Raw genomic sequence first — 144,179 nt, 5'->3', positions numbered from 1 at the left:
CCTCAGCTCCCATCCTGCATTGAGCACACACTTCCAGCGCAGCACCCCTCCCCCGAACCCCAGGGATCGGGTGCCTAACCTGTGAACTTGCCCCTGCTGGCCTCCAAATAAGCTTCTGGCCGGCTTTAGGGGAAACTGGCAAAGAAACTATCAGGCAATTTCAAATCTTACTTGAAGTGTCTTGGCTTCCCTCCATCCTCATACAGAGGAAGAGGGTTAAAGTTCTGAGAGACAGCCCTCCCCCACAAAAAAGACAAATATCATCTCCATTGCACAAGTCGAAATGCTCAGGCAATTCAACTTCTTTATTTTGAATTTGTACTTATCAAGCCTTTTCATAATATATCTGTCTTGAGTTTTTTCTTTTTAAGGCTGAGTTAATCGTGAATGTTCAAAATCATTTTGTAACATGCATTTTCAATTGACCCCGTGTACATTATGCTTTGTTTTTTTTTTTTTGTTTTGTTTTTTTTTGTTTTTGGTTATTTTGGTTCTTTACGTAACCTGAGAATTTTGGAAAACTTTGTGAGTCAGTAACATCTAATCCAAAAATATTGATTAGTAATATGCATAAGGCAATTATGCTATATATTAGTCAGCCAGGTGACTCATGAGATTCTAAAATTTCAAGAATAAAAGTCATGAAAAGGTGATTATCTTATACTGACACCATAATTTTTTAAATGAGCAGAAAAAAGTCCAGAGATGTAAAGTGATTTTTTCCCCTAAATCCTATAACTAGATAGGGATAAAATAAGGAGTTTATTTGTCTTTGTGTATAAGCTTATACCTATCACAGTAAGCACTTCTTGAATTAAACTGGCTTGAGCCAAGTTTCCGTGATTCTCCAACCTTTCCACTATGGATGGTCTAGTCCTTTCAACTCTTTTCTCACCTTTTAAGTTCTTGACATCTAGCAACATAGACTGAAGTGGCGTAATTAAGATAACTTCTGTGTTGAGAACACAAGATCTGTTAAACCAACCCCATCTATTATCAAGCTCTTGAATTTACATAGGTACAGAGAACACCTAATTATTGTATACATACATGTTGTATTTTTGAACTATCTAGTTGAATACTGTGACACAAAAACAGAAGCTTAAATTAAGAGGGGGCAACTACCTAGCATATTTCCTGGAACTATGTTTTACCTCTAGAAGCACAGTCTGCAGAATCATAAAGCCACTAAAGAGAATTATGGAGAGCAACTATCATCATCTCCTGCACGCAAGTGTCTCGGGAAAAAACCAAACTTGTGGTTTCCACAGAGGAGAATAATATCTTCTTGTGGCACTTAGGCTTTCTCTGAATTATTGACTGTAGCTGCAGATAATTTATTTAAAATGTGGTAACGCATTTACCAACTATTAGAAAGCAAATACAGATTGTTTTATAACTCACTGCAGACGTTTCTGGCCCTGTCATTCCCAATCCTTCCATTTTCATGTTAGTGGCACACTGTGCAGAAGCCAGAATTTCCTGGTTCTCTGATCACACTAACTGGGTCGATTTTTGGAAACACTGAAATACTCCTTATTGGAGGTTGAAATCCAGCAAAATGTTCAAGGGAAGCCCACATTTTGTTTCTGTTATAGTCTCTCACGTGCATGAATGTGGATCCATTCAATGTAAAGGAATTGGTTCATTCCTCTTAAGTGAATGTCACAATAGCATCTGAATGAACTGGATGAAGCAGGGATGCAGAGGAGGTGAAGGTGTAGCTAAGGTGTTAGTTCGCAACCTTGGGAGTTCCCTGGATGAAATCTGAAACCGACTCTGTACCCGGAGGGTAAGGAGAGCCACGAGAAACAGGCCACTCTCAACTAGTAGGTGGCAGTTTTAACAAATAAGGAACTTAGATACGAGGCTTGTTTTGAGTGGCTGCAAGATGGCTAGATCTCTATACCCATCCTCCAGATCTTAAAAATTTATATAGCAGTCTAATTGGGTTCCATCGTACATTCAGTCCAGATGGTCCAACAGCAGTTTACTTGCAAAATGATGTCCTTGAAACAACTCCTAGTATGGGAATGGTGGGTGGACCATACATTTTACAGTCAGGAGAGAGGATGAAAAGCCTCTGATTGCCTGGTCCTAGCTAGGGGATCAACCAACAGTAATGTCTTCTTGATGACCAACTCCAACATAAGGTTAGCTGGAAGGTGCTTGGGGAAGTAGGAGAGGACCAAGGCCATCTTAGAGGAACAAAATGTGTACCATTTCTTAGCAGTACATTTAAATGATCCTCAAATTATCTTTTGAGAGGCAATGATATGTATCACACAGGGCTTTGGACTTGGGTAAACAGAGAAAAGTTGATTCTCCCTTTAAAGTGAAATACCATAGAGCATCCTGACAATTGAGTGACTAAGAAGCACTTCTAATCAAGAAATTAGTGAATGGCCTCAGGCTAAGTCTGGCTTTTGGGGGATATTTGAAACTCTGGTTTACTCTATGCTATTAGCAAGGTGTGTTAAGCAAAACTGCTTCTATGAAACTATCTATAGACAGTACAAAAGACAAAAAAGTCAGAAAGGAGAACTATGCTTCATTATGGGCATCTGGGAAATTCTGACTAGGCAAAGGGGCTCAGATACTAAAGCCCTTGACAGGTAGGTTTATTTCCTTAATCAAAGATAAGTGCTAGAAGCTTGCTTAGATTACCAAAATTCTTTGTTCTAAATCTGTATCTATCAAGCAGGCTTTTGATTACAATTTAACTTGCCATGTACTTTCCCAGAGGGCAGAGAACATAACTGATCTGTGAGCATTTGAGGAAATATTACTGTTTTATTTGTCATGCCCTAATGCTCGATTTTTTTTGAAACAGCTTCATTGAAACATAATTCATATACCTTTTAACCATTCATACAACATTTAGCCATTCAATTCAACCGTTTAAAATGTATAATTCAATGTTGTCGTCATTGTTGTTTTGTATATTCACGTTGTTCAACCATTACCAAAATCAAATTCAGATTCTCCACTACTTACATCAACCCAAAAAGAACACTTGTCATTAGAAGTCACTGTCCATTGTTTTGTTTTCTTTGTTTTGCTTTGGGATTTTCTCTTCTAGTTTTACAGAAATATAATTGACATATAGCATTGTATAAGTTTAAGGTATACAGTATAATGATTTGATATATATGTTACAAAACATTTACTATAATAAAGTTAGTTAGCACATCCTTCACCTCATATAAATACCACTTATGTTGTTATAGTGAGAACATTTGGTATCTACTTTAACGATAACTATAGCAACTTTAAAGCCTACAATACAGTAGTGTTAATTATAATCACCACACTGTACATTAGATCCCCAGGACTTAATCATCTTATAACTGAAAATCTGTACCCTTGGACCAACATCTCCTCATTTTCCCCATTCATCAGTTGATATGCATTTGGGTTGTTTCCACTTTTTGGCTATAATGAGTAATGGTTCTATGAATATTCATATATAAGTTTTGGGGTAAATTTATGTTTTCAATGCCTTGGGGTATACACCTAGGAATGGAACTACTGGGACATATGGCAACTCTATGTTTAACATTTTGAGGAAATGCCAAACTGTTTCCCAAAGTGACTGCACCATTTTACATTTCTACCAGTAGTGTATGAGGGGTCCAATTTCTCCACATCCTTTTCAACACTTGATAAAGTATGTGGGTGAATGCATGCTTATCAAAAGTGTCTGTTGTTTCTATTATAGCCATCCTGGTGGTTGTGAAGCAGTATCTTATTGTAGTTTGTGCTTTTTGGTCATCTTTGGGGGAAATGTCCACTTAGATTCTTTGTCCATTTTTGATTGGGGTCTTTATCTTTTTATTATTGACTTGCAAGAGTTCTTTATATATTCTGGATATGGCTCTTCTCAGTAATGTGATTTGAAAACTTTTCTCCAATTATGTGGGTATTTTTTCACTTTCTTGGTTGCATTGATCGATCTCCAGCTTTTTAGAGCAGAATAGAGAGCGTCAGAATGTTCATGGTCAATAAATTGAAATGAGGAGGGAAAATATAGGCAAATAGTTATAAAAAATGTAGAAAACATAGTCATGGAGATTTAGTCCATTGTTATTGAAATACTAAAGATGAGATGTCCAACTCAGCTTGGGAAGGTCAAGTAAAGCTTCTTGAAACAATCGATAACAAAACTGAGGCTTAAGGTGAATCAGGTACTTTAGAAATTTTAGGCATGAGCAAAAGCAAGAGAGAGAGAACCATAAATAATTTGATGTTGTTGGCTTATGACATGAAAGGCAGGGAATGGCTGCAAAATATGATTACAAAGGGATTGGTAGAAGTCAGATACCATCACAGTGCATGGCCAGGTACAGAGTTTAAACTATGTCCTATTGTCGATAGACTGAGACCCCCCCAGATTAAAGAACCACATAGCTGAGCTTTAAATCCAAATGCATATATACACACAAATACAAATATAAACCTGAAAAATTGTGATAAAGAACTGACATAAATTCAACAAAAACATTAAGCTTTTTCTAAATGTAATATCTTCATCTGTAAAAGTCAATTTGAAAATGAGTTCAGCTAATCTTCCCTGCTGTATGTGACTACAACGAATTTATTGACTTTACTCTCTTTACAGTTTTGGCATTTCTCACACTTCTCTTCACTTTTGCCTATGTCCCTAGAAAATTAAGGGCAGACCCTTCCCAATATCATACATTGTTGATTTCCTGCTTGTTTTGGTGTCTTTGAGAGATCATTAGTACTGTACTGATTCTGCTATTTAGTAAAAACATGGTACTCGGACAGGTAAAATAAATCTTTGGAACAAGATGACCAGAGGACAAAAAAAGAATCTAATAGATTTATTCTCTTTCATGCTATTTTACTCAAGAGATGTCAGCAACGTGTTTGAGAAGGAAACTCTGGACCATCCTTCCCCAAGAAACCCACTGATTCAGAACAACTCCTAGACAAATTTCTTTTATGAAATTTCCTTGTTGAAGATATATGCTGAAGACCATACATGCATGGGCTTATTTCTGGCCTCTCTGTAATGTTCTGTTGATCTATGTGTCCTTTTTATGCTTTACTGTATCTTTGTAATATAGTTTGAAATCAGGAACTGTGATACCTCCAGCTTTCTTCTTCTTTCTCAATATTTCCCTGGCTGTTTGGAGTCTTGTGTGTTTCCGTGTGAATTTTAGGATTCAGGAGTGTTTTGTAAGAGCAATTTGTGTTATTTCTTTTGATGCCTCTTCATCATGTTCAAGATAACATTTATTCTCCTTACCACCCAGTCTCTTGTAATCTGATTCCCGCTTCTCTCTAGTTTCAACTTCTTCTGCTCCCAGGCATTAGTACTCCTTTATGGGGGAAAAAAATCCATCACATTGAATTGCTGCTTCAGTTACTGGCTTGGCTTTAAACCTCGATGCTTCAGCACCCACTGTTATGTACTTGAAAATCATTTGGTGGCCTCTTCACCAGGCTTCAAGTTTTTCAGCAAAATATCACTTCCTGTAAGAACTCCAGGCTTAAAAATAAAAAAAAAATAATGTTTATTTATTTTTGACAGAGAGAGAGAGAGACAGAGCATGAGCAGAGGAGGGGCAGAGAAATAGGGAGACACAGAATCCAAAGCAGGCTCCAGGCTCTGAGCTGTCAGCACAGAGCCTGACGTGGGGCTCGAACTCACAGACCGCGAGATTATGACCTGAGCTGAAGTCGGACGCTCAACTGACTGAGCCACCCAGGCGCAGCCTAGGCTTAAAATTTAATATAAATGCACTGGCATAAATTCTTTGTATCATTGTTCATGATTATGTTCTGTTGAAATCCTTACTTTATTTACTGTGTCTCCCATGAGATTCCTTGAGGAGAATTTCGAGGTTGTCAACCTGTGCCTTCCTAAGGCCTAGTACAGTGCTTAACACATTGTTGGTGCTCAGGTATTGGGCATGAAATATGAATAAATACAAATTAATTAGTTAATTAATGAGTAAGTGAGTGAATTATGGTATATTACCAAAAGGTAATGAAACGATATTTATATTAATCCTTAGAACACTTTGTGCTCCAAAGGTGTCAATCAAGACGCCTATTTCATCTTAATATCACTGGCACGTAGCAGACATACCAAGTTTATTGAATTGAAGACATTGTGAAGTCGGTAAGAGCTGTCAGAAATATAAAAGCTTTATGTGTTTGTTTTTGTTTCTTTTGGTAGATGGCACTCTCAAAAAATTACTGGCCCCAAACTGGCTACTCAGGTCATTCAATTGCAAGTCAAGGGATGCTGTTGGATTTCTTTCTCTGAAAAGTCTTTTGTAAATATAGCAAATTATTATTTTTTTTTATTGCAAGCAGTTGAGATACGAATTCAGTTCAGTAGAAAATTGCACAATTGCTTTGACTTCTGTAGGACACAATGATAATTTATAGGGCATAACCAACCACTCAGGTAGTTGAACTTCTGTGGGTGCATGCTCAAATAGGTGACAAAAAAGTGAAAGATTATTATCTGCATATCTGACTTCCTATCTGGCAATTGTGATTTAATATCATGTTCAATAACACTCTGTATTTTTACTTAACATGGTTTGGCTTCTTCTGTAATGTTACTATTAGCATATGGCATGAGACTAGTACATTTTCATATAGAGAATACTTGTGAATAACAGATCATACAATTTATATCTATCAATATATATATTTAATTTTTTAATGTTTTTATTTTTGAGAGAGAGAGAAACAGAGTGCAAGCAAGGAAGGGGCACAGAGAGAGAGACACACACACACACACACACACAGAATCCGAAGCAGGCTCTGAGCTATTGGCAGAGTGCCTGACACAGGGCTCGAACCCACAGACGGTGAGATCATGACCTGAGCCAGAGTCAGACACTTAACTGACTGAGCCACCCAGGTGCCCCACAATTTATATATTAATTAAATAGAAAGATTTAAAAGTTTTTACCTCTTAGGATCAAGCACAGTTATGAATTTTGGCCTCATGTAATAATTAAGTATTTATGCTAAAAATTAAGGTGTCATAAAATCTCTGTCAAATTCTAACATTTATAGTAAAATAAAACACATTAAAGGTATAAAAAGACAGATTCTTCTTTTTGATACTGTTAGATTTTCCTGACCCTGGAGGATACCCATTATGATTAATATTAATTAGCAGTCAAAATATCTTACAGTGTTTTACTCTTTCAAATCATCTAAATGTGTGGTTAGTAACCACTTTTTAAATAGTGGAAATTTGGAAATAATCCCTTGACCGGAAGTGTGATTTTTTTTTTCCTTTTTGCAACTCCACCTGATGAACTCCTATGAGCGTAGTGCTATCTCTGTAGTCATGAAAGTGATGAACTAGGATCTATTTAATGGGTCACAAAGCTGAATGAGCAAGGCCCCCTAAAGCCATAAGATTCAACTATACTGGTCACTTTATTCTTCACTGAAAAATAAGTGTGGGAGGATAAACTCATTCAACTCTAGCTACTTTAGAGAATAAAATCAGGTCTCAGTTATAGCTGCATTTTTCCTATAATATAGGACTTAAAAATAACTGCCCAAAGTGGGCAAAACTGTGAAAATATCCTCAGTCACAGTCCTGATGCATTACACTTTTGTTCTAAGAAATTTCTAAAGACTGACAGAAAACAATAAAAGGAGATAATTTGTATTGGATAGGGTAGAGAAACTTCTCCCACAGAAGTGGAGCTATTGTATGGATATCGAGTATCAGCTTTCCATTTTGGTGAGATGGTGGGTTGTTTGCAGGAGAGAGACTTAGTCTGCAAATATCTGAATACTATATAATCTTTCTAAATTTGAGCGATAATGGTTTCATTTGCCCTTTTGCCCCTCTGCTTTACCCCTTATTATTCTTCCTTACCATCATTTTCTCTTTCCATCTTTATCCCCTTTACTATGTCCCATTCTGGCTTCTCTATTTTTCCTTGTAATCTTGCTCTGCACACACTACTTTTCCAGAGCCAATTTGTTTCCCAGAATGGAAGGGACTGTTTATCTCAGAGAGGGGAACTTTGCCCCATGGAGCTGTTCTGGTCAGATAAGCAGCCAGCTGCTGATTGGACAGGACAAGGTTGGCTGCCTTCTTTTCTGGATAAAACTGAGTAGCAGGAGCAGAGCCACCTGAGGACTGAGCAGGAAGCCACAGCCAAAGCTGATAGTAGGGAATGTTTGAGGGTAGGATAAACATTCTGTAGAGTCTAAACCTAAGTATGTTCTGCTTGACTTGGTCATATTGTCACAGGTTTTTCTCTTTGGCTGCTATTCAACATCTTCCTAATGGGTTTACAACGGCAAGAAACCAGGGCTATCTCGTGTACCTGAATAGTGAAAACATAAAATCTTCCTCAGCGGGTCGTCATGAGATACCCCCTCTGTTATCAGCAAGCCTCCCACTTTGGGGACAAATGGCTCAGAATTTGACTTAATATATGTTTAGCATTTCATAATCAACAGGACTTTGCATAATGATAAGTTAAATACTAGTGGTTCATTTTGTTAAGGTGCACGACAGGCATTTTAATCAAGGAATTAGTTGTGTAGCTCTTTGCCAACAAAGATGATGCTTCTGACCTTGCAGCTGTGTGCAGTTGTGGCCAGTTCTGCTAATCAGTGACCCTTGCCCATCACATCACAGTTAGCATACATAACTTAGCTTGACGACAGAGGCCAGGATTCTTTTCTGACTGACTTTCGTCATTGTTCTTTCAAGTTCCCTGTAGGATTAGGCTATTGCCACGTGCAGACAAGGCCGATGAGAAGGTACAAGATTTTTTTTTATGGGGGGGAGGTGGGGTTTTCTGAGAAGAGACTACATTCCCATGCAAATTGTTGCAATGATTTGGATAGATCAATAGTTTCCAAATTTGAAACTGCATGAGAATCACCTAGAGGGTTTGCTAAAATACAGATTGCTGGGCTCCACCCACATTTCTGATTCAATGTGTCTGTGTAATTTGCCTTCCTAACCCATTCCCCCAGGTGATGCTCCAGCAGCTGGTCCAGGACCACACTTTGAGAATGCCTGGAATAGTTGAGTGGATTATCCTATAGATGCTCCTGCAGGTATACCTTATGCTCTGGTCCTGTGCATGTTTGGGTGCAACAAGTATTAACATTCAGAATCTTGTCAAAATCTCAGCAGCATTTTATAATTAGAGGACATGCTTCAGGCTGATTTCTACATTCATACTCGACTCTCATGTTCCCATCTCCCTGCCATTTCTGAGATGCTTCATAGTGATTCATTTTCTTCAGACAATATGCTATGTATGACTTTTCTCTCAGAGGGAAATAGTACATCCTCTGAAGATGGATTAGGCTTTAAGAAATTGTTAGTGGTTCTGTTTCTTTTAAATGCTGAGCTGGGTAGAGGTGCCTGGGTGGCGCAGTCGGTTAAGCGTCTGACTTCAGGTCAGGTCTTGGTGTCACCGTTTGTGAGTTCAAGCCCCACGCTAGGGTCTATGCTGACAGCTGGAGCCTGGAGCTTGCTTCGGATTCTGTCTCCCTCTCTCTCTGCCCCTCTTCCACTTGTGCTCTGTCTCTCTCTCTCAAAGATAAACATTAAAAAATCAGAAAAAAAAATTAAATGCTGAGCTGGGCACATAGACAAGATTCATCAAAGGGTTTGAGTAAACGGGAGTCACATATCTATTATCTCAGTTCTGCTCATTGAGATTGGGTGACATTAGAGATTCTGATTTTAAGTTTGGCTTGTAGCTGAAGTCTTTGTTGTCTGACTGTAGGCCAATGTGTAAAAAGATATATTGATTTTCTTAATCTTTTTTTATCTCCCTGTCTAGTCTTGTAAAGGTCTAATAAAGTCACTTCCTTTCCTTTGAAACTGTTGATGAGGATGTTTGCAGCAGATGTGATCTGTCTCAGAATGTTGGTATTTGACAGTTTTGAGTTATATCCTAGGCTCATGCCATTTTGTTAACATAACATAACATAACATAACATAACATAACATAACATAACATAACATAACAATGGCTACATGTTCTTTGGAAGGGGATACTACTGAAACACTGGGATGCATGAAGTTATCCCTTGAAGGTATCCCTTGAAGGATTGTGGGGGGTAACTTTGAAACACCCCAGTTACTTAGAGTTCAAGTTCCTTGAGAGCAAGAGCCATATAGCTTCTTCCTTCTTGATGATCAGTTCCACAAATCTGAACTACATTTTGCCTTCAACATTCACACTTAATCCATTTATTAAACAAATGATACTACCATAACCTCAAGGAAAGGAAATCCTGAGATATAATATAATCCAGCATTTCCAAAAGTGGATCCATGGAAAATTAGTGTTTTACAAGTAGTTTTCATCATCAAAGAACTTTGGAAAATGTGGAACAAATATAACCAAACTCCTCCTCAGAGTCATAATATGCAAAAGCAAAATAAAGTCTCCAGGAGGTGCTGCAAGAAAAAAACAAACAAACTTATCTTCAAATCAAAACCACATTGCTTAATCTCAGATTCTTTAAATCTATTTAAATACAAATCCCACTCTCTCATTTTTCTTTTAAAGAGAGAGAACACGGGAGAGAAGGGCAAAGTTAAAGGGAGAGAGACAATTTTAAGCAAATTCTACATTAAGTGCAGAGCACAATGTGGGGCTTGATCTTACAACCCTGGGATCATGACTTGAGCTGAAATCAAGAGTTGGATGCTCAACTGACTGAGCCACCCAGGCATCCCACAAACCTCTCTTTTCTATCATGATAGAAAGATATCCCTTGAAACCAATGTTTTAACTAATACTACTTTAGAAAACATTGATATAGTTTATGTTTGAAAACAAGACTGGAGAGTTAACAGAAGAAAAAGTATTGAGCATCTCCAGTACAAACCACACTGCACACACACACACACACACACACACAAACTTGCATTTGATTTTCCAGTACCCACTCCAGGTATGTATTATTATCCCCACTTTGCAGATAATAGCACTACAGAATAAAGAGATTAATCAATTAATTACTTTTTAATTAAAAAAATTTTAAGTTTATTTATTTTGAGAGAGAAGGTGGGGAGCAGGGGAGGGGTAGAGAGAGGGGGAGAGAGAGAATCCCAAGCAGGCTCTACTCTGTCAACACAGAGCCCGATGTGGGGCTCAAACTCACAAACCATGAGATCATGACCTGAGCTGAAACCAAGAGTTGGATGCTTAACTGACTGAGCCACCCAAGGCACCCCGAGAAATTAATTATTTATTCTATGGTTTTCACAAGTGCCATCCCAGATAATCATTCATGGGAAGTGACGCACAGAGCTCAAGTACTCAAAAGACGGGCTGATCCCTTGCTTAGGGCATTTGTAACATGTAACCACTAACATGGCACGATGTTATTTTCAGGAGAATTTGATAATACTACTATATAAGCAGCATTGAAATAATAGTCATGAAAGAATTAATTTTTTAATCTCCTTCCACTTATTTCATAGATTGGAGCTTCTGTTTATTTTGTATTTCATAAGGTTCTCCCCCAAAATTTCCAGTGTGACATTTCTGAAGTTCTTATTCTGTCTCTGCTATTCCTCCTTCAAAATTTCAGTTTCAAGCACACATTCTTAAACTATTAACTCCTATCCACCTATCTCACTTACTGTAAGCATAACTTCAAAATATCCTTATTGAGACTTTCCATTCACTTACCATATACTTTTTTACTGTTTATCACTCCCTCACATCCATAGTTTCTATCATCAAAACTATGCCCTTACAAATGTTCCCCCTACTTTTGTCCCCTTTTGTACTTAACTACCTGGTTAAATCCTTTCTTGTTGAGTTCAACTATCATCCTAAATTCCAAGTTACATGCTTTGAATAGGCACTGAAATAAACATGAAATCTGATTCTACACCTGGCTAAATGCCCTGGGTGGGGATTTATATACTATACTTTCCCCTTCAGTTTCCCACATCCTTTCCTCGGTCCTCACACTAAGTTGATGTTCTTGACTCCTAATAACACAGAACAAATAAAATGACTTACTCAAACCCTACTTTCATCTATGTTGATGTTTTCTGTCTTCTCTTTCTTAACAATAGAGAAAAAATGCTTCCTCTAAGCATCTCTAAGATACAGATATCCTATTCTGTTTTCTCAGGAGTCTGGAGAACCCTGATTAATATAGCATCCCATTATCTGTCACCCCAAGAATTTTGATGAGGCTGTTTTCCTACCCTCTTTCTTTTACAGCATCTGTTTCTACTGCTCAAACAGATTGTTTCCTTCAATATACAAAATGCATGATCAAATCCTATGAAAACAAGGGGATGATCACTTTGACCACTTCTCCCCTATGATCCAGTGCTCTGGAAATCAGAATTTACTATTTTACTTCTTAAAATCACCCATTCACATTATTTTTTGGTTTCTTTTTTTTTTCAAATTTTTATTTAATTCTAGTTAGTTAACATATAGTGTAATATTGGTTTCAGGAGTAGAATTTAGTGATTTACCACTTACATACAGCACGCAGTGCCAACACAAAAAGGGCTCTTTTTAATTATTCTTATCCATTTAGCCCATCTCCAAACTACCTCCCCTCCAGCACCCCTCAGTTTGTTCTCTGTAGTTAAGAGTCTCATATGATTTTCTTCCCTCTCTTTTTTTTCCTTCCTCCACGTTCATCTGTTTTGCTTCTTAAATTCCACATATGAGTGAAATCGTATGACATTTGTCTTCTTTGACATATTTCTCTTAGCATAATACACTCTAGCTCCATCCATGTCATTGCAAATGGCAAGATTTCACCCTTTTTGATGGCTGAGTAATATTCCAGTGTGTGTGTGTGTGTGTGTGTGTGTGTGTGTGTGTGTGATGTATATATCATATATTCTTTGTCCATTCATCAGTCACTGGACATTTGGGCTCTTTCCAAACTTTGGCTATTATTGATAATGCTGTTATAAACTTTGTGGTGCATATACTCCTTCAATTCTGTATTTTTGTATCCTCTGAGTAAATACCTAATAGTGAAATTGTTGGATCATTGGGTAGTTCTATTTTTAACTTTTTGAGAAACCTCCATAGTGTTTTCCAGAGTGGGTGAACCAGTTTGCATTCCCACTGAAGTGTTAGAGGATTGTCCTTTTCCCCCATCCTCCTCAACATTGGTTGTTTCCTGTGTTGTTAATTTTAGACATCTGACAGGGGTGAGGTGGTATCTCCATCGTGGTTTTGATTTGTATTTCCCTGATGAGTGATGCTGAGCATCTTTTCATGTGTCTGAATGTCTGGATGTGTTCCTTGGAAAAATGTCTGTTCAGTTTTCTCCCCATTTTTAATTGGATTATTTGTTTTGGGAATGTTGTTTGGCAAGTTCTTTATAGATTTTGGATACTAATCCTTTATACAATATGTCATTTGCAAATATCTTCTGCTATTCCATAAGCTGCCTTTTAGTTTTGTTGATTGTTTCCTTTGCTGTGCCTCTTATTTTATTTTTATTTTTATTTTTTAATTTTTTTTCAACGTTTTTTATTTATTTTTGGGACAGAGAGAGACAGAGCATGAACGGGGGAGGGGCAGACACAGAATCGGAAACAGGCTCCAGGCTCCGAGCCATCAGCCCAGAGCCCGACGCGGGGCTCGAACTCACGGACCGCGAGATCGTGACCTGGCTGAAGTCGGACGCTTAACCGACTGTGCCACCCAGGCACCCCATTGTGCCTCTTATTTTAATGAAGTCCCAATTGTTCATTTTTGCTCTAGAGACCTGTCTAGTAAGAAGTTGCTATGGCCAAGATCAAGGAGGTTTCTGCCTGTGTTCTCCTCTAGGATTTTGATGGTTTCCTGTCTCACATTTAAGTCTTTCACCACTTTGAATGTATTTTTGTGTACGGCATAAGAAAATGTTCCAGTTTCATTCTTCTGCATGTTGCTATCCAGTTTTCCTAACACCATTTGGTGAAGAGGTTGTCTTTTATCCATGGGATATTCTTTCCTGCTTTGTTGAAGATTAGTTGACCATATAGTTGTGGGTCCATTTCTGTGGGTTTCCTTTTCTGTTCTATTGATCTATGTGTCTGTTTTTGTGCCAGTACCATACTCTCTTCATGACTCTAGCTCTGTAATATAGCTTGAAGTCTGGAAATGTGATACCTCCAGCTTTGTTTTTCTTTTTCAGGATTGCTTTGGCTGTTCAGGGTCTTGTGTGGTTCCATACAAATTTGAGGATTGTTTGTTCTAGTTCTGTAAAAACTGCTGGTGGTATTTTGATAGGCATTCCATTAAATATGTAGATTGCTTTGTTAGTACAGATATTTTAACAATATTTTTTCTTCCAATCCATGAAAATTGACCATTCATTTTAAATCATGTTATTTTTGCATATATGCCTTTTCCCAATGAACTTCCCCTTTTTAAAATTGCAGATGACTTCCACATTACCATAGCCACTAGTTATTTCGTTATCTCTCATCATAGTCTGCTCTCAGCTTTTTCTTTTAGCTTTGTTCTCAGCTTGTTCTCTTAGCTCTTAGCTTGTTGATATTACAGTTTCCTAATTTTCTCTTTCACTGACATGTCTTTCTTAGGGCCTATGTTCTTTCTTTTTTTAACCAACTTCTAGATGCTATAGTGGTCCACAGTTGGAGCTGTGTCAGTTGCTGTTTTCTATCTATACTCTCTTTCTAGGTATTCTTATCTACTCATTATTTTTGCTGATGGATTCCACAACTTTTGTGTCTTGAGCTATGACCTGTCCCCCTGAGTTCCAGGATTCCAAAGCCATAAATCTAACAGACTATTGAGAGCGTCAGTTACAAGTCTAATAGAAATCTCAGTTATCAAGGTCAAACTGGGAATCTACAGAACTGCTTACCCCCAGTTTTCTCTATCACAATTAATGACATAAGCACCCATCATTTACTCACACAGAGAGTTTTACCCTGGTTCTTCTTTTCCTCAGCACTGGTCCCATCCAACTTCTCAGAATTCTGTATATTTTACTTCCAAAATATTGCTTGAATCTCTCCTTGTGTCTTCTATATCTACTGCTACCCCCTAAGCTAGGCCACCGAGATCTCTTCCCTGGAATACTGCAATTGTCTTATCCTTTACTTATTCTAATTCCACTCTTACCCTTCAGCCTCTCCAGATTCTTTCTGTGCATATAACCATTCTAACTTAGTCTTCTAACAACCTAAATAAGATCACATTACCACTATACTCAAACCTTACAATTCCTTTTCATTATGGTTCAAATAAATTTCAAATTCCTTATCATGGCCTCCATTGAATGACCTATATGATGTGTTCCTTACCTACTGACATGATCTTATTTCAAACAATTCTAACCCCTCACTTAAATGCTGTAACCACACTAATCTTTTCTTGGGTTTTTAAAGAAGCCAAACTCATTCTTCCTTCCAGCTCTTTGCAATGGCTGTTCCCTTGGCCTGAGATGCTTTTTTGGTGCTCTTTGTATGACCACCTCCTTCTCAATTCAGGTCTCAGCTTAGTTGTGTTCTTTCAGAGAGAGCTTTTGTGACTACACTATTCAACCCCCCCCCCCTCGCCCAGTTAACCTTCATCATATCAACATATGTTTTTGTATATTATCACTAGTTGAAATAGAGAAGTTTACTTTCACTTGAATTTTTTTGTGTTCCTCAATTGAAGCATGTACTAGTCTCTGGTTTGTTAGTTTATCTGGTTGCATACTTTGCCCGGTATGAAAGCAAAATTATGGAAGAAAAGCTAGCTATGGAAAGGCAAAATATAAAGTGCTTTCAAAACACAAACTGCACTATAGATACATAAAAAAAATTATGTACAGCATAGAATGTTGCTCTCTAATGGGAAGAGTCGATTGTATAAGGTCATTAAAAAGTAACTCAAACTCCATTACATTAACAAAAGAGTAAAATTCCATTAGGCTAGGGCTGAAAGGTTGGCTATTAATTAAACACTGCAGTGCTTGCCTGCATACATAGTCCTTAGAAACCCATGTAAAAATTCCTTTGAAGTAAGTCAATGTAGACTGATCTTTGGCATAGAATAAATAATACTTGTACTTAATGAAACAATAGGACTGGTTTATGATTATCTGTGGATGCTAAAACATTAGGAGAAAGATTGATATGAAACTTTTTAATGGAATACTTAGGCTAATGCATTTAGCCATTATTAACTTAAATATTTACATCTATTTTACCATTACTGAAACAGGGAAGAACCTCATATATGTACCTCCTGATATAATGGGGAAAAACAAGCAGAAATAACAACTCCCACAAAACAAAAACAGGAACATCTCAAACCAAACCTCTAGATATAACTACCAGCTAACAGAAATATGTGAGGATAGAGGAACATGTGAAATTATACCACAAGGATACAATATGGCATATCTGGAATGCAAAATCTATTCTATAGCACAAATGATGTATCTTCTTATGATTGGGAGATATTCCACACCTTTGATTCTGAGACTTTTGGAAGAGGGGAGAAGTTAAAGAGATTAAATAGTTAGGGTACCAGAATCCTCATTCTTTATCCTCTCCTTTCTTCTTAGAGGCTGACCAGTAGGAGGGCGGTGTAAGAGGAACACTTTTCAGAAATATTCAGATAGGTATGAAACTGTCCCAGAACACTGATGCAAGTGACACACTTTCTTTAAATTGTGAGAGGATTTAAACCTCTTAGAAGTCTCAAAAATGTCCATTTCTTTTTCTTTTTAACTTTTGTTAATGTTTATTTATTTTTGAGACAATGCGAGAGACAGAGTGCAAGCAGCGGAGGGGCAGACAGCATCTGAAGCGGGCTCCAGGCCCTGTCAGCCCAGAGCCCGACGTGGGGCTCGAACTCACGAACTGTGAGATCATGACCTGAGCCAAAGTCAGACATGTAACTGACTAAGCCACTCAGGCGCCCCCAAAAATGTCCATTTCTAACATAGCTTGGGGAAATGGTACAAGAACATTCGTGGAAGCTGGCTATATATATGACCATTAAAGTGGGATTCTAGCTACAGGGTCTCAAGGGCTGATTTGATAAGGTGGCACGGAGGTGTGGATTTGGGAATTAAGGGCAACCACAGGTAGAAACCTAATGTAGGAGTGAGCACCAGCACAAATAGTCAAAGGGGACCAGATTAAACATAGTGATCATCCGTGCTGGGAGCACAGTACTCTAGGGCAATGATGGCACAGATTCAGTCAATCCATTTTTTCAATGAGGTCAATCATTTATTTAGTTAAGTAATTTAATTAACAAATATGTACTGACATTATATTGTTTCAGAAACTGTTGTGTCTTTTCTCAAGTAGCTTAAATTACAGTAGGGTGAGAAGAAAGAGAAAATTAATGGGATGAATGGGTGAACGAACGAATGAATGAATGAACAAACAAATAAGAAAACTTCAAATGTGAGTTAGTGGAGTGTGTCTGGATAAAGCTTTTAGATTAGATACTGAGCAAAGACTTCCCTGAGGAGGTAACATTTAAACTAAATCACTAGACATTTGCATGATAAGGAAAAGACAGGGATATGAATGTTAAGGATATGTGAATTCCAGGTAAAAGTAATAGTAAATTCAGAAGTGTAGGATGGAAACCACTTTAATATACTCAAGGAATCCAGAGAAGGTCAGTGAATTTGGACCACAGAAGAGTGACGCTAGCTGAGTTGGAAAAGTTGTTAGGGGCAAATACAGTTATATTTTAAAAGCTTTATTAACTAATGTGAGTATAATCTAAATGTGATGGGAAGTCACTGAAGGGTTTTAAGCATGGTAGTGACATGATTTAAGTTTTAAAAGAACACTCAAACTTCTTTGTGAGAAATAGATTGTGAGCTGCAAGAGTGGAAGCATGGAGAATGATGATAAAGCTACTCCAATGGATGAGATTGAGAGATGATGATGGTTGGGAATACAGTGGTAGTAGTGGAAATAAAGGTAAAAGGATGGACGAAGGATCTATTAGACAACAGCTAATTGGACTTGCCAATGTGGAGTGTGGAATGGGAACGTAAGACAAATCTTAGGTTTGGGATAGGAACAATGAAGTGGGTGGTGGGGATCAAGTGAAGGAGGAAGACTGGGTGAGGAGTGGGTGTGGGTATAGGAAAAAAATCAATAGTTATCTCTGGTCTGTTTTGCCTGGAATATTTATGAGACATCCCAGTGTAGATGTCAAGAATGAAGTTTGATAAATAAGCTTATATCTTAGAAGAGAAGTTGGTATTCAAGCTCGGCAGAAGAGTCTGAATGATCCAGAAGACACCTTACAGGCCTAGATCCAGTTTTCTGTGGCTATAACCCTTTTCAGGAACCTCTCCTTCCTCCATGAATTCGGCTACCATCTTGGAGAAAAACAGAGGGAAGGATAGGAAATTGGGGAGAAAGTGCATTTTAGCTAATGAAATTAACAAAGTACCTAAAGGTGTTGTTTTTTCATTAGACAAAAATTGATAAATTGATCTAAAATTCCATTTTAATTTTGTTTTCATTTGCACCTTCTTTATTCCCAAATCATGTCCCACCTATCCCTAGCAATTAATGTTTATGGAGCACATATGATGTCCCGGATTCCATGAAAACTTCTTTACATGACTCTCTCATTTAATCCTCCCAATAACCTTACAGTGGGAAAGATTATTTTCAACATTTCACAGACTAAGAGACTGAAGCTCAGGAAGATTATATAATATTTGGTAGGTGCACCTAGTGAGCTGGAGTTCAGAAAATGGAATCTGACTCCAGAACTGTGTTCTCAATTAATTAATATATTTCCCTAAATGAACAAAATAACAAAAACATCTGTTGAAATTATCAAAGCAGATATATATACGTGTATATTTTATATATATATATATAAAATCCAGACAAGCAATCACTACTAAACGACACGCATCAACATGAGGGTTGTTCAGGAAATGCTACTTTTGCATAAATGTGCAAAGTCAACATCCTGTGTTTAATTTATTTTTATTTCTTGTTGGTAAGCTGGTAGAAAATGATGAATAAGATCAAATGAATTTTAGATAAAGGATGAAAGTAATTTTCCTTTCAAATTGTTTCAGGACAATTTAATCCAGTTTGGCTCATTAGGTAATTTTGATAAATAGTAATAGCCCCTACAGATATAGGGAAAGGATACAACTTAAAAGCAGCCAAAAGAAGAGGCACATAGAACAGTTTGGAAGAACTCTAAACAAAGCTCCCATTGTTTTTGGAATGTGTTACCCTCTCAGCATCAAGGTGTGACAAAACACGTAGAGGATTGCCCACCACAGAAGTTCACTTGAGCTTATGTGTCCAGAGTTTTATTGAACTTCATTATGTAAGCATGAGTGGTTGATTGGTTTCCCACATGATTGGACTCTGTCTCTAGCCCTTCCTTATTAGAGTTCAGACTGATATGATATGGCCCACGGGGCTCACGACAAGCCACCTAGTTCCTATGAACTCTCAGGTGTGGTCTGAGAGGCCCAACATAAATATGAAAGACACGTCACTCCAGAGATTCCAAAGGTTTGGAGAGTAACTTCCAGCAGTCTGGCACAAGGCCAGACCTCTCTTTGGGCAAAGCCAAATTATATATACACAGTCTGGTACATGGTAGGCATTCAACACATGCTCCCTCTTCCTTGAATGCTCTTTCCATGGTTAGCTCTTTCTATTTACCCAAGATTATAATAAATGTCACATAAATCATTCCTGATCACACTCTTTAAGGTAATTATTCTCTTCCTCAGTATCCTGCTTATAGCCTTAAAAAAATTCCCATGTGATATTATTTATTATAATTATAGTTTATTAATGAATTTTAGAATTTGTCTTCTCTATTAGAACATAATCCAGAGGACAAGAATCACATTTATCATTTTCACCATTTATCTCCATAGTGTCTGACACATAGTAGGAGTACAAAAATATCTTTGAATGAGATAATTAGTAGACTATGAACTCTGTGACAGCATAAAGTATCTAACACCTTTGTAATGAATTAATTTTCAGAATCCTTCAGGGTGTCTGTCACATATAAGCCTCACAATTAGTGTATGTCTAATGTCCAAAAATCAATTAAAGGGCTCTCTATTTTAAGATTCAGGCTTAGAGATATCAAGGGATTAAGATGTCACACTCTTTAGGCATAGGATGGCTCTGTTGGTTAAGCATCCAACTCTTGATTTTGGCTCATGTTCATGAGTTCAAGTCCTGCATCAGGCTCTGCACACACAGTGCAGAGCCTGTTTGGGATTCTCTCTCTCCCTCTTTCTTTTACCCTTCCCCTGCCCCTCAAAAACAAATAAATGAACATTAAAAAAAGATGTTACACTCTTTAGAAAAGATTTTATGGAACTATCAGTTGTACTGAATTTATTTTTTTTTTTAGTAAATATATTCTTCTGATCAAAATTTTCCTATTACCCACCATATGTAGCCACTGTATAATGAAAAGAGCAATGATTTTAGAATATGAGGATCTATATCTTTATGCCTTCTGTATCACTTACTAGATGTATGATCTTGGAAGTCATGTATACTCTCTGAACATCAATTTGTCTTTAATTTAAGAATTAATAACAAAACTTATTCAATATGAATGCAACAATATTTGTGAAAACAACTAGCTCAATGTTTGTTGTATAGTAAATATTAAGCAAAATGTTTGAAGAACAACTCTTTCATCCTCACATCAGCTAAGCTACTTTCTTTCTATTCCTCGTACCTTAATGGGGACTATTGCTCTTGTTGCCTAATGAGAGTTCAAAGATAAGGGCACAATTCAGTTTTAAAAGACTAGCACAGGGGCAACCATATTTGATGTGAGTGCTAACACTTTCCTTCGGGTGCTGATAGGTTTTGCTAATTGATCACAACGCTCTTCCTAGCTTAGCTAGAGGCAACTTCAAGATTGATGCTGCTATAAACATTGGAGTGCGTGTATCCCTTTGAATTAGTACTTTTGTATTCTTTGGGTAAATGCACCCTGATGTTTGTAGTAGCATTATCTACAATAGCCAAGTTATGGAAACAGTCCAAGTGTCCATCAACCATTGAATGGATAAAGAAGATGTGGGGTGAGTGTGTGTGTGTGTGTGTGTGTGTGTGTGTGTGTACACACATGCATACATATACATACAATGGACTATTACTCAGACATCAAAAAGAATGGAATCTTGCCATTCACAATGAGATAGCTGGAGCCAGAGTGTATTAGGCTAAGCGAAATAAGTCAGTTGGAGAAAGACAAATACCATATGATTTCACTTATATGTGGAATTTAAGCAACAAAACTAATGAGCAAAGGGAAAAAAGAGAGGCAATCAGGAAATAGACCCTTACCTCCAGAGAGCAAACTGATGGGTACAGGGGGGAGGTGGGTGGGGGATGGGTGAAATAGGTGATAGGGATTAGGGAGCGTACCTGTTGTGATGAGTAGTGGGTGTTGTATGGAAGTGTTAAATCACTATATTGTACAACTGAAACTAATATTACACTGTATGTTAACTACCGGGATTTAAATAAAAAGTGAAAAAAAAATGGTGCTAAAGTGCACAGACTCTGGTGTTAGAATGCCTGGTTGTAAATTACCATTGTGCCATCCTTGCAGAGCTTGAGAACCGTATTAGGGATAATACTAATAATGCTAATCCTATTTGGGTAAATGTTTCCTTTGCTAAAACAATTTGTGAAGTTGAGCAAAAAACTTAACCTCTTCACTAGTCTCCTCATACAATAATAGTTCCTAGTTGATGGGATTACATAAATTGACATATACATACACACATACATATATGCTATGGACTGAATGTGCCCCCCCCCCCAAATTCATATGGTAAAGTCCTAATCCCCAAAGTGATGGTATTGGCGGGTGGGGCTTTGGGGAGGTAATTAGGTGATGAGAGTGGAGCCCTCATAATGGGATTAGTGTCCTTATAAGAAGAGACATAGACAGATGATCCCCCTTTCTCTACCATGTGAAGGTGCAGTGACATGGCAGACATCTGTGAACCAGGAGGAGGGCCTTCACCAGGAACCTGACCATACTGGCAACCTGATCTCAGACTTTCAGCCTTCAGAACTATGAGAAGCGTTTGTTGTTTAAATCAGTCAGTCTATGGTATTCTATTTTAGTAGCCCCAACCAGTCTCCATTTTCCTTCTACCTCAGAGAACTTCTCCTTAGGCTGCAGATATTAAAGCCTGTTGACATACAGTTATGCCCTTTCCTTTCTTTAATAACACAAATGGAAAGAATGATGATGTTCATGCTCATCAAAGAAAGCCGGCTACTGAGGAATTAATCCATTTTCAGGATTTATTCCCCACAGATGGGCAAGAATTTCTGGGCTATTGATGACAGTGAATTTAGCTAAGTATACTTCAGTCACACCCATTAGACTCCTTGGAAACATGATTTCATTTTAAAGTAGGATTAAACTTCTACAAACTGGATCATAGAATTGATAAGAATTAGGTTGAGCTACAATGAATTAAACTAAAATCGGTGAAACAAAAATGAAGAAAGGGCAAATTTGGTCGACAGCTCCACAGTGTACCTTTAAATAATGGATGATTTTTTTTTTTACATTTTTTTACATGATGCTGAAATGTGTGAAGGGAAAGGCAAAACTGTTTTTAAGCGAAGATAATATTGTGCAACAAACTCGCTACAGGGCTCCAAGAGTTTGAAATTCTCACATAATTACTCTTGTTGCTTGCATGGAATTACTTAGGAAGAAATTTCAGAGTTGACATGTATAATTCATAATAAAGCATTCTGCATACCAGCCTTTCACACATTACTAGGCTACAGGGATATATTCATTATTATATAAACTTGCAAAACATTGAGTTGCTAGTAGGTCTGTCAACACATATTTATTGAAGGCTACTTATGTGGCAGGCAATGCTCAAAAACTGGAAATAAACTGATGCACAAACAGACATGGAATCAGTCTCGTACAGGAATAAGGAGACAGTAGTTAATTGTGGGATTAAATTTAATGAGACTATAATGAAGCAAGGGAAGAAGAAAACGAAGACAAGCCTTAACTTGCTCTCAGATTTCCCTGAGAAGATTACATTTAGGCCAAGACCTTAAGTATGAGCATATATAGTTAGGATACGTAGGAAGGGGGAAGGAACAATTTAGATAGAAATAGCAGCACAAAGGCCCTGAGGCAGGTAAGATCGTGCTTTGTTCAAGGAACTAAACAATGTCTCGCAATGGCCAGAGGAGTGAGAATCAAGAGGAAAGGGGTGTGAAACATAGATTATGTAGGTAACAAAGGACACATAATTCATAGCCCCTGTTTCAGGTTTGGGTCTTCACTGTATAAAAATGATGTCGTAATAGTTTATTACCTAAGAGTTAATATCAGAAATCCTAGTAGGCATAAAAATGCCCTTATTTGAAATAAAAATGCAAAACAAAACTTTGAAAAGTTCTTGGAGTAGAAGTAGAAAAGTTCTCCCCACTGCCCTAGGGACTTATGTATTGGTGGGAGCCAAGACTTAAAAGAAGTGGGGTACAGGCCAGAGCCTAATACTTGCAAGTCCCACTCCAAGTGTTCAAATGGACACCTATATACCGTAAGTCTGGAGACTGAAAAACCGTAAATCAAGCTAACAAACTGGTAAGTATTATGCTCTACCATCCTACCTGGGCCAGTATAATCTCACAATATTGTAAAGAAACAAGTTTGAATTTAAAATGCTTAGACTTCCAGGAATTCTGTGCTGCAATCTGATGGCACGAAGAGAGCTACTATTTAGGCCTTCTCTTCTATTCTCAGATCAGCCCCCATCTCTTCCTATCCATATCATGAGGAATCTTGTGTGAAAGCATGCAGACATTCCAGTTTAGATATTTATGACACTTATCCTGGGGGAAAAAAAGCCTACCCAACCCCTGAAGGTGACCTAGGGACTCTTGGGGCAGTGAATTCCTGAGCTCTGAGTACCCAGAGCATCACCTAAAGGTGGGCACATCCCAGTAGTCCTGCAGATTCCTCACCATTTGGAGGAGGCTGACCAGAAGAGGGGGTCCTCTAAACTGAACGACTAACAGGGTTACTGGTGGGATGTTTCCTTGCATAATAGAAGAAGAATTGGGACCTTCTGGTTAATCTAAGAAGAAAAAGAGTAATGGAGATACAGGATGGGGAGAGAAAGAGAAGAACCAGCAGATGGCAAAAGTTTGGGATTAGGTGAGATTTTTGAAGCTGTTTGTGTTGCTGTGATTTAAACCCTTCCTCAGCCTTTTCCAAAATGTTGTGAGTAAAATAAATTATACCAGTATTAAGAAATAAAAATTAAGGACCAGGGAAACAGTGCATATGAATAAGATTGGCTCAGACAGAAATAAAACAATTAGATTAATTGGGAACTATGGATACAGTACCTAGTAAACAAAACAAGTCTGTTTATAAGCTATGGTAATAAACAAAATAACTAACATTTATTGAATGTTTACTATGTGTCAAAATCAATTCTAAATACTTCACATGTACTAATTAATTTATTCATTATTGCAAAGTTATTGTTATCTTCATTTAAAGATGAGGAAACTGGCATAGAAAGGTTAATTAATTTGTCCAAGGTAATACCTATGGAAAGTAGAGAGGCAAATTTAAATTCAAGAAGACTACATCTAAAACTTCTGCTCTCAATTGCTGTGCTACATTGCCTCTCAATGGTCGTGAAGAATGTTTGATTACAGAATCTAAAGGAGAGGTTGTATCATGCTATGGTCAATGTCACACAGCAGACAGACCAAGATCAACAAATGAACAGACTGAAATAAAAACGTGAAGAAAGATGATGACATGTTGGGTATCTCAATTTTACTAGATCTCAAGGAGCCCTGCTGGTGCAATCTGACCATGAGTTACCTTCCTGTAGGCAGTGGAATGCCAGAAGTAAGGGAATAACTTATCTAAAATTACATTTTGTTTAAATATCACTTGAGTTGCTGAATGGATGCAGGATATATATAATGGACCACTTGGGATGTTTTTGCAATAGACATATAAGAAATGTTGGTGGCCCCAGTGGAAGTGTAGAGACATGGCTGCAATTGACAGAATTGGTGTTTTACTGGTGGTGAGGAAGAGGGTTGCATCAATGTAACATCAAGCTTTCTGGCCTGAGCACCTGGGTAGACCACAATGCCATTTATTAAAAGATGCTGAATAAGGATCAGATTTTGGAAAGTAGTCTATGACTTTAGGAACTGGGTTTGTTGAACTTGAGGTATCTAGAGGACAACTCTGAAATCAAGTAAATAAGGACAGAAAGGTGTCTGCTGGCTCAGTTCTAGCATGAACAATGCTGGTAAAATGAAAGAAGTAGATTGGAGGTTGTCTGGGTGCCTCAGTTTGTTAAGCATCAGACTCTTGATCTCAGTTCAGGTCATGACTTCAAAGTGTGAAATCGAGCCCAGTGTTGGGCTCTGTGTTGACAGTGCAGAGCCAGTTTGGGATTCTCTCTCTCCCTCTCTTTGCCCACCTCCTGCTCTCTCTCTCTCTCAAAATAAATAAACCTTAAGAAATTTAAAAAAAAAAGGAAGAAGAGGATTTGAGATTGTCATATGAGTGGTTAGTCATTTCAAAGGTAAATAATTATAGTCAAGAAATGAATATTTTAATGTCTCTACCTACTTAAACTTTCTAAGCAAATGTTCCTAGCATCTGTGTTAAAGGATGAGTTTTGGAAGTTAAAGACTGGTTTAGAAAAGTTAGAAATCTCTGGAGAGATTTAGAGTTACCTCCTTGTGGGTTTACCTTTCAAAGGGAAATGAAACCAAGAGGTATGCAGCAAAGTTTTTATATTCCAATGGAATAAATGCAAATGGCTAGAGAACAAATATTTTACTCCTTCTTTGAGGAGTAACTTCTATAAACTCCCAGATTTAATTTCAGAGCTTTTCTCAGAGTTTCACCTGTGGAACTTTGGATGTGGGAAACTGGTGTCATTATTGGTATAAGTTATAACAACTTTGATCTATGCCCCAGAAACCTATTTACTTTTATGATAAAATCAAATTAATATAAATATTAAAAACTTCCATTGTTGTACAGCCACTATGGAAAACAGTATGGAGGTTTCCCCCAAAATTAAAAATAAAACTACCATATGATTTAGCAATTCCACTTATGGGTATTCAGTCAAAGAAAACTAAAACAGTAATTCAAAAAGATAATCTGCATCCCTATGTTCACTGCAACATTATTTATAATAGCTCAGACATGGAAACAACCTAACTGTCCACTGATGAAGGATGGATAAAAAAATGTGCCACTGGGAAAACAGTGTGGAGGTTCCTCAAAAAATTAGAAATAGATTTACCCTATGACCCAGCAATAGCACTGCTAGGAATTTACCCAGGGAATACTGGAGTGCTGATGCATAGGGCCACTTGTACCCCAATGTTTATAGCAGCACTTTCAACAATAGTCACATTGTGGCAAGAGCCTAAATGTCTATCAACTGATGAATGGATAAGAAATTGTGGTTTATGTACACAATGGAATACTACTTGGCAATGAGAAAGAATGAAATCTGCCTTTTGTAGCAACGTGGATGGAACTGGAGAGTGTTATGCTAAGTGAAATAAGTCATACAGAGAAAGATACCATATGTTTTCACTCTTATGTGGATCCTGAGAAACTTAACAGAAGACTATGGGGGAGGGGAAAAAAGAGAGGAAGAGACTCTTAAAAACTGAGAATAAACTGAGGATTGATGGGGGTGGGAGGGAGGAGAAAGTGGGTGATGGGCATTGAGGTGGGCACGTGTTGGCATGAGCACTGGGTGTTGTATGGAAACCAATTTGACAATAAATTTCATATTTAAAAAATGTGGTATATGTATACACACACACACACACACACACACACACACAATGGAACATTATTCAGCCATAAAGAAGAATAAAACCTTGTCATTTCCTACAGCATTGATAGATTGTAAGGGTGTTATGCTGAAAGCGATAAGTAAGAGAGACAGATTTCACTTGTATGCAGAATGTAAAAATGAAACAAAACAAAAAACAAGTTCATAGATACAGAGAACACGTTGGTGGCAGCCTGAGAGTATGGGAATTTCTGATGTGCATTATGGGTGAAGGAAGTCAAGAGATACAGATAAATTTTAAATTTATAAACTAAATAACTCCTGGGGATGTAACGTACAGCATGGTGACTATAGTTAATTATACTGTATTCCATATTTGAAAGTTGTTAAGAGAGTATACCTTCAAAGTTCTCATCACAAGGACAACAATTCTATAACTGTTTCTGGTGATAGATGTTAATTAGACTTACTATAGTGGTTGTTTCACAATAGATACAAGTATCGAATCATGTTGTATACCTGAAACTAATATGTTGTATGTCAATTATACCGCAATTAAAAAAAAATGAATTAGCCTCTATTCCCTTCAGTTTGCATTCTGCACTGACCTCTGAACAGTCCGCTGCTTAATATAAACATTGGTAATAGGTCAACCTTCTGACATCCCTCTGCCACTTCTGGGACAACCTGATTCTCCCATTCAAAGGGCATATGTCTTTGATTATATTTGTTGCCTTTGGGTATGTAACAAGTTCATTTAGATTTTCTTCCCTTTTCCCAGAAGGATGAAATATTCCCCATATCATGAGAGCCATCCTTCTGTTGCTGTTTGTTGATAAACTAATTCCCTCTTGATAAACTAATACTGTGGGTATTTGAATTCTACAGCCATGATGGAGATTTCTCTAATGCTGATTAAGTATCCCTGATATTCAGTTGGGGGAGGAAAAACAGGGAACACAAATTGAGGGGGTGTCAAAGGTCAACAAAAGGCTGATCCTTTACTTTTCTCTCCCTCTTCTTTTCCTTACCGTTCAGTTCCAGAGATGAGGACTGGTGAGAAATGAGCTAAGTGGAGACTTCATGATGACTGCCTGGGGCTGCTTGTTTTGAGCAGGGACATCCTAGGTTGCATTAAAAGGCCAGACCTAAAGGCATTCGATATTTAATTGGCAATATGTCCAATAAAACATACCAGCCATAGGATCTCTACTATTCTTCAACAATGGTAGCAGAAAGTAGGAAAATACACGAGGACAAAAATACTTCCTTTCCCTAAATTTAATAATGCGTTTTCATCTTTTCTCACCTTCTAATACTGGGCTGTGATATACAAAAAACATCTATGCAAAAATAAATTTATTAGAAATATAATGTTAGACCAGCATTTCTCTGTAAAACACATGGGGTTCTGTATTAGAATTATGTAGAATGCTTATTAAAGATACAGATGTCTGAGCCCCTTTCAAGACTTACTGAATCAGAATTTCTATTTACAGTAGCCTCCAAAACCACGATTTTCAAAACAGATATTTCAAAGATTCTTATAAATTCTGTAATTCAAGAACTACTGCTTTTATATGTGTATTCACTTTGCTGTTAGGGGGGTTGGGTGTATGTGTGTGTGTTTGTGTGTGCCTGTAAAATAAGATGTGGTTCCATAAGTCATATTCTGTACCAGTATTTTCCCCCAAGCTGTGAAGTCAGAAAAATATTTCTTTTGTGTGTTAACAGATTTTGTTCAACACACACACACAAACACACACACACACAAACACACACACACACACAAACACACACACACACACACACAAACACACACACACACATATACCCATGCATAGGTACATAAGTATTTTTTTGTTTAGCAAACCCTCTATATTGTATACATCTCTTGGAGATTCCCAATTTACATTAGTATGTTAAAAGCTCTGAGAGCCTACAAAAGTCTAGTATTTCTCAATCTTTCAAGCAAATGCTTTTTTGACTTTTTTTTTCAAATAAAACTATGATTACCTAAGGGCAGTTTGGAAAATATTCTACTCAAATATTATAAAGCATCTTAGCTATAAAATATAAAAACCCATCTCTTATATTTTGACTTCAGGTACTTGTGCAAACAAGCAATGCCAGTTTGGAATAAAGTTTTTGTTCTTTCTTCCCTCTCTGTTTAGCTATAAGTATAGAAACATCCTCTCTCTGTTGAATAAACAAATTTATATCAGCAGACATATGAACATGACTTTTATGCCTTTGGTAGTTATCAAAATCTGTTGTTTTAATCATGAAATCTAGTAATAAGCTTACTACATTAATATGCAGAGAGCAACTGACAGGAACACTTTTGTTCTGTACTCTAAAATTATTATCCTTAGTGTTTGAGTCTGAGAACAGACTCATTTAACAGCCGTTAAAGAGTGAGAAAATATACAGCTTTAACCTATATTGAGAGGTTAAAAATAGAAATGCTATCACCAGACATATATTTCAGGCAAACCCTTCCCTCCTTCCTTCCAAAAAAAATCATGGCAAAAATGGTTGCATGCAATTTTATGTTCTAGTTTTGATTAAGGACTGTTCACCTCATTTTTCCCATATACGTCAAAAATCAATTAAATGTTTCTGTAAATTTGGTAATAAATATATTCTTCCACATGTATTTCTCCTTTCAATTATAATTTAGCTCTCTCACCTCCTTTCTGTAACTTGTTCTTTTTTAAAAAAAATTTAAATATTTGTTTATTATTTTGAGACAGGGGAAGAGGGAGACAGAGACAGAGAGAAACAGAGCACAAGTGGGGGAAGAGAGAGAGGGAGACACGGAATCTGAAGCAGGCTTCAGGCTCTGAGCTGTCAGCACAGAGCCCAACATGGGGCTTGAACCCACAAATCGTGAGATCATCATGTGAGTTGAAGTCGGGCACTTAACCAACCCACTGAGCCACCCAGGTGCCCCTGTAGCTTGTTCTTAAAGGTGTGATAGAGTGGGGCACCTGGGTGGTTCAGTTGGTTAAGCATCCCACTTTGATTCAGGTCATGATCTCATGGTTTGTGAGTTAGAGCCCCGTATGGGGTTCTCTGCTGTCAGCACAGAGCTCCTTCAGAATCTCTCCCCCTCTCTCTGCCCCTCCCAAGCTCATTCTCTCTCTCAAGAATAAACGAACATCAAAAAAATAGGCGTGACGGGGCTGCGTAGTTCCCTCTAGGATGGGCCATGTGGAGAGAAGTGGCTTTTCCCCACTATACTGAGCTGAATGAGCAGACTGGCAGGGAGGGGGTGACTCCTGGAGTTCTTACATTCCGAGGATGGTAGCAAAGTTATCTAGCTACCTAGGAAAAGTGTTTTGGTTATTTTATTTTGGCTAGCGACTGGTGTCAAGGACCACACTCATTCCTGTTGAACACACACACATACACGTTGCTGTTGCCATCCACTCCTCAACCCGCAGTGGGAAACGAGAATGGCACTGCTACGGTCTTCCCTCCAGCCAGCTGGGCATGCCAGTGGAGAAGAAAGGGGGTGGGATTAGTGTCTGCCCTTGGTAGTAAGGTGCCGCGCTAGTCTGACTTGAGGGAACATTGTTTTTATTAAAAATTTTTAAACGTTTTTATTTAGTTTTGAGGGAGAGCACAAGTGGGGGAGTGGCAGAGAGAGAGAGAGAAGAGGGAGGGAGACGCAGAATCTGAAGCAGGCTCCAGGCTCCGAGCTGTCAACACACAGCCCCATGCGGGGCTCCAACCCACAAACAGTGAGATCGTGACCTGAGCCAAAGTCGATCGCTGAACCAGCTGAGCCACGCAGGCACACCAGAGAGAACATTGTTTTTAGCATGGTCAGCAGCAGGCAGCATTATTGGAGGTCCTTTGCTGCTCAGATGAGCTACGCCTGAAAGGAAGCTTGTGCTTCTTTTTCTGTGAGGCCAGCAGCTCATGCTTCTGGATTTGATAAGCTGTTATAGGTAGGATCAGCCAGCCCACTTCAGTATCACTTCATCCCATCCTATCAATAATGCTACTCAAAATTCAGACTCACTCTTGGGCTATCATAGCAAAAGAGTGTACGTTTTGGGGACTACTTGCTATTATTATTTCCCCAAGAAATTGATGGCCACAGAGAGTCTTAAAAATTTAGGCAGCCAGGCCCAGAGGGAAACCCCAAGCATTTTCCAATCTGCTCTATCCCTCTTAGTACTATTTTTGCATTTTTTTTGCAAATACTGTTAATTCTCCATTCTCTCTAAACATCAAACTGACCGTTCTTCACAGACTTCAGATCTTTCCTCTATTTCCCAAAGGGTATGGGGTGAGCACGAGAAGACAGGACTTACAAGAGTTGATCTTAATTAAATGTGCACAATACAGTTACTGGAAAACATGCTATTTTTTATCACCATTACTGAGATAAGAATTTTTAATATTTCACATAGAATCAGGTACAACTTCTTATCTATGTAATTAAATGTGACATTACGTTTGAGATAAACACAGGTCTTTTTTTTTTTTTTTACCATTTTTTAAAATGAAGAGATGGCTGATATAAATATGAGCCTCTGAGTATCAAGTAGATCATTAAAAGTTCTGGGATGGAGCAGAAAACTTAAAATTTTCTGTTATGGAAAACTGTCCTTTACAGTGGAGTCTACAGTTTTTCAGTTCCTAGTTTGGTTGTTGTTTCTTGGCATTATTAAGCACTTCGATGCAATAAATTCTGTTATAATTACATGAACTCTCGGCAGTAAGATTCAGAAAAAAAGTATGCAGTGACTTGCTTAAAGCCATAAGAAAGTCAACTACTATGTGAAATAAGGATTAGAAGCCAGGCTTTCTGAAATCTTTGTACAGGATATTTATTGCACAATAGGCCACCTTTTTATGTGTTTTTCAAAATGTGAGGAATATCATTAGTGGAAAAAAATAAAGCGAAAAGATTAATATGTGAGAGGAAACCTGCATAAATTTGACAGATAAGGACTTTAGTAAAGAACATAGATTAAAAATGTAGTCAGTATTTGTTTCATTATTGGTATGTTACAAGCCACCCCCAAATCTTAGTGGTTTACAACAATTTATTATCTCTCACAGTGGATTGATTGGGTTCAGATCTCTCAAACAGTTGCTGGAAAATTTCAGTTGTAGCCAAAATTCATCTTGAAGGCCCAGTTAGGGTAAATATCCATGATGGTTCTTCCCTCACAAAGCTAGTCCTCAGCTGATATGGGAACTGCCTGAATATCTTTTGCTTTCTGTTTGGCCTCTAAGTGTGACCAGTCTGGAGCCTTTCACAGCATGCTAAGCTTACTGAAGTTGAATTATTTCCATGACTGCTGGCTTCCCTGGAAGAATTTTCTGGTATACCTAGCTTGAAGCCTTGGTTTCTCATGATTTAGCATTGGGAGTCACACACCATCACTCCTACCACATTCTACTGATTAAAAGAAGGTAACAGGAGAGTGTAGTTTATGGGAGGAGGCTTCTTTGGAGACTAGCAATCATAGTAAGGATGATGCTCACAGGTTAAAAATAATGATTTCACAGAAAAATCTCATATCTTTCTTTCCTTGTAATGTGAATTAGTCACTGATTCTTAGAACAGGGAAAGACTTTAGGTATCCTCTGTTTAAATATTCCATGTATCCTTGGGGCTCCAGGGTGACTCAGTCAGTTAAGCGTCAACTCTTGATTTCGGCTCAGGTCATTATCTCACGGTGCATGAGATTAAGCCCAACATCAGGATCTGCACTGACAGCATGGAGCCTGCTTGGGATTCTCTCTCTCCCTCTCTCCCTGCGCCTCCCCCACTTGTGCTTTCTCTAAGTAAATAAATATTAAAAATAAAATAAAATATCACATGTATTCTTGAAGAAGCTGAAGCTTGGGTCAGAGAAAAGTCTTTGTGTTTGCAAAAATAAAAATCAGTAATTAAGTCTTAATATCTTTGGGTTATTTGGATGTTACAATCTAAACAGAAATTTAAAAAACAAAAAAGTATAGGAATAATAATATATGTCTCAGGGGAAATAATGTATAGCAATGAACATGATACAATTGAAAGCAATCTTCCAAAATGTGAATAAAGTAGGCAATGTTTTTTTAAGTTCATATTGAAAAGTAAAAAAAAAAAAGGTTTAGTTTCTTATTTTTTTCTGTTATTCAAAAAATTGTGACATGTATTGGCAATGACAATATTTTCATTTGTGATATTTTTCATTTTGGTCAAGTGCAAGTAACATGATTAGTATTATTTTTATTAAGCTGAAGTTTTATAAGTAAAAAGGACTCTAGCGATAACACATCTGGAATTTCCCACAGATTATCCTGGGAAATGTACATAATGATAGAAAATATTCAAAACGATCTAATAGATCTTAGTTATTTCTGCTCTGTGAATTCTTTAGCAAGAGCCTTGTTACCCCTATGAAGAGACGACATGTTTCACTGTTGTTAAGTGTTAAGCATAAATGGAGATAGGATCTGTGGGCACAGTAGCTAGATTTGACGGATAGGTTTGCAAGGGGAGAACTCCCACCTGAAAACTCAGTGCACATGGAAAGAAAGAAACAATGTTTTATTTTGCAGTATAACACTGAAATATGTCAGGCACATGAACTGAGGCTCACTGGGCTGATATGTGTTCTGAGAATAAAAGAAACATAAATTGCTGAGGCTCAGGAACATGCCCATTCCATGAATAGAGATTGACTTTGCTGCCAAGGGAAGCAAGTTGCTTGGGTTTTAGGTGACACATTCCCACTCTTTACGTTACCAAGAAAAAGGTTTGGAAAGCAAACTACTTGAAATGTTTCCCTAGTGGTTCCCAATGAATATCAAATCCATCAAGCATCACATTTATTTTAGTTAGATACAGACTCTCTATATGCCTCAAGAAACTCTTTCAGTTCCAAAGTCATTGGAAGCACCTGTCATCTTCCTTCATCTTTTACTGTCAGATTCTTTGTGCCTTTAAGGTAGGTCACCTTTCTTGGCATGCTGCTTCATTGTAGGTTTGGAAGCTAAAGTTCTTTTTCCACCTGAGCTGTATTTGGAATTCGAGAGGAGTTTTTACTTACCGTCATTCTCCACCCAACATTTCCACTGCATGGTAAACTGCTACCCTTGGGTATTTATTTAATGAAATATTTCTAGATTATGTTCTATAAATATAATATTTTAAAATATTATAAATTCATGTTTTATTAAACTATTTTTTATTGAACTTCTACTATGAAGAAGAAACAATGTTAGGGGTAAAAGATTCAGAGAGATAGATTTGCTGTTGCTGTCCCTGAAGTTGGACAAACAATGACAGGAAGAAGTTAAAGAAGTTTTTGTATAAGCAGAACAGAACCAAGGTCTGCTAATGCTTAAAAAAAAAAAAAAAAGAAAGAAAAGAACTGGTAGGGGTTTCTCCATGACTATGCAGGGATCTTGGTTCCCACTATCCCTGAATTTGAGTCTAACTCTTCCATGGGAAAAGTAATACATTTAGCTTTCCTAATTTTTTCCCTAGATGTTTCCTATCTGGCCCAGGAGAAAGTGAGCTCCCTGGATTCAGTATGCAAGGATGAGACTGGCCAATATGTTTTTGTTTTATGATTCCAGAAACATTTCCTGGAGCCTCCTCTCAAGGTTAATCAAGTACACCAGAGGCTTCTATGGGGGTTGCAGAATCTAATTACTATTCGGTGTGATCACCATACCAACTTCCTCAACCCTGCTTTAAGAACTCCTGAGACAGTGATCACATTCCACTGCCATGTACATATGGACAGAGTTATTCTGCCTGTTATTGGATTCTGAAGGGCAAGATGAGGAGAGAAAGAAGTTTCTTTAGTTTCAATGACTGCTCAGAATTGAGTTTCCTTTATTCTGTTTTATCAATAAAACACAAAGATGATGGTTTAATAAGTGCATCATGTGTAATAAAATGCCCAGATTAAATAAGAATGATTTCATTTTGAAGAGGAGAGATATAGGGGGAGAATCATTACCATCTGCTTTGCCTTGAAAGCAGAGATAAAAATTCACCTCAATTCAGATATTTCAGCAGGGAAGAATGAGTAGAGAGTCACCTTTAAGTGACTTTTTAAGTTTATATTTATAAAGGAATAGGAGATATTTTATCATGTAAACTTTTGCTCTCTGGCTAGGTTGGCAAGTGTAGACCAGTGAGGCTGAAACAATAAAATATCTCCAAAGAAACTTGGAGACAAAGGTCTCAAAAGAAGGGCCAATATATTTTTGGTAGGAACTGGTTACTTCACAGGGTGAGGTTGATGTTTGACCTCCATATAATGATGTTTACTTTTTGGGAACAATGAGTAAGACTGGGGTACACATCTGGAAAACAATTTGTAAACTTCATGCCCCAGATGAGGCATCAGATGAGATTTGGACAGGGTCCTGGGCCACTGAGGTCACCTTGCTATAGTAACAAAATGGAATCATGTAAGAATGTGAATAAACAGCAATTGTAGGATGTGGGGGTATATTCTCAAAAGGGTGTATTGAACTTTGTGTGGTTAAGGTGTATGAGACATTATTTGTTTCTTACCCCAAATCCATACTTTACCCTCTCATCCTTTACTGCCTTCACATCTCATATACTATAAACTTAGATCTCTTTCACTGCAGAGGTGACTATATAATCTAGTTCTGGACACTGGTATGTGAAAGGAAATCTGATAGAAGGAATTTCTAAAACAGATACTTTCTTTTTTTAATTGAAATATAATCAACAAGTAGCATTAGTTTCAGGTATTCAACATGGTTCAATATTTGTATACACTGAGAAATGATCAGCACAGCAAGTCTAGTTACCATCTGTCACCATACAAAATCACATTTTTTTTCTCGTAATGAGAACTTTTAAGATTTGCTCTTTTACCAACTGTCAAGTATGCATGAGATATATTATATCCCCATGACTCACTTATTTTATAACTGAAAGTTTGTACCTCTTGACCTCCTTTACCCATTTATCCACTTCCAATCCTCTGCCTTCTGCCCACCACTAATCTGTTCTCTGTATCTATGAATTTGGTTTAGTTTTCTTCAGTCTATTCATTTGTTTTGTTTTTTAGATGCCGCATATAGATGAAATCATGTGGTATCTGTACTTCTGGCTTATTTCACTTAATGTGATACCCTCAAGGTCCATCCATGTTTTGCAAATGGAAAGATTTCATTTCTTTTTTTATGGCTGAGTAGTATTCTGTGATATGTATGTGTATATGTATACATGTGTGTGATGTATATAAAATGTATCTTCTTTCTCCATTCACCCATCAACAGACACTTCAGTTGTTTCCATATTTTGGCTACTGTAAATAATGCTGCACTAAACAAAGTGATGCATATATCTTTTCAAGTTAATGTTTTTATTTTCTTTGAAGAAATAGCTCAATATGGAATTGCTGGATGTAGTTTTATTTTTAATTTTTTGGGGGAACCTCCATACTGTTTTCCATAGTGGCTACACCAATTTGCATTCATACCATCTGTACACAAGTGTTCTCTTTTCTCTATACCTTAATCAATACTTGTTATATCTTGTCTTTTTGTTAATAGCTATTCTAACAGGTGCAAAATGGTATCTTCTGGTTTTTATTTGCATTTCCCCAATGATTAGTGATATTGAACTTCTTTTCATGTGCCTGTAGGCCATCTGTATGTCTCCTTTGGAAAAATGTCTATTCATATCTTCTGCCCATTTTTTAATCAGATTTTTTGTTGTTGTTATTTAGTTGTGTGAGTTCTTTATATATTTTGGATATTAACCCCCTACTGGATATATGATTTGCAAAATCTTCTCCCATTCAGTAGTAGCCTTTTCTTTTTGTCCATGGTTTCTTTTGCTATCCAGAAGCATTTTAGTTTGATGTAGTCCCATTTTTTTTTTTTTAAATTTTACCTTTTGTTGCCCTGGTTCTTGGGGCAGGTCTCAAAAATCATCACCCAGAACTGATGTCAAAAAACTTAGCACCGATGATTTCTTCTAGGGTTTTTATGGTTTCATATTTTACATTAAAGTACTTAATCCACTTTGAGTTAATTTTTGGATATAGTATAAGAAAGTGGTCCAGTTTCATTCTTTTTCAAGTGGTTCTCTGGTTTTCCAACACCCTTTATAGAAGAGAGGTTTTTTTCCCCCCATTATATAGTCTTGTCTCCTTTGTTACAAACCAATTGACCATATATGCATAGGGTTATTTTTAGGCCATTATGTTCCATTGATATATGTGTCTGTTTTATGCCAATACTATACTTTTGATTACTATAGTTTTGGAATATAGTTTGAAATCAGGGAATATGATGCATCTGGCTCTGCTTTTTTTCAAGGTTGTTTTGTCTATTTGAGAACTTTTGTGGTTCCATACACATTTTAGGACTCTGTTCTCTTTCTGGGAAAAATGCCATTGGACTTTTGATAGGGGTTGCATTGAGTCTGTAGATTGTTTTGGGTAATATGGACATTTTAATAATATCAGTTCTTTCAATATATGATTATGAAATGTTTTTCCATTATTCAATGTCTTCTAGATTTCAGAATACAGGTCTTTAACTTCCTTAGTTAAATTTATTCCTAAGTATTTTATTCTTGTTGATGTGAATATAAGTGGGATTGTTTTCTTAATTTCTCTTTCTGATAGTCCATTGTTAGTGTATAAAAATGCAACAGATTTTTGTATATTGAATTTGTACTCCACAATGTTATTGAATTCATTTATTATTAGCTCTAACAGGTTTTTTGTGGTGTCTTTAGGATTTTCTAAAATCATGTTGACAACTAATAGAGTTTTATTTCTTCCTTTCCAATTTTGATGTTTTTATTTTTATTTTTCCTGCTTAACTTCTCTGGCTAGGACTTACAATATTATTTTGAATAAAAATGGTGAGAGTGGGCATCCTTGTTGTGTTCCTGATCTTAGAAGAAAAGGCTTGAGCTTTTCACTATTGAGTATGATGTTAACAGTGGGTTTGTCATATATAGTCTTTATTATCTTGTGATACTTTCACTTTATACTCATTTTTGAGACTTTTTATTATAAATTGATGTTGAATTTTGTCAAATGTTTTTTTCTGCATCTATTGAGACAATCATGATTTTTATCCTTTGTTTTGTTAATATAGTGTATCATGTTGATTGATTTGCAGATATTGGACCATCTTTACATTCCTGGAATAAATCCTACTTGATTGTGGTATATGGCCATTTTTATGTATTGTTGAATTTGATTTGCTAATATTTTGTTGACAAGTTTTGCATCTGTGTTCATCAGGGATATTGGCTTGTGATTTAATTTTCTGTGGCATCCTTGTCTTGGTAGTGAAATTGTCTGGTCCTGGAATTTTGTTTGTTGGGACGTTTTTGTTTACTGATCATATCTTACTAATAGTCTGTTTAGATTTTCTATTCATGATTCACTCTTAGAAGATTGTATGTTAGTAGGAATTTATCCATTTCTTCTAGGTTGTCTAATTTGTTGGCATGTAATTGTTTGTAGTAGTCTTGTGATCCTCTGTATTTCTTTGGTATCAATTGTACCTTCTCTTTCAATTCTGATTTTATTTATTTGATCCTTCTCTTTTTTTCAACTGAGTCTAGCTAAAGACTTTTAATTTTGTTTGTCTTTTTAAAGAACCAGCTCTTATTTTTGGTGATCTCTTCTATTGTCTTTTAAATTTCTATTTCATTTATTTCTGCTCTGGTTTTTATTATTTCCTTCTTTCTATTAACTTTGAGCTTCATTTGTTCTTCCTTTTCTAGTTCCTTTAGGTGTAAAGTTAGATCGTTTGAGATTTTTCTTGAGGTATGCATGTATAGCTATGAAATTTCCTCTTAGAACTGCTTTTGCTATATCCCAGGATTTTGATATTTTATTTTCATTTTCATTTGTCTCAAGGTATTTTTAAATTTCTTCTTTGACTTTTTTTTTGATCCATTGGTTGTTCAGTAGCATGTTGTTTAACGCCACATATTTGTGATTTTTCCAGTTTTCTTGTAATTGGTTTCTAGTTTCATGTATTGATTTCTAGTTTCATATGGTTTAAATTTTCTCAAATTTATTAAGACTTGTTTTGTGGCCTTAAATATGACCTAATCTGGAGACCGTTACATGTGTACATGAGAAGAATATGTATCCTGCTGTTTTTGGAATGGAATGTTCTGTATGTATCACTAAATCCATCTGGTCTAATGTGTTGTTGAAGGCAACATTTTCTTATTGACTGATCTTCTGTCTGGATGATCTATTCATTTATATAAGTTGTGCATTAAAATTCCCTAGTATTATTGCATCTCTGTCAATTTCTCTCTGTAGGTAATATTTGCTTTATATATTTAGGTGCTTCTATATTAGGTACATAATATTTTTACGAATGCTCTTTCTACTTGTTAAATTGACCCTTTTATCATTATGTAATGCCTATCTTTGTTTTTTATTATAGTCATTATTTTAAAGTCTATTTTGCCTGATATATGTACAGATACCATGGCTTTCTTTTGATTTCTATTTGTATGAAACATCTTTTTCTATCCCTTCACTTTCAGTCTGTGTGTGTCCTTATCTCAAGTGGGCAACATAAAGATGGTCTTGTTATTGTTGTTGTTGTTGTCGTTGTTTAAACCAATTCAGCTACTCTGTCATTTAATCCATTGACATTAAAAGTAATTATTGATAGGTCTGTATTTATTGTGCTTTTTTTAGTTGTTTTCTGTTTTGTAGTTTCTCTCTGTTCCTTTCTTTCTTGCTTGCTTTCTTCCCTTATGGTTTGGTGATTTTCTTTAGTATTATGCTTAGATTACTTTCTCGTTATCTTTTGTGTCTCTATTGTAGGTTTTGACTTTATGGTTTACTTTGAGTATCATATATAACAGCCTATATATATATGTCTACTTTCAGTTGATAGCAAGTTAAGTTTGAATGCATTCTAAAACTCTGCATGTTGTCCCCACCTCGTGTTTTGTTTGCTGTCATATTTTATGTCTTTTTATTTTATCCCTTTAATTATTGTAGTTATAGTTATTTTACTACTTTTGTCTGTTAACCTTCATACTTGTTTTATAAGTGGCTAATCCACTTTTACTATACATTTATCTTTAAAAGAGAGACTTTTGCTTTCATATGTCTTCTTTTTACTAATTAGTGCCTTTTCTTTTAAGTTTAAAGAAGTCCTAAACATGTCTTATAAAGCTTGTTTAAATGAATCCTTTTAGCTTTTACTTGTCTAAAACACTCTATTATTTTCTTCAATTCTGAGAGGTAATTTTGCCAGGTAAAGTATTCTTTGTTGGAAGTTTTATCCTATTAACATTTTGAGTGTATCATCCCATTCTCTTCTGGCCTGTAAGGTTTCTGCTGAGAAACTTGCTTATGGGGGTTCTCTTGTATGTAACAAGTAATTTTTCTCTTGTGGCTTTTAAGATTCTCTCTTATCTTTTTTTTTATTATTTTTTTTAACGTTTATTTATTTTTGAGACCGGGAGAGACAGAGCATGAACGGGGGAGGGTCAGAGAGAGAGAGAGAGACACAGAATCCGAAACCGGCTCCAGGCTCCGAGCTGTAAGCACAGAGCCCGATGCGGGGCTCGAACCCACAGACCGTGAGATCATGACCTGAGCCGAAGTCGGACGCCCGACCGACTGAGCCACCCAGGCGCCCCGATTCTCTCTTATCTTTAACTGTTGACATTTTATTTATAATGTGTCTTGGTGTGGCTTTCTTTAGGTTCATCTTTTTTGGAATTCTCTGAGCTTCCTGGATCTGGATGTGTTTCCTTATTCACATTAAGAAAGTTTTCAAACATTATTTTTTCAAATAAATGTTCTTTTTTCTTTTTCTTCTTCTGGGACCCCTATTGTGCAAATATTATGCCACTTGATATTGTCTCATAGGTCCCTTAAGCTATCTTCACTTTTTAAAGTTCTTTCTCTTTCTCTGTCCTCTTTTTCTCTGCTCTGTTTGGGTGAGTTCCATTGCCATATTTTCCAGATCCTAGATCCTTTCTTCTGCTTCATCTACTCTCCTTTGAACACTTCTAGTGTATTTTCAGTCCAGTTGTTGCATTTTTCAGCTCTGAGACTTTTGTTTGATACTTTCTTATATTTCTCTTTGTTGAAGTTCTTTCTATGTTCATTCATTCTTGTCTCAAGTTCAATGAGTATCTTTATGACAATTACTTTGAACTCTTTATCAGGTAAATTACTTATTTGTATTTCATTAATATTTTTTTTCTGGGGTTTTATCTTGTTATTTCTTTTGGAATATATTCCTCTGTTTCCTTATGTTGCTTTGTTCTCTGTGTTTGTTTCTATATAATATGTGAAACAGCTCTCTCTCTCTCAGTCTTGATGGAGTGGCCCTTTGTAGCAGATCAACCTTATCATTTAACCCTACCTAGCTTTTGGTTATCTCTTGAATCTTTGTAGTTATCTAATTAGCCTGATTAATTCTTCATAGGTCTCAGTGGATGAGTGTGTGCTAAGACCTGTCAGTGTTCTAGAGGGAGGGCTCTTATTCAGCATCTAGTTTCAGGCTTACTGGAAGGAAAACTCTTAGCCAGCAACTTTTAAATAATGCAATATATGTCATCTTGTGGGACCATAATCATAAACCCTGCTGACCTCCAATCCAGGTGATTTGGAGATGTCCCCTTGGTGACAGTTAGAAAAAAATCAGGGCTCCAGACAACTCTAATGAGCTCCTTTCTGGGGGATACCGATGAGTTGTAGTGAGGTGGAGGGAGAATTCAAAGATAGCATCCTTCAATGCACATTTCCTGAGGGCACTTTCATGGTCTCTAGATGTGTAGTAAACCTGAAGCCTGTCCTCAGAGTGAAGCTCCAGGACAAGTAAATAGGCCCTTTTCACAGAAAGACTGAGGATGTGTTTTAGTCTGCTATCTGTACAGTGCCTCGGAAATGGTAGCCTACCCAAAACTCTCTCTTCCAGCTGTTCCTGACCTGTGGGGCCAGAAATGCAATCCCTGTTGGCCATCAGAGTCACGTGCTCTATGTGTCAGAGTCAGTGTCCCCTATGTGTCTTGGCTTTAGCGGGGTCATGGTGAGCACAGAGGTGAGGTATGCCCACTAGTGCCAGCAAGGTAGAGAAAGATTGTGAAAATGGCACCTGGAAGCACCATTTTCTTCAGAGAGAGTCCCAGTAGGCTTCTACCCATCTGGCAGATGCTTTAAGATTAGCAAATAATTCTCTTTCATATATGATCTAAGTGCTTTTCAAAGTGCCGTTGTTGTGCTGGGTCCTAGAGTGAGTGAGTATGTGTGTGAGCCCTTTAGGAGTAGAATCTGCATTTCCTACAACCCTATGGGCCTCCTGGATGTAAGCCCCACTGGTTTTTAAGGCCAGACATTTTGAGGTATCTTTGCTTGTTTCAGATCCCAAGGATTGGGTGCCTTGTGTAAGGCACAAATTCTTTGCTCCTTAGGGAGAAAGGACAGGTTTGTGAGATCCCTCCTGATTGTGGGTCACCATGCCAGGGATGGAGTTTTTGAAAAGACAGTGTTTCTACCTCTCCTTTCCATCTCCATGTGACTCTTTTCTACTTTGTTGTGTAGGAGCTATTCAGCTAGTTTTCAGGTCTTTTTCAGACAGAAATGTTCCATATGTAGTTGCATATTTGGTGTGTTCATCGGAGATGAGTTCAGGATCTTTATACACCACCTTCTTTAACTGCCTAGAAAAGATAATTTCTATATGAACTTGTCAGGAAAAGAAAGCTGGCTGTCTTCCTTAGCCAGTGCTTCCCTTCCCAGCCTTATATATGGATATGATGATGTCTGGTGCTTAGGTGTCTATTTTATTACTGAGAAAGGGGAGATGGTAATGTGCATATGGGTGAAAACAATCCATACACAATAAATAATTCAGAATGTAAAGAAAGTTGTTAACTTTTACTGAACCCACTGAATAGTTTCCTACCTCCACACCTCATTTTAACTAAATAATAAATGCCCCCACCCTAGTTTTTTTTTTTTTTTTGTGAAAAAATTTTTAAAATGTTTTACTTATTCTTGACAGGGAGACAGAGCAAGAGCAAGGGAGGGGCACAGCGAGAGAGGGACACAGAATCTGAAGCAGACTCCAGGCTCTGAGCTGTCAACACAGAGCCTGATGTGGGGCTTGAACTCACAAGCTGTGAGATCATGACCTGAGCCAAAGTCAGATGCTCAACCAACTGAGCCACCCAGGAGCCCGCCCCCACCCTAGTTTAAATAGCTGTTATTTGGATATTAATACTTGTAGTCAAAAGTGTTGCTTACTGATAAAGTATGTGCCTGCTCAAAGCATTGGTTGAAAGACAAGACATATGTGAACATAAAAGTAGTCCAAGTTTGGAATATGGCCTATTTTAGTTTCCTGTACTTTCTCAAAGCCCTTTCACATAAATATTTATGTGGTTAACATATTAATTCTCAGAAGTAAACAGGGTTAGTATTCTGATTAAAGCCTTATAAATAAGGAAACTGGAACACAGAGGTAAAGGGACTTTATCTGAAGGAACAAAACTTGTGTATAGGAGAGCCAAGGCCTGAGCAAAGATCTTTGATTCATTGTCTAACACTTTCTATTGGGTCATGCTGCAAGTTTTCAAAAAGATGGCTTTGCATCAAGATGCTGGAGATGACAAATGATGCTGATTTTCTCTTTTGCTTCAAACTAGGGATCAAAATACACTAAACAAAGCATTTTCACTTAGGCTTTTTCCCTGTTATTCATAGAAGGGATTTTATACAATTACTTCAGAGAACTACCTTGCTACAGCAACCTGGATTCTGGCTGCAGCAAATGTGTTTACTGTGGTTAGAAATCTAAAACAGAACAGCTTATAAAAGGAGCTAGAGAGTGTTGTAGCAGAATCATTAGAGCTCTAGTTTTCTTGTTTCTTTCAATTCAGACCCTGCTACAGAATCACTCTCCCTTCTGGAAATTCGTGGTTTACAAAGAGAAGGGACATCCAGTTTTATAGAAGCCTCTGCTGAAATGCAACAAAATGAAAAATTTGTACCTCAAACCAATAATGTAAATCCTCAGATGGGCTAATCAGCCTTTATAGAAATCTGTTCATCTCTACATAGAAGAATCAAGTATAGTGTTCCTTCAAATGGCCTTTAAAAATAACTAAAATTCAATAGCTTCTCTCTTATCCTGGTAATGCAATTTATTTTGGGATAGTCCTTTTATAATGGAGAAATGGGTACTAAATGCCTTTGAGATGAATGCAATAGTTTTATGAAAACAACCCACAACTATAAATGTATTCCAAAATTTACCTCACAGATGCATCAATAAGTTGAGGGTAAAACCCAATCCAGCAAAAATCCTAAAATAAGTATGCCCTACAGTGATTCACACTTGGCAATTCTGTAGTTATTGAGAAATCTATTATTTCAGAAAATCTTCTGAAAACAGTATTCTTAGATTCTATTTGGCTTTCTTATAGATTAAATCTTGTGGGGTAGTAGGTAGGGGGTAGATTTAACATGTCCAAAAATATTTGATAGACATGATTTCTGCAGAACAATTTATTAAATGCAAGCCACGAGGCTCATGATACAATAGACACTGGAAGGTAAGAGGAGCATTTTCATATGTCTTCTTCAGAGAACAGCCTCTTTTTTGTTTTTAAGCAATAAAAATAATGAAGAGAAAAAAATATTATTTTCCTACAGTCACTGAGATCATTCTGTTGTTTTAGGACATGGTACAATTTAATCCATAGTGTCCAAGCCATAACCAGGTGGTACAACTTTCATTACTTCATTGATCCCCAAACTCATGAGAGAGAGGTGAAAATGTTGGAACATAGGAATAAGAAAGACAGATATTTGGAATGAACTAAAATGATGAATTAGGAGAGAAAAGGGAAAGACTTAGAAAACAGATAAAATTACAAAAGTGAAGAGAGAACCAACAGCAAGAAGCAAAAACCACATTTTTGCATTGTTTTGAGCTAATTAGCCACATTATGATTAATTTATTCCTAGTGACAATTCATCATTTCCCTTCTGTCTTATATCCCTGTTATTTAAATACCTACTTTAATTTGTTTTAACCTTTTGAAAAAAAAAGTTTACTCTGAATCATTCACTGCTTGATTGGTTGATTTATTCTTTAGTTCATCCAGATATTTATTAGACATTTATTGGGCTATTTTAATGTGCCAAGAATTAAGTGAAGTCTCAGAAATACAGATAGGCATAATTACTGTCTTGATGGCCTGATATGGGGACATAAGAATTCATGTAAAGAATTAAAATACTTCAAAATGTATTTAAATAAAAATATACGCAAGAAGATGCAAAGGTAGAATGTTAAAGTCAAGAATCTGGATACTTCTCAACACCTCCACTGCTATCTCTTTGTCAGATCCCCATCATCCCTTGCCTGGATGATTGCAGGAACCTTATCACTAATGACACATCTATCTTTTGCCCTGCTACAATCCATTCTTAGGAGAGCAGTCAGAAATCCTTCTAAAACATAATCTGGCTCATATCACTCCTGTGCTCACTGATGGCTCCCATTTTCACTCAGAGTAAAAGCCACAGTCTTTATAATGATTAATGAGGCCCCACAGGATGTGGTCTCAAGCAATTTCTTCAAATTCATCTCTTCTCCTTGCTTACTGCATCCATTTACATTGGGCATTCTTGTCTTATGGACTTTGCTCTAACCGTTCTTTCTGTAAAAAAAGGATATCTGTTTAACTTCCTTTTTTCTTTTATCCCCCCGAATATTTTCTCAAATTCCACTTTCTCAATGAGGTTTACAATGAGAACCCAACTGAATAGGGGCAACTGCCCTTTTCTACATATAGTTCCTCTCCCTTATACTGCTCTTCCCACCCCCCTTATTTTCCCATAATAATTTTCACCATCTAATATACAACATGATATATTTACTTATTTTGGTTAATGAAAATGTCATTTATTTCCCGTGTCTACTCCCCTGCCACCCCCACAGTCCTCACTCCCACGTCTAATGGAAATAGCAAAGAGCAAGAATTTCTATTTTGTTTGCTGGAGTATTCCAAACATGGAGAACATATAGTGGGCACTTAATAAAATGATTCTAAATAAGATAATGAAAAGAAAAAGGTTTACTTCACACGAGGGGAAGGGAGGGAGATGAATATTAAGATAACCTACCACAAATTAATAATCCATATATTGGAAATATTAGTAGCTGTTTGACAGTTATTCATCATGAAAGAAATTCCCAGGCAGAGAAAAGTTGTGTAAGTAAAGGAGAAGAGGAAGGAAATAAGTCTGTGGAGATATGTGAATCTGCCTAGGTCAGGGGGTCAGAAAACTATGGCTCATAAGCCACATTCAGGCCATACTCTATTTTTTTGGTAAATAATGTTTTATTGGAACATAGCTATGCCCATTTGTTTAGGTATAGCAGAAGAATTGTTATCTTGCAACAGAGAACAAATGGCCCCTAAAGGCATTTATTATCTGGACCTTTTATGAAAGCTTACTGACCCCTGTCCTAGGAAATAAAGGGTAAGTGAAGGCTTGAACCTGGAAAGCACCATGATCAGAATCATGATGTGGAAACATCATTCTCTAGTCAGCTCAGTTTTCCTAGTTAGTCTTTCCCTCAGGATATCTCATTCATTTTCCTTTTTTAAATGCATGTGTGCACATGTGTATATTTTTGTTTTGTTGCAAAAAGGAAAGTTTCACTCTACACGATATATTTCTTTTTTATCTTCGGGCATAGTCCCCTGGTCTTTGTGGATCTTCTTTATGAATAAACAGTTGCTACTAATGACTAAATGGGTAATGCCATGGAATGCATTTAAAATTCATCAAGGATTAGGGTATGATGTGAGGTGTTTCTGATTAAAACACAAAATAGCATTTGGCTTCCAACATTGTTTAGTTATTAATGCCATAATTTGGGTCTGGTTGGTTTTCCGATCTTCCTTTTATCTTCTTTTGGAGAAACTGGACAAAAACAGTATATTTGGAGAGTCAGTTAATTGCTGAGGTGGGCCAAACACAGCTTAATAATGTAAACTGTCTGCTTGAGAGTGAGCTGGAATCATCACACTAATTTCATTTATAAAATTCAAGCTGGCAAGAGACTGTACAACGCTAATGATAGCCAGTTGCCTAATTAGCTCTGAAACACAGTCTTTCCAATTTATTAAAACAAAATGAGTCATAGTTATGAACCTGGGGCAGCAGATAGCTTCGTGTTAAAAATCTGTTTTAATGTGTGACTTGTGTTTAATGCTAGAGATAGCCTAGTGTGTGTAGGCTTCTTCTGCAAATGAAAGCATGCAAATGATATCCTGAAATTTCAGCTGTATTAAACAGATGAAAATCTGTGTGTTTATTTCAAACAGTAAGCAAATCCAATAATGATCTGAACATATTTCTCAATAAACACTAATTACTCTGTTAAAAGTACTTTTTCATTTTTTGAAAATAAGTTTTTTATTACTTATTTATTGTTTGATATTTTATCCACCTGTTCAATTTGGATTCATTTGTGTATTTATTATGTTTTTGCTTTGAGAAATGAAAAAAGTATGGAATCTTTTTCAACTAAGTGATTTCTAAGATTTTATGATCATTTGTCAAATTTCCTATCTCTGTGATATTGATTTCTAATTCAGAGTATAAGCCAAACTCTGAAAGACATGATTTCGTTACCGATTTTAAACTTTACAACCTAGACACTTAATTCACTTGATACCCACAGCAATATATAGGTGGGAGGCATTTCTTCTGCTTTCAGAAGCATCCAGGCACCCTGCTGTGCACTGAAAATATGAAACTTTGGAAGAAAAAAGGGAAAGAGTCTGAAAGAAACCAACAATATGATGGGGAGGAATCTTCCAGATTAACACTTCTTAGAATGGGTGACACAATATTATGGCATATCAGAGTTAAACCTTTAGGCATTGCTTGTAGCTCCCAGTCACAAAGCCAAGTCAGCCAGGTATATGGACATTAGCACCAGGGATGCTATGACTGGAGAAAGACTCTGAGGGCCTATTTTCAACAGAGTGGTTAAGTTTCAGGCATAGGCAGTAGATGGTAAATAGAACTGATACTAGTTATACACCATGTAGATATTTGTTCTTTGTGAATGAATGGAAAAACATATGCATCTTTTTTAAAAAAAAAAGTGTCTTTATTTATTTACTTAGTTTGAGATAGAAAGCATGAGCCAGGGAGGCACAGAGAGAGACAGAGATGAAACAGAGAATCCCAAGCAGGCTCCACACGGTCAGCGCAGAGCCCCACTCAGGGCTTGAACTCACAAACCATGAGATCATGACCTGAGCTGAAATCAAGAGTCAGTGCTTAACTGATCTTTAACTAAGTTGCTAATTCAGGAGGATGAAATACTTTCATACTGCATTTGCAACTTTTCAAACAAATACTTTTGGAAATTGACACTAGGGTTGAACAAAAAGTGTGTCATCATTCTACCTCATTGTTCATTCACAGATTCTGCCTATTAACCTAACTTCCCAGAGAAGAAAAAATTAAATGATTTACTATATTTTATTACTAACTTAGCATCCCCATATGTGATGATCAATAAAAGAATTCTAACAAGGCAAAGAAGTCTCAAGGAATCAGCATGTTCTTCTCTGTTGCCTGGGAATACAAGACATTCTTAACACAGGCCAGGTATCCAGTGGTTTTCTGATTGAATATAACATGCTACCTTGATTTTTCTTCTATTAGAGCAGGTTTCCTTTTTAGAGAAACAAATAAATTACTTATATGTTTCTTGCTCGGTTGACCCCATAGAGATCAATTCACTTTATTATTATTAAAGAACTCATAGAAACCACTTGTACTGTAATGTATACTCAAACATCACTGGAAGAGTAGAATGTACCGGAAATTCAGTACTCAGTTTGGAATTATTTTAATACTTCTGCTGCTTTGGAAATTCACCTCTCCAGATAAAACTTTAAAATGAATGAAAACAGTTTCACTCTTGGATGAGGATTTGAATTAACTATTGAAAACTGTAAATAGTATTTCTTTGGTCACACCATACCTGCTAACATGGTGATTGGATTATGCATGTTTAGAGAAAGAAACACTACTCTTTCTTTTATTATAAAATTTTTTGATTTCTAAAAATGACTTACATGATATTTTTGAACTTTTCAAATTATGTTCGTGGCAGGTTGTATAGTGCGAAATTGCAAGCTTCAGAGTTTTGCAGTTCTCTGACAGTTACTAATTTTGCAGCCTGAGAATAATTAAGAATTCACTATAGGCTTTACTTTTCACATCTCTGAAATGGGGATTGAGCACCTAAATTATAGGACTGTTGTAAAAAATAATTTGAGATAATGAATGCAAAGCTTCTGTGGCATAGTAATTTTATAACATAATGTTACTACTATAATATTGTCATTATCAAATGGAAATATATACAATAATTTACTCAATAATTTATTAAATATGATTTACTTCTTTTATCATTGTTGAGTATTTCTGTCATTGTTGACCAGTTGAAATGTTTTGTGTGCTTAGCTTAATTCTGCAAAACACAAACACACACACACACACACACACACACACACACACACACAATTTTTTTTCCTTAATGTTAGGTATATTTCATAAAGCACAACACAACATTTTATTCCTGTCCATAACAGAATCTATGTCATTACTCCCTTTATCATCAGTTTTGAATAGAAATTATTTTAAGCAGATCTTTGTTTCTTATTTTCTATGATTTAATTTGGTGGCTTTCAAAGTTCCTTCCTTCTTAGCAAACTAGATCTCCCTCATCCTCTTTTAAGTGAAATATTACATAGAACTTTGATATATAAAAAATATGAAAATTAACCTTTTATTAGATCAGAAATAATGAGTTGGGGATTTGCATTCACTTTCCCCTCCTTCCTGTCCCTCCTTCCTGTCTCTCCACCTGTCCCCAGCAATCCAGAGACATTCTGAAAAGCTAGGCACAAGAAAAGACAGTCTGAAAACTGCAATTTTTATCAACCCATGGGATACCCTTCCACCATTTAATGCTGGCATTGTGATACAGACTGTACCTAATGTGGTAATGAAATGTTGAGGAAATAAAAACACTGAATATCACTTTTACCAGTTCATTCAATGTGACATGATTTTTTATCTATTCATGTTCATCGCAGAATCCATCATGACTCTAGATTTCTTTCTGCTCAGTTACTCATCTACTCTCTTAGATCTGAATTGTAACCTCACCTCCAAATATACAATTCAAACTTCCTTTGTTAATCTCCATCATGTTTCTATAAAGCCATTTTTCTAGTTTTTCAAGGTCACTTTGCATATCTGTTCTGCATTTTATATAACTCCGCCCTGTGTATAGACTGTCTGACTGTTCGTGACCAACAGGATGAATTTGGTGTGATACCACCTGATCACTAAAACTAATGAAACCACCAACTTGATCATATTTTTTCTATCTATTGTTTATTGTGTGTTTTCTGCACACTTCAAATTTCATTATGACAATCATATGCAAATGACTCTTACTCCTGTAAGGATAGGAATACAACTCTTATGTGAGAGAAAAGATGCTTCTTTTCTTTTTTTGTCCATTCACCTTAAAATTATATACAGACTAGGGACTTGTTCTCTACCAGGAAAGACAGAAAGCATTAAGATTCACACAGTGTTTAAAATGAAAACAAACACACATTGCCATCAATTTACTCTATCAGTTTTGATCACTAGAACATCCTCTTTGGGAAACTTTAATTACAAATTTTGCATTTTGGAAAGTCATAAGGCGTTGCTGGTACTTCCAGTCATGGCAAATATAAAGTTGTTTCAAATGAGCAAAATTTAGGTTTCTGTCTCTATACCTCATTAGCATTAGCAAGTTCCAGTCTCATAGCAACCCAGATCTGATGATGAACACCTGCCAGCCCAGATGGTTTAGAAAGAAAATTTTTAGCTAAATGGAATAAAGTTCTCTTGTTGAGCTGTCCAAGCCATTATTTAACAGGGATGCTGTGAGAACTCAGAAACATTATTGTAGAATCCTAACAAACCAAAGTTGTCATGTTCGATTGCCATCACTTCTGATGTCTAATGACCCTACTTTTTAGATTTGTGCAAATAATATATGGTTATTATGTGTATACTCCTCTTACACATAATGTTGGATGTCAATTGGTATGGACACAGCAGTGCAGCAAATCAATAGCACTGCACAATTATGAAACAAGTGTTTATATTTTCATATTTACTTTTAGATAAGTCCAATTATTGTTTCTTCTAATCAACTGGCCAACATCCAAAAAACTATCTTCTGAATAAGATCTTAAATAGAAATGGAATCAACTATTCCAGCACCACAGTACTTTATTCCTTATCTGAACTATAACTTTACTGTCTGTGTAATCCAGTTGGCCAAGAAATGCACATGGCAGGAGGAAATGGTTAGATGGGAAAGGAAAAGTTCTGAACTGTTGGTCATCCTTGCTCTGTTGCTGTTGTTTTTGTGACTTTATTAAACTACTTAATCTGAGTTTTTTTCTGTCTAATTTTGAACTAAGTGACTAGTCAGGCTTTTTTCTGGTGTGGAAAAAAAAGTTGTTTCATTATTTTTATATGTGCATACTTTCCATACACAAAAGTGACCTCCTCAAGACTAAGACTGTATTTTCTATCCCAACCAGTGGCACGAAGCTTTGTACACAACTGATACTCAAGAAATACTAGTTCCCTCATTGATTTCCCCTTCAGTTGGTGGAAATTATAAAGATTATGGACTTGGGCAGAGGATTCATTACTTTTTAGCTCTGTGAGCTTGGGAAAATTACCTATATTCATTAAGCCCCTATTTGTTCATTTGTGTTTACTTCATGAGTTGGTAAGTGTGCTTAGCAAATTGACATGAATGTATAGTGTGTACTCAGTAAACTTGATTTCCTGTGCTTCACTCTTCATGGTTGCTAGAATTTAAGTTTGCATAGAGTTGATAGCTGGGATGATATTATGTGTTAATTAAGAAAACCAGAAAGTTTGCATTTGAGGAATATGTGACAGAATAGGAGGACCCTAGGCTCACCTCATACCATGAACACAACTAGATAAGTGTGAAATCATCCTAAATATTCCAGAAATTTACCTAAAACTTTGTAGAACAAACTCTACAACTAAAAGGAGAGAAGAAGCCATATCAAAGTAGGTAGTAAGTGTGGAGACACAATTTAGGGGAGAGATGGATTATGGGTTTTGTGGAGGGGAGGGATCTATGGTGCCAGAGAAGGGCAAGAGAGAGAGCGGAGCACACAGGGGAATGCATAAGGAGAATGTTTCCCCAAAACCATTGACTTTGAAAATGATTAGAGCTGAATTTTGTGAGTTTGGCAATGAGCAGGTTTGGCTGGGACAGAGCCCTGAGGGCACTGCACTACTCCTGGAGAGAAAGTAGACAAATAATCCAGTGGCAGACAGCCTACAAACGGCCATCTGAAGAACACCTTGGGCACACTGTGAGGGCATTATTCACTCTTCTCAGAGCCCATCCCTGAGAGGCAGTGTTCATTGAGACACTTCTTTGGGAACAAAAGAGCTGGTCAGTACCATTTCCCTCACCCACACCTCAACATAAACAGAGCCACCTGCAGGAAGCAGCAGAACACTGACACTGGCTACCTAACTAGCTTACACTTGGCCCCACCCTCTGGAATCTGGTGGAACTGCCCTTCACAGTCATGTTTGCCTCAGTCCCAACATGGCAGTCTCCTCCGCCAGAAGACTAGCATAAACCCCTGCCCACACCATGTCTCCCAACAAGAGAGTTTGGTAGGGCCTCAGTTCTGGTGGAAGTGGTGGCAGGTCTCATTTCACAAGCAGACCAGAGTACACCCAGTTAAAACTTGTCACATTCAGACCAGGGGCCAAACACTGCCCACAGCAGGCAAGGAGAGCCTCTGAAGATGACTGTCCTTAAGGATAGAGCAGCTAGAACACAACAGCAGAGAGGACATGGTGCATACTGGAGACACTCCCTGAAGTGCCAGGCCTTGGGCACTATATGACCTCTTTTTCATAAGGCCATTACTTTCATGAGCAAGAGACATAACTGGATTTTCTAACATAGAGAAGTCAAAGACTTAGACAAAATGTTAAGATGGATGAATTTATCCGCCCCCCCCCCCACCACATACACACAAAGAACAAGATATGGCCACTGCCAGAGATATAAGTGAAACATATATAAGTAGCATGCCTGATAGAGAATTTAAGGCAATGATTCTAAGGATACTAACTGGATTTGAAAAAAGAATAGAAGACATTGGTGAGACCCTTACCACAGAGATAAAAGAGTTAAAAAAGAATTGAGATGAAGAGTGTAATAAATGAGATTAGAAACACACTTGATGCAATAAACAGCAGGGTAGAAGAAGCAGAAGAATGAATTCATGACCTAGAAGACAAAGTAATGGAAACCAATGAAGCAAAACAAAAGAGAGAAGAATTATGCAACATGAGAAAAGACTTAGGGAAATCTGTGACTCCATCAAACATAATAACATTCATATTATAGGAGTTACAGAAGAAGAAGAGAAAGGAAAAGGGGCAGAAAATTTATCTGAAGAAATAATAGATGAAAACTTCCCAAGTTAGGGAAGAAAACAGACATCCAGATCCAGGAGTCAAAGAGAACTCGCATTAAAAATCAACAAAGCAGGCCAACACCAAGACATATTGTAATTACATTTGCAAAATATAGTGATAAAGAAAAAATCTTCAAAGCAGCAAGACAAAAGAAGTCATCAACTTACAAGGGCAAACCCACAAGGCTAGCAGGGGATTTTTCAACAGAAACTTGGCAAGCCAGAAGGGAGTGCCATGATATATTCAAAGTGCCGAATGGCAAAAAATCTGCAGCCAAGAATACTTGATCCAGCAAGGCTGCCATTCAGAATAGAAGGAGAGATAACGAGTTTCCTAGACAAATAAAAGCTAAAGGAGTTTGTGGCCACTAAACTAGCCCTACAACAAATATTAAAGGAGACTCTTTGAGTGCAAAAGAGAGACCAAAAGTGACAAAGACAAGAGAGGATCAGAGAAAATCCCCCAAACAATGACAAGACAATAATAAAATGGCAATAAATACATATCAATTGATAATTACTTTGAGTGTAAATGGACTAAATGCTCCGATCAAAAGGTGTCAAAATGAATAAAAAAACAAGACCCATCTTTATGCTGCCTACAAGAGATTCATTTTAGACCTAAAGACATGCAGATTGAAAGTGAGTGGGAAGAGAAACATTCATCACACAAATGGATATAAAAAGAAAGCTGGAGGGGCGCCTGGGTGGCTCAGTCAGTTAAGCGTCCGACTTCAGCTCAGGTCACGATCTCACGGTCCGTGAGTTCGAGCCCACGTCGGGCTTTGGGCTGATGGCTCAGAGCCTGGAGCCTGCTTCCGATTCTGTGTCTCCCTCTCTCTCTGCCCCTCCCCCATTCATGCTCTGTCTCTCTCTGTCTCAAAAATAAATAAATGTTAAAAAAAATTAAAAAAAAAAAGAAAGAAAGCTGGAGTAGAAATACTCATATCAGACAAACTAGACTTTAAAACAAAAACTGTAAAAAGAGACAAAGAAGGGCATTATAAAATCATACAGGGGACATCCAACAAGAAGATATAACAATTATAAATATTTATGCACCCAACATGAGAGCACTCAAATACATAAAATGAATAATAACAAACATACAGAAACTAATTGATAATAACACAATAATAGTGGGGGACTTTAACATTGCACTTACATCAATGGACAGATCATCCGAACATCTAAACAGAAAATAAAAAAGGAAATAATGGCTTTGAATGACACTAGACCAGATGGTCTTAACAGATATATTCAGAACATTCCATCCTAAAACTGCAGAACACACATTCTTTTCATGTGCACACATTCTCCAGAATAGATCGCATACAGATCACAAAATAGGCCTCAACAAATACAAAAATATTGAAATCATACCATACACATTTTCTGACCACAACACTATGAAACTAGAAGTCAACCACAAGAAAAAAAATTGGAAAGATCACAAATACATGAAGTTTCAACAACATACTACTAAACAATGAATGGGTCACCCGGAAAATCAAAGAAATTTTTAAAAATTCGTGGAAACAAACGAAAATGAAAACACAGCAGTCCAGAATCTTTGGGATGTAGCAAAAGCAGTCCTAAGCAGGAAGTACATAAAATCCACAGACCTACCTCAAGAAGCAAGAAAAATCTCAAATAAGCAACCTAAACTTAAACCTAAAGGGCTAGAAAAAGAACAGCAAACCAAGCCTAAAGCCGGTTGAAGGAAGGAAATAATAAAGATTCGAGTAGAAATAAGTAATTTAGAAACTAAAAAAAAAAAAAAAAAAACCAATAGAATAGATCAATGAAACCAGGTAAATTGATAAGCTCCTAGGAAGACATCAAAAAGAAAAGAGAAAATGAATAAAATAACAAATGAAAGATGAGGAAATACAAACATTTATAAGATAATATTATGAAAAATTATATGCCAGCAAATTGGACAACTTAGAAGAAATGAATAAATTCCTAGAAATATATTAATTACCAAAACCCAAACAGGAAGAAATAGAAAATTTGAACTTCCAATAACCAGCAAAGAAACTGAATCAGTAATAAATTTTTAAAAAATTCGAACAAACAGAAGTCCAGTATCAGATAGCTTCACAGGCAAATTCTACCATACACTTAAAGAAGAGTTAATATTTATTCTTTTCAAGCTATTTAAAAAAATAGAAATGGAAGTAAAACTTCATTCTATGAGGTCACCATTATCCTGATACCAAAACCAGATGAAGACTCCCCTAAAAAAGAAAACTGCAGGCCAATATCCCCTATAAACACTAATGCAAAAATTCTCAGTAAAATACTAACAAATCAAACCCAACAATACATTAAAAAAAATCATTCACCACGATCAAGTGGGATTTATTCCTGTGTTGGAAGTGTTCAATATTTGCAAATCAATCAACATATCACATTAATAAAAGAAAGGATTAAAATAATATCATTTCATTAGATACAGAAAAAGCATTTGACAAAGTAAAGCAAAATACAACATCCATTCAATAAAGTATGCTGAGAGGGAACATACCTCAACAGAATAAAGGCCATATATGAAAAATCTACAGCTAATATCATCCTCAATGGGGAAAAACTGAGTGCTTTCCTCCTATGGTCAGGAACAAGGTAAGGATGTCTATTCTCACCATTTTTACTCAACATAGACTGGAAGGCCTAGCCACAGCAATCAGAAAACAAAAAGAAATAAATAGCATTCAAATCAGCAAGGAAGAAGTAAAACTTTCACTATTTGCAGATGACATGATACTATGTATAGAAAACCTGAAAGACTCCACCAAGAACTGCTAGAAGTTAGAAACCGATTCAGTAAAGTCACAGGATACAAAATCAACGTAGAGAAATCTGTTGTGTTTCTATACATCAATGATGAAGCAGCAGAAAGAGAAAAAAAAGGAATCAATCCCATTTTTAATTGCACCCAAAACAATAAGATATGTAGGAATAAACCTAACCAAAGAGGTAAAAGACCTGTACTCTTCAAACTATAAAACACTGATGAAAGAAACTGAAGATGACACAAAAAAATGGAAAGACATTACATGCTCATGTATTGGAGGAACAAATATTGTTAACATATCTATATTACCCAAAACAATCTGCGATTTAATGCAATCTCTATCAAAATACCAGCAGCATTTTTCACAAAACTAGAACAATCCTAAAATTTGTATGGATACACAAAAGACCCTGAGCAGCCAAAGCAACCTTGAAAAGAAAAACAAAGCTGGAGGCATCACAGTTCCACACTTCAAGTTATATTATAAAGCTGAAGTAATCAAAACAGTTTGGTACTGGCACAAAAATATACACAAAGAACAATAGAACAGAATAGAAAACCCAGAGGAGCACATAATTATATAGTGAATTAATCTTTGACAATGCAGGAAAGAGTATTCAATGGGAAAAAGAAGGTCTTCAACAAATTGTGTTGGGAAAAGTGGACAGCAACATGCAAGAAAATGAAACTGGATCACTTTCTTATACCATACACAAAAATAAATTCAAAATGGATTAAAGACCTCAATGTGAGACCTGAAACCATAAAAAATACTAGAAGAGAACACAGGCAGTAATTTCTTTGACATGGTCTGTAGTAACTTCTTTCTAGATTATGTCGTCTGAGGCAAGGGAAACAAAATTAGAATACTATTGGGACTCCATCAAAATAAGCTCTGCACAGTGAATCAAATAATCAACAAACCTAAAAGGAAACCTATGGAATGGGAGAAGATATTTGCAAATGACATATCTGATAAGGAGTTAGTATCCAAAATATATGAAGAACTTATAAAACTCAACACCCCAAAAATGAATAATTTAATTGAAATATGGGCACAAGACATGAAAACACACTTTTCCAAAGACATGCAGATGGCCAATAGACACATGAAAAGATGCTCAATCAACATTACTTACCATCAGGGATATACCAATCAAAACTACAATGAGATATCACCTCATACATGTGAGAATGGCTAAATTAAAAACAAAACAAACAAACAAACAAACAAACAAAAACAGGTGCAGTCCAGCATGTGGAGAAAGCAGAAACTTCTTGCACTGTTGGTAGGACTGCAAACTGGTACAGCCACTGTGGAAAGCAGTGTGGAGGTTCCTCAAAAAGTTAAAAACAGAACTACCCTAGGATCCAGCAATTGCACCACTAGGTATTTACCAAAGAATACAAAAATGCCAATTCAAAGTGATACATGCACTCCAATGTTTATAGTAGCATTATCTACAATAGCCAAACTATGGAAATAGCCCACGTGTCCACCAATTGATGAACACTTGTGAACCAGTATTACACTGTTTGTTAAGTAACTGGAATTTTAACAAAAAGTCAGGGAAAAAAAAAAAGACCAGAAAGTCTGAGGTCAAATCTGACTTTGCCACCTCCTAGCTTTGTGACCTTGTGCAATCTTTCTCTTTCTCAGTTTTCTCACTTTTCATGCAGACAATGGTAGTATTTATTTCATGGGACTTTTATGAAGAGTAAATGAATTTAACACAGGTCAATTTTTTAAAGAGTATAGAACACATAAATGATATTTAAGTTTTATATCTTATTTTCAACGTCACAAATACTCATTACTTAATGTTCCAAGGAAAAATGGCTATGGTGTGGATTGTTTTAAGCTCCTATTTTATATGCTTGATAGTCATTGTGTTCAAGATGTACATGATAATTATTCTTGAATTTTGTCGATTGTATAAAATATATATTCTACAGATTAATGTGTTCCATTGAAATATTTTTTACAATTTACCTTTCTTATATGCTAATCAATAATGTAAAATAATGAAAATAGATTTCTTATTTATCTCTATACATTATGTTAATTGCTATCTTTTTAATCCATGTATAATACACACATGTTCACATTATGTTAATGAGCCTAATTTTATTTTATTTTATTTATTTTATTTTATTTTATTTTATTTTATTTTATTTTATTTTTTCAATATATGAAGTTAATTGTCAAATTGGTTTCCATACAACACCCAGTGCTCATCCCAAAAGGTGCCCTCCTCAATACCCATCACCCACCCTCCCCTCCCTCCCACCCCCCATCAACCCTCAGTTTGTTCTCAGTTTTTAACAGTCTCTTATGCTTTGGCTCTCTCCCACTCTAACCTCTTTTTTTTTTTTTTTCCTTCCCCTCCCCCATGGGTTTCTGTTACGTTTCTCAGGATCCACATAAGAGTGAAACCATATGGTATCTGTCTTTCTCTGTATGGCTTATTTCACTTAGCATCCCACTCTCCAGTTCCATCCACCTTGCTAAAAAAGGCCATATTTCATTCTTTCTCATTGCCACGTAGTATTCCATTGTGTATATAAACCACAATTTCTTTATCCATTCATCCGTTGATGGACATTTAGGCTCTTTCCATAATTTGGCTATTGTTGAGAGTGCTGCTATAAACATTGGGGTACAAGTGCCCCTATGCATCAGTACTCCTGTATCCCTTGGGTAAATTCCTAGCAGAGCTATTGCTGGGTCATAGGGTAGGTCTATTTTTAATTTTCTGAGGAACCTCCACACTGCTTTCCAGAGCGGCTGCACCAATTTGCATTCCCACCAACAGTGCAAGAGGGTTCCCGTTTCTCCACATCCTCGCCAGCATCTATAGTCTCCTGATTTGTTCATTTTGGCCACTCTGACTGGCGTGAGGTGATATCTGAGTGTGGTTTTGATTTGTATTTCCCTGATAAGGAGCGACGTTGAACATCTTTTCATGTGCCTGTTGGACATCTGGATGTCTTCTTTAGAGAAATGTCTATTCATGTTTTCTGCCCATTTCTTCACTGGGTTATTTGTTTTTCGGGTATGGAGTTTGGTGAGCTCTTTATAGATTTTGGATACTAGCCCTTTGTCTGATATGTCATTTGCAAATATCTTTTCCCATTCCGTTGGTTGCCTTTTAGTTTTGTTGGTTGTTTCCTTTGCTGTGCAGAAGCTTTTATCTTCATAAGGTCCTAGTAATTCATTTTTGCTTTTAATTCCCTTGCCTTTGGGGATGTGTCGAGTAAGAGATTGCTATGGCTGAGGTCAGAGAGGTCTTTTCCTGCTTTCTCCTCTAGGGTTTTGATGGTTTCCTGTCTCACATTCAGGTCCTTCATCCATTTTGAGTTTATTTTTGTGAATGGTGTGAGAAAGTAGTCTAGTTTCAACCTTCTGCATGTTGCTGTCCAGTTCTCCCAGCACCATTTGTTAAAGAGACTGTCTTTTTTCCATTGGATGTTCTTTCCTGCTTTGTCAAAGATGAGTTGGCCATACATTTGTGGGTCTAGTTCTGGGGTTTCCATTCTATTCCACTGGTCTATGTGTCTGTTTCTGTGCCAATACCATGCTGTCTTGATGATGACAGCTTTGTAGTAGAGGCTAAAGTCTGGGATTGTGATGCCTGCTGCTTTGGTCTTCTTCTTCAAAATTACTTTGGCTATTCGGGGCCTTTTGTGGTTCCATATGAATTTTAGGATTGCTTGTTCTAGCTTCAAGAAGAATGCTAGTGCAATTTTGATTGGGATTGCATTGAATGTGTAGATAGCTTTGGGTAGTATTGACATTTTGACAATATTTATTCTTCCAATCCATGAGCAGGGAATGTCTTTCCATTTCTTTATATATTCTTCAATTTCCTTCATAAGCTTTCTATAGTTTTCAGCATACAGATCTTTTACATCTTTGGTTAGATTTATTCCTAGGTATTTTATGCTTCTTGGTGCAATTGTGAATGGGATCAGTTTCTTTATTTGTCTTTCTGTTGCTTCATTGTTAGTGTATAAGAATGCAACTGTTTTCTGTACATTGATTTTGTATCCTGCAACTTTGCTGAATTCATGTATCAGTTGTAGCAGACTTTTGGTAGAGTCTATCGGATTTTCCATATATAATATCATGTCATCTGCAAAAAGCGAAAGCTTGACTTCATCTTTGCCAATTTTGATGCCTTTGATTTCCTTTTGTTGTCTGATTGCTAGATGCTAGAACTTCCAGCACTATATTAAACAACAGCGGTGAGAGTGGGCATCCCTGTCGTGTTCCTGATCTCAGGGAAAAAGCTCTCAGTTTTTCCCCATTGAGGATGATGTTAGCTGTGGGCTTTTCATAAATGGCTTTGATGATCTTTAAGTATGTTCCTTCTATCCCGACTTTCTCAAGGGTTTTTATTAAGAAAGTGTGCTGGATTTTGTCAAAGGCCTTTTCTGCATCGATTGACAGGATCATATGGTTCTTCTTTTTTTTTTTGTTAATGTGATGTATCACGTTGATTGATTTGCGAATGTTGAACCAGCCCTGCATCCCAGGAATGAATCCCACTTGATCATGGTGAATAATTCTTTTTATATGCTGTTGAATTCGATTTGCTAGTATCTTATTGAGAATTTTTGCATCCATATTCATCAGTGATATTGGCCTGTAGTTCTCTTTTTTTACTGGGTCTCTGTCTGGTTTAGGAATCAAAGTAATACTGGCTTCATAGAATGAGTCTGGAAGTTTTTCTTCCCTTTCTATTTCTTGGAATAGCTTGAGAAGGATAGGTATTATCTCTGCTTTAAACGTCTGGTAGAACTCCCCTGGGAAGCCATCTGGTCCTGGACTCTTATTTGTTGGGAGATTTTTGATAACCGATTCAATTTCTTCGCTGGTTATGGGTCTGTTCAAGCTTTCTATTTCCTCCTGATTGAGTTTTGGAAGAGTGTGGGTGTTTAGGAATTTGTCCATTTCTTCTAGGTTGTCCAGTTTGTTGGCATATAATTTTTCATAGTATTCCCTGATAATTGTTTGTATCTCTGAGGGATTGGTTTTAATAATTCCATTTTCATTCATGATTTTATCTATTTGGGTCATCTCCCTTTTCTTTTTGAGAAGCCTGGCTAGAGGTTTATCAATTTTGTTTATTTTTCAAAAAACCAACTCTTGGTTTCGTTGATCTGCTCTACAGATTTTTTGATTCTATATTGTTTATTTCTGCTCTGATCTTTATTATTTCTCTTCTTCTGCTGGGTTTAGGCTGTCTTTTTTTTTTTTTCTTCAACGTTTTTTATTTATTTTTGGGACAGAGAGAGACAGAGCATGAACGGGGGAGGGGCAGAGAGAGAGGGAGACACAGAATCGGAAACAGGCTCCAGGCTCCGAGCCATCAGCGCAGAGCCTGACGCGGGGTTCGAACTCACGGACCGCGAGATCATGACCTGGCTGAAGTCGGATGCTTAACCGACTGCGCCACCCAGGCGCCCCTGGTTTAGGCTGTCTTTACTGCTCTATTTCTACTTCCTTTAGGAGTGTCATTAGATTTTGTATTTGGGATTTTTCTTGTTTCTTGAGATAGGCCTGGATTGCGATGTATTTTCCTCTCAGGACTGCCTTCGCTGCATCCCAAAGCATTTGGATTGTTGTATTTTCATTTTCGTTTGTTTCCATATATTTTTTAATTTCTTCTCGAATTGCCTGGTTGACCCACTCATTCGTTAGTAGGGTGTTCTTTAACCTGCATGCTTTTGGAGGTTTTCCAGACTTTTTCCTGTGGTTGATTTCAAGCTTCATAGCATTGTGGTCTGAGAGTATGAATGGTATAATTTCAATTCTTGTAAACTTATGAAGGGCTGTTTTGTGACCCAGTATATGATCTATCTTGGAGAGTGTTCCATGTGCACTCGAGAAGAAAGTATATTCTGTTGCTTTGGGATGCAGAGTTCTAAATATATCTGTCAAGTCCATCTGATCCAATGTATCATTCAGGGCCCTTGTTTCTTTAATGACCATGTGTCTAGATGATCTATCCATTTCTGTAAGTGGAGTGTTAAAGTCCCCTGCAATTACCACATTCTTATCAATAAGGTTGCTTATGTTTATGAGTAATTGTTTTATATAATTGGGGGCTCCGGTATTCAGCGCATAGATATTTATAATTGTTAGCTCTTCCTGATGGATAGACCCTGTAATTATTATATAATGCCCTTCTTCATCTCTTGTTACAGCCTTTAATTTAAAGTCTAGTTTGTCTGATATAAGTATGGCTACTCCAGCTTTCTTTTGGCTTCCAGTAGCATGATAAATAGTTCTCCATCCCCTCACTCTCAATCTAAAGGTGTCCTCAGGTCTAAAATGAGTCTCTTGTAGACAGCAAATAGATGGGTCTTGTTTTTTTATCCATTCTGATATCCTATGTCTTTTGTTGTTGCATGTAGTCCATTTACATTCAGTGTTATTATAGAAAGATACAGGTTTAGAGTCATTGTGATGTCTGTATGTTTTATGCTTGTAGTGATGTCTCTGGTACTTTGTCTCACAGGATCCCCCTTAGGATCTCTTGTAGGGCTGGTTTAGTGGTGACAAATTCCTTCAGTTTTTGTTTGTTTCGGAAGACCTTTATCTCTCCTTCTATTCTAAATGACAGACTTGCTGGATAAAGGATTCTCGGCTGCATATTTTTTCTGTTTAGCACACTGAAGATCTCGTGCCAATCCTTTCTGGCCTGCCAAGTTTCAAAGGAGAGATCAGTCACGAGTCTTATAGGTCTCCCTTTAAATGTGAGGGCACATTTATCCCTTGCTGCTTTCAAAATTTTCTCTTTATCCTTGTATTTTGCCAGTTTCACTATGACATGTCATGCAGAAGATCGATTCAAGTTACGTCTGAAGGGAGTTCTCTGTGCCTCTTGGATTTCAATGCCTTTTTCCTTCCTCAGTTCAGGGAAGTTCTCAGCTATAATTTCTTCAAGTACCCTTCAGCACCTTTCCCTCTCTCTTCCTCCTCTGGGATACCAATTATGCGTATATTATTTCTTTTTAGTGTATCACTTACTTCTCTAATTTTCCCCTCATACTCCTGGATTTTTTTATCTCTTTTTTTCTCAGCTTCTTCTTTTTCCATAACTTTATCTTCTAGTTCACCTATTCTCTCCTCTGCCTCTTCAATCCAAGCCGTCGTGGTTTCCATTTTGTTTTGTATTTCGTTTAAAGCGTTTTTCAGCTCCTCATGACTGTTCCTTAGTCCCTTGATCTCTGTAGCAAGAGATCTCTGCTGTCCTGTATACTGTTTTCAAGCCCAGCGATTAATTTTATGACTATTATTCTAAATTCACTTTCTGTTATATTATTTAAATCCTTTTTGATCAGTTCATTAGCTGTTGTTATTTCCTGGAGATTCTTCTGAGGGGAATTCTTCCATTTGATCATTTTGGATAGTCCCTGGAGTGGTGAGGACCTGCAGAGCACTCCCCCTGTTCTGTGGTGTATAGCTGGAGTTGGTGGGTGGGGCCGCAGTCAGACCTGATGTCTGCCCCCAGCCCACCCCTGGGGCCACAGTCAGACTGGTGTGTGCCTTCTCTTCCACTCTCCTAGGGGCGGTATTCACTGTGGGGTGGCGTGGCCTGTCTGGGCTACTTGCACACTGCCAGGCTTGTGGTGCTGGGGATTTGGCGTATTAGCTGGGGTGGGTAGGCAAGGTGCACGGGGGGCAGGAGGGGCAGGCTTAGCTCGCTTCTCCTTAGGTGATCCACTTCAGGAGGGGCCCTGTGGCAGCGGGAGGGAGTCAGATCCGCTGCCGGAGGTTTGGCTCCGCAGAAGCACAGAGTTGGGTGTTTGCGCGGAGCAAGCAAGTTCCCTGGCAGGAACTGGTTCTCTTTGGTATTTTGGCTGGGGGATGGGCGGGGGAGATGGCGCTGGCGAGTGCCTTTGTTCCCCGCCAAGCTGAGCTCTGCCGTCTGGGGGCTCAGCAGCTCTCCCTCCCTTTGTCCTCCAGCCTTCCCGCTTTCTGAGCAGAGCTGTTAACTTCTGACCTCCCAGTCGCTAAGTCGCGCTTGCTGTCAGAACACTGTCCGTCCGGCCCCTCTGCTTTTGCCAGCCCGACTTGGGGGCTCTGCTTGGCCAGCGAGCCGCCCCTCCACCCCGGCTCCCTCCCGCCAGTCCGTGGAGCGCGCACCGCCTCACCGCCCTTCCTACCCTCTTCCGTGGGCCTCTCGTCTGCGCTTGGCTCCGGAGACTCCGTTCTGCTAATCCTCTGGCGGTTTTCTGGGTTCTTTAGGCAGGTGTAGGTGGAATCTAAGTGATCAGCAGGACGCGCGGTGAGCCCAGCGTCCTCCTATGCTGCCATCTTCCTCATTTTCTGGAATCCCGGTGGGGAAATCTGAAATGGACCTTAAGTTTTGATTTAAATTCTTGCTAGTTAAAATATGATGTGATATTAGCTTCAGGAGTACAATTTAGTGATTCCTCACTTATATAAAACACCTAATGCTCATCACAAGTGCCCTCCTTAATAGCCATCACCCATTTAGCCCATTCCCCATCCACCTCAACACTAGCAACCCTCAGTCGATAGTCTAATTTTATATGCCATCAAATTCTGCCAAATTTGTTCACTTAAATGATATATGAAATTTACAAATATAGTCTATATGTACTTTTTCATCTGTTTTGCTCTCACCTTCTTTCAAACCATCTTGACTATGGAATTGGGAGATTATTCAACACCACAGCCTTATAGTAAGAGGACTGTGTCTTTTAAAATTATTGAAGTTATTTCTTCTATTTGGTATAAGCCTTTTCCCCCATCCTGTGTAACAAACAAATAAAACATAGCAAACTTAGGAGAAACTTAGGAGCAAATTTATGTCTCCCAAAGTTTTTAGGGTAAAAGTCATCATTAATACGAAGTAGAATTATGAAAAGAACACTTTTTAGTAATTAGAATCAACAGTATTATATTGTTGTCTCTTCCAAATCAGGGAAATATTTCTTGGGATTCCCAGACTTGTAACCCTACTACTTTTGGTCTTGTGTTGCTCCCTTCACATGTAAAGAAGCATTGATTTCCTCAGTCTTAATTGACTGGTTTCAGGAGAGGAATATCTTCTGTCAGCTCTGCCAGGGGTTCTGAGCGATGACAGCCTGCCATTTGCTTTATGTAGGGTAGTGCTGAATACTCAAATGTGTGCTTTCCCCCAATCCCACAGAGATGGTCTGGGTTTTTGTCTGAGCTCACTAGCTCTCTGCAAAAGTTCACACTTGCTGCTCTCTCAGGTGGGCACAAGTATCTGGAAAAAGGATCAGTGTGTGTGGGTGAAGTGTGTAGAGCAATGGGGGTTCCTATAGGGCAGCTGTGGAGATGGGCAGGCAAGGCACCTCCAGTGGCTCAAGGGTGGGATCTTGATGAAGTCATAATTAAGTGGTTAGTAGGATCTGGGTGCCTTTGATGTCCTCCAAGAGTGCTGGCTGTTTTTCTCCCAGCCATTCCTAACCCCTAGTCATGAAGCACGTCTCAGTATTCTGGATGGGTTGGAAACAGATGGGCCTCTGGCAGCATCCCACACATCTGTGGAAGGCAAGCACTCATTCACCGGCTTTCTCTTTCCCTGATGGAGAAATCACAGGCTGAGAGAGTCATTCTTGGTAGTGAGTTATACCACTTTGGGGAAGGGGAAACAAGTGTAAAGTGAAACAGTCCCTCTTACCCTCTTCAGTGCACTCAGTCTTGCATTTTTTGTTCTAATAGTGTGCTGGAACTTCTTTGCTGGATTCCTAGACTTCTACAAAAGCACTCTTGTCTGTGGGTGATTGTCAAAATTGTGTTATTTGGGAAAAATGGTAAAAAAAAACTCAAATTCTGTCATTTTGCTCAGTAAAGCCTTGTTTTTGTTAGTAAACTAAAAATGTAGGAATGAGGCCAATGGATAGGAGAATCACTCTAAACTGGTGGTTATGGTAATTCTCTAGTTATATCTAACTTCTAATAATGAATAGTGAATGTTTTCAAATTTAAATTCGCTTTATCTTTCAAATACTGATCAGTTTTTTTCTTTGAGTGTTTATTTTTTTAGAGCAGTTTCAAGTTTACAACAAAATTGACAGCTAGGTACAGACATTTTCCATATGCCCCTAAGCTACTCATGTAGAACCCTCATAGTTAAGATCACCCACCAGAATGGTATATTTTTAAACCAAGAATGAACCTTCATTGACACGTCATAATCACCCAAAGTCCGTAGATTACCATAGGGCTCACTCTTTGTATTGTATATTCTACTGATTTGGATGAATATATAATGACATATAACCATAATTATGATATACAGAATATTTTCACTGCCTTAAAAATTCTCTGTGATCTGCCTACTCATCTCCTTTCCCAACACTATTCACCCCTGGCAATCATTGATCTTTTTTACTATCTCCATAGTTTCATCTTTTCCAGAATATCATATAATTGGAATCATACATTATGTAGTCTCTTAATTGGCTTCTTTCACTTAGTAATATGCATTTAAGCTTTCTCCATGCCTTTGTATGGTTTGATAGCTCATATTTTGTGCTAATATTCCATTATCTGGATCAGCAGTAGTTTATTTATATTCATCTAAAAGGCATTTTAGCTGCTTCCAAGTTTTGGCAGTTATGGATAAAGCTACAATCTGTGTGCAGGTTTTTGTGTGGAGTCCTCTACAATTTTCTTTTTCTTGAAATGTAATTGATCTACAATATTCTATTAGTTTCAAGTGCATGTCATAGTGATTTGATATTTTATACATTATAAAATGATCCCCATGATAAGTCTACTTTGAAGGATCGACAAGTAGGGAAAAGTACTGTCAGTATTGGCTTTATTATTAATATTTCCCTTGTATTAGAGTTCACCAGAGAAACAGAACCAATAGAATGTAACCATTAAGCTGTGTGTGTGTCTTGTAAGGTCTTAAGCTAATTGGACCATTGCTTATACATGGTAATCTGCTTTACTTGACATTTACTGGTTTAAATGTTGATCACATCTAAAAACTACCAGTAAAAGTGTCAAAAGGATATTCTGGAAACTACCAGTAAAAGTGTCAAAAGGATATCCTGGAACTAGATAGGCTGATTCTATAGTTTATGTGACTAAAAACAAATAATAGCTAAACATTCTAAAAAGCAGACAAATTACAAGGATTATACTACTGAGCAATTAAAACAAGGTTGGCCTATCACACAACTGAGCCAACAGATCTCTGAATCATAATAGGAAACACAGAAATCAACTGAAATATATGCAGTAATTTAATGCTATTTAAAATAAGTGGCTTATTCAGGAACCTGGATGGCTCAGTCAGTTAGTGTCTAACTCTTCGTTTTGGCTCAGGTATTGATCTCACAATTTGTGAGACCAAGCCCCACGTCAGGCTCTGTGCTGGTAGTGCACAGCCTGCTTAGGATTCTCTTCTTCCTCTCTCTCTATTCCTTCCCAACTCGCTTTTTCTCTCAAAATAAATAAATAAAACTATTCAAAATAAGTGGCTTCTTGGGATTAGGGGAAGATGTAAGATAAATGTTGGACCTCACAATGTCTATGAGCTTATATGGTATAGATTTATAGTATTTTTTTTTAAATTAGGGAGTATTTGAATTTATTTTAAATGTTTTTAGAAATGTTGCAAAAAGAAAATAAATGAAGGCAGCCAACTATTTTTTTTCAATATATGAAATTTATTGTCAAATTGGTTTCCATACAACACCCAGTGCTCATCCCAAAAGGTGCCCTCCTCAAAAACCATCACCCACCCTCCCCTCCCTCCCACCCCCCATCAACCCTCAGTTTGTTCTCAGTTTTTAAGAGTCTCTTATGCTTTGGCTCTCTCCCACTCTAACCTTTTTTTTTTTCCTACCCTCCCCCATGGGTTTCTGTTAAGTTTCTCAGGATCCACATAAGAGTGAAAACATATGGTATTTGTCTTTCTCTGTATGGTTTATTTCACTTAGCATCCCACTCTCCAGTTCCATCGATGTTGCTACAAAGGGCCATATTTCATTCTTTCTCATTGCCACTTAGTACTCCATTGTGTATATAAACCACAATTTCTTTATCCATTCATCAGTTGATGGACATTTAGGCTCTTTCCATAATTTGGCTATTGTTGAGAATGCTGCTATAAACATCGGGGTACAAGTGCCCCTATGCATCAGTACTCCTGTATCCCTTGGGTAAATTCCTAGCAGAGCTATTGCTGGGTCATAGGGTAGGTCTATTTTTAATTTTTTGAGGAACCTCCACACTGTTTTCCAGAGCGGCTGCACCAGTTTGCATTCCCACCAACAGTGCAAGAGGGTTCCCGTTTCTCCACATCCTCTCCAGCATCTATAGTCTCCTGATTTGTTCATTTTGGTCACTCTGACTGGCGTGAGGTGATATCTGAGTGTGGTTTTGATTTGTATTTCCCTGATGAGGAGCGACATTGATCATCTTTTCATGTGAAGGCAGCCAACTATTAACTGAAGTCATTTGTAAAAGCCAGAAGGCATCTACCATAGCTTTCAAGGAAATATGCAATTTCAGTAGTCCCAAAGGAGATGGTTGGAAAATCAGGCTCAAGATATAGTTGCAAGAGTGATAAAACTGCAAACGAGATGGTTTGGCCAATCTCAGTTATTTTCTAATATCAAAGTTAGGACCCTAGGAAGCATACAGTAGAACCTTGATACCTAGGCTGAAGCCATGTGTGTGAATGGGTCTTAAAAAAACCTGAACCCTCATATCCCTGACCAAACTGAGTTGACAGAAACTGCCTTCTTCTTTTGAAGGGAAAAATCTCTTTATTATTTGTGGCAGGTGACTTGTAAGTTAACACTTATCTTACTCTAGATCTTTCCTGCCTACTCTCATTTCCTCCAGAGTGATAATCAGTCAGGTCTCAGTACACCTAAACAGGTTAGTACAATCCCTGCTCCGGAAAGAAATGGCTTAATGCCAAAGAAATTGCAAGAGTTATTTAATATGTTATTAGGAACGAGTGGAACAGATATTGGAATAGATCTTCAAGAATTTGAAACTGGGGACAGAACATAAGACTGGATGGCAGAATTTTTTTTTACATGGGCAGTTCATCTACCGCTTAATGTTCAATGTTCTGGCAAGACCATGTGGACAGAGTCTGTGTTAATGATCCTTGAAGCTGGGACAAGATGATGGCTTTTACTGAACCTTGGAGAAATGACAGGACATTTTTGACATATCAAGAAAGGGGCAGAAGGTCAGAGAGGTAGGAATATTAGAATATCAGACAATGTAAGGTCTGAAAGCCTACCATCTTATTAAGTTCTCCTAGAGTGCCCAAAGGATATCTGTGTCACTAAGGCACACAGAAATGCACTGGTAAGGTAGGCACCACATTCTCTGAGAAGCTTATGGTCATCCTTCATAAGCTGGAGTTGATGGTAGGATTTGTTGCTATGGAACTGGGCTACCTAGTGTCAGTGGAATGTTGGAATTTCAGAATGGTAGAGACCAAATTGTAATGCTTAAATGTGAGAGGCAAAATGAATGTTATTACTTCAATGAGAAGCAAGGTCAGAAGGACAATCAGGAAGACTAATCCATTAGGATCTTTGGTGTTAACTATGATGTTCCTTGGGTTAAGAAAAAGATGGACCACTGGCAAGGGTATTATTGGGCAATAGATACTCAAGAACTGTTGAACAGAAGATGATGAAATCTGCTGCAATGGAAAACTGTGGTCCTTTCCCAGGCCAATTCAAACGAAATTTACAAATCCAGAGCCTGTTTATTGAAAAAGAAGCCTGGAAGCCTTGAGCAAGGATGCTGCAACACTTCTGAAAATATATACAATAAAATTCCTTCCCCTGTATGACCTATTTGATTTACAGGTCTGTTTGGTCTAATATTGATACCTGGGAAACCAAAATACCAATTAAAATAAGAATTTATGAAAGTCAGGTAGAAGTAAAGTGTTTGGTATATTTGTCTTGTAACATTTCTAAGAGTTTCCATGGACATATTTTGTGATTATCACTCCAGTCTTGTAATGTGTATTTGGAATTGGTATACTTAGCAGCTGGCAGAATAATCACATTGGTTTCCTGACTAGAGAAATAAGAGACATTATTTGAAATGCCAAGTGGAAGCCTCAGAAACTACTAGAAACTCTCCTGCTCTGCCAAGATAGTAAATTAGAAGCAAGAATGCATTTTGGGAAGAAACACCAGGGGTTTTCATATCATTATGTAATTAACCTTTATAGTGCTACCAAAAAAAAAAAATGAGTTCGATAATGGTTAATGAAGATTGACAACCATATATTTAACTGGTTGGTGGCTGCCATTTAACCAATTTTAGCTGCCATGTTGGATGTTTATATTTTTATTTGAGCAGATAATTAAAGCCTGTGGCACTTGGTAAGTGATCATTGATCTGGCAAGTGTTTTCTTCTTGATCTCCATCAATAGGAAAAATCAGAAGCATTTTGCCTGTACATAAAGAGATAACAATGCTCAGTTCCTGCCCTGCCCCAAGGATATGCTGTTTCCCTTTCTGTCATGATATAGTCCACTGGGATGTCAATTACTTTAATGTTCCACACACATTGTACTAGTTCACTACACTGATGAAAGCATAATAATTGGCCCTGATGAGAAGGAAGAGACAAGTAGTCTAGATGCCAATAAAATGTATATATGCCAGAAGATGAGATTTAAGCCCATAAAGATTCAAGGATCTGCCACATCAGGGTCCAGTAATCTAGTTGCTGAGACAACTCCTCTAAGATAAAGGACAAATTGTTTATATTTTGCCACTTTTTTCCACTATGAGAAGGTACAGCTCTTATTGGGCCCTTTCAGATTTTTGAGGCAGTACAAAGTGAATTTTAAAGAAAAGCACTTAAGGGAGGCCTGGGTGACTCGGTGGTTGAGCATCTAACTTTGGGTCAGGTCATGATCTCACAGTTCATAGGTTTGATCCCGTGTTGGGCTTTGCACTGACAGCTCAGAACCTGCTTTGGATTCTCTGTCTCCCTCTCTCTCTGCCCCTCCCCCATGCTCTCTCTCTCTCACATGCATGTGCTTTCTCTTTCTCTCTCAAAAAATAAATAAACATTTTTTAGAAAGCGCTTAAAATCATTGGTTAGGTAACATAAAAGGCTTACAGCTTTAACTAGTACAGAGAAAGGCAGTGCTCTGTGCTGAGTCTAGTAGTGCATCTGTTCTGCCACTATGACTGGCAGATCTGATGGTGTTAGGATCTTTAGTGGATTATGAAGCTGTGTGGTCTTTGGCAAGATCCAAAAGAAAGTCACGGCACAGATCATGCTTTCTGGTACCATCTGAGTGCTACTGAGCCCGGAAAGCAGCTGAGCAGCTGATCATGACATACAAAGTGTCTAAGCGGCTTCAGGTATCCACCATGAGCTGCATTATCAAACCCAGAGTCATGACGTTGGACAGGCACAACAGTAGTCCATTGTTTGATGAAAATGCTATATTTGTGTTTGGGCCTGATTAAATCTAGATGTCATAAATAAACTTATAGAACCAGAAAGGAAAATGGTGGTCGCCTGGTGCTGAGGGATGGGGGAAACAGGGAGATATTGGTCAAAGGATACAAACTGGCAAATATAAGATGAATATGTTCTGGGTATCTAATGTACAACATGTGACTGTAGTTAATAATATTGTTCTGTACACTTGATATTTGCTAAGAACATAAATCTTAAGTGTTCTCAACCCTCCCATACACGAAAAAAGTAACTGTGAGGTGATGGATGAGTTAATTAACTCTTTTGGTAATCATTTCACAATGTATACATATATCAAATCATCGTGTTGTATACCTTAAGCATATACATAATTTTTGTGAATTCTTCAATGAAGCTGGAAAAAATAATCTAGCCCAATATCAAAAACAAATAAAAAAGATTCTCGACCTCACCCAGGAGGGTGGCAAACTCCAACTCCATAGAAACAGACACTCCTTTGCTCAGATCTTCTGGTCTTTAAGCCATATACCTCTTCATCTTGCTGTTCATTTGCATCCTTTCTAATATCTTTTAAATAAATTGGTAAATGTAAGTAAAGTGATTCCCTGAGTTCTATGAGCCATACTCAAGGAAGGCTTTGTGGGAACCTCTGAGTTTTCAGCTAGGTCGAACAGAAGTATGGAATCCTGGAAACCTGCTACTTGTGACTAGCATCTAAAGTGGGGGACAGCCTTTTTAGACTGAGCCCCTTACCTGTGGGGTCTCTCCTAACTCTGGGTAGTTAGTGCCATAATTGAGTTAAATTGTTAGGACACCCATGTGGTATCTACAGAGAAATGGAGAGTTTCTTTGTATGGAAAACCTAGAGATTGGTGTCAGAAGTGTTGTGAGTAGAGAAACAGTTTTTCTTTAGCAGATTAGAAGAATGCAAAGGAATTATGACATGTATGTAAGACCTCAGCTTAAAAATGATGCATTGTTTGGGCACCGGGGTGGCTCAGTTGGTTAAGCATCTGACTTAAGCTCAGGTCATGATATTGCAGTGTGTGACTTTGAGCGCCACATCGGGTTCTCTGCTGTTGTGCAGAGCCTGCTTCAGATGCTCTGTCCCCCTCTCTCTCTGCCCCTCCCCTGCTTGTGTGTGCACGTGCTCTCTCTGTCTCTGAAAAAATAAATAAGCTTAAAAAAATGACACATTGTAACTTCTGATTACATCACATTAGTTGAAGCAAGTCACATGGTCTGGGCCACAATGGCTTGGGAAGAGGAATGAATATTTGTTGAATTATAAACTAATCTACTAAGGCTTATATAAAATATGACTTAGCAATAACTATCAACACAGTCTCAGAAATTTCACTCCTAGGATTTTATCCTAGGTGTATGGCACAAGTATAAAATTCAATCAATAGGTGATTTTTAAAGTGAATTAAGTTACATCAATTCTATAAATCTATGCATCTCATTAAACATAATGAGGCTACACTATATATACACTTGTGGAGGGATTGCCAAGATACACGGTTAGGTATAAAACCAAGGTACAGAATAGAATGCATCGTTGCTATAATTGTAGAAGAAAATATAAATATTCCTGAAATCTATGTACTATCTCTAGAAGGACTTTTAGAATCTGGCAACACTAGTTACTCCAGTGAGGGAAAATGAGTGGCTGTAGAGCAGAGCAAAAGGAAGACTTTATTTTTTCTGTATATTGTTTTATTACTATTGGTTTGGTGCAAGGCGCAGTTTTACTTAAGAAAAATAAAGGAGCGATGTACAAGTTAGAAATACAGAATTATTCTCGTTTTTTACCGATCTAGAGTTGCTGATAGTCCAGCATTTTCTGTCTGGCTTTTATGTCCTTGTCTCTCCCCTACTGAAGCTTTGGGTGCTCTAGAAAAATCCAACTCCCTGTGTAAACTATTGCATCAGGGAATCCTGGCTCTTTCTCAAAAACTGTGTCATCCTGCTTGTTTCTCTTTGGATTCATATATTTCTCAGCTGCTCAGTTTGTTTTTCTCTGATCACCCCTTATAAAAGGATGTTTTGCTTTGCTCTGCAAGTCTCTCAACTCATTGTCTTTCTTTTTCTTTTCTTTTCTTTTCTTTTCTTTTCTTTTCTTTTCTTTTCTTTTCTTTTCTTTTCTTTTCTTTTCTCTTCTCTTCTCTTCTCTTCTCTTCTCTTCTCTTCTCTTCTCTTCATTTATTTTGAGAGAAAACACAAGTAGGGGAGGGGCAGAGAGGGAGAGAGAAAATCCCAAGCAGGCTCCACACTGTCAGAGCAGAGCCTGACATGGAGCTCTATCACACTAACCATGAGATCATGACTTGAGCCGAGATCATGAGTGGGACGCTTAACTGACTGAGCCACCCTGGCACCTTTCAATTCACATTCATTGCTTTTTTAAAAAAAAAGTTTAATGTTTATTTATTTTTAAGAGAGAGAGAGAGATACAGAGCAAGAGCAGGGGTGGGGTGGAGAGAAAGGGAGACACAGAACCCAAAGAAGGCTCCAGGCTATGAGCTGTCAGCACAGAACCTGATGTGAGCCTCAAACCCATGAACTGCAAGATCATGACCTGAGCAAAAGTTGGACACTTAACCAACTGAGCCATCCAGGTGCCCCTCACTTTCATTGCTTTTTAAAAGCACTTCACAACTACAGTGAACATTGCCACTATTTAAAAAATAAAGAAAAAAAATTGTTTACTCTATTGCTGTTGGGTTTTAGGGAACTGTTAAAGAAACAATTATTCAGATATTTGTTAAAGATGGTAAGGAAGATCTTATGTAAGAGGGACTTTTATAACTGGAAGTTTCACATTAGGAGACAGAGATTGGGTTCAATGCTGAAACAGACAGAATCACCAATACCCATGCTCACTGAGCAGAATGTGGGCTCCCCTCCCAACTGGAGGACTGATCCCTTGTTCTCTGGTTTGGTATTGAAGAAGAGTAGCTTATTACAATATCTTCTAAAAAGAGTTCTGGAGACCCCTGAGGGGGAGGGGGGCTGATGAGTAATTGCTACATAGTGTAAATGCATTTTGAAAGCCTTTATTCTTCTATATAAAGTACAATCCTTTCTGTATTCCAACTATGGTTAAGACATACAAAGAGTACTCAGGTAAGAAGTAGATTGTGCAGAGAAGAGAAGGAGCCAGAAAAGTTCTCTCAGGGAGTGAGATAAAGTATGTAGCTGCAGTTTACACAGCACTTCTGATCCCCCCAAGGACAGCTTCATAGATAGTCTACAATATACCACCAAGACATTAAATCTTCTTTATCATACACTACTTATAAAAATAATCCAATTAGGTAACTGCTTATATCCCTGTGTCTCAGTGGAGAAAGGAGATTGGATGTCTGAAGCAATTTACAAACTCTACATAACTCCTCACCTCAGCAGATAATATAATACTCACTTTAAACACCCCCCCCCCCAATATTGAGGATTTAAGCATCTCGGGGGTGGATTTCTATCTTCATTTATGTACTTAAAAGACACATAATGAGCATTTGCTCTAAGGAAAGGGAATAACTCTGCCTTCCAGTTCCCACTTATATGCAGAACTAATCACTGGAAAGAAAGCAAAAAACTAACAAAACTAACAACAACAACAACAACAACAACAAAACCAAACAACTGCAAAACCAGTTCGGGGACCTTTTGCCTTTTGGGAGCAAAGGAATGGAGAACATATCCATTTCTTTCTTGAGGCTCATCTGGAGTCTCTTGACAAGAAAAGACAACAAGCGTCACCAAAAGGAAGACGGTGACAGAGACACTAGCCTCCCTAACCCTGGAAAACCTGGAACAGGCAGTATCCCTTGGGGATAAAAACTAAGCCTGATCGTGTCATGTCGTGAGCTCTAAACCTTGGTAAACCTTGCATTACAGATCCTGAGCCAAGTGTCACACAGGAGAGAAGTGTAGCCATCCACCTTCACGGAACCCTCAATAGCTGGAAAATGGATCACCAAGCAACAGATAATGCCAACAACAGAGGCACAAATGCTTGGTGAGTGCAGAAGATCATTTTGTAATCAGAGGACTTATCTTTCATGTTCAGCTTCAGCATGATGACATATGAACAAGCAGAACCAGTCCCTCATACATTAGAATGTACTTAAGTTTACAGGAGTAGGGGATGTGATGGTTCAAGGAACTAATTTAAATATTAAAATAGATATAGTCCTATTAGATGCTATGGGCTGATGAAGTTGACACAAGATGCAATCTGAATGTCACCCCAAATTTCCCATTCCAAGGAAGATCTCAGACCCATGTCACACTATCAGTAATTATTAATAGTCTTTAATTCTATTTTTGTTAAAGTCGTTGAAGGCTTGTGTTGAAATGTGTGAATCGAAATCATTGGCTAAGTAAGTGAATGCTGTAGGGAGAGAGGAGAGCAGACTTCAAATAAAGTAGATTGGTTGCAAGAAGAAGTGAGTGAAATTCATTTTAAGTAAGAAAGCAGCAATAAGGTTTTGAAGTCCACCATTAACAAAGTAGCTAAATGAAGGTCAAAGAAATCAAGTCTGAAAAATTCAGAAACACAGTATATAAGGTAATTTTTCGTTTCCTTTTCTAAGTCAGTATCTTTAGTAGTGGTACAGTTGTACCCAAAAATATTCTGTAATTTACACTGAGGATGAGAACCAATAAGAAGTTCTTGAGTCAGGGGCGCCTGGGTGGCTCAGTCGGTTGAGCGTCCGACTTCGGCTCAGGTCATGATCTCGCGGTCCGTGAGTTCGAGCCCCGCGTCGGGCTCTGTGCTGACAGCTCGGAGCCTGGAGCCTGTTTCGGATTCTGTGTCTCCCTCTCTCTGACCCTCCCCCGTTCATGCTCTGTCTCTCTCTGTCTCAAAAATAAATAAACGTTAAAAAAAAAAAAAATTAAAAAAAAAAAAAAAAAAAGAAGTTCTTGAGTCATAATTGATGCCATGATTAAGTGCCTAGATGCCATAAGAAGTGATTGAAAATGTGGGTCAATGGTGAGGTCAATACTAGCAGACTGGAGGACTAAATGAAGGAACGAGGACAGAAAAAGAAGGAACTGTACTTTCCTTTCTGACATCTTTGCTTAGTCACTGACCACAAAACAACTTTGTTTTTTTCAAACACCATGAAGAAAAAGAACATTTACATATTCTGTGTCTGCCTGGTCACCAGAGACTACTGTTTATCCAAAACCATTTAGAGTTCAGTCAAACCAGTGGCCAGAATTTAAGGGATATAATTTGTTGTAAGGGAAGTGACAGCTGATTTCATCAAAACCATTTTAATCTGGTTGAATTGACTTTCTAAACAACATCTGAGTTTTCAAACCTCTGAGACAAGATGTTATTAATAACAGTACAGTTTGAAAAATATATCTTGGTGGCTTTCAAAACCTGGCTACATTATAAAATCATCTGACGAGATTTTTTAAAATACTGGGGACTGAGTCCCATCTTAAAATAATTAATTGCAAATCTTTAGGAATAAGCCTGAGCCTTAGCATTAAAACAAACAAATAAAATCTCCTCAGCTGATTCTAATGTGTGGTCAGAGTTTAGAAACACTGACTTGAAGAGCATTGCTGTCTGACTCCATTTTTATCTTGATATATTTGTAACTTAACTGGGACACTCAATTGATGTTCAAGTTTTTGTCTCCCTGAGAATTGATTAGTTATTTTAAGGTATGATAGCTTGTATTATTTTATCACAACTTTTTCACCCTTATCTCCCTTTGCCATTATTTCTCTGTTGGTGTGGTAGCATACTTCTCTACACTGTTGACTTCAGGTTGTCCATATGATTTACTTTTATAGAAAATGGAAACGACTTGTGCCAATTTTGACTGAAGGCCTTAAGACACATGGCAAGACTCAGTGAGCTTATTTCTTCCCTCAATAGCCATTATTCTTCAACCTGAATCCAGGAAGGAAGCTATGTAGATGCACACCCTAACTCAGAGTCTGGAATCCCACCTGGTCTAGGTAACCCCAATCTGAGTCTACCCATTATCAGCAAAACTGCAACTAGTCTATAATACACGGAATAGGAAATCAATTTTCTTTATGCAATCCTCTGAAGCCTTATTGCAGGAAAAAAAAAGTGAAACGATTGCATAAGTGTTTGTTTGTAAACAATCTACATATCAAGAAATATCTAACAAATAAGTGTTAAATAAGTATTTGTCACGTTAATCTGTTTTTATGTAGAATTTGTTTGTTTTAATGGTACTAAAAAAATTGGAAATCACCAGATTTTAAATGGTTTAGGTTAAATTTAGTTCAAGGATGTTAAAAATAATGTGGTGATCATTAGAGTTTAGATAGATTAAATGGATTGTGTTTCTATGGCCAGTTAAGTTATTCTGTCCACTCATGAAAAGATACTAGAATGTATGCTTCGAATTATGTTTACCGGTAGCCGAATAGATCAAGTGTTCATCTAGATAGGTTTGTGGAGAGCACCTCTCTGTTTCACAAGTACATATGAGAATCAAATGTTAGACTGATTTGGAACTGTTACTTCTACTTCTAGGATACTGGCAAATTTTCAGTTAAGATTCAGAGAATTCCACTTATTTAGGAGTCTGTGTATTGAGTCACTGAGCAGGTTTTATCATTAATGCTTAGAAATTATTAATAGCAAAAACAGATGATACTTCTTGAGTAAAAACTGAGTCAAGACAGAGTTAATGGGTAAAAATCCTTGAAAATATCTTTCATAATGTATCAGTGACACTAACCCTTTTGGATACATTGGGAAGGTTACAGAGAGTTGGGCAAGCAATCATAGACATTTTTGAAAGAAAATCATAGTTAGAAAGCAAAACATATCTTAATTATCAATTAAACTGCCTTTTTGAAGCATTCTTTGCCTTGATAAAACATACCATGATTTACTTTATAAAATGCTTTTGTTCTTTTTAATGTAACCCTTTTCATTTTAAAAATCATTTTCTTAGCTCCTTCTTCATAATAATTATAAATTATTTTGTATCTGTGTTTTGATGATCCATCGGTGATTACTAAGGGATTTATATGCATAAAATAGAGATACTGAAGAAATTATCTTTACATTACAGGTAAAGGGAGATGTAATTATAATGTAACTTGCTCACATTTTGAAACTTGTGAGAATGCATTAGATAAATGCACCCCCAATTTTTTTTAGACTATTAAACTCACATCCATTTGTGATGCTATTTATAGCAAAAGCAAAAATAGCATTGCAGAATGAGAAATGCAACGCTCACATAAATTGGCTTTGGTGTCCAGGTGTCTTTGTGAAAAAAGTATTAATTTTACAGTATCTGGGGGAGCATGTTGATGCTCCACACATAATCCACAGTGTCACAAATGTCCTTAGTAAACCACATTCCCAATTGCAAAGCCTTCACACTTAATATAGCAGAATGTCACTCTGTGCTCACTGGGTTTCCAAAAAGTGCTAGCAGGGTTACCACTATATCACCTATCTTCCCCCCAGAGATGGGAGGAGGTAGCTAATTCAAATTCATTATAAAGAAAGGCAGTAAGTAGGGTAGTGCATTTTGATATCAGCTATTTGTTTGCAACTACACTCTGTTGACTAAAGTCTTATTGCATGCATTAATGCTGTCCTGCTGTACATTTGCATGAGACTTTTAAAAGACATTAATTAGAATGCTAAGATTCTCCTGCAGTCAATAAATGGTGGCCTGGGACGAAATGTTATATTGCTCTCCATTTTCTCAAGTGTTCACAGTTTTTTCACTCACATTCAGGAGTTAAATACAAATTTATGGTGAATAGGTGCCAGATTTAGACTCACAAATATAATACCAGAGAAGTTATCTTTCTACGAGGAATATATACTTGATAAGAAAAAGTAATAAGTCCAAAGGAGGAGGCCAAGTCAGCTCAGCTGTAGGCAGCCCAGGGGCAATAAGACACATTACTGATAAGCTCTACCTTCTGTTAAGAAAGTGCAGCCAGGCTGCTCTGTCCTTTTGTGAGTAGGAAGTCCTAAAACTTTTCAATCATGGATGAGTTGAACAAAGAGAGAACTTTGGAATTCTTGATGTAGTGAAGGTAAGAGATGAGGCAGAAAAGCTGGGGCCCCCAAGAAAAGTTTATGGAAACCAGCTGTGCTACTAAGAAATGGAACTCCCTAAAGCAGTAACTCCCATCTTTTTTTTTAAGGTTTATTTATTTTTGAGACAGAGTATGAGTGGGGGAGGGGCAGAGAGAGAGTGAGACACAGAATCGGAAGCAGGCTCCAGGCTCTGAGCTGTCAGCACAGAGCCCGACATGGGGCTGGAACTCACAGACCACAAGATCATGACCTGAGCTGAAGTCGGACGCTTAACCGACTGAGCCACCCAGGCTCCCCCATCAGTGACTCCCATCTAATCAAAGACATCACCAGAATTTAAAATAAAAGTGATGACCAGAAGAGAGAGATAATTAGAGGAGAAAGATGAAGAATTAGAATACTATTTATAAAACATGTATTATTTGTAAGGCATGCATCCTATGTATGTTGTAAATTTTTAAAGTTTAACTGTCTGTCTTTTCAAGGATCTTGTGTTTTGTGTACATTCCTCAAAAAAAAAAAAGGTAAAAAAGGGTAAAAAAGATATATGGCATAGCATATCCCTTGTAGACATGATTCTTTTTTCTTTTAAAGTTGTTTTTTTTTTTAACATGTATTCATTTTTGAGAGAGCGGCAAAGCGCAAATGGGGGAGGGGCAGAGAGAGGGAGACACAGAAACTGAAGCAGGCTCCGAGCTGTCAGCACAGGGCCCAAAGTGGGCCCTGAACCGTGAGACCCATGACCTGAGCTGAAGTCAGATGCTTAACTGACTGAGCCACCCAGATGCCCCTTTGTAGATATGATTCTTAATTAAAATGTTATAGAAGAGTGGTACAACCCTCCATTCTCAGGTTTTCCAGCAATAAAATGGACAGACAGGGCTCAATGAAATCTGGGTTCTGTTCAGTACTACAATGCGATTAACTGAATAAGTAAGTAGATTACTTAACTAATGGGTAAAGTATACTAAGATCACTTCTTAATGACCAATAAAGAAATTATTCAGTCTAAGCACTCAGAGTCTCAGAAAGATTCTTTGCATGACATTCCAATAGGAACGCATGTTTTGCGTGTTTTGTCATATTACAAGAAGATAAACTACACTGACTGGTTTGGCAAAAAGAACTGCAAGAGAAGGGTATGTTGTAGGTTACTCCAAATGGAAATGTTTTCTCTCCTTTTTCACCATATATGGCACTTCATTGTCTGAATGCACCGTCCTTTACTTCCGTCTATTGATGGACTTTTAGATTGCATTCAATCTTTTGCTATCACGACTAATGGTACAAAGACTGGCCTCACATAAAAGTCATTTTGTTTTTTTTTTACCAATTACATCAGTAGTAGTTAGATTACTGGACAAAAAGTATAAATACTTACGTTTGATATTTTGGTATTTAGAAATATATGTATAGCTGCGTTCTAATTGTTATCTTTACACCAACACAATGTATTGTATATTTGTTACCTAATATGAAAAATAATAAGCTAGCATGTCCTTCCTTATCCCTTAGTTCTCTCAATCTTCAAATTGAAAGGGATATAATTTTATCTCATTTGAAATCTATGTAGCAATCAGCAAGTTTACTATATTTTCTAATTACTGTCTCCAATCCCCCTGCCGTAGGCTAATCATTGTACCATATATTATTTAAAACATATAAGAAACATTTCCTTACATTTTCATGGAGTAATTTATAGCCTATTTTATTGGGTGAAAAGAGCAAGTGCTGATATTATTTGTAGCATTCTACCTCATCATGTTATTTATGTATTTACCTCATACTACATTTATAGTATTTTACCTCTGTCTTAGGTAGATAGTCATAATTACCTCATGGACTGTTAAAAGACCAAATGGAGTATATTAAAAGTATTTTATCCAAGGCTTGACACATGGTAAATACTCAGTTAATAAGTATACACTTTTCAATTTGCTTTTTTTTAGTAAGAGCAAAGACTGCATTATTTATTATTTACCCAAATGAATTGTTTAGACATTAAACATTAAACTGGTTCTTATCTTGTGTTTCACAAGTATCATGGCACAAAGCAAGAGTGAAGTGAAATCTGAAACCCTCAGATCCTAAAATGACATTTTACAATTGCATACGGTATGACCTGCTAATCCTACTAATCCTTAAATCTTCTCACATGGCACAAAGAATATACTGTGTACATGATTTAAAATTGATTTCTTCTTGCTTGTTATTCTTGTATATGGTTCCCTGTGAGCTGTGGAACTACTCAGCGATGGAAGTAGAGTCAGCCTCCCAGTGGTCCGTTTAGATGGCAATGACTTCACAACTACAATGTTATTTTGTGTGGTGGAAAACAATTTACTGAAAATGAAGAAAAATGTAAATGATTCCCGTAAAGAAATTAAATTAATGTTAGGTGCTAGAACACAGATGTTTTGTGTGCCATACCTATGCAACCATGTCATTAAATTCAAATCTCTAATTAACTGACATCTGTTTCTTGTTCAATTTTGAAATGATTCATTAAAACCACTTGCAGAAACAAGCATACTTGTGGAAAAAAAATGTCCCTGACCTTTTCTCCCCTCCTACTTTTTCCTACTTTATTATTGTTTCTTAAAATTGACTGGCTGACTGACTCAGTAATTCAGAATTAAGACATATCTGACCCTCCAAAGCCCATCTATCTTACATCTCAGCTTCAGATCGTGTACAACAAAAGATGCTATAACAAAATCAGAAACACTGAATAATATTAAGTCATGAAAAACAGGTTGCTTGGGCAAGATAGTCTAATTAATTTTAGGAGAAAAACAGATGAGCTCATTTTAGACCAGCCTTGAAGCTCAGCTTCTATTTATCAAGAAATATTAACATTTCAATTTAATTAAATGTAGTTGAGCATCTATCTATTAGAAAGGTAGCTCTACTGCAGTAGACCAAAAAGGAAACAAAAGGGGGTGGTGCTTAGAATAAGATAGAATTTATTCAGATTCTAATCCTGCAACTTACCTTCTAGGTTTGGTAGTTAGCCTCTGTGAATTCCGCTTTGCTTACAAATAAATGGTCATAATGTTATGACAAACACCAATGCAGTACAAGGAAGAGTGATACATATGTTTATATGTGACAGTGTCATATGTTATTCATAATAGTTCATAATTTAAAACTTTATTACTTTCATCAGCACCTTAGAACATGCTTCCTACGTGTTGACAGTTTTCCACATTAGTCGTTCATTTTGCCATGGTAAGAGCCGGAAAATGTGAGTTGTTAGCCTGTCTTGCATTCTAATGATAAACATGTGTCCTGGGTATCAGGAGCTCAGCCAAGCTGCAAAGAACTGAGCTGCAAGGTGTAGAAGCAGTTGACTAAAACAACAAGCCAAAAATGAAGTAGCACCTAAGCCTCTAACCTCTTACCATGACAGTATAAGCAAAGTCTAAACGAGAGAAAGCACTGACCTTTCTCCATCCCAGTCTTCTATTTTCCTCCATGCAATGGCAAACAGGTCCATGGTCAGTATGGCCAATATAGACATGGGGAATACCTCACTGTCAGGGGACCCCTGAACAGAAGGTTCTTGCCGTTGTCTGGAACCAGGGGAACAAAGGAGTGAGTGCAGAGGAAGAACTAGGAATGAAAAGGTACTGAGTACTGAGTAAAGAAATGTGTCTTTAAGTTTTCCTTTCACTCCTTCCCCCGATAAGGAGACCTCAAAGAGATGCCTGAGGAAGGCCTCTGTGAAGGACCCGGGTAAACTGGACTCTGAATGAAGGTGCGTGGGCTGAGAATGCAGATTTGCATATGAGAATGGACTTGCGGGGAAGCCTGAGTCCTTGACTGCAACTCACTTCAGAGACTACAGTTCACTGCTTGCATGCCAACTCTGGTAAAGACAGGTAAGCTTTCCTCTGTGAGGCTGGCCAGGTAAAGTCTTTGTAATTGCCTGTGGCTGGGTCTGAAAAATCCCCCATAGAACTTTGGCCTGGAGCTGGACTCCTCAGTAGGATCCTTCAGTCAGGTAAATTTAAAGGACACTTAGATATAGACTTGAACAAAGTGAGGTGGTCTCGTTTGGGTTGCTGGGGTGAGAGGGGTGTAAGTAGCTGCATTTCTCCTTTCAAATACCGTCAAAGAACCAGCTAGTTGATTTGATGCAGTAGAAGTGAAGCTCCTTACATGAGAACTGACCATCCTCATTGCTGAGTGATGAGAACAGTGTTTCTCCTAGAGCACCCCATTGTGTGATTGGTTCTTAGTTTTGGCTCTCGATTCTGTGAATAACCTGGCTATAGTGCCATCCACCAAAGAAGAGTATATGCTAAGTCTAAAATAAGGCCTTATGTGCAGTTATCAGCGGAGGTCTGTATATTGAATTTTATTGTTGAATGGCTCTTTACAGTCTCCTCATTTGGTGAGATTCATTTTACTTTTTTTTTTTACATTAAAAAATCCCATGTTACAAACGAGGGTAAGTGTATATTGTGTTCAAGTCTTAGTATAGTAGCAATAAGACCATAAATATTTTAAATTAGTGATGCCCCAAGCAAAGATATGAATGTAGCTCTATTTGTAGGAAGCCATAATAAAGAAGCTGATCTCAGAGCTAAAGACAGAATAATTTAATAAGTGCAAATTCAATGAACTCAGAAAATAGGTAGCTTTTAAATGAACAATTCTTTATTATGATTTAAATTCTTGTATGAACATTAACATTTCATTTGGAGATAGTATATATTTAAAGGTAAAATGAACAAAATGTGTTGCCTCATTCCCCAAAGAGCTCAAGTTAAAATATATTGACATAATATCAGAACGGTTTCCAAAAATCAGAACCTTCAACCTGTCGCACTCTTTGCTGGAAAAACAGACAAACAAATAGACGCTGATGATGTAGTCTGAATTTGGATTAAAGTATCCATTATAGTGGAAGTTTTAGTCTGGTTTCTTATTGTACACATTTAGGAAACTTGGTAGAAACACTCTGATCCTGTAGTGAAATATTTAGGTAAAATGGACACGAATACCTAGCTGGTTTGCTATCTGAGCAGGATAGACACTCCCCAAATCTTATGACATCATTTCTCAGTGACACCAAAGTTTATTTTTCCAACGTACACATAGATATTATTTTTTCTTTTAGGAAGATTTTCATTCTCTTAATGCTTCTATTAAAATGGAAATTGGTCTGAAATAGTATTAAGACAAGTCCTCCCAGGAAGGAGCCAAGAGAAGGTATTGAAGGAAGTGAAATCTTTCAATATATTTCCTCTTAGGGTTTCATATTATGGCATTTATGATGTATTATGACACTGCATGAAGTTATCACCTCTTCCTTCTCTCCAAATTCCCAACCATGGCCCTTGGGACTTTTTCAATGTCAAAAGCTTCATTGTAGAGCCATGATCATTACTTCCATGGAAATTTGTAGCAATAATAGGAGGAGAAGAAGAGGAAAGGTCACATCTCTTGTCCTAAATCCACATCAAACCCAGAAGAAGGTAAATTCCTTATAAGAACTTTGTCAAGTTTAAGATTTCCTGGGAAAGTGGCTCTGCTAATATACAGCATGGTTTCATAGATTTAACTCAAGTAATTGTAATTGGGTCAACTTATTTTACACTTTATTTCCTTTATCCTTGTTCTCCAAAAATACATAATCCAATCAGTCTCTAAGGAGTTACACAGCTTGCTGGAAGAGACTTTGAAGGAAAATGTTGAGCTTCTTAATTAAAATCTGAAGTTGTATTTTATAATAGCTTAAGTGTTTAGGTGGTCTCAAGTATAACATTGGAAAAATTCAAGTAAGAGGTATCCTTGACATGAATAAACAAGTTTACCTGCTGTACCTTGATTCCACAGATATGCTATTCAATAATATTGGCATGCTCTGTTCTTTGTTGCTTTTATATTCATTTGATTAGTATGTTAAGGGCATTTCTGATGCTACCTTGCATTAATGTGGAAAGCGGGCCAAGGAATGTTTCCTTATATGCTTTCAGCTTTCATTCTATCAAATATTATTAGAATTTGAAAGCAAAGAGTTAAGAGTTTATAGAACTGGAAATAAAGTAAAAGGTCCTCTGTAAACTTTAAATCCTATGACTCTGTGTCCTCAGTCTTTTCTTTCCTTTGCTCTCTCAGAGTTGTGAAAAAAAAATGAGGATTTATGAACATATTTTGTCAATCATAAAATTCTACATAATTAAATAAGACATTATTAATTATATGTCAAGGGCAACAATTAATAATTTATCCTATTGCTTTTTGCCACTTCTCCTACTTCACTTATAACTTCTAAAAATCCAGAGTATGATACTTATGCTTTAATATGCTCCTTTGCATTTGCAAATATCACTGAGAATAAATCTAGAATATTTTTGGACAGAAATGATGCTACATGCTTAAGATAACTAAACTTCTCTGTTTTTGTTATTGCATCATGATTTTCCATGTCCAGTGAACTTGTTTAATATATGAAAATAGGTTTTTATTTGACTACTAATTGGACTGATGCTTTTATTTTTCTTCTCTTTGCTATCATATATATTTCTTTCAGAAATATCTAGGTATTAATGTGTAAACATTTCTTAAATGTATTACATTTTTATCTTAATTCCAGTATAATTAACATATAGTGTAATATTAGTTTCAGGTGTACAATACAGTGATGCAGGACTTCCATACAATACCTGGTGCTCATCACAGCAGGTACAAGTTTTAATCCCACCACCTATTTCACCCATCCCTCCACCCTCCTCCCCTCTGGTAACCATCAGATTGTTCTCTATACTTAAGTCTCTTTCTTGGTTTCTCTCTTTCCCTTACTTTTTTTTTTTTCCCTTTGCTCACTTATTTTGTTTCCTAAATTCCACATATGAGTGCAATCCTATGGAATTTGTCTTTCTCTGACTGACTTATTTCACTTAGCATTATAGTCTCTAGCTCCATCCATGTCTTTGAAACAGGCAAGATTTCATTGTTTTTTTATGGCTGAATTATACACACACATACACACACACATACATACACCACTTCTTCTTTATCCATTCATCTATCGATGGACACTAGGGCCGTTTCCATAATTTGGCTATTGTATGTAATGCTGCTGTAAACAAACATAGGGGTGCATGTATCTCTTTGAATTCATGCTTTTATACTTTAGGGGTAATATCCAGTGTGATTACTGGATCATATGACAGTTCTATTTTTAACTTTTTGAGAAACCTCCATACTGTTTTCCATAGTGGCTACACCAGAATGTGTTCCCACCAACAGTGCAAGAGGATTCCTTTTTCATCCTTACCAATACTTGTTGTTTCTTGTGTTTTTTATTTTAACCATTCTGACAGGTGTGAGGTGATATTTCATTATAGTTTTGATTTGCACTTCCCTGTTGATGGTTGATTTTAAGCATCTTTTCATATGTCTGTTGGCCATCTGGAAGTCTTCTTTGGAGAAATGTCTGTTCATGTCTTTTGCATTTCTTTCTTTCTTTCTTTCTTTCTTTCTTTCTTTCTTTCTTTCTTTCTTTCTTTCTTTCTTTCTTTCACATCCAAGTTAGTTAGCATATAGTGAAACAATTCTTTTCAGAGGTAGATTCCTTAATGCCCCTTACCCATTTAGCCATCCCCCCTGCAACAATCCATTGAGTAACCCTCTGTTTGTTCAACATATTTAAGAGTCTCTTATGTTTTGTCCCTCTCCCTCTTTTTATATTATTTTTGCTTCCCTTCCCTTATGTTCATCTGTTCTGTGTCTTAAAGTCCTCATATGAGTGAAGTAATATGATATTTGTCTTTCTCTGACTAATTTCGCTTAGCATAATACCCTCTAATTCCATCCACATAGTTGCAAATGGCAAGACTTCATTTTCTTTGATTGCCAAGTAATACTCGCATATATATATATACCACATCTTTATCGATTCATCCACAGATGGACATTTGGGCTCTTTCTATGCTTTGGATATTGTTGATAGTGCTGCTATAAACATGGGGGTGCGTGTGCCCCTTTTATTTTTTTTTTCTTTTTCAACTTTTTTTTTTGTTTGTTTTGTTTTTTATTTATTTTTAGGACAGAGAGAGACAGAGCATGAACGGGGGAGGGGCAGAGAGAGAGGGAGACACAGAATCGGAAACAGGCTCCAGGCTCTGAGCCATCAGCCCAGAGCCTGACGCGGGGCTCAAACTCACGGACCGCGAGATCGTGACCTGGCTGAAGTCGGACTCTTAACCGACTGCGCCACCCAGGCGCCCTGTATGCCCCTTTTAAACAGCACATCTGTATCCCCTGGATAAATACCTAGTAGTGCAATAGCTGGGTCATAGGGTAGTTCTATTTTAATATTTTGAGGAACCTCCATACTGTTTTCCAGAGTGGCTGCACCAGTTTGCATTCCTACCAGAGGTTCTTTTGCCCATTTTTAAATTGGATTGCTTGTTTTTTAGGTGTTGAGTTGTATTAGTTCTTTACATATTTTATTCATTTTACTCCCAAATTATTCAGGTTGCTAAACATAAAAGCCACAGCTTTGACCTTGACATGATTAGAACATCATTCTTAATATATATTTTGGATACTAACACCTTATCAGATATATCATTTGCACATGTCTTTTCGTATTCTGTAGGTTGCCTTTTAGTTTTGCTAATTGTTTCCTTTTCTATGCAGAAGGTTGTTATTTTGATGTAGTCCCAATAGTTTACTTTACATTTTGTTTCCCTTGCCTCATTAGACATATCTAGAGAGAAGTTGCTACGACCATTGTCAAAGAATTACTGCCTGTGTTCTCTTAATGGGATTTTTATGGCTTCAGGTCTCACATTTAGGTCTTTAATCAATTTTCAATTTATTTTTGTGTATGGTATAGGAAAGTGATTGAGTTTCATCCTTTTGCATGTAGGTGTCCAGTTTTCCCAACACCATTTGTTGAAGAAACTGTCTTTTTTCAATTGCCTATTTTTTCCTATTTGCCAAAAGTTAATTGACCATATAATGGTAAGTTTATTTCTGAGTCTCCTATTCTGTTCTACTGATCTATGTGTTTGTTTTTGTGACAATACATACTGTTTTGATGACTGCAGCTTTGTAGTGTAATTTGAAATCTGGAATTGTGATACCTCCAGTTTTGTTTTTCTTTTTAAAAATTGCTTTGGCTATTCAGGGTCTTTTGTGATTCCATACAAATTTTCTAATATTTCTTAACTTTTGACCAATGCAAATTTTTATAATATTGGTATCTCTTCTCCAATTTCCTACATATTTCTTAAGGAGTTTTGCAATCATCTTTCCCTCTACTCCAATTCACTAATCAAACATTTGCAATGGTTTTAATAAAAAATGTTATGATTTTATAAAATAAGTTTGTACATTTTATTTGTATTTATATTTATGTTTCAGATATTTTCTGTAACATTTTCAGTAATCTTGATAAGGCAATGTTTTACTAGTATGAGGCAGTTACATTATATGCAAAGTCTGCCTTGCCAAAATCTTACAATAATTCAAAACTTATGTAATTCAAGACAGATTATGACAAAAATGGTGAATATTTCTGCCTATCAGTATGTAGAATAATGTCACATAGCATTAACATATGCACAGTTTACAATCATTCCTTATTTCTCAGCTTTGTATTATACTATTTTAAATGTTTATTTGAGAGAGAGAGAGAGAGAGAGAGAGAGAGAGAGAGAGGCTCTGTCAGCACAAAGCCTAAAACGGGGCTGGAACTCAGAAACCATGAGATCATGACCTGAACCAAAGTCAGACGCTCAACTGAATGAGCCACCTAGGCGCCCCTGTGTCATACTATTTTTAGACTTAGATTTTGGGATTCTCTACATTTCAATCTTTGTTGATGAGGTGAGACATATTAACATATATTATTTTAAATTTATAAAATATGACATTATCAAAATAATATTCAAATAAATGTAAATGTAAAATGATGTGATAAATAAATAAATGAAATTATATTTGACTATAAGAATGGAACTTGATGTTCTACTGATTGAGTCAGCAAGGCATCCCCTCATGTTTTTAATTTTTAAACCGTGAGTTTGGTTTTATATCACATAAGTCTGTCCCACAAACTTCTTTTCTTCATCTAAAACTTCTGGTCAGAATTTAGTGCTATGCTCATGTACATTCAAACCTTCTAAATTCTGCCTTGGTCATTTTTTAATCACCCTGAGAAGTGAGTTTACTTCCCTCTGCCTTTGTTTTCTATTCTGTGAAATGGGGTAATATTATTTATTATACTGTGTTTATAGAAACACAAAATATTTGTGAACTACCTAGCACATGCATGACAGCTAGCCAATAATTAATTTTATGGGTTTTTCTTCTTTTATTTTATTTTTCATGTGTAAATATCATCTATATAAGAACACTGCATTCTACAGAAATGTGATATTTAAAAAAATATTTTCTTGTATATGTAGCCGATAAGGACTCCAACCTAACTCCTCAGATAGGTGACAAATATTACTTAATTTTTGAGAACCTAGCTTAGCTTCTAATATGGGCTCTTATGTACTTAAAAAAAAATAAAACTGTTCATGTTGGAACACCTAGTAACAAACTAGCTTTTCTGCTGATAACAATGATAAAAATCACAAAAATATTAGGCACAAAATATCATAGGCAGAATATTTGCTCATTGTGAATGCTCATTGTGAATTTGCGAATTTAATGGAACATAATGTCCATATCTTAATCCCCAGAATCTGTGAATGTGTTAGTTTACATAACAAAAAAGGAATCTGCAGATTTGAATAAGGCTATACATTGAGAAGAGATATCCTTCTGGAGTATGTGGTGAGCCCAATCTAATTACAGGAATCCTTAAAGGCAGAAACCTTTGAGACTGGATTACAGAGATGAGACAGAGAAGAGAGAAAAATGTGATTTGAGAAGGACTCAATCTAATGTTGCTGTCTTTGAAGGAGGAGCAGGCTATGAACCAAGGGATGCTGACAATCTCTAGAAATGCTGGAAAAGGAAAGTGGTGGATCGACCCCTAGACCTCTAGAAAGAAATTCAGTTCTGCTGATACATTGATTTAGCCCACTGAGATCCATGTCAGTCTTCTGACCTGTGGTGCAGTAAAATAATGTGTATTACTGAAGGCATTAAGTAGGTGGCAATTTATTAGAGCAGCAATCGATTGCCAATACAGAATCTGGCATCTGAAAGAGGGGTGCCGCTATATCAAATACTTGAAAATGAAGTGGCTTTGGAATTGAACAGTGGGCAGAGGCTGGAAAAACATTGAAGAACATGATAGAAAAGTATAGATGGCCCAGAACAGAACAGACACTTAGTATAAATATAGTTATTAATGACTGCCAGTGAGGACCCTAAAGGAAGTGGGGATCATTATGAAGAAAACCAAAATCACTCTATAGAAAGCCTGTCATCATGAAATGAGGCTAGTAGATGTATGGACACTAAGTGATTTCACTATTTCTGGTGAAATCCCTGAAGAAAGTAAATTAAAAAAAAAAAAAAGTCTCATTGCAACCTGGAGGAAAGGGGTTGCTTCTTACATGGTGGCAGAACAGTTAGTGAAATTGTGTCCTGCATGTAAGGAAAAACCAGAATTTTTAAGCAATAATTTTGGATGTCTAGTTGAGATTTACAAGCAAAATGTTGAAGATGTGTCTTTTTTTTCTTTTGCTTATTATTTTTTTTTCTTTTGCTTTTTTCTTTTGCAAAGTGAGAGAGAAATTGGGGGTAGAACTATTAAAATGAAACAAGGACTTGATGATTTGGGAATTTCTCAGCCTACCCAGATGGCAAAAGATGCTAAACTTAAAAGATTCACTATCCGAAAAGAATGCTCTCAAGAAAAAGCCAAGGTTTTGCTCAAATTTTTGCTAATAACTCTGAAAAAATTAAAAGGTCAGAGTATTCAGTCACACAAATGGCTCTTTGAAGAGATTAATGGTGTGACTCATAGATCCTCTCAGCCATCTCAGAAGAAACAAAAAATAGAGAATTATCTAGGAAAGATGTGTGGATGAGTCCCTTCTCTAATGGAGTGAATCCCCATGATGTACATGGGCAACCCAGAAAGCTCTTGAGAATTTTATAACATCAGAAATGCCACCAGCTTGGACCAGAAGGAAAGAAACAATATCAAGTAAGAGAAAGTTTCCAGATCCTCCCAAATTCTGCAGGCAGAAAAGAAGCTGACAAAACTTCAGCCACAAACACATGCTATCTTTCATGGAAAAAGAAGGATATCTTAGAGGGCAGAGAAATGAACCTAGGAGCAGAGTTTCAAGCTCAAGAGGACAGAATCAATCATAAGCGCCAGAAGATTATTTCCAAACTTTGAAACCTGATGGAAAATGCCTGGTAGATTTTAAAATTACTTGTGACCACTGACTCTTTTTTTCTCATATTTTCTCCCTTTTTGAACAAGAATGTCTAAAACTGTTATCCTCATCCTGTCTTATCATTTATTTGGGACAGATAACTTATTTCTCTAGTTTCATAGTACCACAAATGGAGAGGAATTGTGTTCCAGAATGCATCACACCCAGACTCTCACCCGTACCTAATTCGGATGATATAGATAATAAGAAGAGAGACTTCTGAGTTTAATAGGTTTAGATGTGATTTGGGAATTTGAGTTTGATGCTGTAGTAGGTGAGGTTTTCAAGGACCTTGGAATTGGGTGAATGAATGTATTTTACATGTGGATGAACATATATGTTTGGTATATACAAGGCAGAATGTGGTAATCAGAATAATGTAATATATATACAGGTATATACAAGGCAGAATGTGGTAATCAGGATATATGGCCCTTTATAATAATAAAGATGCTCATTATCTAATTTCCAGGACCTGTGAATGTTATTATACATCACAAAATGGATCTTGCAACAGTAATTAAGGGTACAGGTACAGATGACTAGAGATAACTTGAGAAGGGATATCATCTGGGATAATCACAGTGAGCCCAGTCTAATTACATGAATCCATAAATGTGGAAGGCCTTTCCCTGATGGGTCAAAGTGATAGGATAGGAGAAGAAAGAAGAGAGACATGAGGTGAGAAGGGGACACCCTGCACTTGCTTGGTTTGAAGATGAAGGAAGGAAGATGTGAGTCAAGGATTGTAAGTAGCTTCTAGAACCTGGAAAAAAATAAGAAAACAGATACTAGTGTTTCAAAAAGGAATGCAGCCATGTCACCATATTGATTTTAGCCCAGTGATGCCCATGTTGGACTTCTCACCTACAGAATTGTAAGATGATAAATTTGCAATTTGATTCACTATTACACAACTGTTTTTAGCCGTTGGAAAATAGGCAGCTCATGACTATAATCCTGTAATGAAGGGAAACACACAAAGTGAGCCCATAATATTCCAGGGTTTCTGTTTGAAGCAGTTTATGAACTGCAGTCCATGGAAGTAGAATTTAAACAGAACAGAATAATCTTGCTGAGCTGAGGAAGCTGTGTTCATAGGTTGGGGCTACTCAGATAACCAGGGCAGGGTATTTGAGAGAAGGAAGATATTCGGAGAAATCTGCTGCAGAGATCTAAATAGGCTCCCTTAAGTCTTTGGTGAATTACTAAACTGAGCCTGTGCAGGGTAAAATTCCAGGAGACTTAACAGAGAACAGCTACCAGGAAGCTATGCTCAGAATAGAGGTTTAGGGGTCACAGGTTTCTGGGAGCCATTGGATTTTGATCATACAGAGTGATAAAACATTGATAAACACTGGAGATCCAGTTGAAATATTGGAAAGGCTACATCTTAGGAGTATGACTACTCTAGCATTAGGGTTAGTATTATTATATGTGACCTAAAGAAGCTTAAAAACAACTTGTAAGTATCAAGCTACATTGCTAGTAAATTAACTGCTTACCAGAATAAACTTAGCTATCTTTATAAGAAAATATCACTATCCAGATTATTAATAATACAGTGTCTACAACAGTCAGCATAAAATAAAAACTTATTTGATGTATAGAACAGGAAAATGTTACTTATACCGGGAAAAACATCAATTGCATTAGGTTCAGATATGGAAAACATGTTGGAATTAGCTGATAAGAACTTTAAAACAACTATTCTAAAAATATTTGTGAATTTAATGGAAAGAATGGCACAATGAATGAGCAGAAGTACCAATTGAGAATTGCATACTATTCAACAAGTAAATGGAAATTCTAGAATTGAGAAATTCAATCTATGAAATAAAAAATTCACCTACTAGGCTTAACAATAAGTTAGACACTGTAGAAGAAAGATCAGTAAACTTCAGACAGTGTAATAGGAGACATCCACACTAAAGCACAGAGGGAAAAAAAGGTTAAAACAAATGAACAAAGCTTCAGTGAACTATGGACAATATTACCTGGTCTAACATCATTAACTGAAGTCTTAGCAGAAGAGAAATTGGGGAGGAAAAAATTTAATAAAGAATTTCAATTTTGTGGAAGATTTTCAATCCAAAAATCCAAAAAGCCTTATTTATGTAAAATATCTTACTTTGAGATTTTCTAGTTGCATGGGATATTCCAGTTACATTGCATGAAAATAAAAGTAAAGATAAAAGCTTAAATACAGTCAGAGGGTGAAAATAAACAGGTAATATTCAGGGACCAAAAATAAATGTGACCATTGACTTCTCATCACAAGTAGTGCAAACTAGAACAAAACAAAGCAAATAATGCTTCAAAGCACTAAAAGAAAAAAAAAGCCAATCTAGAATTATCTACGCAGCACAGGCATATTTAATAAATGAAGGGAAAATAGAGATATTTTCAGATAAAAACAAAAGCTGAGAGAACTTTTCACCAGTAGAACTCTATAAGAAATATTGAAGAAATTTAAATCAAAGGAGAATGTTAGATCTACACAAAACAATGAAGTATATCACAAATGGTAAATATATGAATAAACATAAAACTAATTTTTCTTCTTCCTTAATTTCTTTAAACTTAGTAAGTGGCTTAAATCAGAAATAACCACGAATTATGGCTTTTATAAGACATGTTGAAGTAAAATGCGTGACAAAATTAACTAAAGATATGGGACCAGGGTCAATGCAAGAACACTATGGTTGGGTTCTTCCATTATACATGAACGCTTAAGAATACCTAGTACATTGTTGTAAATTCAAGATGCATATTATAATTCCTAAGGTAACCACTCAAAATATAACATGTAAAACTAAACGTCAATAGAGGAAATAAAATGGAATGTTATTTTTTAAACTCAGTTAATGCAAAGAAGTTAAGAAAGGGGGAAAAAAGCAAATCAAATCAACCAACTGAACAAAAAATTCCCAGGTGGGCTAAATGGAAAACAAATAGCAATTTGTTATACTTAAACCTAATCATATCAATAAGGAACAAGTTTTTGTGAGAAAGACTAGCTGTATTTGTGACAAGGACTGGCCCTGAGGCATAAATCATATTTTTTCTAATCTTCTAAAAGTCAAAAACAAAACAAAACCTTTGAAGCACAATGACAGTGAAATTTGTTCATCATATCTTTCACAATAGCCTGGAGATTGCTGTCACTTTGATCAAAATGCCATACTTCATCCTCTGGGGTTTGGTCTCTACAAAGGCAAATGTGCCTTCCTATAAGGTGGATTCCTAAAGAATAACTTCTAGGCACCAGTCCAGAGTGCTGAATAAATAAAGGGGAGGGATTTTGGAGAACTATGGTTTCAGCTCCTTCCTGTTATTCTGCAGCTTGGAAAATGTATTAATAGTGAGACTTGTAAATATTGGGGTATAAGAGTAACTGCTTGGGTTATAATATATAAATAGGTTAAACACCACCACCATGATGAGTTTTCAGACCCTAAGTCCCACCCCACATAAGCTTCTATCACTGGGCACACTGGCAGTATGTTAAAGTGAATGAACAAAACATAGGGCATTGTACAAGGCAAAAAGGAAATATTTACCAGCCTACAAGCTCTGGGATCACCTTTTCTATTTTCCCTTGGTAGTAAGTGACATTTCTTATTGCATTGATATGAACTTTGGCATAGATTTAAGGCCTAATCGTTATTTTTAAACTTAAGGAGTCCCCATCCATGTAGCGTGCAGTGACTGGAACATAAAAATTAATGTTGCACATCCCACCTTTGTTTCAGGAAATTGGCCCAAGTTGTAACCTGCTTGTTCTTGACTGTTCGTGTATCTTTTCTCAGCTCTGGGGTCCCTGATCGTCTGTTCTTCCTAGCTTGTCATATGCCCTTTTAGCCTGGTTCATTTTGGAAACCTACTTGGATTACACTTTCTGGCTTTCCTCTCAGTCTGTATCTCTTCATGATACCTTATTTTCATTTTCATTTTCATTTTCATTTTCATTTTCATTTTCATTTTCAATTTCTTTATGAGATACCTTCAGACCTTTTTTTAAAGTCATTTTTTAAAATTTATTTTTGTGAGAGAGAGCGAGCAGGGCAGGGGCAGAGAAAGAAGAAAAAGGGAATCACTCCGCACTGTCAGCATGGAACCTGATATGGGGCTCCAACTCACAAACTGTGAGGTCATGGTCTGTGCCAAAACCAAGAGTGATGCTTGACTAACTGAGCCACCCAGGTACCCTGTCCTCTAGTTAGTTTTAACCCAATGGAACTCTTGGACCAGGGCTGATCAGTACTCCCCATCAAGAAAATAATGACAATGAAGTAGAAACATTAAGAGTGGAGTGGGAAAATAATTCCAGGATTGAAAAAACAAAACAAAACAAAACATCCACACAAGCAATAGGGATGAAGCTATTCAATATAAAGGTAAACAGGAAGTGTTGAGTGGGTGCTGTGACAGTCCGGAGGACTGGATAGGACTGACTCATACATAGCTGAAAACTTAGTTGAAAAAGTATGCTGAGGTGTGCGTGGGTGGCTCAGTCAGTTAAGCACTGAACTCTTGGTTTCGGCTCAGCATTTGTGAGTTCAAACCCTGCACTGGGCACTGCGCTGACAGCATGGAGCCTTCTTGGGATTCTCTCTCTCTCTCTCTCTCTCTCTCTGTGCCTTCCTTCCTGTCATGCTCTTTTACTCTCTCTTCCTCTCTCTCTCTCTCTCTCTCTCTCTCAAAATAAACAAACTTAAAAAAAAAGAAAAAAATATTTTGAGGTAAAAACAATTCACAACTCCAAAGAGTTTCTGATTATTATATCAGTAGCTTCCTGGAATAATTATTATAAATAATTTGGGTTGGATAATAGCTGGAGAGGATAATAGCTGGGGAGGAAAGACAGGGTGGAAAATAAAAGTTACCTTTTAGTTTCCCTGTTTTGTGGTTTTGGTTTTGAAAGCCAAAGAGAATTCTTAGATGTAGACAAACTATCTTGGCAGGAAACTGAGAGGGCAGAAATCAGTCTCCAGCAGATTTAATCAGGAAGAGATTTTTCAGGGAGCTGTGAAGAAAGACAAAGAAAGGGAAGGAGGAAGAGAAGAGGAGAAGAGAGGAAAGAGAATAAAGAGCAGAGACAGATGGGAGACATCTGAGGGTCCTGACAATTATTGGTTCTTAGACTCACTTATGCTGCTGTAGAAGTGGTGAGACTTAAGAGATGACTGATATGTCAGGCCATGTAAGTTTCCTAAGTTCCATATTTGATGTTAAGTATCAATATTGCCATTCCAAGCCCCGTGTACTACATAGATGCAGCAACAGAGTCATTGAAACTGAAGGAGTATGGAAGAATAGAATGATGACATTCAGTAGCAGCCAATATGAAAGGCAAACCAAGCAGCAGATGACTCCAGCTACTGAGCTCCCTCCCAAACATTTCAATTGGTTTGAACTCCGGGACTGCGGCAACACTAGGAAAACGAAACCATGGGTATCACATGAAGTCAAATGTCCTGTCATCCTGTCAGGTTGGTCTTGGGGTAGGGGAGGAGTGTCAAAAAAAAAAAAATAAATGAAACTGTTTTAATGAAAACGGGTACATTGACTGTTTCACACCTTCACTTGTGGATGGACTGATATTTAATACTTAATGGTGCTTCACTTAAGGCATTGTGTTAAGAACTTTGTATGTAGTATCTCATTTAACCATCACAGTAATCTTTTCTGAGTGGTAGAGCATTGTTTTAAATTGTATAGAGCACAGGGCAATCTCTAAAAATTGTACCCAGACTTTTGAACCTTCTCGGGAAACTCAGGGTTTACAAACACAGTTCTACCAGTCAGCCAGGTTGGTTTCCCTCTGCGTGTACTGCAAATACTGTGCTATTAATGCCTCCTAGCTTGTGCGAAACAAGCAAAAGGTGAGAGGGTTCTTTCTGAACAAGAAAAGAAGCATATTGAGTTGGTGGGGTTGTTCAGGGAGGGGACTGCTTACTAAGAAAGGCTAATACAGAAGAAAAGCAGAAAGCACGGTGTTCATAGCATTAGTTCATATTTTATCTCTTCATCTCTTTAGACCGTGGAGATGAGTGCTGAAGACATTATTTCCCCCAACATGCTCTTTGGGACACTTTCTACAGGATGTGCATAGATATAACAAAAAGAGTTCCCAGTCAGCCTAAGTTAAGGAAACAGCATAATAGTTACAATCAGTGTGTGTAGGTCTGGAGAAAGGGAGGGGAAGAATTCACAAAGCCTTTTATAACTGCAGGGACTATCAGGTTTTAATTAATATTAACTTGGACATCTCCTAGGAGGGTTATGATGTGCATCATTTCTTCAATGTGTTTGAGTAAGGGTTTCTAAAGATATTTGAGGTATCTATTTATTTGTTTCTGTATGTTTATGTGCATATGCATTTATACATTCACATACATATGTATTTTTTGCAATTTTGATGGTATGTATTGTATGAAATACTGGTCTGTAAAAAGGATATTACCCACCAGCTTAAACTCAGTCTTCATGTCCCCTTGGAGCCCTTATTGGACATGTCTAATTCTCTTGCTTTGCTCCTTATCTTTGTTTCTGGACCTCAGGAGTAAGGCCTTCGGTAACTGATACCTACCTTCCAAACTGATCCTACCTTTGAGTCTTAGGAAATAATTTGAACTTTTGACAATAATGCATAGGTGATCACTCTAATGATTGATATCTGTGTATTTCTTTGTGTGATATTTTTGCATTTCTGACCTTGGGCAACTCAGTTAATCACTCTACAGCTCAACCTGCATTTCCAAAAATGAGAATCTGAGCTGGAATAACCTAAAAATTCCCTTTTACATGTATGAGTCTCATGTTTCAGAATGAGAAGTTTAAAAGATTTGAAACCATACTAGATTCCCAGCTAGTTTCATAGTCTCAGGATTTCGTTATCAATAAATTAGCCTCCAAGACAAATTTTTCCAAGTATTTGGGAAAGCTTATTTGTAACTCTTTGCAACGAAATAAAAATATGGAAATATGTTGATAAGAACAGCTGGCGTGGGGCCCACATTCAATTAACCCCAAATCCTTTTGAAGACATAATACATAAAGTTTTAAAAATGTCATTATTTGTGAAACAGATCCTTTTTTTCTTTTGACTTAGAAATGCAGACTGACTCTCCCCCACCCTCTCCACTTTAAATCCTCATTCTCGGAGGACATCTTGCGTAAGACCTATTAATGTTGCCCCATGATTTTTTCCTGAGGGCATATTTTTCTCTTTGTGCACACATTTGCTAATCTATGAAAGTATATTTCTTGAGAAGAATATCTAAAAAGGAACATAGGGCTGTGGATCAATAGAAACCATAGCTTTAAAAAGAGACTAGCAGGAAACCACAGAGAAGGTCAATATGAAAACCCGTATCAGCTATACATGATGCTGTTTAAGGAGTAAGCTTTCCCTTGGGGATCTCTAACCCAGTTATTCATTAAGTGACAGGAAATGCCTGACCCGAGGGATATTATTATTTGAAACTCAGTCTTTTTCTTTTCCTCCCAAAGTCTACAACATCTCTATTGCAATTGAACACTTCTGAAAAAAATCTTTTTATTTTTGTGACTGTACCTTTTCTGGAAAGTGATAAATTGTGTCCAGTAGGAAAAAAAATGGGATTTATTTTAAATGTCTGAAGGTTACAATCTTAATATAAGTCCATGAATTTGAAAAATGTTAACTATGCAATGTATGACAGCTCCTGCATTTTACAGCACACTGACCTCAAGTTAGCTAGTGCCACTTTTTCTGCAAATATTTCCATTCAGAAAAGCCACCACCAAAATGCAATTGTATTTACTGAACATGTTATTATGGTCCATAAGAATATTTAGTATTCTTTTTTGGTTCATAACATTAGTTTTTACAAAAGATCAACTGATGACTGAAGAGAATGGGAACCGATTAGATATAATATCCAATTTTATGCACATGTTTTTCCTTTTGCCAAAAAGTGGTATCCTACTGTTCTTGAATACTACATATCACCTCATTGTTTAACATTTGGTTCACCTGACTACAGGTGGTTAATGTTTGGTAGTATTTTGAAACCGATCCCTAGCCTGGAGATGTTTTAGCCTCATTCAGTGTTTTGCATTGAGAAAAGTCCAAAGCAATATTTATATCTGACAATGCTATTTTGCATAATTCTGCTTTTTCATTTAATTCCTGAGCTTTGTTCCTGTAATTCCAACCTTGAGCAATGGACTTTGAGATGAATTATTACTAAAACAATCCATGTTGTAATGTAAGTTTTTATATTGATATGTGGTGCAGTGGAACCCTAGCGTAAAAAACTTTTAAGTGTTATGTGCTACATTCTACAATTGCTTAGGGCATTGCTTTGTCGGAAAAGAAAATACTTTACACAACTATTAATTCCTCCATGTACAGCACCTGTTATGTATTTGTAATCACTCCTCTCCTCATCTCTTTGGGATAGGATAACACGCTCCTGGAAATAACCTGGGTGACATCAAGAAGGTGAACGATTTTTAGATGCTGGCTGAATGGTAAATAAGAACACTTAGTATACAAAAGAGAGAAGGCAAGAGGTATTCAAAAACGTATTATGAAAATATATCAACTGGCTTCATAGGTCCCATCTGTGTGCTAGAAGAAGAATGGTACATGGCCATAGTTTTTCCAAGTTATATTTAGTTACATTTCTAAACATAAGTACTTTATAGTATACTTTCAGTATGAGTACTTTAGAGTCCGTAATAAAAGGAAGTTACTAATCCCTTACTGTGAACCTATTTGCTGCTGTCATGATTTTAGCTTAGATAGACTGGGTTGTCTTCTGTGGTTCATATATTAATATTAAGTAATATTAATATTAAACATTCCTATTAATATTGATTATTGATAGTAATCTCCCAACTTTTTATTAATGGAAAAACTACAAGAAACATAAGTAAGTATCATTAATGAGGTCTACCTTTATTACATACTTACCATTAAGCTTCTGTGAAGTAGTGAGATAATGGGAGAGCATCTCATACCGTATCTGCTTCTTGGGCAGAAGAAATGAACCAAGTATATAGTCAGGGGAATTTGAAACAACATGAGAATGTCATTGTGGAGAAATGGGAGCACAGGTAAGCATAAGTTGGCACCACGTAATGATTAGATGGGCTGGATCCATGCAAACTAGTACATACTGGATAGTGGAACAGCCATTAGCAATCACGAAGCACTTTTACACATAGCTAACATTTGGAAATCCACAACTCAAATAAATCTCTTCATTTGAAGAATGCCCATAAAGCTATAGATTAGAGAAAAAAAAGACACTGGTATGTTTGTATATTTCTAGTCTATGACTTTTATAGGCTCCTGATAAATCAGATTTCCAAGTGCTATCTTCAGTTGTAGTAAATACAATTTTTATTTTACTTTTGCAAAATATTTTTAACTTAAAAGAGTTCAGGAGAAAGTGGCAGAAGTAAGAACTATTAGTTCTGCAATCTTATTATGCAAATTGAAAAAATCATTCATTGTAGTGTACAAGCCTCTGCAGTTGGAGAATGGGATATTTGCATTTTTTAATTCAAACATGCTGGAGTGCCGGAATGTCTGTGCTCATAACTTTAATGAATAAAGATAGATTTTGGTATCAAATTCGGTTAAAAATATATCTGAGAAATGAGAAAGTAGAACTCCCTTAACTGTCCTCTCATTAATTCACGATTTTATACATTCTACAAATACGTATTGAGAATTTTCAAAGAACTAAACACAATCCTAGGCACTGAGAATATGGACATGAGTACAACTCACAGATGCTCAATATAATTGAGAGGATCGGGAGTAAGCAATCAATTAAAATTCAAATGTAATGTGCTGTGATTTATCCTAGAGGATCAATCCTATGGTTTATCCTGTAGTTTATTCTGTGGTTTATTCAGAAGGGAATGTCCAGTAGGCAAGGCATAGATCCAAAGAGAATGATTTGGAAGTTGTCAATGTCCTGTCAGGCTCACCGCCTACCCTACCTCTTTCTCCACCAGTTTCTTCTCAGACGTCTTCACTTACAATTTAACTGTCTTCTCTGTCCTCTCAGAATGCTTTTTTATCTGATGTACTAGTATTTCCCCAGATCACTTTCCCAGGGTCATGGTCAAGGCACAGCTTAATAGCACAACAGCTAATCTATACCTTCGTTTTTTTTTCCTTTGGCTGAAAAAGGAAGATAATTCCTGGATGTCTCACACCTGCCTACTTCCTTTTGTTGCCACTTGACTGATGTGGCTCTCCCTGTCTAACTACCCCCAGACAGAATGCCAGCAGAATCCAGACTGTTGGGAAAGTTCACTGAGAAAGTATTCTAACTTGTGCCTCAAGCGACCGTCCTTCACACTCTGGCCTCCTTCACCTTCCACAGATAACAGGGTTCTGGGCACAGGCTGCAGAACCTACTGTGATTCTGTGTTGCCCTCACAATGAATCTGCTACGCTCTGTCTGACCAAGACTGATATATGGGCACACTTGATTTCTCCTGTCACATTTTGTGAGATCCACCTCCATGCTGACACTGTATTTTGCCAGGTCCCATCCTCAGGGTGGGATGTAGCTTCTCTTTGCGAATTTCAAACCAGATCATCCCATTTCCATGAACAAAGACTTTTTGGAGGTGGAGTTGGCAGAGAACACAAAAGTGATAAGCTAACGCACAATAAAAACGTAATTAATTTTAAAATTCTATTTCCTAACCATTGTATCGGATCAAGAAAACTGTTAAATTCTTCCAGGGCAGGCACCCTTTGTGTATTGCTGTGTGCTACGTAGTCATTATTGCCTGCTGGGTAGTGCTATTAGATACGGCCTGAGCCTCGTAAGCCTTGGTAGTACCAGGCTCTGAGTTTATAGTCTACGGCCCTCTAGAAGGATTGACAGGCAGTATAAACCAAATACAGATGTTCTGTTTCACAGGGGTAGACATGGCAGAGGCAGCTGTAACCATAAGTTTCTGTCACAATCCTAATCTGCATCCAACAGTGACTTGAGGTAGAGAGTTTATTTACTGTCTTATATCGAGTATTTCTTGTGTCAACACTTGATTTGCTTCATCTGTGGTACAGAATGGAATTCCCCAATACTTTGATTTTCCTGGGTCCTTTTTTTTTTTTTTTTTTTTTTTATACACAATGCAGAATGTCTCAAAGGCTGACAATCAGGCTTTGTCTCATATTACGTCTCTTTTGTTGGCAAAGATCCTGGAGGATGACACCCAGGATAAATTCTCAGTGTCCATGTATGCGAACAAGAGCAGGGGAAAGTCAAGGCACTGTCTTAAGTCTTTTTCACTTAAATGTGAATATGACATTGTTCAGGACAGTGCAGTCATACTAGGGATTTTAGATTTTTGATTACTCAAAAGATATGGTTTAAATCAGTGTTTCCAGAGCACAGGGACACAGACTCATAAAGACCTTAATATTATTGCAAGGAGCATGTGCAAAAATCCATATATACGTCAATTTTTTTTCCTAGACCGAAGGAATATTAGGTCTTGCATATGTGTATATTACAGTTTTTAACATGTAAACAGATGCCCTTGAGATTAACATATTATAAATATATCTTAGAAGCATTCAAATAGAGATTATGGTCAAATATTATCATGGTGGATATCAAATTATTTTGGGATGGGAATGTCTACATGTTTTGATTTTAAGAAGGTTCTTAATTCTGAAAAATTTACAGTTCCTACCTTAAGTGGAATATGGACTCCTATCCTATCCTTATTTCTTTTTCATTTTCTGGCAAGATCTATTTGAAAATATCAACTTTGAATCATACTTTTTATCCTGCCCCTATTATTTCAAGTGACTGGTTACTGAACAACAATCTTATGCCTAGGCCCTATAAAAATCGTTTTACATATATCATATTATTTTTACCTCACAACAATCCCATGAGGTCAGTTTTATTTCTCTCCTTTTAAAGAGAAAGAAACTGAGTCTTAGAAATAACTTGGCAAAGGTGACCCAGTCCTGTTATGTGACAGAGCATAAATTAAGCCATGTCAGAATTATTTCATATCTCTGCTGTGTGCAAGCCACCAACAGAAAAAAAAAATCACCCTTCCAAGCAATGCTAGTGAGACAAGCATCAGTAATTCTTAAACAGGAAGTTGTTTGTTAAGCATTTATCCATGATGGGTCAATTTTCTTTAACTGTTTATGATATTTTTGAAACATTTATTATTCCTCCTTCTATGGAACAGCAGGGGGCGTTAAAATGAAGAAATAAACAAAAAAATCTCTTCAGTTTTAGATAGGTAGATTCAAAACAGGTAATTAGATATCAAATATTTGTTCTATGATCAGTTAAAGCTCTTGTTCAGGAGAGTTTCATAACAAAAGACTTCAGTAGGCAAGAAACTTAGGCACCATGTTGTGTGGCTTTCAGAATGTCCTTTAATCACCAGGAATAATTCAGGCGCACGAGGGTTATGGACTTCTTTTACTTCTTGGGTTATCAATAGACAAGCAGCAGAAACATTGTATAGATTTCTGCCATCTCCAAACTAATCTGGTTTTATGGCTTTTGCCTCATTTGCATGACTTATATCCTTATTTGTAAAATTGGCATTCTATCAACTACATTCTAGTTTCCCAATTTATAGCTGGTAATATTTTAGAAGGAGAAATGGCACCTATGCATTTATAAAGGGTAGCTACAATTACAAAATAATATGACTTTTTAACTAAACTTTTTATTTTAGAAGAGTTTTGAATTTATGGGAAAGTTGCAAAGATCATACAGAGAGCTCCTATATGCCTCCATACCAAATTTCCATTACTATTAATATCTTACATTAGTAGGGTACATTTGTCACAACTAATGAATCAATATTGATATATTTTTGTTAAAATCTGTACTGTATTCTGATTTTCTTACTTTTTACTTAATGCTCTTTTTATGTTTCAAGATCCCATCCAGGATATCACATTACATTTAGTTGTCATGTTGCCTTAGGCTCCCTTAACTATGGCAGTTTCCCAGATCTTTCTTTTTTGATGATCTTGACAGTTGAGGAGTTGTGGTTAGATATTTTATAAAATGTCCTTCAACTGGAGTTTGTCTTTTTTTATTCATAATTAGACTGGGGTTACTGGTTTCTGGAAGGAAGACCACAGAGACAAAATACCACCTTCATCACATGAAGGATATATACTACCAACATGATTTATCACTGTTGTTGATTTTAATCACAGGGCTGTGGTAGTGTTTATCAGGTTTCTCCACTGTAAAATTACTCGTTTCCCTCTGCTTTCCATATTTTTCCAAATATAGACCAACAAGTTTAAAATGTAAGAAATATAATTTTTAGAGATTGCCTATAGACTACACGATTTATAGTTTTATTTGCCAGGAACAAAAGGCTGATTTTTTAAATGGATCAGGAAACATGAGCTAGAAAGTTAACATTGGGTTCATTATTTTGGTGAACTATCCTAGCACTTCAATAGATTATGCAGTGGTTATTGAAAAATATTAATTTATTTCCCATATTTCTCCCAAACTATTTGCATGTGGCAAGGAGATGTAGGTTTTTTGTTTCAGCAAATGAGTCTACTTTAAAGAACAAGGGATTTAAAAAGTTGAGAGATTTGTGGTTCTCTACTTTATATTATCCCAGAAAGAGTACCATCACCATGCTGTGGTGCCCTCCTTGGACTGAAAACCCTTGCTTTTTGGTTTTCTACTTTAGAAAATCCAGACAGAAAATAACAGGAGAAAATGTATAACAAGGACAGAGGATATGATTAAAAATGTAAAAGCAGATAAAGATGACACCTAATACTTCAAAAGAAATCTATTGTTATGAAAAGTGATGTATTAAGGGAAAAATTTTCAGCCAACACTGAAAGAAATTTCAAGCTCCCCAGTTCATTTCTTAGTTCCTTAATAAAGACCTAGACAGGCCCTCTGAAATTCTTGCCCCTTCTTGTATGCCAAAAATAAAGACTATATTTCCCACCTTCTCTTGCCGTTAGTTGTACCTTGTGGTTAAGTTCTGGCAAAGGGATATTGATCAAGTTATAGGTGTCAGCCTCTGGGAAACTTCCTTTTTTTTTTTTTTTTTTTAATGTTTATGCACTTATTTTGAGAGAAAGAGAGAGTGCAAGCAGGGAAGGGGAAGAGAGAGAAGGAGAGAGAAAGAATCCCATGCAGGCTCCTCCACACCGTCAGCACAGAGCCCAGTGCAGAGCGGGAACCCATGAACCGTGAGATCGTGACCTGAGCCAAAATCAAGAGTCAGACACTTAATTGACTGAGCCACCCAGGAGCCCATGGGAACCTTCTTTAAGAGATAGTTAATCTGTAACTTTTATCTGTTGTTGCTGTTATTTTGCCTTTCCTTTTCTCTTCTGACTTGAATGCATATGGGTGTGGCTCAATATGGTCAAGTCAGAGCTGGTCATGAGTTGTCTGAAGAAATGGACAATGTACTTGGGAGAACAACAATATGGAAGAAGCTTAGTTCCTGACACAGACACACCTACTCTGGAATAATTATCTCTACACTGTTACGTGAAATATAAATAATCTTTTTAAAGCCACTGTCATTTCCAGTTGTCTGTCACTCACAAAATTAATTTTAATGAATACAGTAACATACTAAGCCCAAACTCTTACTTTGGTTAATAATGATAACAATAGCTAGTATTAATTGAACATTTTTTTCCAGGCACCTGTGTACATGATTTACATATAGTAGCATTTGAAATTTGTAATAACTACATGAGGCACCATTACTTTTCTATTAAAAAAAATTTGTTTTTTAACATTTATTATTAAGAGACAGAGAGAGACAGAGAATGAGCAGGGGAGGGGCTGAGAGATGGGGACACACAGAACCCGAAGCAGGCTCCAGGCTCTGAGCTGTCAGCACAGAGCCCAACGCGGGGCTCGAACTCACAAACTGCGAGATCATGACCTGAGCCGAATTTGGACGCTCAACTGACGGAGCCACCCAGATGCCCCAATGAGGCACCATTATTAAATTTATTTTACAGACGAGCAAACTGAAGCTCATTGACTTGAAATAAACTGTCTCAAAGATCATGAAGCTGTTCTGCAGCAAAGCTAAGATATTAGTACAGTTAGTCTGGCTTCAGATCCTGCACTCTGAAGAAACTGAAATCTCTGTATTCAAATCAAGACTTTTCAGCATATCAAAATGAAAATAATTTTATATTAAAGACAATTTTGAGGTTTGAATATTGTTAATAAATACTTAAAGAGGCAATATAGCATAAAGTTTCATTTTTTTTAATGTTTATTTCAGAGAGAGAGAGAGACAGAACGTGAGCAGGGCAGGGGCAGAGAGAGAGAGAGGGAGACACAGAATAGGAAGTGGGTTTTAGGCTCTGAGCTGTCAGCACAGAGCCTGATGCGGGGCTCACACTCATGAACTGTGAGATCATGACCTGAGCCGAAGAAGGACACTTAACCAACTGAGCTACCCAGGCACGCCAATACAGCATAAAGTTTAAGAACAAGAGTGCTAGAGACAAACTGTTTAGGCTTAACCTTGTCTACTTATTAGCTGGGTAATCTTGGCCAAGTCTCTTGGCTTCTCTGAGTTTTAGGTGCTTCTTAATTCAGTGAGGGTTGACAAATTATACCACATAACACTGTGAAACTGAGGGTTAAAAAAGATAATTAATGTGAAGTGTTTAACACTGTGCCAGCACCACTTACTTTTCAAAAAAAAATGTAAATTATGGTAATTCCTAAGTTTCTCTCTTTAAAGGAGAGAAAAAAAACCCTACCATAATTTGTGAAAGTTTGACTGTTTTGAAAAATTCTTGAAATTCACATTATTTTACTTTTTCCTAGAATCTATTTCTATTTACATAGATTGAATGGTTAGAGTTTGTCAGCCCCTCTTGCCCCCCTGACTATAGCAAGTATTTACTGTGCTATAATTGCTTTGAGAAAAAAATAACTTGAGTATTTTCCTTCCTACTTGGCAGCCTATGATAATGGCCTAATAAGACATAATACATAGAGTGTGACAAGTATCAGAAATGAAGTAATTTGCAATTTGAAATAGTGGAAATTGCAATTCAAAGATCTTACATAGTTTTATTCTCTAAACATATTGTAGTGGCAGGTGTGCCCATGAGACTGTGTCAACTATTAGGCAAAAAGCTTACCAGAATATTTTCTTCAATTCCTTTTTTGCGTGTACTTATTTATTTATATTTCTAAGTTGAACCTAGTATTGATTGTCTGTTACCACATACTCAAGTTGCTACAATCAGACCAAGAGGATTTAGGTCAAGAGCTTAGAATAGTCCAAAACCATATCCTCAAAGGCCATAGTGATGAAAACCTAATGCCCGCTGAGTGTTTACCATGCGCCTGGCACTTTTGTTTCTTATGCATTGATTTACTTAACCCTTCTAATGACCCCTGTGACAGAAAATCATGATTCCTCTTTTATGGATGAGGAAGCCAAGGCACAGAGAGGTCGAAAAGTTGTTAAGATCATAAAATAAGTGGCAGAGCTAGAATATGAACCCAAGCAATTGGTTTCTAGAATCTGCCTTCGACCATCATGGTTGAAGTTTTCTCTAAAATAGAAAACCTAATTAATTAATTAATTTTGGAGTCAAAAGATTATGGTCTTTGCTTTTTTGCTGCATAAAATGTGAAAATAATTACCAGGGATGTTGTGTTAAGCCCTTGTTTCAAGGAAGAAATAAAAATATTTCATGTAAATATGAAATAATCTCTAAAGATTATGTTCAACAACATATTTTTTAAATGTTTATTTATTTATTTGGAGACAGAGAAAGAGAATGTGTGGGCAGGAGAGGAGCAGAGAGGGAGAGGGGGAGAGAGAATCCCAAGCAGGCTCTGTGCTGTCAGCACAGAGCTCAACGCGGGCCTCAGTCTCACAAATTGTAAGATCATGATCTGAGCTGAAATCAAGAGTGGGATGCTTAAGTGACTACACCACACCAAGCACTGCCAATAATATTTTTATTGTACGTGGCATTAGTTATATATAGTATCCTATACCCTGTGTATCTTGCTTAACTCAACATAGAGAAAATTCTACCATCTAGGACCTTCCATCTTGCAATTAGTATAATCAGAGCTCAACAAATTAATATTACCATCAGTCCAGTGTCATCAATTCTTTAGAGTAAAACCAATGATTGAGGGGCACTTGGGTGGCTCAGTTGGTTAAACATCTGACTTTGGCTCAGGTCATGATCTCACAGTTCATGAGTTCAAGCTCCACATTGGGCTCTGTGCTGACAGCTCAGAGCCTGGAGCCTACTTCAGAATCTGTGTCTTCCTCTCTCCCTGCTCCTTTTCCACTTGTGCCCTGTCTCTCTCACTATCTCTCAACAATAAACGTTAAAAAAATTTTAAAAAAACTCTTGAATCTATTTCTCTAAATATTTTCAATTGGTAACTTAAATATAGGTGTTTTATACAAGGTATTTTCTCCTAAGAGTCTCTGTAAGTCTGGGCTGAAGATAAACTTCTAATAAAACTCAAGAAATGAAGTTTTAATAAGATTTATGTAATTATAAACTGCCTCAGTACACAGCCACAGAACATTAGTATTTGTCTAGATTAATATTAGGTATACACTAAGTACATTTTGAAATGCAACATAATTATCAGTACTTAAAAATACTCCAATCTCAATCATTAGCCTTTAACATGTACTGCTATATTAGAGAATCAGGTGAGTAGCACAATGTTGTTAAAAGCAATGTATTTGAGATTAAAATCAAAGGTAAAGACCCTGGTAAAAGTACATGGACTACACAGATTTTGAGCACTCTAATTAATTGCCTTCTTAGAAAATTTAGTCTTCCTAATAGTCTTTCCCTAGGAATAATTGATAATTCACAAAATCCAAAATAGAATAGTGACAAAAACCTTTAGGCTCTTGTATTGCATTAATGACACTACTCATAAAGATAAAGCTTATGCCACTGCTTTCAATTATGTAGTGGTTCAATAATTATTTTTCAATTATTTGGATGTACACAATAGTTATTGTGCTAAAAGATAAATGAGCCATGTCCTATACTTCAGGAGCTCAGTTTCTTAGTAATATGTAGTGTCATAGTGAAAATACTTCCCTCGTTACAGTATTTTACGCTTTGGTTTTTTATAATCTTTCCAGGTTTCTGTTTCTTATGGAATACCTGTCTTTTCTTCCTTTTTCTATCCCTAGTGGCAAATTCTCAGCTTGGCACAAAAAAAATCAAGATTTGGCTTGGCAAAGGGAAGAGACATTAGGTAATGGGAGACAGGACATTAGGCCTGGTCAAAGAACAAGTAACTGCTCCAGGTGTCTGGAAGCAAAGTAGCAGATGGCAGAAAGGTGAAGTTAAACAGAAGCCACTTTGATAATATCAAATAAAATATTTTGGTAAAATTCGAAGTATGTTTTAAACATTATTTTTGGTATTTCGGAATATTTTTCTAATAGAAGATGCTGATTATATGATAAAAATAAGTTGTGACAAAAATAAGTTTGTGACAAACAACTCTCTTGGTTTAGTCCCAGTTCTAAGAGAACATTTCTTTCTTCCTGCTGTAATGAGAAAAGTGGTCCTTCCTCTTAGGTCAGCTGAGAACTGGATCTCATTTTTGTTTCAAACATCTGGAGTACAATCCAGGGTACTCTTTTTATTTTGAGCTTTGTCTTCCTACAGATCCCTTTGTATGAAATTTTCACATGCTTAAATGTCTCCAATACTAAAAAAAAGTAGTGCCTCTTGATTCCTTCTAGTAATCCAGGTATTGGTGAGTTCTTGATCCCTTTCATAACAACTTCTTCAGGGCTATTCTAAAATGCTTTGCCTCCATTTCTTCATTTCCCATTCACTTTCCAACCTTTTCCATTTTACACTCTTACTACTACCCTCAAAGTGCTTTTATTAAAATCACCAATGTTTTCTTTGTCACCAAATAAAAAGATACTGCTCAGAACTATCTGGCATGGTCTCTCAGCATACTTTTACTTAACTTCTTCCCTGAAACACTCTACTTCTGTCAAATATTCTCCTGGTTTCTATTTCTTCTTCTTCTTCTATACTTTTCTGTTAGATTCTCTGGGAGCCCACTTTTCTTGTTTCTACATACTCTTCCACAGCAATCTCATTCATTCTAAAGGCTTCAATTACCATCTCCATGCTAACAGCTCCCATTTTGTTATTTCCAGTCCATACCTCTTTTCTGGACTTTAGATTTCCATATTTGACTGCTTCTTGACATTTCTACTTATATATCAAAGTCATCTCAAAATTAGCCCTATATGACTTAACTAGAAATCTTTGAATCCTGCTCAATCCCATAGGCTCTTACTTCTCACTTGTAATAAAAATTAAAAGCTGGTTTACAAAAAATATTTCTAGCATTTTATTGTGTTTTTAATTTTCTCTATATTTTAATTATATGTATGTTTTTTGTTGTGAGAAAATGTGCATAACCTAAAATTTACCATTTTACAATTTTTTTTTAATTTTTTATTTTAACTTTTATTTATTTTTGAGACAGAGAGAGACAGAGTATGAACAGAGAAGGGTCTGAGAAAGAGGGGGACACAGAATCTGAAATAGACTCCAGGCTCTGAGCTGTCAGCACGGAGCCCGACGCGGGGCTCGAACTCACAGGCAGCAAGATCATGACCTGAGCCGAAGTCGGACACTTAACCGACTGAGCCACCCAGGCGCCCCATTTTGACAATTTTTAAGTGTACAGTTCAGTGGCATTAAATACATTCACATTGTTGTGCAGCCATCACCACTCTCCATCTACAGAACATTTTTTTATTATCTCAAATAAAAGCTTTGTTCTAAAGCGTTAGAACCCATTGTGTTTTTTCCATTTCATTACTACCATACTATATTATTGCTATTATTTCACAAATGATATTTCTGAATCCCTACTTCATATTTGAATCCAACCTTCATATTAAAAAAAAAAATTTAACATTTTATTTATTGTTGAGAGACAGAGCATGAGCGGGGGAAGGGCAGAGAGAGGGAGACACAGAATCCAAAGCAGGCTCCAGGCTCTGAGTTGACAGCAGAAAGCCAGATGCAGGGCTCGAACCCAGGAACCGCGAGTTCATGACTTGAGCCAAAGTCAGATGCTTAACCAACTGAGCCACCCAGGCTCCCCAATCTGACCTTCATATTTTAGACTAACCTTTGGAAAGGCTTCTAGTGTCTGTAGGTCCCACTGTATTTAGGAAAAGATTAATACATGAAGCACATATTCTCTAGCTCTATTTTCCACTCCTCTCCTTTTGTTTAATGTACTTAATCGTCCCATTTAAAAATTATTCAACTTTTTCAAATACGTTGTGTTTACTTACACCATAAATGACAACCTTGGCACGTGCCACTCCATCTCTTGGAATTCTTTTGCCTTGCCATTTCCCTTTATGCCTATCTAATTCATACCCATAGTCAAAATAGGAGATCTTCCCAGATGTCCCAATGAAGGTTATGCCCACCTATTTTCTGCTCCTGTACCACTGTGCAAGGCTTGATTTTATTACTCAATGCTCCAATAGCTACATGATCGATGTTTAATTTTCTTCACTAGATTTAATTGTTCAGAAGATCGTGTCTGGCACATGTGATACTTAAAATTTGATGATTGTGTGGATGTCTCAAATATTCACTGAGTGTTTGTTCTGTGCTAAAGGTACAACACTGAACGAAAACAAAGTTATTACTATCTTGGAGATGCCATGCTACTATCATAAGCTTGACAGTAAGACAAAATAAATAAATTCATATCAGTTGATAATGTGCTAAGAAGAAAATTAAAGTAGGGAAGGGAAGAGGAACTGGTATGCTATTTTAAAATAGTTTTTTTTTAATTTTTTTATAAGAATGCATTTGATCAGAGACTCAAATGAAATGTCATGGTAGATATCTAAGAGAGGAGCAACCCAGAAAGAGAGATTTTCAAACGCCATGAAGCAGTGTGTGCTTGGCTTTGTCAAGGAGGAGGGCCAGGGTACACGTGGGAGGGTCAGTGAGAGAGTGGAAAGAGAAGAGCAGGTGACACGTCATGTAGGGCCTTGAAGGCCATGATTAGCACTTTGAGTGAAACAGTAAGCTATTTCAGGGTTGTGAGCGCAAAAGGGACATAATGTGATTTACTTTTTCAGAAGAATACTCTGGCTGCTTTGTGATAAGTAGGCTATAGAGAGAGTTAGGAAGGAATTAGAGAGACTACTTGGAGGACAATTTAAGATGGTTTTGGTGAGTGATGCTGATGATGGTTAGAGCAAAGTGGTCAAAGGATAAATATAATGACAGATGGTATGATTCAGGATAAATAATGGAGAATTAATAGTATTTGCTAATGAATTCGATGGGGGATGAGAGAAAAAAGAAGGAAAATTTATGATTGTAATATTTTTGGTTTGAGCAACTGGGAGGATAGTGTTGTTGTCATTTACTGAGAAAGGGAAATGAAGAAGAGTAGATTTGATAGTGACAATAAAGAATTCACTTTTGGATATGTAAAGTTTGAGATAACTCAAACATATCCAAGTAGAATCGTGAGTAGAGAGTTGGCTATATGAATGAGTGAATTTCACGTGCTCTCCATGCGTTCAGGAAATAATTACTTAATCTGTTTGAGCCTCATTTTCTTCTATAAATCAAACCCACTGGATTCCCTTGAGGATTAAAGGCAGTACACTTGCAAGGACCCAAAATATGAATTTTACCAATGCAACGTAAACATTCGATAAGTTTTAGAATTTTTTCTTCCATCAAAATGCTGACTATTTCATAAAGTTCTTGTGTAATCCAAATGAGGCATGGGAAAATCTCTACAGTTTCAGAAATATCAGAATATAAAGTATTCTATTATCATTGGCAGTGCAACTAATAAGGCCTTAGGACATTAAATTTTTATTTTATATACTAACATTGCTTTTGAAAACTAAAGTATCACCTTACACATATATTAGAAATTTAAGGTCTGTTTCTTAGGTCCTTTGTATAGTGGAAGTCTCAACAAAGAGAAGCTGTTTTATTTTCTTGACCTTTATATAATCTTCAAGTAGATGGAAAATTGTAGTTCTTAATCATTACTTGGACAAAATTGGTGTGAGCACTGAAGTGTTATTTATGGTGTTAATTTCATAGAAGATACATTATGAGTGGGATAATTTACCCTAAAAAAAAAAGATATGGCCAGCTAGGACTCATGACCACTTTTCAGTCAATAGAAATGGATGGCATCCAGTGCCACAAATACAATTTTTCCTGGTATAACCTGGTTCCAGTTTGATTAGATGTCAGATAAAGGAAGCAAGGCAAGCAGAATGTCTTCTCTGATAAAACCACATTTTTATTATAGACCTATCATCAGTGCTCTTCATTCTGTAATCCTTGCCAATGTCAGCTACTCTTAAGTCCTGAATACTCATGAGATACTGTATTCCATTTAAAGACAGTATTACCTTTCTGCCCTCTTTATCAGCACCAGGTAGAAAATGAACAACAACAACAAAAAAAAGGATTCCACTCTGATATCTATCACATCAGTGGTCATGGAAAGATAGAAAAATGACATATTCATTTATTTAAGCTAATATGTTCAGTTCCAAAAGTCAGAGAGAAGAGATCAAGAGCAAGATAGTCATGTCTCAGTTAAAGAAACTGTGACTTGATTTTTTAGAAACTTACTGGTAAGTGTTTAACAACTTCCTTGATGGAGATCAAAAAGAGCAATTCAAAAGAGATGTTCAACCAAAAGGAGAGTAAGGTATGTATTTTGTTATATTTCCTTTTTGGAAAGCTATCTTGTCTAAGAGTGATTCTGAAAACAAACAAAAGCAATAGATGACGAAAACTAACAGTAAAATGCTGACAGTGACAACCTGAAAATCAGTGTGAAGATTTTTGCAGGAGGTAAACTGAGCAGTAGGATATTAAATTCTGTGTGAGAGTCAGGTAGAGCAAGAGGGGGCATCACCAATAGCTGCTGGGGGTAATGGCATCGAAGTATGCTCCTGCAGCTAGTAATTGGCCTTTCTGTACTTATTTTGTTAAATTTCACGTAGAAGTCTTGAGCTGTGATATGTTTCTTATCCTGATGTCTAGTTTAATGATTTTAATCATGAAAACCCATGTCTAATCTCCCAGTCTTGGTTTTCAGCATATGATTTCCATTATCTCCAGCGCTGACCTCTTAGTTTTTGCATATTTTGCTTCATCAATTTCACAGCTTTGCCTGTTGTCCTGACTGGTGACTTCTTATTGCCTTTTCTACTTGATGGCTCCACTTGCATATCTAATCCCATGTATCCTCTGACTCTGATGAGCTCAACTATAGTGACCCATAGAAAGAGTCACATAACCACCAACAATGACGATCATTTAGTCTGAATAAGAGTTAGGAGGCATTTGAATGTGTTTTACAGTCCCTTTTACAATCAGAATATGCTAACAATATTCTTCTTAAAGTCCCAAAGCTTGGATGTATCCCTGTTATCTCTGGTTAGGCTTTTTCCTTAACGGAGAGAAAATTCCCTGACTCCACCATGTTCTCATTGAAGGAGGGAGGAGGAGAAGAGAGAGAGAGAGAAAAAAAAGGAGAAAACGAAGGAAGAAAGGAAGGAAGGAGGAAGGGCAGGAAGGTGGGAGGGAGTGAGGGAGGAAGAAAAAAGAAATTATTGCTGTTTGCAAAAGGATCAGCTCTCCCTCCTTTATTCATTAAATCAAATACTTCCTGAATGAGCAGAGCACTATGGTAAATCTTACAAGGGATCTAAAGCAAGGTAAGCCTTAGAGTTAATCTTGACCTTAATGCTGGACAACTGGTCCAAAAGGTCATTGAATCTTGACAGCTATACTGAGCTTATGTGTGTAAAGTGGCAACTTTCCTGGGCTCCCCATCAAATCATATAATGGTGTATACGTGTCTTTCACTGTGACATTTTTCAGTTTGTATCTGTTTAGGAAAGATACATGGTACAGACTTGAAGACATGAAGAACCTGCATATACTTTCACCTTATACATTTTTAAAAACTCATACACTGCTAAGTAATGCTCTAATCAGACTAAGCAAGATTAAAAGGACTCTATTGATGTCTGTAGGCTTACATTTAGAAAAAATGTTTTCTTAGTAATCTTGAAATGAAATAGCTTACCAAATGACACTGTGAAAATATTTGTTATGGAGATTCTTGCAGTGTGACAGACATCAGTGTTTATGTGTATGATGATTTCCTTTCATCCTATTTTTATGAGTCCAAAGATTGCTTTTATACCAGTATTTGAAATATCTGTTATATTGTGTTAAAAAAAGCAATATTGTAATTTTTACCGTCAGTAACTTTTAACATTCCAACTGATTAACTTGGCACCTGAATTCCCTTCCCAGATGTTTTATTTAGTCATAAAATCTTCTTTTCATTTATTTTACAAATCTTCCCGTAAAAAATCTTTCAGACCCATTTTAGGACCAAAACATTCATTTCCAAAAGCAAATGCAGCTCTGCATTATGGGTGAGAGTTGTTGTTCTTAAGGTAAACTCTTTTCACAAATAAGGATCCTCCCATTTATTTCTTCTAAAATTAGACGCTATCGCATAATGCTATCTATTTGGGCATTTGACAAAAACACATATGGCTTTAGTGCCAGCTATGTCACTTTCTAGTTACATGACTTCTGGCAAGTGAGCTATTTTTCCAACCATCGTTATTCTTGTTTGTTAAATTAGGATAATAATATTCCATACCTGACAGAAGTCCTTCTTAGGATAACATGTGATCATACAGAGAAAGTACCTAGTAGAGGGTCTAATAATATTCTTTCTCAGTCTGACTCTAATTAGGGAATCCCCAGGTAGAAAGGTGAGAATAATTCACAGGCTTGCCTGAAAGACTCCCAAGAGACGTATAAATTTAACAAAACAAAGGAGGAAGACAGAGTACATGTATGAATGTTGGGGGGGTATTTTTGGGGTTAGGGAGATGATGAATAACAGAGACTTTGACACTGCTAAAATTCACATCAGTGAAACATATTTAAATTTTTTAAATGTTTATTTATTTTTGAGATAGAAAGAGAGAGAGAGAGAGGCTGAGAGAAAGGGAGACACAGAATCTGAAGTAGGCTCCAGGCTCTGAGCTTCAGCTCAGAGCCTGACATGGGGCTCAAACCTGCAAGCCAGAGATCATGACCTGAGCCGAAGTCAGATGCTTAACCAACTGAGCCACCCAGGTGCCACTCAGTGAAACATATTTAACTATGTATATAAAATCTCCAGGGGAATATGGGTGTAGAATAGAAAGTACAAGTAAAGTAACCCATTGAGAGTCATGGATGGAGTGGTGATATTGGTAAGTCTTGGGTGACCAAAACACTTAGTGAGCTAAAAATTGAACTCAGGTGACCTGAATCTCAATTCAGAACCACTTTATCTTTTTTTCATACACTTAACGGACTGAGATTCCTTGGCTTTTTGTTTGAATGTTTTCTTTCGTTTTAAGTTAACATAATGATATCATGATGTGAACTTCAGATGCCACATGATAGCACATTCAAATTCTTGTATAATTTACGGCTTGTTCCAAACTTGAATTTACTTCAGATCAAATCAGCAGTAACATTCTCAGGATAAGGAACTTGGATTGCTGAAATGTGTTTCAATTAAATAATGACAAATTTCAAAGCAAATTGTTGTGCCCATTTATGTAGCAATCTTGTCCTATTTTCTTGTTCACTTACTGAGGTATAAGAGATGACATGATTCCTTTGACAGGGTTTTAATTAGTTTCCATATGTGATACTTTTATAGCATGTGGTCCTGAAATTTTCTTTTTGTATAGGAAAAAAGGCCACTTAAACTGTTTTAATTATTTACCTGCATCAGTTTTGATATTCCCCAAACAGATGGCTTTGACACTATTTTGCTTTTTGTGCTTCTGATTATTTTTTTTAAGCTTTGCTCTCATTCCAGAAATTCAGATAGATTACTTTACTTTCTGAGCAATTGCATTAAAGAAAAGCAAAATATTGACTGTAGGTCAACTGAAGGATTTTGTGCAGTTAAACTCAATTTTGGGCAATGACTGAAATGAATTTAAAATTGCCTTTCCTAAAGAGTGAATGGATACTGTACTCTGATTTCTGACAGGATGGTGCTTAGAGAGCTTTTTCAAAATAAATGATGTTTTGACATTTTTTTAATTAAAAAATTGTTTTAATGTTTATTTATTTTTGAGAGAGAGAGAGCAGGTGAGGGGGAGAGAAAGAGACAGGGACAGATATGAAGCAGGCTCTGTGCTGACAGCAGACAGCCCAATGTGGGGCTCTTACTCACAAACTCTGAAATCATGACCTGAACCGAAGTCGGACACTTAACCGACTGAGCCATCCAGGTGCCCCCATTTTGACATTTCTTTTCTTTTTTCTTTTCCTTTTCTTTCTCTCTTTCTTTCTGTCTTTCTTTCTTTCTCTCTTTGTTTCTCTCTCTTTCTTTCTTTCTTTTTCTTTCTTTCTTTCTTTCTTTCTTTCTTTCTTTCTTTCTTTCTTTCTTTCTTTCTCTTTCCCTCTTTCTTTCTTTCTTTCTTTCTTTCTTTCTTTCTTTCTTTTTTCTGTCTTTTTCTTTTTCTTCTTCTTTTTTTCTGGCTATGGGGGCTGGGTGGCAGAGAAAAACATGTGGTTTGGTCTGAGCTTCCTTCAGTTTCTAAAGATGCACTAAGCCAACAGCGAGTTTTGGCAAGGAGAAATCATTTTGTATAGACACATAGGCATTTGTGTCAGAGAAATGATTTCTTTTTTTTTTTTTTAATGTTTATTTATTTTTGAGACAGAGAGAGACAGAGCATGAACGGGGGTGAGGCAGAGAGAGAGGAATCAGGCTCGGAAGCAGAATCGGAAGCAGGCTCCAGGCTCTGAGCCATCAGCCCAGAGCCCAACGCGGGGCTGGAACTCACGGACCGTGAGATCGTGACCTGAGCTGAAGTCGGACGCTTAACCGACTGAGCCACCCAGGTGCCCCGAAATGATTTATTTCTAACATAGATCGATGTTTACCTTTCTTGCAGATGCAGGTGCTCACTGTACTGCCCTTGGCGGTGAAACAGAGATGTTTACCTTCTCTTTCTCTTACTTTTCCTCCTTGACCCTGGGTAGTCTTGTGCCCAAAAGAAAGCTCAAAAGGGAGCCCACAGGAGAGTTTGAAGCCAACACACTCCCAGAGCTTTGATCATTCCTTCTAATCTCAGAGGTTCCTTCATACCTCTGCCAACCTGAAATCTTCCTTTTGACCACCCCTCTCCTTTTTTCCAATCTCTGCTTGAAATTCACCTTATTCAAGAAATATGTTATTCAAGCTCATCCACCTTAATTATTCCTGAAAGGATTTCGTCTGAGATTTACAACATGAATACTTATTCACATATTTTTACTTGAACTCTCCTTTTAATACAGTGTAAGGAAGTCCTATGCCCTTAACTAGAATTTAAAATCCTTCAAAGACCAGACATTGCTTCTATTTCTGTCAGTCAGTGTTCTAGAAACTGAAATTCTCCTACCTTGCACCTTTCAGTCTCTCACTGATTTAGTGTTGCTAGTTTCTTCCTTCTTGATTTTCCTGGTTCATCACAGTTGTTTAGTTGTAGTGTGGCTATTTAGCCTCATCTGTGACTTCATTATTACTCTATTTATCTCTAAGTAATATTCTATCTTATTTACTGCAATATCTGTTCCAAATCTCCACTAGACTTCTCGGTCTCAGCCTTGTAGTCTACCCCTGCCTGGATTTAGCCAACAATGTTGCCTCCTACTTTACCACCAAATTTGAGACATTTTACTTCCTTTCTCCCACCCCTGATTTTCTCTGTATATTCCAACATCTGTCACTTATGTATCTCCTGCCCCCGAAGATAGATCTTTCTTCCTTCCCAGTGCCTATTATCAATCCTTCCCATGCCTACTGTCCTTTCAGAAACATTGGTCTATGGATTACTACCACTTTGATCTCTATTCCCCTTGCCTTAGTGTATGCTCAAGTCTGTGTCTCAGACTCAGAGTAGTTTTCCAAGATGCAGTTTTATATGAATGAATGACTGGTCTTTTCTAGTGTAAGATCCAACCAATGTATCTATAAATACATGAACATTATATGAAGGAACATACTTGTTTATGTTATTAATAATAAATGTGTCGGCTACAAGGTTATCATGTACTGAGCCGAGGAGAGAGGTAGTAACTTCTGCATCCATTCCACACATTAGAATATGTGGTCATATGGCCACATCACTATAACAACTGTGGAAAATATCATCCCTAGCTGCTTAGCCATTTCTCAGTGACAACTCTATTGCATGGAAGAGACAGCACAAAGGAAATTACCTTAATGGTGAAGCCATATGGGTCTAGATTTTGCTTTACAAGATTTTTTTTTAAGTAATAGGTTCTATTTTTTTTTTTTTTTTTTACAAATATGAAAGTCTGTTACCACCTGCATGCCCATCTTAGGAAATCGGAAATAGGAAATAGCGCCTAAAATATTGGAAGCACTTTATGTAATTCTATATTGCCCAAGATATTGACCCATTATTCCTGACTTCTTTGGTAGCTCTGAACTCCAGTTTTTGTCTCTCCAGTCCAGTGCGGCTGCCACAGCATTTAGATGTTGCTGTCTGATTGGCTTCTATGCCTTGTGAATAGAAGCAAACAGTCTTAAGTGGAAAACAAAACAAAACAAAATAAAACAAAATGTTATGGCAAGCATAGGACTTGCTTCAAAATATTTACTTTTCTTGAGAAAATTTTGTTTCTGTTTTCAGTAGAAAGGTTAGTCCAAGGTAAACTACTCTTTTATAGCTGCAAGCAAAAGTCCCAGGAGAGGATTTTGAGCAGAGGAATGGAATCATATGACTTGAGTTACATTTTAGAATACCATTCTGAATACTGGGTTAGAATAGACTACAGGAAAACAGGGTAAAATTGAGAATAATTATGAGATGATTGAAATAGTCCAGGTGAGAGATGAGCACTAGGGAAACTTTAATAGCTCTCTGTAGTCTCTGTATGTGAGGTCATTCTAGCATATGGGGCTGAAGAGCCATGGTAGTTAATGTTTAAATCTTGCTTTACTGTGACCTTGGTTTAATTTCTTTCTGGACATCATGTAAAAGTCAATATGATGAACATTAAGGAGTCCTATAGCAGCACCTCAAATGTGTATAATTTAAGTGTTTAATGAACCCTCCCCTATTGTACATTTTCATTCTCATAACAGATTGTATGCATATTTCCTTTTAAATGTTAGTGATATAAATGAAGAAGATAAAATGTCAATAGTGATTGACTTTATGCTCAAAAGTACCTTCTTTCTTGCTCAAGAAAATTTGTGATTGATTTATTTATATACTAAAGGAAATAAATTTCTCTTTTATTTAAGTATCAACCCATTTATTATTAATGAGATAAACCAGTATGCTCCCTCACACAATCATCATGTATTTAAAGACATCAAAATAATAGCATTGATTAAATTATAGCACATTGATTATTTAAATCATTCGGAATTCTTAAATTATGGGCACAAATCATGTTTTCCTTAATATTTTAGCTCTTCAAAATATTTATTGCATAAGAGTTGGGTATATGTGCACTGGAATAAATTAGCTGAGTATAAAGCCCAGCTATGCTCCAAGCTAGTGATACTAAACTGGGCATATAACGTACTTTATAAAAAAGGTAATTTTGAAGCTTAACTAAGACAATAACGAAAATTTTTAGGACCATTTTTGGCTCACAATTAAATGATTTCCATTTGTAGATTGAATGTAAAGGATGCCTTCCTTTATTTTTAGAGGTGAATTTAAGTTATTTGTAGGATAATACTAAGTTATCTACTTAGTATTATCTTTTTAAAATTTAGACACTCTATCTCTCTTCCAGCTATCCCATCATGAATAAATAATCTAAAATGACATCAGGAGAATGCTAAGAGATTCCTTGAGCAAAAAAAAAATCATCATCATCATCATCATCATCATCATTACTTCAACTGATGAAAACTGACACACCAAAGAATGCTGGAGTTCACCTTTTTTCCTCCTTCTTTCTGTAGTTTTACAGAAGTAGCATCTGAGAAAATGTCTTTCACTTTTCCTTTAGGAAACTGAAATATACAAGTTATTTAATATAAATTTCCTTGAATTTTTGAAGATGTAACATAACCCTGATAAGTGATTGGATGTTTCATAATTAGGATCAATTGTATTTGGATTGTTGAGATGTCAAAGTAAGCTCCAAATACATAAATTATTTTGACTGATTTGTTTTACCATCAGCAAATGACACCTCAAACCCGCATCTGAGTTCATGGTATAAGACATGGGCAGTAGAAATTACTAGGACTATTCCCTCATGAATGGTTGCTGCAGTGTCTTGAAGAAAATGTATTATTAAGGTGTTATACTTGGTACATAAGGTTTAGTCAGCAAGAGAAAAGCAGTATTTGTTAATAAGAGTAAACAATAAGTGTTGACTCAGTGAAACAATTCTATATTTTTTCAAGGGTATTTCATTGATAGAAAAAGTTTCAAGTAGGGTATGCTGTCCTCTATCTTCTCACTTTTTACGATTTATTTTAAATATTTTTGAGCACTTTTTATAAGAAGGTTTTGTGGGAGATGCACAGATAAATAGGTATGCCCCCTATTGTCTTGATATAAGGTAGAACATCATAACTGATAAGAGAGGCACACATATAAAATCTGGTACTTGAAATAAGCAACTCACTCTGTTCAGGGAGTTATAGCAAGACTACAAAAAAGCAGTGTTATTTGATCTGGACCCAAGCAGGTAGATTGCACCTTGGATGGCAGAGACAAGATATTTTAGGGAGACACAAGGTATAAAATTAGAAATGGAGGAAACAAAGACCATTAGCATGAAACAAAAAGTAGACTAAAATATAGAAGCAGAAAAGTTTGTTTGGGGCCAGAATGTTGAATGATATCCAGCTGATTTTTCACTCCTGGGGCAGTCTGGAACCACTGCAAGTTTTTGAGCTGACAAGTTTTATGACGCATATTAAAAGATTATTACTATTTCAGCACTGCATTAGATTGATCAGAGAGGGAAAATAATTGAGGCAGAAAGATGAATTTAGTGCTCATTAAAATAGACCAGCTAAACTGATTTCAGGGCTTCAACTTGAATAGGGGTAGAACTGATATAAACCAGTTTTATTTATTTATTTATTTACATATTTTTTAATTTACATCCAAATTAGTTAGCATATAGTGCACAAATGATTTCAGGAGTAGATTCCTTAATGCCCTTACCCATTTAGCCCATCCCCCCTCCCACAACCCCTCCAGTAACCCTCAGTTTGTTCTCTATATTTAAGAATCTCTTATGTTTTGTACTCTTCCCTGTTTTTATATTATTTTTGCTTCCCTTCCCTTATGTTCATCTGTTCTGTCTTAAAGTCCTCATATGGGTGAAGTCATAAGATATTTGTCTTTCTCTGATGGAATAATTTCACTTAACATAATACCTTCTAGTTCCATCCATGTAGTTGCAAATGGCAAGATTTCATTCTTTTTAATTGCCGAGTAATATTCCATTGTGTGTGTGTGTGTGTGTGTGTGTGTGTGTGTGTGTGTATACCACATCTTCTTTATCTATTCATCCATCGATGGACATTTGGGCTCTTCCCATACTTTGGCTATTGTTGATAGTGGTGCTATAAACATTGGGGTGTATGTGGCCCTTCAAAACAGCACATCTGTATCACTTGGATAAATACCTAGTAGTGGAATTGCTGGGTTGTTGGGTAGTTCTATTTTTAATGTTTTGAGGAACATCCATAATGTTTTCCAGAGTGGCTGCACCAGTTTGCATTCCCACCAACAATGCAAAAGAGATCCTCTTTCTCCACATCCTCACCAACATCTGTTGTTGCCTGAGTTGTTAATGGTAGCCATTCTGACAGGTGTGATGTGGTATCTCATTGTGGTTTTGATTTGTATTTCCTTGATGATGAGTGATGTTGAGCATTTTTTCATGAGTTGGGTGGCCATCTGGATGTCTTCTTTGGAGAAGTGTCTATTCATGTCTTTTGCCCATTTCTTCACTGGATTATTTGTTTTTTGGGTGTTGAGTTTGATAAGTTCTTTATAGATTTTGGATACTAACCCTTTATCTGACATGTCGTTTGAAAATATGTACTCCCATTCTGTTGGCTGCCTTTTAGTTTTGCTGATTGTTTCCTTCATTGTGCAGAAGCTTTTTATTTTGAGGAGGTCCCAGTAGTTCATTTTTGCTTTTGTTTCTCTTGCCTCCAGAGACCTGTTGAATAAGAAGTTGCTGTGGCCAAAATCAAAGAGGTTTTTACCTGCTTTCTCCTGGAGGATTTTGATGGCTTCCCATCTGACATTTAGGTCTTTCATCCATTTTGAGTTTATTTTTGTGTATGGTGTAAGAAAGTGGTTCAGGTTCATTTTTGTGCATGTTGCTGCCCAGTTTTCCCAGCACCATGTTGCTGAAGGGACTGTCTTTATTCCGTTGGATATTCTTTACTGCTTTGTCAAAGATTAGTTGGCCATACATTTATGGGTCCATTTCTGGGCTCTCTATTCTGTTCCATTGATCTGAGTGTCTGTTTTTGTGCCAATACTGTACTGTCTTGACGATTATAGCTTTGTAATAGAGCTTGAAGTCTGCGATTGTGATGCCTTCTGCTTTGGTATTCTTTTTCAAGATTGCTTTGGCTATTTGGGGTCTTTTCTAGTTACATACAAATTTTAGGATTATTTGTTCTAGCTCTGTGAAGAATGCTGGTATAATTTTTATAGGGATTGCGTTTAATATGTAGATTGCTTTGGACACTATTGAAATTTTAACAATATTTGTTCTTCCTATCCAGGAGCATGGAATCTTTTTCCATTTTTTTTTGTGCCTTCTTCAATTTCTTTCATAAGCTTTCAATAGTTCTCAGCATATAGATTTTTCACCTCTTTGTTTAGATTTATTCCTAGGTATTTTATGGTTTTTGGTGCAATTGTAAATGGGATCGATTCCAGATTTCTCTTGCTGTTGCTTCATTGTTGGGGTGTAGGAATGCAACTGATTTCTGTGCATTGATTTTTTATCCTGCAACTTTGCTGAATTCATGAATCAGTTCCAGCAATTTTTTGGTGGAATATTTTGGGTTTTCCATATAGAGTATCATGTCATCTGTGAAGAGTGAAAGTTGGACCTCCTCATGGCTGATTTGGATGCCTTTTATTTCTTTGTGTTGTCTGATTGCAGAGGCTAAGACTTACAATACTATGTTGAATAACAGTGGTGAGAGTGGACATCCCTGTTGTGTTCTTGAACTTAGTGGGAAAGCGCTCAGTTTTTCTCCATTGAGGATGATATTAGTGTTGGGTCTTTCATATATGGTTTTATGAACTTGAGGTACGCTCTTTCTATCCCTACTTTCTTGAGTTTTTTTATCAAAAAATTATGCTGTATTTTTTCAAATGCTTTCTCTGCGTCTATTGAGAGGATCATATGGTTCTTGTCCTTTCTTTAATTGATGTGATGAATCACTATGATTGTTTTGTGGATATTGAGCCAGTCCTGCATCTCAGTTATAAATCCCACTTGGTTGTGGTGAATAATTTTTTTTTAATGTATTGTTGGTTCCAGTTGGCTAATATCTTGTTGAGGATTTTTGCATCTGTCTTCATCAGGGAAATTGGTCTATAGTTCTCCTTTTTAGTGGAGTCTCTGTCTGGTTTTGGAATCAAGATAATGCTGGCTTCATAGAATGAGTTTGGAAGTTTTCCTTCCATTTCTATTTTCTGGAACAGCTTCAGGAGAATAGGTGTTAACTCTTTGTTAAATGTTTGGTAGAATTCCTCTGGAAAGCCATTTGCCCTGGACTCTTGTTTTTTGGGAGATTTTTGATTACTAATTCGATTTTTTTTACTGGTTGTGGGTCTGTTCAAGTTTTCTATTTCTTTCTGTTTCAGTTTTGGTAGTGTATATGTTTCTAGGAATTTGTACATTTCTTCCAGATTGCCCATTTTATTGGCATATAATTGCTCATAATATTATCTTATTGTTTTTATTTCTGCTGTGTTGGTTGTGATCTCTCCTCTTTCATTCTTGATTTTATTTATTTGGGTTTTTTCCTTTTTCTTTTTGATCAAACTGGCTAGTGGTTTATCAATTTTGTTAATTCTTTCAAAGAACCAGCTTCTGGTTTCCTTGATCTGTTCTACTGGGTTTTTTTGGGTTTGATAACATTAATTTATGCTCTAATCTTTATTATTTTCTGTCTTCTGCTGGTTTGGGGTTTTATTTGCTGCTCTTTTTCCAGCTTTTTAAGGTGTAAGGTTAAGTTGTGTATCTGAGATATTTCTTCCTTCTTTAGGATGCCTGGATTGCTATATGCTTTCCTTTTATGACCACCTTTCCTGTGTCCCAGATGTTTTGGGTTGTGGTGTTATCATTTTCATTGGCTTCCATGAATTTTTAAATTTCCTCTTTAACTTCTTGGTTAAACCATTCATTTTTTAGTAGGATGTTCTTTAGTCTCCAAGTGTTTGTTACCTTTCCACATTTTTTGGGGGGGGATGATTTCGAGTTTCATAGCGTTGTGGTCTGAAAATATGCACAGTATGATCTCAATCTTTTTGTACTTGTTGAGGGTTGATTTGTGTCCCAGTATGTGGTCTGTTCTGGAGAATGTTCCATGTGCACTGGAGAAGAATGTATATTCCTCTGTTTTAGGATGTAATGGTCTGAATATATCTGTGAAGTCCATCTGGTCCAGTGTGTCATTCAAAGCCATTGTTTCCTTGTTGTGATTTTTTGATTAGATTATGTGTCCATGCTATAAGTGGGGTGTTGAAGTCCCCTACTATTATGGTATTATTATCAATGAGTTTCTTTATGGTTTGATTAATTAATTTATATATTTGGGTGCTCCACATTTGACGCATAAATGTTTACAATTATTAGCACTTCTTGGTAGATAGACCCCTTAATTATGGTATAATTCCCTTCTTCATCTCTTGATTCAGACTTTATTTTAAAGTCTATATTGTCTGATATAAGTATGGCTACTCCAGCTTTCTTTTGTTGACCATTAGCATGATAGATCGTTCTCCATCCCCTTTCTTTCAATCTGAAGGTGTCATTAGGTCTAAAGTGGGTCTCCTGTAAACAGCATATAGATGGACCTTGTCTTATTATCTATAAGATGCTTTTGACTGGAGTATTTAGTCCATTGACGTTTAGAGTGAGTCCTGAAAGATATGAGTTTATTGCAGTCATGTTGCTTGTAGAGTTGGAGTTTATTGTGGTGTGCTCTAGTCCTTTCTAGTTTTTGTTGCTTTTTGTCTTTATTTAATTTTTTTTTTCATCTTTTCTACCTTCAGAGAATCCCCCTTAAAATTTCTTGCAGGGCTGGTTTAGTGGTCACAAACTCCTTTAATTTTTTTTTTGTCTGGGAAACTTTTTATCTCTCCTATTTTGAATGACAGCCTTGCTGGATAAAGATTTCTTGGCTGCATATTTTTCTGATTCAGCACATTGACTATATCCTGCCACTCCTTTCTGGCCTGCTAAGTTTCTGTGGATAGGACCGCTGCGAACCTGATCTGTCTTTCCTTGTAGGTTAAGGACTTTTTTTCCCTTGCATCTTTCATGATGCTGCCTGAGTATTTTGTGAATTTGAGTATGATATGCCTTGTTGATGGTCGGTTTTTGTTGAATCTAATGAGGGTCCTCTGTGCTTCTTGGATTTTGATGTCTGTGTCTTTCCCCAGGTTAGGAAAACTTTCCGCTATGATTTTCTCACATAACCCTTCTACCCCTATTTCTCTCTCTTCCTCTTCTGGGACCCCTATGATTCTGATGTTGTTCCTTTTTAATGAGTCACTGATTTCTCTAATTATTAAATTGTGCACTTTTGCCTTAATCTCCCTCTTTTTTTCTGCTTCATTATTCTCCATAAGTTTGTCCTCTATATTGCTGATTCTCTGTTCTGCCTCATCCATCCTTGCCACTGTGGCATCCATTCAAGATTGCAGCTCAGTTATAGCATTTTTTTATTTCATCCTGACTAGCTTTTACTTCTTTTTTCTCTGCAGAAAGGGATTCTAATTTATTTTCACCTCCATCTAGTATTCTTACTATCGTGATTCTAAATTCTGGTTCAGACATGTTACTTGTATCTGTGTTGGTTAAGTCCCTGGCTGATGTTTCTTCCTGCTCTTTCTTTTGGGGTGAATTCCTTTGTTTTGTCATTTTGAAAGGAGAAAAGGAATTAATGAGGTTAAAAAAATTAAATTAAAAAAATTAAAATTAAAAAATATTAAAATTAAAAAATTAGTCTGGGTGTTGAAAGGGACTTGATAGAGAAAAAAAGGGGAAAGGAAAAAAAGGAAATCATTTGAAAATTTGAAAAAATGAATACACTGAAGTAGAATAAAATGAAATGATAGAAGTAAAATAGAATTTGAAAAACTTTACACAAAAGTAAAAAATATAGTAAAAAAATTAAAGAAAAGTATTTTTTATAAAAATGAAAATAAAAATGAATTTTTTTTCTTTCTGTATTCAAGAGAAAGAAAAGAAATGAAAAAGAGAAAAAAGAAAAAAGGACAAAAAAAAGGAAGATAATTGAATAGATGGACCAGAGAACAGACTGAAATACAACTGAAATTATTTTGTTTTCCCCTAGAAGACAAACTATGAGGCACTTTATAGTCCATAAACTAAGCAGACAGAGAGACTTGTGTTCAATCGCGCACTTATCCTTTGTCTTCGGCTTCCATCCACTCCCCGTTTTTACACTGACCATGACCAACCCCAGGTAGCACCTCTCTCCTGTGTTTTATCTCAAATGTGGCTATTTTTCCTGACCCTTTATTTCTGAGGGACTGCCACTTTGATCCGTTCTGCCTGTCTGCGGAGGGTCTCACTGAGCAATGGCTGGGCGCCGGCCACACACAGGATTGTTTGTGGGACCCTGCTGCTGCCAATGCCCAGAGACTGCAGCTGGGTCCAACCCACCCCAGAAAAAGTTCCTGTGATTGTGTAGCAGCAGCATTTCAGGGATTATGGCCAATCATAACACGCATCTAGCACCAGGCTTCACCCCCAGCGACCTTGTTCCAGCACCAGTGAATGTGGCTGTTCCCTCAGGTACACTGGGACCTTTGCCTTTGGGGGAGTCACACAGCCTCTACCAGGTGTCCTCCAAGCAGGGGAACTGGCTCTCCCCATGTGGCCCAAAGACCTGCAGGCTTCACTCTGGTACTGGGGATTCCTCCTTCTCATCAGAGCACGAGCAGGTATTGAGCTGTGGAGTTTCAGACTCTGCAGTCCCCCTGTTTATAGAGTCTTAATGAATTTAAACCCTCTCCTTTCTCCTTTCTCCCTTTTTAGTTCAGTCCCTGTGGCTGTTTCCACTCTCCTCATGCAAAAATAGCTTCTTGCCATCCATGGCTTCTCTGTCCCCCAGTTTACCTCTCCATGCTGTGTACCTGCTGAATTCTGTGGTTCAGATTGTGCAGATTGTTGTGTTAATCCTCAGATCAGTTTTCTATGTGTTCAGGATGGTTTAGTCTTGGTCTGGCTGTATTTCATGGATGCGAGACACAAAAAACTTCCATGCTGTACTGTCATGTTGGCTCCTCCTCCTATAAACCAGTTTTATTTCTACTTAATGATCCTCCTAAATATTGGTTCCATATAGTTTAAATTCAAATTTAGTTAATTAAAAGGTAAAAGTACAAGTAAATCTGTAAGTATGGCTATATATATATTTAACAAAAAATGTATTATATATATATTTATATGTTATATATATTTATATTTTATATAAATATATTTTAATAAATAAATATATAAATATTTAATACAATATAAATATATAAAATATTTTAATATCTATTAAGTATACATTAAATATATATTAAATATATATAAATATATAAAATATAAATATATAAACATAATATATAATATAATATAATATAATATATAAACATAATATATTTATATTTTATATAATACATATTTATATACATTATATATATATGAAACAAACATTATGGCCATTATCTCTAAGTTCCTATGACCTAATCCCAAAATTGGAGGACAGAGAGTTCCATCACTCCAGCTGCTTTGAGGTATCCCATTCCAGGCAGGTAGGTGATCTTTCCCAGGGTAGCAGAGGTCTGAGAGAGAGATTTGCATTCAAGAAATTAACTGGGGAGTGCTCTGGGGTCCATAGAGCAAAGAGAGAATTTGAACCACAAAGTAATTGTCACATGAAGGCATTAACCAACCCTATGGAGAACTCTGGAGCTAAAATAGCTCTTGAGAGTCATCCTGGATTAGGCAAGAAAGGCAGCCTTTGTACCACCATATCTAACATTAGTTAATAATCACCAATGTAGGACTTGTCAGAAAGCATTCAGCTTATGGAATGAGTGTCTCAGTTCTCAGTACTGAAAGGAGTAGTTTGGCAGTCTAGGCAACATTCTACAGTAAAGTATGGCAAAGAGTAGAGGTGAGGGGTCACATTCATCTCGCAGATAGTGCCAGCATTGTGGAATAGGTAAGAAGCAATTTCCATTCAATGAGTTATATTGTCATTGAGTCACACCAGGATTTAATTAATCATTTCCCTATTGTTGAATTTTTTTCTGATATTTTCCCATAATAATATAATAAACATTTAATTGGCCATAGTTTGCTATTGGACCATTCCTTTACAATATTTGCTTTTGATATATTTCTATCTCTATACTTTACAGAGAAATATAAATGCTGATTAGGCAAAGAATAGAATCTTTCCATTTCTCAAAATCTTCAGCCAGATAAGTACATGGCTCCATTCTTTCAAGTCCTTAATTTAAGAGGAACTCATTTGCTATCCAGAAGCCTGAAACTAAGCTATCAAAGGTTACTCATGGATCTGAAGATTTGTGTTAACTCTGCCCATATCCTAACATCCTTTTCAAATAATGTTACCCAGTGAATGACACAGTTCTACAATATATACTCTTTCTTTGAACATACAAGGCACTGATATAACCTGGCTCATTATACTTTTCATTGTCTGCTTCCATCATGGTGGCTGAATGAGCCAGGAAGGAAGCCAGGTAGGAATCATATTATTAGTACTACAGGATTATTGCACAACTTATGGTAGGAAATAATTATTGGAACTGTACCCAGTGCCTGTGATTATGTTTGACCTTCTATCCCTATCAGACCATTGCCTACTCTTTACTGAGAGCATATGCACATAATAATATGGCAGAGATATGTGTGGCTTCAGGTAGACTAAAGAGAGCAAAGGAGCTATCTTATCAGAATGCCCACTTATTTCCTAAGGGCCCAGAACAAAGAGGTGGATTCCCTTGGTAATCAAGGGAGAATGATAACTATATCTGCATCTATAACCATATCTATGTCTTTGTCAATACTTGTATCTTTATATTTATATGATAGATATTATTGGGTATCCATTATAATCTAGGTACTTAAAATTTTTTTTTAATATTTATCTCTTTTTGATATGGAGAAAGAGAGTGAGAGAGACAGAAAAAGAATGAGTGGGGGAGGGGCAGAGAGAGAGAGGGAGAGAGAGAGACTCCCAAGCAGAACTTGAACACACAAACATTGATATCATGGCCTGAGCTGAAACCAAGAGTCAGACTTTTAACCAACTGAGCCACCCAGGCATCCCAATCTAGATACTTTTATTAATTCTTAGAGCAATTCTAGATACTTTTGTTAATTCTTAGAGCAATTCTTTGAAGCAGGAGTTAATGCTATCAATTTTCAAATATACTGTGGTACATAGAAATAATAGACCTAGGATTGAATCACAGAACAAGCTATTTCAAAGCCATCATTCAGAGGTTCCCATTCCTAGCTACATATAAGAAACACACTTGGAGTTTAAAAGAAATTAAGATGCTTTACCGCATTTCTGAGAATTCTGATTCAATATGTCTGGGGTAGGAGCTCCAAATGTGTGCTTTAAAAGTTGCCCAGGTGGTTTTGACATAAAGCTAAGATTGAGAACAATTGCCTATGCTCATTCCACTCTACCTGTCTGCATTTTCATGTCAAAAAGAGAAGGGAGAAACGTTTTTCAGATTGCTTACTATTGAGAATCCTGTCAGGTGAAAGTTATGTTTTGAGGAAATCTGGTCAAAAATGTGCCTGTTCTTGCTTAACATTTCAACCATCTGCTATGTCCTTAAACTTATAGAAATGTTTTATAAGTTATTATATATGTATACACTAATATTACAAATAGGACATATTGGTAACATAATAAAATTGTTGCATCAATAATGAAAAGAAGAGAAATACTTAGGTAGAAATCTTCTTTATTTTCCCTACAAGGTTTTTTCCTGTTGTAAATACTTGTGCCACTCTTGACTTATTTCCATTAATAAAATTTTACTTGCTTTTGTAATAATGACCTCTTCAATTATAATTTTTTTATGGTATGAAAATAGATTTAGAGTGCTGAGTGCTACTGTGAATAGAGATTTTCATCTGGGTCCATATTAAAATAACTAACACTGTCATACCTACTAAGTAATTGGTATTGAACTAAGTGCATTGAATTGCCTTAAAATGAGCACTAGGTACTTGGCATTTTTCTAAAAAATCTATGTTCACTTAATTTTCAAAACATCTTAGAGGCCAGAGAATCAGACTTGTGTGCCACTGTACAGATGATGTAGTGGAGGCTCAGAGAAGTTAGGCCAGATGCCCAGGACAACATAGCGTATAACTGGAGCCAAGTTGAATGTAGATTAGTACCACCCCAAAGCACTTGCTTTTGCCCCATAACTAATGACTACAATTCTTGTGCTTCGTGTCCTAGGAAAAATCACTTTCTTACTTCAATAATAATATTTATTTAGCAGATGACAGGGTAGAAAAAGCAGTATATTATGAAACAGGAAGCCTTGGCATATGCTATTTCTTAACCTAGTAGATTCATATGGTGAGAACATAAGAATCTGTGGTCAAAGTGCTTCTCCTACAAGCTATATTCTGTCGGCTTCTTTTGGTTTCTTCACCTGAAAAATGGAAAAAAACGTATGAAATGCATCTTAGTGTTGTTCAGAAAACTTCATACAAAACTACCTATTACGGTACTTCACACATTCAGTTATTGTATTAATAAAAATTTTCATTGGTAATCAGCCACATTATTCCTATTTACCTCTTTATCTTAGTTTCAGGAAAATGGGTTAAATATATCATATTTTAAGAACTGAAGGCTTACATCTGATGTTACTGATATTATCACAACTATAAGCCTTAATATGGTAATATAAAGGTCTTTGAGGTTTTTTTTTAATGTCACAACCCCTAATCTAGGGAATTTAATTGTGCGTTCTGAATAATATGATATAACATGGAGAAGAAGAACTATGTTTAAAGGATTACTGAGGGCATGGGGGATAAATGGTCTGGGTAAATTTGCATGAAGAGAATACTGCTGACCTTGAACTTAATAGTTTATATCAGGCTAAATCAAACAGAGAAGCAGGTGCATCCAAATGCCTTTTATGAAATGTAGGGAAATAAGAGAAGATGTTCTGGGAAAACCACACGTTTAGGCCATTCTTTCCACATTTTTTGAAAAGATGACAACTAGTGTAACAGCTCCTTCTAGAAGCCAATTAAAGTAGTTACAGGAAGGGGTGGGTGCCTGGATGGCTCAGTTGGTTAAGTGTCCAACTTTGGTTCAGGTAATGATATCATAGTTCAAGCTCCACACTGGGCTCTGTGCTGACAGTTCAGAGCCTGGAGCTTGCTTCGGATTCTGTGTCTTCCTCTCTGCCCCTCCCCTGCTCGCACTCTGTCTCTGTCTCTCTCTTAAAAATAAATAAGCATTAAAAATATTTAAAAAGTAATCACAGGACATTTAAAAGATGACAAAACGTATTTATATTACTGTTGGAAATATAGTGATATCCAGTGAATTGAACCAATTAACAAGGTTCAATGTCAACAGCCATTCCTGAAAAAATGATGTAGACTGTGAAAAGTCAGAAGAAATCTTTGCATAATCTCATGCATACACTGGCTGTTGGAAAAGCTAGTTTTAGAAATAAAGAAGAGTTGCAGGAGAGATGCTTTAAACATTTAGAAACAAGCTGAGGTGGGCCATCCAAGGAAAACATTGTAAATTTTAGAAAAGAAAATTTGGATGGCATTCATGGATTTCTATTTTCCCTAATATGGCAGATTTCTTCCCTACTGCAATAAACAGTGCAAGTGAAGGAGGCTCAGATAGACGAATTATACATCATATATCTAAAGTCAAGGCAAGGTGGGATAGAAAAGAGCATATGAAAATCTGACTCCAAGAAAAAGCAAATGGATGAATGGATAAATGTCACAGAAGAAATTAAAATATTGCTCAAAGCAATAAAATAATAGTAGATATCCTGACATCAATGACAAATTGAGAAACCACCATAATTCAGAGATGTCTCTTAAAAAAGAGGAATTAGAGTGGAATGATTGAGAGCACAGGCTGTGGAGCTAGACCATGGGTTTATATCATGATTCTACAATTTATTTATTTATTTTTTAATTCCAGTATAGTTAACATACAGTGTTACATTAGTTTCAGTTGTACAATATAGTAATTCAACAGTTATATACACTACTTAGTGCCCATCATAAGTGTACTCTTAATCCTCTTTACCTGTTTCACCCATCCCCAGATGTTTGTTAGTCTGGCAAACATCAGTTTGTTCTCTATCTTTAAGAGTCTGGTTTTTTGTTTGTCTCTTTTTTTTCTTTGTTTTGTTTCTGCAATTCCACATGTGGGTGAAATCATATGGTATCTGTTTTTCTTTGACTTCCTTATTTCACTTAGCATTACACTCTTTATATCTATCCATGTTGTCACAAATGGCAAGATCTCACTCTGTTTTATGGCTGAGTAATATTCCATATTATATATATATACATATATATGTATATATATCTCTCCATAAAATATATCCATAATATATATATCCTATATATATATATCCTATATATATCCTATATATCCTCTCTCTCTATATATCCTATATATATATATCCTATATATATCCTATATATCCTCTCTCTATATATATCCTATATATATATATATCCTATATATATCCTATATATCTATATATATAGATATATAGATATATATATATAGATATATAGGATATATATAGGATATATCTATATATATCTATATATATATATAGATATATAGATATATAGGATATATATAGGATATATATATATATATATAGGATATATATCCATAATATATAATATATATATATATATATATATATATATATATATATATCACTTCTTTATTTCTTCTTTATCCATTCACCTATCAGTGGACACTTGGGTTACTTCTATATCTTGGCTATTGCAAGTAATGTTGTAATAAAGGTAGGGGGTATATATATATACATATATATGTATATATATATCTCCATAAAATATATCCATAATATATATATCCTATATATATATATCCTATATATATCCTATATATCCTCTCTCTATATATATCCTATATATATATACCCTATATATATCCTATATATATATACCCTATATATATATAGATATATCCTATATATATCCTATATATCTATATATATAGATATATAGATATATATATATAGATATATAGGATATATATAGGATATATCTATATATATATATAGATATATAGATATATATATATAGATATATAGGATATATATAGGATATATCTATATATATCTATATATATAGATACATAGATATATAGGATATATATATATATATATATATATAGGATATATATCCATAATATATAATATTATATATATATATATATATATATATATATATATATATATATATCACTTCTTTATTTCTTCTTTATCCATTCACCTATCAGCGGACACTTGGGTTACTTCTATATCTTGGCTATTGCAAGTAATGTTGTAATAAAGGTAGGGGTACATATATCTTTTCAGATTAGTATTTTCATTTTCTTTGGATAAATACCTCATAGAAGAATTACGGTATTATGGTAATTCTATTTTTAACTTTTTGAGGAAACTAAATACTGTTGAGGAAAATCTATACTGTTTTCAACAGTGGCTGCACCAATGTGCATTCCCAACAACAGTGCATGAGGGTTCCTTTTTTTCCACATCCTCACCAACATTTGTTGGTGATATAAACCATCCTGACAGGTATGAAATGATATCTCATTGTATATTTTTGACTTGAATTTCCCTGATGCTTAGTGATGGTGAGCATATTTTCAAGTGTCTGTTGGCCATCTGGATGTCTTTGGCCATCCAAAATGTCTGTTCATGTCTTCTGCCCATTTTTAATTGGATTATTTGTTTTATGAGTGTTGAGTTTTATAAGTTCTTTATATGTTTTATTTTATTACAACTTTTTTAATGTTTATTTACTTTTGAGAGAGAGATAGATACAGAGTGCGAGTGGGGGAGGGGCAGAAAGAGAAAGACACAGAATCCAAAGCAGGCTCCAGGGTCTGAGCTGTCAACACACAGCCCAACACGGGGCTCAAACTCATGAGCTGTGAGATCATGACCTGAGCCAAAGTCAGATGCTTAACTGACTGAGCCACCTGGGCGCCCCAATGTAAGCTCTTTATATATTTTAGATATTATCCCCTTATCAGATATATCATTTGAAAATATCTTCTCCCATTTAGTAGGTTGTCTTTTTAAAATTTAATTTATTTTTTAACTTTACATCCAAGTTAGTTAGCATCTAGTGCAACAAGATTTCAGGAGTAGATTCCTTAATGCCCCTTACCCATTTAGCCCATCCCCCTTCCCACAACCCCTCCAGGAACCCTCTGCTTGTTCTCCATACTTAAGACAAACATGTCTTATGTTTTGTCCCCCTCACTGTTTTTATATTATTTTTGCTTCCCTTTCCTTATGTTTATCTGTTTTGTATCTTAATGTCCTCATATGAGTGACAGTAGGTTGTCTTTTAATTTTGTTGATTGTTTCCTTTGCTGTGGAAAACTCTTTTAATTTGCTATAGTCCTAACAGTTTATTTTCACTTTTAGTTCCCTTGCCTAAGGAGATATATCTAGAAAAATGTTGCCAAAGCAGTTGTCAGATTACTGCCTATGCTCTCTTCCAGGATATCTATGATTTCAGGTCTCACGTTTTGGTCTTTAATCCATTTTGAGTTTATTTTTGTGTATGATGTAAGAAAGTGGTCCAGTTTCATTCTGTTCCATGTAGCTGTACAGGTCTCCCAACACCATTTGTTGAAGAGACTGTCTTCTACCCATTGCATATTCTTGCCTCCTTTGTCATAGATTAATTGATCATATAGTTGTGGTTTTATTTCTGGGTTTTGTATTCTGTTCTATTGATCTATGTGTTTATTTTTGTATCAGTACCATACTGTTTTGATTACTATAGCTTTGCAGTATATCTTAAACTCTGGGATTGTGATACCTCTGGTTTTGTTCTTCCTTTTCAAGATTGCTTTGTCTATTCTGGGTTTTTTGTGGTTCCACACAAATTTTTGATTATTTGATGTATTTCTGTGAAAAATGCTGTTGGTATTTTGATAAAGATTGCTTTAAATTTGTAGATTGCTTTGGGTACAATGGATATTTTGACAATATTTGTTCTTCCAATCCATGAGCATGGATATCTTTCCATTTGTTTGTGTCACCTTCAATTTCTTTCATCAGTGTTTCCTATTTTTTGGAGTACAGGTCTCTAACCTCCTTGATTAAGTTTATTCCTAGGTTATTTTGTTCTTTGGTCCATTGTAAATGGGATTTTTTCTTAAGTTCTCTTTCTGCTACCTTATTATTAGTATATAGAAATACAATGGATTTCTCCATATTGATTTTGTATCCTGCAATGTTACTGAATTCATTTATTAGTTCTAGTAATATTTGGGGGGAGTCTTTAGGATTTTCAATAGAGTATCATATCATGGGTAAATAGTGAAAGTTTTATTTCTTCCTTACCAATATGGATGCATTTTATTTCATTTTCTTGTCTGATTGCTGTGGCTAGGACTTTCAGTAATATTTTGAATAAAAGTGGTGAGAGAGGACCTCCTTGTCTTGTTCCTGATCTTGGAAGGAAAGCTCTCAGTTTCTCACCACTGAGTATCATGTTAGTGTGGTTTTTCATATATCATCTTTATCATATTGAGGCATGTTCTAAACTATTTTGTCTGTAAACCTACTTCATTGAGAGTTTTTTATCATGAAAGGATGTTGTTCTTTGTCAAATGTTTTTTTCTAAATCTACTGATATGACCATTTTTTTTAATATGAAATTTATTGTCAAATTGGTTTCAATATAACACCCAGTGCTCATCCCAACAGGTGCCCTCCTCAATACCCATACCCGCCCCCCCCCCACCCCCCATCAACCCTCAGTTTATTCTCAGTTTTTGAGAGTCTCTTATGGTTTGTCTCATGTTTTTTATCCTTTCTCTTGTTGATGTGATGTATTGCATCAATTGATTTATGAATATTGAACTACCCTTGCAGCCCAGGAAGAAATCCCACTTAACTGTTGTGAATTATTAAACAAATTTTTTTAATGTTTATTTATTTTTGAGAGAGAGACAGAGAGCAAGCAGGGAGGAGCAGAGAGAGAGAGAGAGAGAATCTGAAGCAGGTTCCAGGTTCTGAGCTATCAGCACAGAGTTCGACATGGGTCTCAAACCCATGAACCTTGAGATCATGACCTGAGGTGAAGTTGGATGCTAAATGGACTAAGCCACCCAGGTGCCCCTGATTTTTTAAATATATTGCTGAATTTCATTTGCTAATATTTTTTTGAGTATTTTTGCATTCATCATGTTCATCAGAGATATTGGACTATAGTTTTCTTATTTTGTAGTGTCTTTGTCTGGTTTTGGTGTGAGCGTAATGCTGTCCTCACACAATGAATTTGAAAGCTTTCTTCCCTCTTCTATTTTTTAAAATAGTTTGAGAAGAACAGGTATTTACTCTTCTTTAAACATTTGGTAGAATACACCTGTGAAGCCATCTGGTCCTGGACTTTTGTTTGTTGGATTTTTTTTTTTTTTTTTTACTGATTCAATTTCATTGCTAGTAATTGGTCTGTTCAGTTTTCTGTTTTTTGTTCTGATTGAATTTTGAGAGGCTATCCACTTTTAGGAATATATCTGTTTTTTCTAGGTTGTCTAATTTGTTGCATGAAATTTTTCATAATATTCTTATAATCTTTTGTATTTCTATGGTGTTTACTTCTTTCATTTTTGAATTTATTGGAGTTCTCTCTCTCTCTCTCTCTCTCTCTCTGTCCCTCTGTCAGTGAATATGGCTAAAGTTTTACCAATTTTATTGATTTTTTTTCAAGGAACCAGCTCCTGGTTTCATTGATCAGTTCTATTGTTCTTGTTTGTTTGTTTGTTTATTTGTTTTAGTTTCTATTTCATTTATTTCTGCTCTAATATTTATTATTTCCTTCTTTCTAATGGTTTGGGTTTTGTTTTTCTTCTTTTACCCACCTTTTAGGTAAGTTAGGTTGTTTACTTGAGATTTTTCTTGCTACTTGAGGTACGCCTGTAGTGCTATAATATTCCTTCTAAGAACAGCTTTTGCTGCATCCCAAAGATTTTGGGCCACTGTGTTTTCATTTTCACTTGTATCCATGTACTTTTTGATTTCCTCTCTGATTTCTTGGTCAATCCATTCATTGTTTAGTAGCATGTTATTTAACCTCCATATATTTGTATTCTTTCCAGAATTTTTCTTGTGGTTGATTTCTAGTTTTATAGCATTGTGGTTGGAAAAGATACATGTTATGCCTTTAATCTTTTTGATTTGTTGAGACTTGTTTTGTGGCCAAACATATCTAGTCTGGTGAGTGCTCCATGTGTTTTGAAAAGAATATATCTTCTTTTGTTTAGGATGGAATGTTTTGAATATATCTGTTTGATCCATCTGGTTCAATGTGTCAGTCAAAGACAGTTTCCTTGCTGATTTTCTATTTGGATGATCTTCCCATTGATGTAAGTGAGGCATTAAAGTCCCCTATTATTATTGTATAATGATTTCTTCCTTTATGTTTGTTTTTAGCTGCTTTATGTATTTGGGTGTTTTCATGTTGGGTGCATAAATATTTACAATTTGCTGCCCCAGATTTTTTTTTTTTACGGGGTAGATGTTTTTTCCATCCCTTTGCTTCAATCTGCATGTGTCATTAGGTCTGAAATGAGTCTCTTATAGGCTGTATATAGTTGGGTCTTGTTTTTTTAATCTATTCAGTCATCCTATGTCTTTTGATTGTAGTATTTAGTACATTTGCATTCAAAGTACTTATTGATAGGTATGTCCTTATTGTCATTTTGTTTACTTGTTTTTGTAGTTCTCTGTTCCTTTCTTCTCCTATACTCTTCTCTTGTGACTTGATGGCTTTCTTCAGTGATATCCTTGGATTCTGTTCTCTTTATTATTTGCATATCTGTTGCCATTTTTGATTTGTGGTTATCATTAGGTTTATATATAACATCTTATATATGTATATAGCAGTTGATGGTCATTTAAGTTTGAACTCATTATAAATGCACTAAATTTTTACTACCTCCCCCACCCCATGTTTTAGATATATAATTTCATACTTTTCGTCCTTTTATTTTATGCCTCCCTGGGTTGTTTTTATAGATTTACTTAACTTTTACTGCTTTCATGCTTTAACCTCTGTACTGGCTTTATAAGTGATTAAGTTACTACTTTTATTATGTACCTATGAAATTTTTTCTTTTCCTACATTCCTTAACCCTGCTTCTGGTCTTTCCTTTCCACTCTTTCCTTTCTTGTAGGCCTGATTTAGTAGTGATCTTTTTTTTTTTAACTTTTGTTTGTCTGGGAAACTCTTTATTTCTCCTTTTACAGTATTCTTGGTTGTAGGCTTTTTCCTTTCAGCACTTTGAATATATCATGCCACTTCTTCTGGCATGCCAGGTTTCTGCTGAAAAATCAGTTCATAGCCTACTGGGTTTTCCTTATATGACTGTTTTCTTTTCTTTTGCTGCTTTTAAAATTCTCTCATTATCCTTACTTTTTGCCATTTTAATTATTATGTGTCTGAAATATTATGTGTTAAATAAAGTTAATAATTCCTAATCAGAGTAATATATAGAGTCTTAAATAAATTAATACTATTAAGTGCTATTATATTAAAAACTGCCTTATGTAGCTATTAGGATAATTAACAATGAGAGGAGTACAAATATCAAAGGAAAAGTAGATAATGTAAAAGGAGAGAAAATAAGGAGAGAGGAGAGAATCATGAAATTAGATAGTTTTAAAATAATGGCATAAATATTATTTCAGTTATAAACATGTTTGGTTGAATGATATGAAAATGATATTTTATGGGTCATAGAATGTCAAATATTAATAATTTCATGAGTTAACCTAAAGATATACATGGGCTTTAAAAATTCTGTTATAGTGAGAGAAATTAATGTTTATAAATTCATCTAAAATATAACTAAGTATACCCCTCACATGTTGATATTGTAGTCTTCCATAAACCTTGAAAATATTTCATGTTCTAAATTGGGAAAATGGAGTAATTATAGTTACTATTCCTCCAACTTCTTTTTAGTGAAATAATTCAAATAATTTTATTATGAATTAGAAATAAACTTGTAATTGCTGTTTCATTTTAATTTCAATAAGACAAACTTATTTTTAATTTCCCCCTTTTAAAACTAATTTGAAACTAAGATGGAAGTGCTTGATATTTATTTGATCTACTTAGAACACAGAAAATATTTTCTAGAGGCAGCAGCAATTAAACATGTATAATTATACAGAAGAGCAATTTTTTTAATGAGATTTCACTAAAGGTATATAATTTGTGATTTGATTATGCGAGATTAGAAAATATTAGAATGACCCAAAGGTTCAAGGTTTCCTTTCTTATTTTATTGTATGTAATTGTGGATACTTGTGAAATTACTCTGAGATATGTTTAATCATATACCTGCTACTTTTTTTTAATTGATTAATTAATTACTTTAAATTATAAAGTACTTTTTTTAATATATGAAATTTATTGTCAAATTGGTTTCCATACAACACCCAGTGATCATTCCAAACGGTGCGCTCCTCAATACCCATCACCCACCCTCCCCTCCCTCCCACCCCGCATCAACCCTCAGTTTGTTCTCAGTTTTTAAGAGTCTCTTATGCTTTGGCTCTCTCCCACTCTAACCTCTTTTTTTTTCCTTCCCCTCCCCCATGGGTTTCTGTTAAGGTTCTCAGGATCCACATAAGAGTGAAAACATATGGTATCTGTCTTTCTCTGTATGGCTTATTTCACTTAGCATCACACTCTCCAGTTCCATCCACGTTGCTACAAAGGGCCATATTTCATTCTTTCTCATTGCCACATAGTACTCCATTGTGTATATAAACCACAATTTCTTTTTTTTTAATTTTTTTTAACGTTTATTTATTTTTGAGACAGAGAGAGAAAGAGCATGAACGGGGGAGGGTCAGAGAGAGAGGGAGACACAGAATCTGAAACAGGCTCCAGGCTCTGAGCCATCAGCACAGAGCCTGACGTGGGGCTTGAACTCATGAACCACGAGATCATGATCTGAGCTGAAGTCGGACGCTTAACCAGTGGAGCCACCCAGGTGCCCCTACACAATTTCTTTATCCATTCATCAGTTGATGGACATTTAGTCTCTATCCATAATTTGGCTATTGTTGAGAGTGCTGCTATAAACATTGGGGTGCAAGTGCCCCTATGCATCAGCACTCCTGTATCTCTTGGGTAAATTCCTAGCAGTGCTATTGCTGGGTCATAGGGTAGGTCTATTTTTAATTTTCTGAGGAACCTCCACACTGTTTTCCAGAGTGGCTGCACCAATTTGCATTCCCACCAACAGTGCAAGAGGGCTCCCGTTTCTTGACATCCTCTCCAGCATCTATAGTCTCCTGATTTGTTCATTTTGGCCACTCTGACTGGCGTGAGGTGATATCTGAGTGTGGTTTTGATTTGTATTTCCCTGATCAGGAATGACGTTGAGCATCTTTTCATGTACCTGTTGGTCATCCAGATGTCTTCTTTAGGGAATTGTCTATTCATGTTTTCTGCCCATTTCTTCACTGGGTTATTTGTTTTTTGGGTGTGGAGTTTGGTGAGCTCTTTATAGATTTTGGATACTAGCCCCTTGTCCGATATGTCATTTGCAAATATCTTTTTCCATTCCGTTGGTTGCCTTTTAGTTTTGTTGGTTGTTTCCTTTGCTGTGCATAAGCTTTTTATCTTCGTGAGGTCCCAGTAATTCATTTTTGCTTTTAATTCCCTTGCCTTTGGGGATGTGTCAAGTAAGAAATTGCTATGGCTGAGGTCAGAGAGGTCTTTTCCTGCTTTCTCCTCTAGGGTTTTGATGGTTTCCTGTCTCACATTCAGGTCCTTTATCCATTTTGAGTTTATTTTTGTGAATGGCATGAGAAAGTGGTCTAGTTTCAATCTTCTGCATGTTGCTGTCCAGTTCTCCCAGCACCATTTGTTAAAGAGACTGTCTTTTTTCCATTGGATGTTCTTTCCTGCTTTGTCAAAAATGAGTTGGCCATACGTTTGTGGGTCTAGTCCTGGGGTTTCTATTCTATTCCACTGGTCTATGTGTCTGTTTCTGTGCCAATACCATGCTGTCTTGATGATGACAGCTTTGTAGTAGAGGCTAAAGTCTGGGATTGTGATGCCTGCTGCTTTGGTCTTCTTCAAAATTACTTTGGCTATTCGGGGCCTTTTGTGGTTCCATATGAATTTTAGGATTGCTTGTTC

This window comes from Neofelis nebulosa, chromosome 8 (genome assembly GCF_028018385.1).
Source record: "Neofelis nebulosa isolate mNeoNeb1 chromosome 8, mNeoNeb1.pri, whole genome shotgun sequence".
Classification (NCBI taxonomy): domain Eukaryota; kingdom Metazoa; phylum Chordata; class Mammalia; order Carnivora; family Felidae; genus Neofelis; species Neofelis nebulosa.
Note: the sequence above shows the minus strand (reverse complement) of the source record.